This window comes from Apis laboriosa, unplaced genomic scaffold, assembly GCF_014066325.1.
Source record: "Apis laboriosa isolate Shangri-la unplaced genomic scaffold, ASM1406632v1 scaffold170_cov151, whole genome shotgun sequence".
NCBI classification, from domain to species: Eukaryota; Metazoa; Arthropoda; class Insecta; order Hymenoptera; family Apidae; genus Apis; species Apis laboriosa.
In genome coordinates this window covers 1,082,352-1,226,530 of record NW_025222134.1, presented here as the reverse complement: position 1 = coordinate 1,226,530, position 144,179 = coordinate 1,082,352, and the positions used below count along the sequence as shown (strand labels likewise).

Here is a 144,179-nt window from a genome sequence, read left to right as displayed (position 1 = left end):
ATACTTCTTTCTACGCCGAGAAACGTAAGCGATTCCTTTTCTGTTATCTTGCTGCCGAGATTGTTGTCACTTGCTTGCGCTCGAGGAAACTATATATTCCCTGTTTGATAGATAAGTTATTATAGAGAGGTTAAAAGGATGCGTGTTTTGAATTCGAGAATACTTGAACTTTGATAAATTTTTGAATTTATTGTTTGATTAATATGGATTATTGAGCAAAGAGGAATTGTTTAGGGTTAAATGGATGTCAATTGGTTGAAATTGAGAATTAGATTACTAGAAATAAAGTAATTTTAATACTTAATGTTTAATTATTTATATAAATGTTATTAAAGAGTATAGAAATATAAAATCGCAGATAATGAATTAAATAAATATTATTTGTTTCTTAAGACAGTAGTTTCTATAAATATTAGTTATTACGTTCTGTTTAACATTATTATTCTATTTAGCATTAATATTTTTAGATTAAATTAAAATAATTTTCATTGAAATATTTATTTATTTTTCGTTTAATTTAAAATCACATAAAAAATAATTTCAGAATAATTTCTTTTGGAAATAATACTTTTTTTTCAAAACTAATAATCAAAATCATGAATATTATGTATATGAATATTACGTAACATTATTCTACTGTGTTTTCTGCTATATCAAATTATCCTTGTCTCTATTATTCCTGGCAAGGCATAATATTTGAACTGTTTTTCTCTATAGTTTAATAAAATTTATTGTTTGTCATCCAATGTGTCATACAACTCGTATTTTGAATAAAATATCAACATTAAAATATTATAAAATATTAACATTAAAGATTAACATAAAATTTCGAAAAACTATTTGTATTTCGTTCATTTAGAATAAAAGATGATTTTGCATAAATAAATGGAAACTTTTTTTGAGAGATAATAATAATATCTCTAATAATTTCTGGATAAAATATTTAAACCAATTTAGATATAAAATTATTCGAATTGAATATTCTTTCATTGACTTTGGTCAATGTGAAAGAATATTGAATTTTTTAACTATAATAATATTATTTTCGAGTATTTTATCATTTTTATTTATTAGTTATTTATCATTTTTATTGATCATCATTTTCATCAATATAATTGATATGATTTTCCAAAGATAAACATTCTTATATTATTGCATTTTATATTCCCCGTAGTATTTTTATATTTTTCATCTTTGTTTTTTTCTATAAAATTGTTAATGATCGTTAATATTTTATATATTTTTATATATTCTGTATATATTTTATTTTCTTAAAAATAGAATTAAAAAAATATAAATACATAATTTTTTAAATTTTAATTTTAGAATTGTGATCTAATAATTGAATTTTCATATTTAATTCATATGTCTATGTCTATATTATTTGTCAAAGCAAAAACAAATGAGTAGAATTGATAATAGTAACGGAGATGTAATTTGGATTTATTGTTGAAATGATCGCCATAGAAAAACAATTCATCGAAAGATTTAATGCGATGTGGTAGCTAATTTCTTGCACGCATGATATTCGGTTTACTTCACCATCTATTTTTAATAGTACTCGAGCTAATCTGAAAATTTACTTTTGACAATGAAGATTTCCTTTTCACAATATAATCAGAATAAATAATTATATTCGGATAATGATTAATAATGGAAATAGATCATTAATCATTTTTATTCGAACTTTAATAAAATTTGAATTATTTTTAATACAAAGGAAAAAGAGAAATAGAGAGAGCATCATTTTTAAGCTAAAGTTATTTAAAATATTTTTAAATGTATGATATATATATATAGAAATATTATATGCATATATATATTTTATAATATATATATATATTATATTTTTTATTTTATTTTTTATATTAAAAAGTTTGAAAATATTTAATAATTAAATAATATGAATATTTTTAAATTTTATATTTTACGATATTATATATAGTGTAATTAATGATTTTACAATGTAATAAAAAAGTGCAGACTCATTTTCTCGATTTAATTAATATATTTTTATAGTTGTAGTAGTTTTCGTAATCTTGTATAAGTGGATAATAACGATCCTAATTAACGATTTGCACAACTTTTACAAACTTTGTAGAAGAATATTTAAATAATATATTTAGAATATTTATATAAAAAGTAAATTCTGAAAAAAATTCATATTTTTCCCTTATTATGATATTATCAGTTATACTATCTTTATTCTTAAAAAAATTATTCCTTAGTAAAAATTTTTTTTTTTGGATTATAAGTTCGACAATCATTTTAATTATCATTATAATTTTTAAGTTGTCATTATATTATTATATTATTAAATATAAATTAATTTGAAATTTACATATAATTGTATATAATTTTTATATAATNTATATATATAATTTTTATGAATTACATAATGTATAAAAAAATTGATTTATTTATGTTTTATGATTTGTTCTATATTAGTTATGAAGACTATTATTATAAAAGCGATGTATTAAAATTGAGAAGTGAGCGATGTAATTAAATTGAGAAAATATATATAATATTATATATAATTATAATTATTATAAATTACAAAAGTAATTTACAAAAATTAAAAAATTTGAAATAAAATACTTTAATGTAAGGAAAATATTTTTCATTACACTCTTTTTTTCTGTATATTATATATAGTATATATAGTATTATATTATATATAGTATTATTATATAGTATATATAATATCAAAAATTTTTTAAATTCAATCATTATTATATACATTATTATATACATCATTAAAATTAACATCAGAAAAATTTTTTTTTTTATAAAGAATCCATAGATTAACCAAGATTTATAACATCCTCCAAAACCACCCTTTACCGAAAAAATCGATAAAGGGGAGTTGAGATGGAGAGTGTGCTGGTAAACGTGGGTGGATTTAAACGAAGAGTATCGAAATTTATTCCGGAAATACGCGCATGCACTGCTTTTGCCAACTTCCCAACGAAATACTGAATAACTATATTGTATAGGTATATTATGTAGATATGTATATATGTCTATATTGAATGGTACATAGACACCACGCAGTAACGAGGCTATGTATCCTCTTTTACTTACATATGTATTGCATAATGGCCATATATATCACCTATGCACCTATGAAAAATAAAAATTCGCTTTATCTATCGATCCTTGTGCCCGTGGTACACGTGTACAATCGCGATTCATTCGAGCATTTCAACCGTTTTCCTTGTATTTGTAGAAAACGACAAAACATTTATCGCCTTTGTTACATAGCAGCTTTTTACATAGAAAAGTATATAGTACAAAGATATTTTAATAACTTTTTTTTCTAGTCTTTTTTTTTTCAATAGGAAATACTTGAGGATATTTAAAAAAATTTTTGTTTTTGATTTAAAAATAATAATAGATTTTTTAAAAATGATAATTTTGACGTTTTCTTTGCGATGAATTATAAATGAATTTTAGCGTTTCTAATAATATTTTATAGTAATTTTAATATTTTATAGTAATTTTAATGTTTTTAATTCAGAATATTGATTTTGTTTTTTTTTGAGTATTTTTTTATTTAAGATTTTTTAAAGATTGTTATAATTTAAAAAAAATATATATGTGTATATAACAGGATAGCTGTTTGTGCATATTTAAAAATTTTTTGTTTATATACGAAATAGACGAATTGAAAAATGAAAATCTTGAAAGTATTTTATATTATTTAGAAAATAAAATCGTAATAAGAAAAAGTTGAATAATTAATTTTTCTTCTTCGAGAAAATGTTTTTAAACAAAAATTTATTAATAATTAAAATTAAGTATTTAATTATAGCTATTTTAATACATTAGTATTATAAATTAATAATAATTTATAATAATATTACATTCAATAATTTTTTAAAGTTTTCTTACAAAACTTTGGTTAAAAATACATGACTTTAAGTGATTCATTTCCTCAAGAATTATTCATCGATCACGTCTGTGTATCGGAGAAAGCTAACAAAGTATACATATCCGAGAGAAGAGAACGGATTGTTTTATCAAGAAATATAATCATAAAATATTTCAAATTAGCAATCAATATTCAAATTAGCAATCATGTGAAAAAATCTTAGAAATAAATTGAAACTTATTTGTAGTTGAAAACAAAATGCTGAAAGGTATTTCTTAAAATGAAAATTAAATTTTTAAAATTTATAAAAATTGACTTGAATAAACGATATAGAGAAAAACAAAGAAAATTTATAGAATATAAATAAATAATAATATAAATAAATAATAATAATAAATAAAAAAATAATAATAATAAAAGCGATAAAAATTAATTTTTTTTTTCGATCATCAGAAGAAGATTTGTCATAAAATGTAAAATAAAATAAGTCTAATTCGTTAAGAAACGATAAGATAAAATGTGGTACACGTCCCTCAACGGTTGGCTACGTGTTATAGTAAAATTAATTTCATTATTGAAAAAAAAATCTGTTCAAATTCAGCAGAGTGTGAATTGAAATGAAACGATTCGAAAATATCATTAGAGAAATCCTTTGAACAATCATCGATTCTTGAAAGAAAGCAACGATGCTTGACGAACATTCACGCGTTTATTATCTTTTTTTTCTTCTCTTCTTTATAAAATGCATTGTGACATTGTATTTGATTCAATAGACATCAACTGAGTAACCTAAATCTTGTTAACCATACACAATTTTTTTTTTATTCTCTTTTGGAAAATGATTATTGAAAATTTTTGTTATAATTGATAAAAGACACGTATAATAATCTAGATTATGAGCATTTTAAGATAGAAAATAAAGAAAATAGAGGTAATGAATAATTCAGAATGTTTTAAAATTATGAGAGCAATTATTTTCTGAAAGATCACGAAGATAGAAATATTTTTATATAATTAAAATAATATATATTATATAATTACATTAAAAAAGAAGAAAAAAGTGTGTTTATATTTTCTAAAAAAATATTTTAAAAAATACTCAAATTAATCAGTAAGTCTTATTCAACATTTCTAAAAGAATAAACACATTCTCTAAAAATTATTATAATTCTATTAAAAAAATGTTAAATTGATAAATTAATTTTTTTACTTTTTTAAAAAATTATTTCATTATAGATATGTTCACTCATTCTTTAAGTAGAATAAGACGATATTAAGTCAGACTGTGCATCCGCAATACTTGGCTTCATTCGATTCATAGAGAGGAAGTGACGTCTTTCATTTTCTTTAAATTTTTTATCTATGTATAGATTCGTTATTCAAATGTCTAATTTATATATAATGCGTAAATATTTGATTTGATATGTTTTTGTTTCTTTTTTTTTTTTTTTTAAATTTTTGTTTCGATATTTTTTGCTGTTTCACCGCGTTAATTTTAATTTGGATTTTAAAAATCCAATAATTTTGTAATTACTATCATCCGATACGAATACATATTCATCTATCGTTAGAAATATCGCTCGATACATGCGATATAAAATATATATCAATCAGTGCATATTTATATGGTATGATATTGCATTGTTTTTGATAAATAATTGTTCCAATTATTTATCGGTTAAATCGTATCGAGTTTTAAAAATATTTAAAATAACATTTCATCTTGACATCAATAAAAAAGATTCATGATATATTTTTAAATATATTTTTAAAAATATAATATTATTTTTAAAAATATAATTTTGTTTTTTTAAAAATTTGATATATTTTTTGATATTAAAAAAATTAAAATATTAAAGATATTATATTTATATTCTTTGAGATAAGAAAAGTATTTTATTATTTGAAATATACTTTGTTAAGTATGAGAAATTTAAGATTGATGGACGCGCAACGATCAAAATTTAAATTTCGCGCTCCTAAGATTGAGGCGTAAAACTTTCAATTACTTTTTGATTTAATAACAAAATTTTAAATAAGGAACAAAGTACTTTTAAATTAGAACAACAAGAACAATTAGAACAAAAAATTAATATAAATATTGATCAATTTAAAATTGTTTTAATAATTAATATCTTGAAAAATATTTCAATTAACTTGCTAAATTTTGTTTTTACAGTATTGGTCAATTATTATTCTCTCTCTCTCTCTTTTCTCTCTCTCTCTCTCTCGGTTTCTATTCTTCTATCAACGAAAATTGAGAGATCAAGTAAGAAGATATTTAACGAATAGGGATGGATAAAGTGGTGTGACCTTAAATGAATCAAGAGGACAGTATCTAGCAAGTTGAGAAAAGAAGAAATTTCGTTGACAGAAAGCATAGGATTAAGTACAAATGGCTACGCCACCGGATTCACCGGGACCGGAAGAGGCCCTCTTCGACTTCGAGAGTACAAGAACCAGACAACAGACTACAAGACCGGTTGCCCTTGAGGAATTGCTCCGACAAACCAAGTTCTCTAGGCAAGAAATACGCGTGATGTATCGTGGCTTTAAACAGGTATATTGAATCCGAAAATATAGCTAGTGATACAGAGTTGTGATTCCTGGAACAACAAATAAGGATGTGAATCATACTTGGCTGGTGTGATCACTTCTCAATTACCCTCGTGTAGGTTACGAGTTGAAATTTTATCTTTAAACAATGAGAAACAATTTAAATTCAGGGGCTTGTATTTTTGTAAAAAGTTTCTAAGTTTGATTTATTTGAAAACGAAGTCTAAAAAAAAAAAATGGTAAAAAGTTATTTTTAAACGTGAAATCATCCATTTGCTACTTTTTTAAACTTATTTTTATTCCAACATTATATTTTGTTTAATTCTATATAAATTAACGAATTCTTTTAACGAATTTAAATATCGAAATTAAGAAGCGAATTCACTATATTTGTTTCACTTTGAAAGTTTTTTCAAGAATCATAACTATTCTTTACTTATGCTCTTCAAAGTTAGTTTTTCCATAGTGATTTGAGATCAATTTTCAGCATGATAGTATGCCAGTGAATTTTCTTTATAGAGTGAATTTGATAATAATAAAATTTAATATAATAATAATTCTTAAAACTTTAAGTAGAGATTATTATCTTGCATCAATTTTTTTGTAAAATAGATACAATTGTAACATATTATATTTCTTTAACTAGACAATTATATCACTGGCTTGCCATCAATTTTCTTTCATAATTTTATTTGCCATGAATATTCATGACAAGTGTAAACGTTATAGAACTTTGAATATCTTTCTTTTCTCTTCCATTATATATGTCATATTTATTTTTTTTGAAAATATTTGAAAATATTCTTTAACAAATCATGTGTCATTTGTGTATTATTATTTCAGTTATTTCTAAAATATAAATATTTCCATAAACAGCAAAAATAGGATAGATAGATAGAAAAAGAATGGATTTAGGGGATTTAAAAGATAAAGTGAATTTTTTTATAACTTTTTTGACCAACGATTTATTTTTTAAACGAAGTCTTTCAATTTATAGGTTATACATGTTAAGAGATGAAAATAGATAATTTATGCAATAATTTAATCAACAATTTTGTATGCAATGCCAATGTTTTCTGTGACAAATATGGCCTTGATATTGAAACAATTCGCGCTTTATTTTTGCTATAAATGAAAATTAGAAGGAAAATGCCATGCCAATGTCGTGTCACTCATAAAGTATTTACACAGCGTTTTGAGGGTAATTAATAAAAGCGATAATTATTTCTTCTCGAGTTCAGGTTTTCTTCAAGGTTGATGTTGTTTCTATATAAACATCGAAAGTAATCAAGGCAGGTCAATATGATAGTTCAAAATACTTGTTGTTTTAATCTGATTTAACGTGTTAGATTGTTTTTTTTTTTTAATTAATTGATTGAAAGAAATTTTTTCAAAATGTTAAAATATTCATGGAATATTTTTGGTTTTCTGAAAACCAAAACAAATACAAAATTTAATACATACAAAAATATTGATTAAAACTTATTTATTAAGTTAAAAACAATTTTATATTAGACAGAATAGTTATATAAAAGAAAAAAAGCAAAATATTAGAATTATTTTAGAATTTAGAAGAAATTTTCTGTTATTTTTAATATTTTTAATATTTTATATTTAATATTTTGGCTTTATGAATTTCATAATGAAAGTAAGATATTTTTGGTCATCTTTCAAGAAACACCCAAGTTCATTCTTTTATTTTACTAATAAAATAAAAAAAATTTTAGTCAAAAGAAATAGTATTTTATGTTAAATGTTTAATTTTTGGAACATGTTCAAAGTTGCTCGTCCACATATCTTCTATTGAGAATATAACTTTTCAAACAAATGAATTTGGAACTGTAACAAAACCACCTGTATATTTCACAATAATTTATCGAGTTAGATAGAACTTTCTATTCTTCAACTAGAATTTATCCACATTACAGGATGTCTATCTCATTTGAATAAACCAAGAATAAATTCAACATATTAATCTTTTTGAAAAAAACATTTTCATTCATATAAAAACATTTTTTTCTATATTATAAATTTTTTATTTAGTATTTTAAAATACACTTAATATAAATTATCAAGATTGATGTAAATAATATTTTTATTAGTTTTCTATTGTATTTTCTAATGTTCTTGTTATCTTGTTGTCATTTTTCTTTATTTCTTCCAAAAGTTTTAAAAATATTTATTTATGTTCATCAATATTCAAAGAAATTAAGAAAAAGAAAAGTGACATTCTTTGGTAAATATATATATATATATATATATATATATATATATATATATACACACATATATATTATATTAATAATAATTTTATTAAAATCTCTATTATTCTTTACTTTTTGGAATTGTCAATATTTTAATGCATGAATAGTATTATAATAATGTTAGAATAGTATTTTAATGCATGATTCTTTAATGAATTCAATTATCGATATAAATCATTCATCAAACTCTTTGATTTTTTATATCTATCAATAGATATAACTATAATATGAAGTAGACAATGATAATTTGTCGATAAATATTATATTATTCGATAAATTCGTATTTTAACGTGTATACACGTGATTCAGTTTGTATTAATGCAATCAATTTCCAGCAAACATTAAAAGCTTTCTTTGTATAATATGTGCAGCATCTTAATTAGAACATTTCGAATGGATCGATACATTGATCATATCATCAGTTGTTTCATAGATGGAATATAATGAATGGAAAATAGATATATAAAAATACATATTTATATAAAATGTTTTTGCAACTAGTCTATTAATGTTCAAAATTGTGAATTGTATATATTTCTTTTTCTTTAGTTTCATTAGAAAATATATAATTTTTAACTTTTCCAACTAAATATCATGTATAGTACTATCGATCTGAACTTTATGCTCTTACTGACCTAAAAGTGTGTCACGACGATTACTATTTCATGAGACGCTGTAAAGTTTCGAAATTCTACTGAAAGTTTTCGAACAGACATATGACTCGACTTTCAATCATCCATTTCACTGAAAGATTATATATATATATATAACAAGACGTACTTTGGAAGATTTGAATTATTAACAGGAAAAGAAGAGCATTTTGATATAAAATTATGAATTGAATATTAAAAGAAATTATAATTATAATATAAAGATAGAAGAATTGAATGATTTTATTAAGTGTAACATCTAATTTTTCATTTATGTATTTTGTCACATATTTTTTTTAATTCAATTATCATAAAATAATTTTCTATATCATTTTCAGAGATATTTTTCTTGTATTGCATAAGTATTTATACTCATTTATATATTCTCTTTCTTTATTTGTAATTTATTTCATAAAGATGTCTTTACTATATTTTTTATTATTCTTAAAAAGGATTTAATATTTTTAAAAAAAAAATTTCCATGTTTCTCCTTTGTTCTCATATTAAAGAGAATATTTAAACATAATTAATTAATTATTAAATTAAAAATAAAAAAAATTAAATTGCCTCCTAGGAAAAGACTATCGGTTTTCTGAAAAGATCGAAAGGTTGAATATCGTACTTCTGTCGCAGCCACTTGTAGACAAGCATTTACACGCGACGCGAAACTAAAAGCCCTGAGTCTAGAACGTTTTATGTGTATGGCGAAAAAAGCTCGGATTTTTTGAGAGTTCCTTAGATGTTTTAATTGCGCTATTTCGTCACTATACGCTTGCCACTCGAGCCGTTAAGACTGGCAATTGTGTCAAGAGTGTGCGTTTGCACGATAATGAAAATGTCTGTGCAAAGTATTGCAAGAATGTGCACAATATTTTTTCAAAATAGGTCGAAATAGGTCAATGAACAAAAAAATATTATCTAAAAATTTGAAATTGCGTATCATTCCACATATATGTCTATAAAGTTATTAATTTTGTGAGTAAAAATTTTCATTATAAAAATTATAAAAGTTTCATTATAAAATTGAGTCATATTTCTACATAATTATGTACATAAATACAGACATACATGTATATATATATATATATACATACATATATATATATATATATATTTATTTTATAAAATTTTTATTTTAGTTATCAGAAAAATAAATAAAAGTTTTAATTGAGTTAAATTAAAAATAAAGTATTCATATTTTATCTTCACGGAAAAATCTAATCAAATGTATTTTCTATAATATTGATGTATAATTGATTAGTGCAAGTTCGATATTTTCTATTCCATAGCTTCTTTGTCGAAGAAAGAGTTATTGAAGAAACACAACATCTTCATTGTTTCCCTTGTTCTTTCTCTCTCGATCTTGAGTCTTGGGAACTAGAAGTCTTCTTCTTTCTCTTTTTTTCAATGAAAGCGTAAAGGTTAGGCGAGTATTACCACGCTCGTCCTATTGAACTCGATTCTATTTAAGGGAATATGGCGGGAGTGAGTGTGTCGGTATCTAGTGGAAATCGAAGAAGGCCGACACCAGAGGCCGCGTCGAGGCCGGGACCTTGGCGTTTAGAAAAATTGTAAGTACTTATTTAGGCCCATATAATAACATTCATGAAGATCGATAGTATAAATGAAATTTTCGCTAAATTGTCGCTTTCTCGGATATATCTTTGAACTTTCACGCATTTCTCTAAATTATTGTAGTTTATTCTGTTATAATCATATTCTAGATAATCAATTTTAGTTTTTTTACGAATTCTTACATTAAAATTTATGTAAATTTTCTTTTGTCAATAATAAATAATGATTGGTTCAAATGAGATATGAATTGAAAATTTAAAAAATATTGTTTGATTATAATATTGATATTTTATGTAGAAGAATTTAAAGAATATATATTTAAATCCTGATATTAATTTTGATATATATTTTCTTTTATATTGTCTTAAAAATTTAAATCTAAAAAAAGTATTTAATATTATATATTTTTTAATTTAGAAATTTACGTATTATTTATGGAAATATATGTATATTTTTTAGTTGAAAAAGTAGAAACAATTTTTTTTTATTTGTTCTTGTTATATTACATGAAAAAACAAACAATGTTGTAAATAGAGGTTAATAAGAACTATACTTGTATACTTGACTGAAGAATCCAATGTTTCTAAAATTCACTAATCTCTTCTTTAATTCAATTCGATTCATTTCATATTTTATGAAAGTTTCATCCATCTTTGTCCATCTTTGCATCTTTGTTATTTAATATGCAAACATTATAATTGTGTACTGTTAACAATATATGTTACATATTAATTTCAATAGTAACTACTGCTTCAATTACAATTCACATGTCAACTGAAATTCTAATAAGGGGAATTTCGATATTCTCTTGAGAGAATAGAATTCAATAGCACTGTTCCATGTAATTGAAGTGTATATCTTCATAATTTACTTTCTCAATAAATATAAAGATAATGTATTATAAGTAATTATATGTTAATTTTGAACATATAATTATTAAAAAAACATTTAAATAATTGAATTATAAATTTGTGTTTAATACAATTATTTTTATTAAAAAATTAAAATTAATAATACTCTTTACGCATTTAATTATATCTTAAATTACATTTCTCATCTCAGCAGAGCGATTAAATTATCGGAAATATGTGAACTTCCGTTGTAAATATCAAATTAAAAAAGTGAAAATCGATTTTTAATGTCAGAATTTCATAATTGATAGTTGCTTTCTGTAAGATATAACGAAGGAATTTATTTTCTTCGAGCATAAATATGAAAGATATTTCAAAGAAATTATGAACTATAACCTCTTGATAATCGATAAAATTTTATGATCTCGATCGGTTGACCAAATATTATATAAAATATGGGAATTATTTTTATGCAAAAACATATCGCCATTTTTTAAATATAATCCAAAGATTCAATATAGTTGATTTTTTAATTTAATTAAAATTTTTTTTGAAAATCATTATATTTATTCCAATTTTACATCAAAATTTAAACAGTATATTTTCTATTATAAAAGTTATTATACATATACATTTAAAAAGATATATATTTAGGAAAATAAAATAAAAATAATTTTATTTCAATTAATTTTTGAATAAAATTATAAGTCAGTATTATGATTAATATAGGTAGAGAGTGTATCATTTTAATTGATTTTTAATAAATATTATAAAATATATGTACAATATCTATTGGAATATTCCTCTATTCAACTGAAATATTAATAATATGTTTGGTATTTCAAATATATATCTATCTAATATCTAATATGCAAAAATTATTGCAATTAAATAATATTAAGTAAAATTATAAAGTAATGTGCTTTTTTTAAAAATTAATAATAATTTATATTTTAAATTTCATAATTTTTATATGATTCAATCTTGAAATCATTTTTTTATATTTCAATACACAAAAGCACAATACTGAACCAGATTAAATATATTTTCCTCACGAAAAAGAAATAATCGAGGAAAAATATTCCTAGGATTGCACGAAACTGGATCTTTTATTTTTTTCCGACAACCGTTTGTCTTAATAATGAAAAAAGTCTTAGCACTGGCCCACTTTTGCTGCAATTTACCGTACTCACGATTCTCGCATAACTTCTTCGAAGTAGTTGCACGCTCGTTGCACTGCTCTTTTGTTGCCAACTCTTTCATTAGTCCTTCTCCATTGCGACGATCATTTTCTTCATACTTCCTCAGGCAATGGATGAACATTTAGGTGGAATGGAGACATTATCATTGAATATTATGCAGAAATGTTAATTATTCTATTAATATTGGAATTCTTCCTGTACTTGCTTTGAATGCATCCAATCAATTAAGTTTAACGAATTTTGATCATTTTAATATAATATTAAGAAATTTTAAGAACATATTAAATAGAAGTATATACAAAATAAAATGTTTGTTTATAATTTGTATTATTTCTTTTTATGCTATGTTTTCTATTTTATGCTTTTTTTCTTTTATATATTTCTTATATATATATATTATCTTATTTTTAAATTGAATTTTTTAATAATAAATTTTTTATAATTTTTTAATATAATTATTTTTATATTTTTTTTTATCTCTTTCATTTATTACTCTTGATTTTTATTTTTTGTACATAAGTTTGCATTTTATTATTAATTTTCTTATTTTTTGAGCTTATATATTGAATATATTATTGTTGAGTACTTGTTTAAAAATAGACACATCGCTGGAAATTCTTTGTGATTCTTCAAGCATCTGTTTCGTATTCTCTTTCAGTTTCTTTAGTTTATTTCTTAAAAATAACAAAAATCAGAGATCAAGTATCGTATTAATAAAATATATAACTTTTTCTTACCTCATTACACTCTCGTAGATAGAATTTTCTGATTTTTTCGAGAAATTACACATTCGAGCTTTGAATTCCACTATAAACGGAATTTCCTTCAGTGCTAAGTCAATTGTCTCTCCAACTAAAGTCACATTATATTATTCGTTTATTTTATATACAAATTATTTTATATACAATATTATTATTCTTTAATCAATGAATATTTGAATAGAAAATTGATTTATAAAAAATAAAATAAAGCTAAAATTCAGAATATTGAATCAGAATTTAAAAAATTCTATTTTAAAATTCTGAATGTATTTATCAAAACAATTTATCAAAAAATATTAATTTTTTTTTGATTTTATATGATTTGATAATATATTATATATATTGAATTAAATATGTTTTTAATATATTACATTCAAAATAAATAATTATAAATTGTTTAAATTTATTTTTTAATTTTTCTTTTTTTTTACTTTTAACTATCTACGTAATTTATACACTATAATTAACAAAAGAAATTTTTTTTTACTGGAACATATCTCACTTTTTTCATTAAAATCGTTGTTCGACACATCGATACTTAAATTTTCGAAATTGATGGAACCGGAAATCAATATATCGGCCAGTGCCATACCCCCTGCAGCTTCTATTTTGCAAGCACTCAAATTGAGAACTTCCAAACTTTCGTTTCTTAACAGAACTAAAACAAACACAGACAATGAACTCTTGGGAATGCAATTTCAATCTGTTCTTTGCCTAAGATCACTTCTTTGAAAATTGTATAAGCCTTACTAAAATCAAGTTAGTTTGTACAAGTTCTAGACAAAGATCTACATAGATATAAGGAAATTGTTCAATTGTAAAATTTTTTCAATTATTCAATGAAATAAGTAATAATAATAAACATTTTTGTTTTAGGAAAAAATAAATCTAAACAAAAAACAGCGATGAAATAAATAAGGATTAATTTTGCAATATATTCATAATAATTATTATAAATATTATTTTTTTTATTATATTAAATGCCCTATATATATATTCTATGCATTTATGTAAGTTATATATGTAGTTATAAATCATGGAAGATTAACTATTCGATGAAATGCAAAAGCCAAACAAAAATCCAGGGTAACTTCCGGCGAGAGATTAATGGAATGGAAGTCGAGCACAGTGTTTGTTCTATGGGATACAATCGCCTTTCGATACAGTAGACAGTTTAAATATTGACTCATAAGAGGATAAAGTTAGTAACCCAATACCTTGTACACTTACGGGCACATATGTGAAACATCCCGTTGTCTAGCAAAGGGTTCATCCCTAGATTCAGAACTTTAAACATTATCGTGTTCTCCAACTTTAGCATCCCATAAATTATGCCAGCAACTCCTTCCGGTCCTATGTTATTGTTCTCCAAATTCAATACCTTCAACTTCTTGTGCAACAATATGAATTCACCAATTGCCTGAGCTCCTACGTTTCCCAGTTTGCAATGAGAGAAATTTAATTCTTCTATCTGTGCTTAAAAACATTAAAAATATAATATGAGGAAATTTATTAAAAAAATTGCTCGATAAAAAAACATTATGGAAAAGCATATGGAAGCATTATAAAAAAAGAAGAAAATTATTTGAAATATTAAGAGAATGTGTAGATATTGAAATACAAAGTATTATAAAAAAATGGATGATTATAAGGTAGAATTCTTAAAAAAATTATAAATTATATTTTTTTTCTTTTATATTATTTTTCTAAGTTTATTACTATATGCATAATACGAAGAACATTAAAAAATTATTTAAAATATGCAATTCTTTTTTAGATTTATCATAATATTACGAACATTATGGTTTTCCACCATTCCCTGAAGAAGAGCTGCAATACGTAATTGGTCCACATTGCTCCTAGTTAAACTAAACTTCTTCAATTTCTCACAAGCTTTAATCCCACGACCAAGACCCAGACAATCTTCAATGGAAATGCTTTATTTTTTTTTATTTTTTTTATTTTCAGTTATTTATCTATTTTATTACATAAATCAAATTTTAAGAAATATGCTATAACTTAGAAAAAGAACTCACTCAAAATCTTTCCATTCGAAACCGTCGTTCATATAAATCTGTCCAAAATTAATACGAATTTCCGTAAGATAAGGAAAACGTGGTAAAATAATTTCTAATGGGATGTGATTAACGGGATATTCTGTATCTTTTTCACAAGGGTCTTCGTCGTTTAAAGATATCCTTGTTTTCCTGTGATATTTTAAGCAAATAATATATTGATTACATAACATAAAAACTTGTAAAAAGAAAGATTTTAATTTTTGAAACTTTATATGATCGAATAATAGTTATTTTTTTTAAATTCTTTTCAAATTATTTGGCTCTCTTTTTTTTATAAATATATCTATTTCTTTTTTAAATACTTATTTATATTTTCTATTTGTTTATATTTTATATTTTAAAATAAATTTACCTACCTTGTAGGTATGAGAGAACGTATCTGTATGGTATGCACGTATTTATGCACGAGATCGATCATTTTTTCGCATTCTTCCTTTTGCGCTTCGAAGAAAGTTGGATCGAGATTCTCCAAATATTCGCCAAAAATACCCTCGCAATAACGTCGTCGCCAACAATTACCATGCATAGATAAATCGTTGTGTTCCCATCTAAAATAATTCCAATCTTTTCATGTTTTCGCATTTAAATTTTTAGGGTCACATTTAAAATAAACTAAAAAGAAATTTCTTTATGAAAATTCCATAATTCTCATGTTGGAAATGTGTGTATTGAATAGAATGCTTAAGAGGATGTTTGTTGAAAGATTGCCAAGCAAAATTAATAGAATTGATGCTGTATAAAATGCATCATATACCTATAGTAATATATATGTATAATTAAATCTACTTTTTAGTTAGTAAATTAAATTTGAAATTTGATGTTTTTATGAGGATTTGAGAAATTTTTTTTTTAAATTTCTGAAAAAAAAAGAAATTTCTGAAAAAAGAGAAAGAAATTAATTAAGAATTTCTTTTATCGAGAAAGATACTAATCACTATTTCTAAATTAGATAGAATTAAATATTTTTTTTGTTTTTCTATTTAAAATTTTTCAATTTCTTATTTTCCTATTTTCTTTCTCACTATTATTTTATTTCTATTCTTATTCTATATTTTTATTGAAATTTTTTTTTATAAAATATTTTAATATTTTTATTTCCGAATTTATTATTAATTTTTTATTTTATAAATTTTCAATTTTCTTACTATTTTTCCTACTTTTTTCCCATTATTTTTCTATTACTTGACTGCAAAGTTAAAAGTTTATAAAATTCTAAAAAAAAAAATTTAAATTTCTAAAAAACATATTTAGTAAGATTTTCGATTACAACTATTTCACCTAGCTTTCGAGCAACGTTCCCAATAATATTCGTCCTCAATTTTCTTTATGGTCAATTCAAATGGCAAATCGGTAGACAAAATTTCTATTAGCTCATTTCTATCCTCGCATGTCGGTAATTCTTCCAGTATTGGATTTCTTTTCCATTCAGAGGCTATAACACGAAGAGCAAGGGTCTTCAAGCTCGGAACTCTGTCCACGTCCCAGTAAACATCTTCCGACCGAATTGTTCGTTCAGTCTCGGTCGGTAATTGTATCGTTTCATCTGAACATCTTTTAAAAAGATATTAATATTAAATATATTTTCTTATATTATTAATCTTAAAAAAATATGATTATAATAAGAATTTTTAATAATTTAAAAAAAAAGAAGTCTATAAAATATTTAAAAAATTAGAATTAGAATATTAAAAAATTATATAAGATTAAATAATTTTAAATAAGATTTAGAAATTTGAAAATTATGAAATTTAGCTGATTAGACAATTAGAAAATTATAAAAAATAAAATAAAAAACTTACCGGTATGTTTCAAACACATATTTCGGTATAGTGTATGGAATTTTCATTTTTGTTGCTTCTTTTATGCATTATATTCATACATATACAAATATCCACTTCGATTCATTTCCTTCTTATTTTCACCATTTTATGATCTGTTTCAAATAAAATTTATTATTGCCAACGAAAACTTCTTTTTCCAATGAATTAATATATTTATTCTTTCTATTTTTCATAAATATTTATTTTTTTTAATTAAATTAATATTCATATTGATATATTTTTAGGAATGTCCAGAAGGTGTAGTGCACGAAGATTTATTTAAGGATATCTATGCAAAATTTTTCCCCCATGGCAGTAAGTTTTAATTAAAGTTCCTTATCTCTTGAATAATTATTGAGAAATTATTTTAATATTTATTTATATAAATTGCAGATTCTAGTCTTTATGCTCATTATGTGTTTAAAGCGTTCGATGTTAACTGCAATGGTGCCATGAATTTTAGGGTAATTTTTATCTTTCTCTTATTATTTCTTTTTAAAAATTTTCTATTTTTTTTCATAATTTTTTAATTTTAAAATTCACAATGTTATTTATTTATCGATTTTAATTAATCAATTCTTTAATTTTTTATTTATTATTTTTTTATTTTTTAATTTACTTTTTTATAATAAAAAGAAAAAAAAATTCAAAATGATATTTTTTTCAGGATCTTCTCGTCATTTTATCGACTTTGCTACGAGGAAGTATCTACGAGAAATTACGATGGATTTTCAAGCTTTATGATATAAACGGTGATGGCTGCATCACCAGGGGCGAGTTATGGGAAGTAGTGATTGCGGTACATGAGCTCATGGGTCGACGACATCATGCTGAAGAGGAAAGAAAAGCGAGGGAGCAATTGGATAGGGTATTCAAGAAGTTTGACTTAAACCAAGATGGTATAATAACGATCGAAGAATTTATGGAGAGTTGTTTAAGGGTACTAATGTTTTATTTCACTATTATCATTTTTTTAAACAATATCGTTTTTTCATATATTGTTTGTCAATAACAAAAAATACTATAAGCTACTCAAAAAACTTTGAGTAACTTTTATTTTATTAAGATATAAATATAAGAATAACTATTAAAATGAAAATTTAATTATAATAAATGATATGGTAATACAATATGATTAATAAAAATAATTTGTTTAGGATGACGTGACTACACGATCGTTGGCAAAGTTTGATTACGCGTTTTGATCTCCGGAGAAGGAAGAGCCCCCGGTGATGACCACGACAACGCCACCAACGCCGCCAACGCCGCTCTCTACTACTACAACTACCTTTTCACAATCCCAATCGCCTTCACCACCGCCGCCGTCCTACTCTTTGCTGCCACCTATTCCACCGCCTTTGCCTTCTCAACCACCTCCAGGTTATACCGTTCAAGATCAAGAGCTTTATATGCTCTTAGCAGCGCACTGGTGGAATCAACCGGAGGCTCCGCTCTTTTGCTAAGGGTAAACAATTTGATGAACTTGTTATTTTTGTTCTTATTTGAGATATATATATATATATATATATTTTTCAATAATATAATTATAAGTGATAGAAATATAATTTGAATAGAAATAAATTTCAATTAGTTTTAGGTAGTATAATTAAAAAAATAAATAAAAAATACATAATTAATAGCATTTATTAATACATATTTAATTAATTAATACATATTTAATAGCATTTTATAAGAAATATTTGAAATAGACTTCTATTAAAAAGAATTAATAAGATTAGAAAACAAATAGAAAAAATAATGAACTAAATAAGAGAAAAAAAGAATTAAATCTCAAGAAAAAAGCAAATATTTTTTTAATAGAATTCAATATAATCTGAAATGTTTCAATTTTTTTCCAGGATAGGATAAAATATGATTCCCAAATTCTACAGTCAAAAATTCCAATTTCAAGAAAAATAAAGAATATTTAAAAAAAAAGCAAAAAAAGACAAAAATAAAAAAAATCAAATTCTTAAAAATCTTGTAAGTTCAAGAATTTAATCATGCTCGTAATCAATAGATGAACGAGCTACATGTATTTCTTCTTGCAGAAGAATTATTTTATGTCACGTAAAGTGAGCGTTAAACTATAATATCCAAACTATAATGGAAAAAAAATACTTCCTTTGGGAGAGAGGAGGTAAACGACTTGTCAATTGTGGAATTGAGATTAAAAACTCGAGTCAAAAATTATCATGAGATAAAATTAAAAAAAAATATTTCAATAAATTAGAAAAGCAAAAATTAAATCGATTAATATATTATAAAGAAAATATTAATAATTTTCGAAGAAACAAAAATATTATGGAAGAAACTATTTAAGAATCTGACATTACACTGAAGAAACGTTGAAAACATTGAAACGAAATGAATTCGAAATGAAACAACATTTTGTCTTGTTTCACTTCCGTGCCAAATTCTGAAAACCTATTTTATTTCTTTCATAAGCGATGGAAGGACGTATGGCTGTGTATACGATTGAAAGACAATTTTATCTTTATAATTAATATGAAAAATAATGGAAATGATGAAATGTTTATTAAATATTGATCTGAAGAATAATTAATTATGCACAGGATATTTCTTAAATTTTTATTGAAAATAATTTTTCATAAATCAAATAATGAATATTTGGGAACAAATGAAATAAAAAATTTATCAAATATATATTCTTATATTCTTTTATTCTAAAGATTTTCTACGGATGAAAGTTATATTATTATGTAGAAAATTATTAAATTTTAAATTTTATTAAATTATTAAATAAATGGCTAAATTAAAGAATATAACTCTTTGATTCAAATCTGTTGATAAAAATTTTAGCGAAATATAATTAATTTGAGCAATATTTCCTTTACACATACAGGTGTAGCCAGAATTATATTAAATATAATACCATTAAAATTTGAAAGCTAAAAATGTGAAAACTGATTGTGTAAAAGAAAAAATCAAAATAATTTCAAATTTATTAAAGATCAGTAAGGATGATATAAATGATTAATCAAAAATATTTAAAAAATACATGTATTCGATATGTGTAATTTAACAATTATATTTTTTTGAAGGATAATTTCTTTTTCCAAATTTAGATTTTATCACATAATAAATTTAATAATATTCTGTGCTTGATAAAGAAGCTATATTTCTTCGAAGAAATACATATTGATTTTGTATATGAACTTATATGAACAATTTACATATTAAAAACTTCTTCAGTATGCAACGAGCATTCGGCGATAGAGCCTTAGAAATGTTAAAAAGATTGAATTTTCTATTGGAATAATCTCAAATAATTTAAGAAGAGAAATAAAAAGGTATACGAACACAATGTGGTTCTCCTGAAAAAGGAGCAGAACGATATTCTGCTTTATCATATTAATTATATACACTATATATAAATGTGTGTATCTTATACATATAAAGTCTATAGGGTTCAACCATTTTAAAAGTCATTTAGAATTATATCGTAGATATAAGTGATAACCAAAAATCAGTTTTCTAATATTGATTGTTGGTTGAAAACAATTTTCATACAAACATATAAATAAGCAAACATTAAAGAATATTATTAAGATTATATAATATTATTCAATAGAAAATAAAGGAATGTTTCTATAATTATCTATATTCTGCAAAACGAAACACCAAATTGCAATAATCACTTAGTAATTCAAAGGAAAGAAAACTGAGAGGAAAAAGAAATTAAGAAATAATTGTATGAGATTACACGAAACGATTTTGTTAAAGAATTGTATAATTTATTGTCGATTGAACGCACGATAAGATAATCAGTAGCTATAGGCACCTTGCGTCGATTTTGAAATCACTAGTTTTTCTTTTTGAATCATACATATACAATACTAGACTTTTTTCAAATTTTTTTCAAAAAACTTTTTGCAAACATATTTATATCCAATTTGAAATTTTCTTAATGATTTTCAAAACTTTTTTTCATCTATTTATAAGCATTTACATTTAATGCCAAAGAATTTTCTTTATTCCAAATAAATTAATTTATTTACTAATAATAGTAAATAATTAAACATTTGTAGATAAATCAAAATTTTTAGTCTCTTAAGTAGTTGTAGTTTTCAAATATCAATTTATAAAATTATTAATTATTATCCATTATTAAATGGACGTTAATTTGTAAAATTATTGGGAATAAGAATTAATATGAACGATTTATAAATGGTAGTTACCTTACATTAAAAATTGTAGGCAATACGTACATGTGTATAATATATGTACATATATATACATATACATAATATGTATATATATACACATAATATGTATATATATATATAAATTTTTTATGTAGTAAATCTTTTAAAGTAGAGGCTCAAATTAGGAAAATTTTAGGATAAGAACCGTTTGTTAACCTCTTCATAACACTCTTGCACTGTTATTTGTTAATCAATGAACTCCTTCCACCATGATGTTTTAATAAGAAAACAAGTAAGTTGCTAAGCGCGTTCTTATAGCAACTATCTATATATATAATTAAATAAAGATAATTAATTCGCGTTCAGATAGAATCTATAAACAGTTCAGATCTTTCTGTTCTAATAATTACTATATGTAGTATATTACATATTTAAATTTATAAATTATATTATTTTATATTTTTTTAAGCAAAAAACAAAAATATAACAATTAATTTATTAAATTTTTTTATTTTCATATAAAAAAAATAATTAAAATTTTGTTATTAAATTTTTAAAAAGTTAAAAAATTGAAAATAAAAATAAAAATTAAGTAGATTTTTAATTCTTAATAGATAAATATATTTTTTTGCAATTTCTGAAAATAAAGATTAATTCCTGAATCGTTTATCCACAATTATTTTATTATTATTATATTTTTATTATTATAAAATTTTATTATATAAAATTTAAAAAAATTTTAGAATACTTATTAAAAACTCTACTTTATTATATAATCATTCATTCAATCAAATGTTTAAAAAATGTTTAAAAAATTTATCAGCAAAAATAAAAATCTCTTTAAAAAAATGAAATCTTGTTTAAACGATTCAGAACCACGGAATCAATTAATTTCATTTCCGATTAATTTTTTTTCTGATGAAAATGTTAATTTTTATATCGTTAACAAAATAAGATTGAAAGTATGTTACAAATAAGAATCCGTTAGCCATTGTTCCTAATGATGAATAAAAGCATAAACATGTATAAAGTGTTCACGGTTAACAAATTCAAGTATTGTGTGAATATTAATTAAATGCAGATTGTTTCTGCATCTAATTGAATAAGTCAATTGTATCCAGAAACGGAAGAATTCAATAAGTAAGAATTTTGGAACACATTTCTTGATTGCATAAAAGTTTGAATATTGAATGAGAGTTTTTCACTGAATTTCTTATTGAATAAAAATAAAATGAGCGAAATCGATTTAAAAAGCGATTATTAATGTTTTCTGACAACAATATGCGTATATATCATATTCAATTTAATGTGATTAAATAATTTTTACATATTTTCTAAGAAAACCAAGAGAGATTTTAGAAAGAGGAAACAACGAATGTTATAATTAAAAAAAAAAAGAAGAAAAAACAGTTTTCTATATGTCAAATAATCTGAAAAATAAAATCTTCAATAAAAAATAACAAGATATAAAGTATTTCTGGTTTTGAAATAACGAAATTTAGATTACAGAATACCGTAAAAAAACAATTTCGTATCATTGATGTTATATATATCATGAAATTATATATAAAAATAATTAGAAAAAAAAAATTTATAATTATTTAACTTTTTATTTTAAATATTTATTTTTTTAAAGTATTTAACTGAAATGCTCTATATAATGAACCGGAAATGCTCTATATAATGAACTATTGATGATATTTTTAAATTAAAGTTTTCAAATACCATATGTTCAATATTTTATCATAAAAAAGATTTAAACACAAACATTTGATGATCATTTTTGTTATGGAAAAGGAACTGAAAATTTAAATTCTCTGTCAAAAAATTAAACATAATTTTATTTGAACAAATTTTAAAACATAAAAAAAATGAATATTATATTTTTATTAACAATTTATCATAGCTTATTCTTTTTAAAAAAATGTAGTTTAGATCGTTACATATCGTGCGTGCTTATTAGTCATTTCAAAATTGAGAAAATCGTCAAATTAAAATATAGAAGCATAAAATGTTTAAAAATCAAATTTTAAAGAATTTATTAGATAATTAAATTATTAAATCTTGTATCAATATGTATCAATTTTATGTTGAAATGAGTATAATCATAATATACAGAATATTTCAAAATATAAATAAAAAATGAATTTTTTTAAAACTATCTTTAAATTTTCAAATTTTTAATCCATTTTTTATTTTTAAAAAATTTGATTTTTGAAATATATTTTGAAACACATTATATAAGTCAATGTAATTGTAGTCAATTCATAAATATTAGAGATAATATAGATCGTAATTAATTTATTGATTATTGGGATTTATTTTGTTGATCTGTAAAATTTTTCAATCATATCAAAATTTATAGGATACAATGCTTTCAACGTGTAAGTAGACTTATTTGCTTCTTCTTATAGAACTTTATCCAAAACGAAAAATCCAATAATTGATTAGCAGTTATTAATTAAACCAGTGATTTAATTTAAATCGAATTAAAGAAAATACATATATATTTGTCATTAACTATCAATGATTAATTTAATTTAAGTTTCTATACAATTTTATTTAGGATAAACAATAATATATATATATCTAGCTTTTTTGATCTCTATTTATTAATTCATTTATTTGCAATGAAAATATTTAAAAAGAATGTTTATTAATAAATGTAATTTATTTTTTAATTATTAATTCTAAGAAATTTGTTAGGTGATTAAAATTTAGTCATGATAGCATAAGCACGAATAATGAATCAAAATTTGTTATAGTAGTGACATCTAGTGTATACAAAATATTTGGTTATAGTTCATAAAATGTACAATTGATAGTTAATCTTAAAAACAGTTTTTTTATAACAAAAACGTACAATTAAAGATTAGATTAAAATGAAATCGATTAGCGATTGATTTCATGCCGCCAAAAAATTTAAAATAGTTAAAATAATTATTTAAAAATAGTTGAAATTATTTAGATTATTCAATTAGAAATTTATAATTGACAATATATATATATATATATATATATATATATGATAAATTCTTGTTTATATTATTTATAATTTTTTAAACTTTCGTTTCTTGTTGTTTTTAAGATTATAAGATTATATACATATATCCATTTTTCAAAAAAACTTAATTATATATCTTTACAATAAAATATTTTTTTAAATGTTCAAATATTCCAATGATACATTATATTTAAATTCTTCTGAAATACGTTCATTAATTCTTATATTACTCTAGAATTCAAATATCATTATTAATATAATCATACATTAATTGAGAAACAAAGATTTTACATGGTACAATCACCGTATTATTTTTTATTATTCCAGCCTTTCTCTAATATTTTTAGCGTCTATGTCGATTTTTTATACTTATGTTAGATCAAATAATTATAAGTATCAATAATTGATTTTGAATATATATATATATATATATACACGTTTGCAGCGTATGGATAATTTATATCTCGTAACAATTAAATTGTAAATTCACAAAAATAAAGGAGTCGTTATAATTAATTATAATTAATCGTTAAATCTTTTTTAAACTATTTAATAATTTTAAACTAATAGCAACAATTAACAAAATAAACTAAATTAAATTAAATAAATACAAAAACAACACAATGTACCATCACAGAATTATAATGATTATTACAAAATAAATATATGTATTATATCCATATTATATCCAATATATTTTATTTTTGAAATATTAATAATTAATATAAATAATTCCAATCAAGTAATTTATTTATATCATTTTATTTAATTTTATTTTTTGAGAAATATTATTGTTTTATATTTGTTATTAATCTTCTGAAAATTTATTTAAAAAGAAGATTTTTTATAATCAAATTTTAATAAAATATTTATTTTAAAATTAGGATTGCTTAAAAATTATATATACGTTTCTTTTTTTTTTGGCGTTATTTTTTTAATTATAGTATAGTATAGTAAAGTAGTATTATAGTAAAGTATATTATATAAATTATATAAATTATATAAATTATAATATATTATATAATATTATTTAATTATAATATAGTAAAAAATAAAATATTACTTCTCTTTCTTTTTCTAAAAATAAAAAGAAAAAATAATAGTAGCATAAGCATAATAATATTATAATACATATTATGATAATATAAATAATTTTGCTTATAGTTTTAAAATAAACTTCACAAATGAAATTAATATTTTTTTTTTTTATAAACCTTCAAAAAAATTAGATTCAATTTTTTTTTATAGTAACTTTGACTTTTAAATGGTTGTTATAGAAACAAGTTCTTTGAAATAGTGACATTAAGTCATATGAAGAAATGAGAATTTTAATAAAAAATACAAATTAAATATTATTTTGCTATCTATATTCATTATTTTATTTCTAAATTATAACTTAATAGTAATAGTTCCACCGTCAAACTGTCTCACAGCGGAGAGTACGTATTCTTAAAATAATTTTTCTATATAAAAACATAACCTATTTCAATAATGTTAGAAAGTATTTATTTGTTTTAGAAAAGAAAGAAATCGAGGCAGCATGCCAGAACCTGTACATCATCAAATAAATGCTGCTCGTAAAACATTTCAAACACTTTATCAAATTTCAAAACTATTAAATACAAATTTGGATCCAACAACATTAAGTATATGTATTCGATTATGTGAGAATGGTGTAAATCCATATGCACTTGCAAATGTAGTAAAAGAATTACAAAGAGAAGTGAGAGCTATGGATAGCATTAATCAACTAGATTCTTCTACTAGCAAATCTAGTTTAAATAAATAATTAATCATTTATTATTCATATATATATATATATATATATATTGATTATATAATAATTTTACATAATTTAATGAGTGAAATGAAATCTAATAATCTAATAATCATTTTTTATATATATATATGCTGATAATATGTGATTAACAATAAAATATTTAATTGTTTTTAATATTACTTATGAAATACTATCAATTGTTACTCTCCATTATCTTTAATGTTAATAATGAACCATATTAATTTTTTTTTTCTTATTTAAAATATATTTTTAAAATTTGTAATTGTTCTAATAAAATCAATAAAAATATAATTAACAAATAATATTTGTAATTGTATGAAAAATTTATTTTTTTATAGGAAAAGTAAATCATATTTATTTTGTGACTTTATTATACGATTCGTAAATTTTAGAAACATTTTATTAAGATAATAAAGTAAAAAAATATTTAAATACAAATAATTTAAATTGTATATCTCTATAAACAAAAAAAAAGATTTTATAAAAAATTGTTCTTATTTGTATATAGATATATATATACATACAAAAATATACAAATGAAAAATATATTATATTATATTTTATAGATATTTTAATATCTGTAAAAAATTTATATGTTATAATAAATTACAACTCCATTTTTTTTTTATCATTGTCCTTTTTAACATTTTGTTTATTTTCTATTTTATTAATTTTTGCCATATTTTCATCCTAAGAAAAAAATACAATAATTTAATATATTTCAATACATATATAATTATTTAAATTTTGAACTTAAACTTCATTCTCTATTATAGAAAATATGTTTTAATATTTTTATACCTGCTTTTTTGGATCTCTAAAATAAGTTTGGCCTTCAAGTGTCACATGAGATAATTCTGGCTGTTGTAAAAAATAATTTTTAGCATCTACAGCTTGTGATCCTTCATGAAATAAAAAAACAGATCTTTTTTGATCAATTGGATACCTATAAAAAAATTTAATTATATTATAAATAACTACATTATAAAAATTATGTAAGTATCTTTATTTTTATTATATAAATATATATATATAATACATTATAAATTAAAATTTATGAAAAAGAATAATACCTTTCTGCAATTATATGATTGTTTTGAAGACTAGTTTGCCAAATTCGCATTATCATTTCAGCTTTTTCAGCAGACATATCTTCATTAGTATCCACAAACATCATTACACTTTTACCTTTCTTTGTCATTTTTAGTACATTATCAGGATTTGACATATCAAGCTAAGAAAAAAATTATAATACATAAATATAAATAATAAAGATATATAACTGTAATATATATAATATATAATATATAACACTATAATATTTAAATATGCTAGATTAATTTATAAAATGCCAAAAAAAATATTTTAAATGCAATACTTTGGATATATCAATTTTTGGACTAGGTCTAAGATGTTCTGGTAATTCATCTGGTTCCAATGGTTCATCATTTTCCTAATTACAAAAAAATTAATTTTGTTAATATTTTTGTTTTATTTTTTATAATAACTAAAATAAAATTAAAATAAAATTTGATGTACCTCCCATTGATCTAACAAGTGTTCTAAATCCGCATCAGTCATATCGCGTATATCTTTATCCCGCCATGATTTTTTTTTGTTTAATTTTACATCATTATTTGCATTCACATAAATTAATAAAAATATACTGTAAATAATAATTTCTTTTTTCATATTTGAAAATTGCAAAAATCAATATGTCGATATGAAATCTAAAATTTTTTGGTTATTAAACAGTTACTATGTTTTGAAAATTCCTAATTTAGTTCTAAAATAAAATTACTGGTTAAATTTCATTATTGTTATTTTGTATTTCTTCATTACAGTATTCGATAAATGTAATCCAAAAATATCAACTTAAACATAAAAAAACTTTCTAATTTAATCTTAATTTAAATTAAATTAATCTAACTTAAAAAAATTGAAATTTTATCTAATTTTATCTAATTTTTCTATTTAATTTTCTGAATGATGTAATTAATATCGATATAAAAATAATATTCAAATTAATCAGTTTTTTTTAAATTTAAAGTAAATGTTTTTAGATTATCTTTGTATATTATCAAAAAATATATAAATATAAAATATATCTTTAATATTTATATATTCCACAATAAAGTTCAATTAAATTTTTTTTCCAAAAATTTATTTAAAAATTATATTTAATTAAAATTAAATTTCAATAATATAATTCTTTAAACTTGTAAAATCATATGCATTTCATGGAGAAAAATGATTAGTGTTGCCATCTAACGTATTATAAAAAATGACAATGAAGACAATAATGTTCACAGTTTTATATGATGATGTAAATTGTAGTCAGTATGTCATTTTCATTATTTGGTCGCGTTAAAAATTTCATAGAAATTGGTTATTAAAGTTTATATATTGATATAATTTAATTATCGCGTTGCTCATAAAAAAATTATTATAATTAATTATATTATTGAATTTAAAGTAGGTCAAAAACATTTTCCTATTTTTTTATTCTGTATTGAAATAATTTTTATTGTATTGAAACAATTATACCACGCAGTAATCTTGAAATATTAATTATGAAATAATTGTATATATTTTTTTAGGATTTCCTTGTTTGATGAAAGTACATGTAAAATAGTAATGCAAATTAAGGTTATTTGATAGCAAAATGATAGATAATATTTCATGGTATTAAACATTTATTAATTATTGATATATATTTTTATATTGCTTGTTTGTGATAACATGCGTGAAATTATACTGCCTGCATCATTTGTCACTTAAGTATGTGTTTGTTACTGACCAAAACTGAATGATCTAAGCAGTATATGACAATTTAGTAAGTTTTTGTCATTAATTTTATTAAAGCATCTTGTAAAAGATCTTTTTCTATAATATTTGAATAAAAAAATGTATAAATAAAACTTTTTAGAAATTTCTATAAATAATAGTTGTATTTAGTGTTCTATTGTTTTTATGTTGTTTATTAATTTTAATTGATGATAATTAATATGATTGATTTAAAAAAAAGTAAGATATATTATATTATTTATAAAAATAAATTTTATTTAAGTATCTAAGTATCTTTTTTGAATTAAAATAATTTTTGTATTATTATATTATATAATATATAAAAAAAATAATAATTTGTTTTATTATTTTTTTTATTTATATTATTTTTTTATTTGTATTGTATTTTACAAAATTGAAAAGAAGACTTATATGAAAAATTTTAACATAAGATGGTTTTAATGATTATTAATTAATTATTATTAATTAAAAGAAAAAATTTCTTTTATAAATTACATAATAAAAATATAATTTTATTATTTTTCAGATTTTGATATGAAGATATATTGGAATAAATCCAAAAATTATCATTTAAATTTTTTATAAAGTAAAAATACAAAAAATGAATAATTTTCAAGATGAAATCAACATGCAAGAAATATTATTACTTGGAAAACTTCTGCATCAAAATGGAGATAAAGTTTTAAATTCAGTGGGAAAGCTGTCTTTATCAACAACCTTATTATGTAATTTAAATTCAGCTTTTTCTTTAATTGTGGATGGATCTGAAGATTTAGAAGCTTCATTTCAAGTATGCAATAGTTCAAAAATTGACATATTTCGCGACTTGAAATTTTTACATGACTTTATACAGAAGACAATTGGCCTAAAATTGATTTATTGTCCAAACAATCCTAATATCCCTGTTGATATTACTAAATTTAGGTGTTTGAAACATCTAGAATTAAAGAAAATCAATATTAATTCTGTGAAAGGACTCCAAGATGTTAGAAGTCAACTTGAAAGTATTATCTGTGCTGGTAGAAAAGGTGTTTGTACTTTAAAACAATTGTTGGGTAAGTATAATTAAAAAATAATTAAAGAATATTATTTAATATTATATTATTATATTATATATATATATATATATATATATATATATATATATATAAAATATATTATTTAATATATATTATATTATTTTTACACAGCAAATTGTGGAGGAGATGCTAGTATTGGATTTATATGGAGTTCTTTGAAACATTTAGCATTACCACATAATTCTCTTGAACAATTGGATATATCTTTAGAATTAGTACCTTGGCTACAAATAATAGATCTAAGTCATAATTTGATAACATCTGCAGATCAATTATCTTGTTTACCAAATTTGAAATATGTAAATCTTGGATATAATAAACTTGAAACAGTACCTACTTTTAGTGAAACTGCATCACACTTATTACAAGTATTAGTTCTAAAGAATAATTATATAGAAAATCTAAATGGTAATAATTATTGTGTTTAATTATACATATGATTTTTAAAGAGCATAAATATATTGATAAAGAATTTTTATGAATTATTTTTCTTAAAATAGGTTTACAAAATTTGGAATGTTTAACAGAATTAGATTTATCATATAATTGCGTGATGGAACATTTAAGCTTGTGGCCTTTAGAAAAAATGTCTGCTTTGCTATGGATATCCTTGGAAGGCAATCCCTTATCGTATCATCCGAAATATCGATTACTAGCTATAAAACATTTACATCCATGTTTGAGTAATAGCAAGGTATATAGCAATGATATGATGTATTATCATAAAAAGTCAATTTTAAAATAATTATATTTTATATAAGTATGAATAAAAAATGTCATGATTTAGTTTGTTTTAGATCATGTGCCACTATCAAAATCAGAAAAGGAAATTATTGCAGAAAATCGATTGTTTGTTATTAAATCTAAACAATTCCTAACAAATGAATTTCATACCTCAATGTCAGATTCTTTAAATTCTAGTAGTTTATTTGCATCTACAAGTGAATTAGCAGGGTCAAGTAATATGGATAAAAGTTTTTCTAAAAGTAAAAAAAAATCTAACATAAAAGAAGCCATTATTGCAGATGTTGAACAAGAAAAGAAAGAAACAAAAACGGGTAAAAAATTAATTTTGTTTCTATTTTTTTTTGATACTGAAATTTATAACATTATTTTATTTTTTTATTAATTTTATTAATTTTTTATTTTAGAAACAACATCAAAAGGACATTTAGAAACAAAAAAACAAATTTTAGAGATACGAAAAAAATATGGAGAAGATAAATGGTTAAGTAGTCATGCTGGGACATTTGTTCAAGATATTATGGGATTACAGCCTTCATGTCCGATGTTAATACCAGAATTTGCAATAGAAAATTTAGATTCTAAAAATATTGTAGTAAGTGCTGAAAATTCAGCTATTCTTTTAATGAAAAATACAAAAATTGAAACAAACGAAGAATCTTTAATGAAGGAGATTAATGAAAGCAATAATGAAAAAGAAAATGAAAGTGAAGTATTAAACAAAGAAGAGAATATTTCTGAAATTATATTAACCAACAATGCAAGCGCTCTTGTAAATATATCTCAACCTTTATATGATCCAGAACAAGGTATATTGTATATAAAGTAAATTATACATACTGCTAAAATATCATTTTAATATCTATTTTTTAAATTCTAGAAGAAGGGAAATTATATATAGTTCAAAAGAAAAAGAATGCAGACGAATTAGAAGATTTATTTTTAATGATAACATCAAAGTAAGTATTTTTTATTGCATTAAAAAATTATATGTTATTTTATCATTTAATTATTGTAGTGATATTAAAGAGATAGATTCACTTACTGGAAAATTGAAGTACTGTTGGTCAATGAGTTCTGTGTTATCATGTGTATTGGGTAGAAGTGAACCAGTCACAGTGGATATAATTTTTGATACAACACGAGAACATCGTCAAAATAGAAGATATTTTGTAAAATCAGATGTTGCAAAAGTAAGAAATAAAAAAATACAATTGTAGATGATATATAATAATAATATATAACATATATAATGCCATATAAATAATAATATATTGCTTGATTATTTTGCAGGAAATAGTAAAAATAATTAACGAAGAAATCAAAAAAAGACCAATGTTATTGAAAATTTTTAAATGTATGAAATGTTCAACTCATTTTTCTCAAGATTTAGAATATGTTACTCTTATAAATTCTACTATATCAGGTATATTTTTTAATAAATAATAAATATAAATAAATTACAAACATTCTATAAGTTACAATTCTTCTATAAATTATAAGATTCAATATTTAATAGATTATAGATTCAATATTTAAAAAAATCTATTTTATTAGGTATGAAATGTCCCACTTGTAAAAGTACTTTAGTTATAGAAACAGATGAATTATCAATTTTAAACATGGAAAATGATATTTCCGAAGATTCATTGGAATGCATAAATAAAAATCAGTATTCAGAAAATTTAATAAAGGCTAATTTACAACATTCTGAGTCTTATTCTAGTATTGGTAAGTATTAGTTCACTATAAGATTTAGCATGTATAATTAATATTTTAAAAATAAACGAAACATTTGATGAAAAAAACTTTTTAATAATAAAATATAATATATTTTTTGAGTTTATTTATATAACCCAATTCTTATTATTTATTTATGTGATGTTCAAAACTATTAATTGTAAAATAAATAAAATATAAGAATTATATATTTTTATGAGGTTTCTACAATAAAAATTAACCATATATTTATTTGTTTATAATATTGAGTTTTGTAATATTTAGTATATTTAAATTTTACAATATTTCTTAATTTTTGAACGTGAATGCACTAATTTTGTAACTGCTGATTGCATTACTATGCATTGTACTATTGACTGGGACTATAACATACTAATCCCGGTGCAGGTGGAATGGAGAGTGGAGCTATATCCGTCACCACTTCTCTGGTGCACTCCGATTCTCACACCCAAGCTCAAGTCTGTTGTAAGCTTCAGCCACTGTATTTTATTACAGCACTTTTTTTATTATAGCACTATTTTCTCAAGCACTTTCATAGTTAAAGACATAAAGCTGTAATATTAGTTGCTTTACTATTTACAATTTTATATTATTATTATTAGGTCCATATTTTTATTTTTGTACTCACAAAATTGTATTACACATTCATTTAATACAAACAATTATAACAGTTCTATTATGTTAAAAGAGATTATAAATAAGAATTATATAGGAATTTGAAAAGAAAATGTGATTTTTTAAATAAAATAAAACAAAAAAAAAAGTATGAGCACCTCTTTGAATAATATATTATGTTAAAATTATATATAAATATAATATAGTTTTAATAATATATATTAAATTTAAATTATTATTTTATTATATCATTTATAGGTTCAGCCACAAGTTTAGAGGAATCAAGAGAATCTACACCATCTGCAAATACATCAAATAAAAAATATGAAAGTGACATAGAAGTATTAAGCAATCCAAGTCAAAGTAGTATCGAAGTTTTGGACGATGCATCGAGGTAAAGTGTAATTTTTTTATGTTTTTTTTCTGTACACAATTATTCGATATATTCATAAAAACATTTTTTAAATATTAATTACATATTAATTACAATAAGTTTTTTCTTTATTATATTTATATTAACTGCTACAGAACTCATCTTACGCCTCATAGAAAGCGTTCCTCAGAAGAAAGACGTACTGCTATTGTTCCATCTCTTTTAACAATACCTGATGTAGCTCCAATTATAACTGGTTTAACTGAGAGTAGCTCTTCAGGTTTACTAAAATTTTTAATAAATATATATAATAATTTAAATATATAAAATTATTCAACTTTTATTATAAAAATGATAATTTTAATTAATAAAACTATGTTTCTAGGTTCTTTAACGGATAGTATATGTACTGCATATGAAAATAAAATAATGAAGCAAGTTAATGCAGATGAAAAATCTCTTAATAGTAACAATAAAGAAATAAAATTTACACCTGTAACAAATTTAACTTCTATGCTAGGTGGTTAGTAAAATTATATATATTTTTTATGTTTTAACATTAAACTATGTATTAGCTACATCTTATTTAATGAATAATTTTAGGACTACTTCAAAGTATAAAAATTGGTAATAATAAACCATTAATGTTAAAAGAAGAAACATCACATCTAATGAGCAGTAATATTCAATATTCTTATACAGACTTCAATAGCATAGATCATAGAATAAAATTGCATATCATTTTAAATATATTTGAACATGAAAATGAAGAACTCATTCTTCTCCTCAGGGTAATATATTAAATTCTATAAACTAAATTTATTTTTAAAATTAATATTTCATTTGAATGTTCTTAAATCAATGAAATTGATGATACTTTAGGCAGAAATTTTAATGCAAAATACAAAAGAAACATTTCCTGGTTGTTTGGTTTTATCTACATTCAAAGTATATGTGCTTAAAATTGTTGGAATAGAAGGGTAATAATAAAATAAGATTTAATTTTATATGAATTTCATTTATAAAAATTTATATTAATTATACATTCTATTATTATTACAGAGAAAATCCACAACGTTGGTTGCATAAAGAAATTAGTTGGACGATAGATAGATTAAAACGTTTTTCACCAATACCATTCAAACAAGGTATTTTAATTGAATTAGAACAACCTAACAAAATTAATGACGAGCCGAATTCTACTATTACATTCTTATGCGTTCTACAAGATCTACAAAGGACGCTCAATTTTCTAGTTTATGTTACTGGTAACAAGAGCATTTATTTGATATTTAAATATTATCAATAATCGATACTCAATTAATTATTTTCTACTACAGATTTTTTATTACCATCTATTTGTGAAGAAGTTGAACTCACAGTCTCAGAATATTGTACCTCTTCAATGTATCAATTATTAAAAGATTGTAAAAATTACCAAGATGGAGATACTGTTAGACACCTCGCATTATTTTCTTCTGCCATATTAAAATATCAAAATCTCGAAGTTCAACTTAAATTATCTAGTTTAATAGTGACTACATCTGTCTTAGCATTGTGTAATATGCAATGGCTTCTTCCAGGCAATAAAGAATCACCACATATAATAAAAGAACAAGCAATGAGCAATTTGATTGGAGTTGTATGTATTGAAATATTAATAAATATAAAAAATAAAATTATTAAAATATTACATTCTAATTTTATATATTTAATTGCGTTATTTGTATTTTTAGGAACATTATAACTCTTCACTGACATTGAATTTCTTAGATGAAGTAATAGGACAGGAGGAAACATGGATTCTAGATTTTGTTTCTATGAGTGCTGCAGAAATAGTTGTTACTTCTATACGATCTCCATGGGAGGAACTTTTTTCAATTCCTTTACAAAATACAATTTGCAAATCACAAAATTGTGAAAATGAATAGAACATTAAATATAGATAACTAGAAAAGTATTCTAGTCCAAGAAAATATATCAGGTAATTTATCAACGAATATAATTTATTGAATCAAATTGATTAATTAATGCAATTTTGCACAAATTAGTGATTTATAGTTCTTTTATATAAGATTTGTAATTTATTAGATAAAAAAAAATATATATAAATATATTTGACCAACAAAAATATATTATATAATTATATAATCATACAATATGACAAAAATATATCCTAAATAACAATTATGTGCAATTTCATAATTTATATTTTATATTGTTCTACAATTTATAAAACATAATATTATTTATGCAATAAAATTGAGAAATGTTATATAAAAATATTTAAAAGTATAAAAAATTGTGGATAATCTTTTTAATATTTAAAAAATTAACTATCTTATTTATCTTATATTTATGATAATTCTGATAAATATTTGAAAAATTTATATTTAATAGTATCTTAAATTTTTTCTTAATAATAATATTTTATAATATTTATTTTATTGGAATATTTAACAAAAATTTCAAATGGTGCTATTAATATTAAAATATTATATAAAATGATTGTTAATGCAAATAAATTTTTATATTAATAATTTATTACATATTTTAAATAATTAAATGCTTGATAATATAATTATGATTTATTTGTTCTTAGATTGTTGAAGCTAATATTCATATTTTATTTACAATTAAAAAATTTGTTTTTATAATATTTATTGCTATTCAATTTGAAATAGTTTTTAATAAAATGAAAATTTGTATAATTATATGGTTTTTATATTGTAAAGAAAATTAAACAAATTATTTTTCATAAATATTAAAATTATTAAAATGTCAAAAATATTCAAAGAAATATTCAAAGAATATATTTTCTTTATATTATAATAAAAATAAATATAAATATTATAATAATGAACAATATTTGAATATTAATCTGTGATATATTAATTTTTATCATTTATCTATGGAAGTATTTAATATGCATGTATGTTCATTATAAAACTATATTATATTATGATTTATAGGAAAGAAATATAAGGAATGATTTTATATTAGATTCATCAAAGACATTAATACTTAGTTTAAATACTAAAATTAATTTTAATTTATATATTATACTAATTAACATTAAATAATTGATAACTTATTGTATTATGAAGATCAAAGATTATTTGTATATATATGTAAATAAATTCTTATGATATCCATTATCTAAGTTATGTTATGTCCTAAAAAGTTATATAAAAAAAGTAATAATATATATTTAAAAATGAATGCTATATACAAAGCAAATACATACTTAAATTTAGTGTTGTAGTTATAGCTATAATTGAGACATGTGAAAATTTGTATACTCAAGATATTCTGTATTGATGATGATAATAGAACATGTAATATGTAAATGAAACAGTTGGAAATGACTGGAAATAACTTAGTACGTTTATTGCATACATAAAATGTCTCAAGTATGTCCCTATTATATTACTTTTTAATAGTTAATAGCGTTGTTAAATATCATTTAAGTCGTAACAATATAAAATAGTAAATTGTAAAATAGATTAGATTTAAATTCAATTAAAATGTACTATTCTATAAAATTTATAATATTGATAATAGCCAGTAAGTTCAATTATGTTCATACTATTTTATTATATTATTTAGAGCTAAAAATAAAATATATTTCTAGTACCAATTATTGCGGGACATTTTGGATACAATAAATGTGGTATGTAATAATTTCTAACATTTTTTACAATATTTTCATTTTACATAAATATAATATTTCAGACCAACACACATGGATTCAAAATTTTAAATTATGTGGCGGAAAATTACAATCTCCAATACATATATCATCATTCAAATCAATACCTCTTCCTTTGCCAGCACTTGAAACAATTGGTTATCATGATTTTCTCCCAAATCCATTATATTTAAAAAACAATGGCCATTCAGGTATTATGATTTTATATAAAATAAAATGATATAAATTATAATATAGATTGTAAATGAAATGATTATAAATGATAATAAATTATATTTAGTTGTAATAAATTTTTTTTTTTAGTTGTCATAAATATAAATAATCGTTTTGAAAAAAAATTACCTTATATATTCGGAGGTTCACTTAATGTGAATCAAGAATATGAAATAGATCATTTACATTTTCATTGGGGTGCAAAAAATAACAAAGGATCTGAGCATATTTTAAATGGTGTTAGGTAAAATATAAAAAAAAATACGAGTTTAATCATTACTAATATTTATTTAATTTTTTTATTTTTCTCTTATAGATATCCTATGGAAATGCATATAGTTCATAAAAATAAAATTTATTCAAATTTATCTAATGCATTAAATTATAAAGATGGCCTTGTGGTTTTAGGGATTTTTTTTCAAGTAAGTTCTTAAAAAAAAAAAATTTTTTTTTGAATATTAAATTATTTTATTTAAAGATTACATTGACAGGATTACATTTATAGTTACAGGAAAAAGATAACAAAAAGTTATATTCCATTGTAAATCATTTATTGAGTGTGCAACAATTAAATAAAGAAGTAAAATTAAATATGTCTATAACCTTGGCTTCATTATTACCTAAAAATATAGATATATTTTATACTTATAAGGGTTCATTAACTACACCACCATGTAATGAAGTAGTAACATGGATAATTTTTCCAAAGCCAGTACCAATATCTTTCACACAGGTATCTTAATATATTGCAATTAATATTTATTAGTATTTTATTATTAATTTGTTTTTTATTAAAAATAATCTGTTTGCAGCTAAATAAGTTTAGATTACTTTGTAATGAAAAAGGTACATTAGCTAATAATTACAGAAAATTGCAACAAATAGGACTTAGGAAAGTATATGTTAGAAAGTTAAATCCATCTTTAATTGAAAAATATAATAAAACGATTTTTAATGTTATGAATTTGGAATGGTTTTGGCATTAAATATAATTTTACATTATAAAAAATAAAATATATTACTATTATAGAAATAATATTATAACAACAATTCTATAGAATTATTATTAAATAATTATAATAAGAATTATAAAAATAAAATATTTATATTTAAAAAATTAAATTAAAATTTTAAATTTATTTAATTTTAAAAATTAAACATTCGAATAAAAAAATAATAGGTATTACTATGTAATATATATAGGCATTACTATGTATATTGTATAAAATAAAAAAAGACCAAATAAGAAATAATGTTCCTTTATTATATGATGAAATATAAGTTTTATAAATTCTTTTTTTCTATATTTAATTTCAAATTAAACGAGAGAACATTTATACGATCTTGTTATGTTAATAATAATTAACCATCATTTAAATAAAGTGAAGAAATAAGCATAATGTTTAAAACTAGAACTTAGTAATAAGATTAATAAAGATTTTTAACTAGACGTAAAGATATCGAATATTAATTATTAGTGCAAGTAACTAGAATATGAAGATAGAGTTGGTGAAATCAAATACATTGCAGATGGCATTGATAATGTCACATTTCTACACAATGTTGTCTTCTGAATTACAAAAAACTTAAAATTAGTTGGTAATTCGATATAAACCAGATTTCAATTTTAAAAAATTAGATTCAGTGCGTGACAGTGTATTATTTTAACAGAAATTCGAATTGTCTGACAATATAATAAATAGCAATAAATAAGTTTTGCAGTGATAATTATAGCAATTGAGATTACAAATTATTTTTTTTTATTTGTATGCTATTCGAATCCATTTCTACGCGGCATATACGAATTACTTAGAGATTAATTATTAAAGGTTATGCGGTATTTTTTTTATCGATCGATTTTACTTTTATGCGTCAATCATTCGTTATTTAATGTTGATGTAATGCACGAAAATTTATCGTAAATTCACATTGTCATTCATTTTTTCGTGTATTTTTAAATCTTTTATTTTCTCAAAATAAAAATTGAAAATGGTATTTGAATCAATCATTGCTGAACTTTTAAATAAAGTATTAGGGGAGTATATTCAAAATTTGGATCATACGCAATTAAAATTGAGTTTGTGGGGAGGTAAGCATTTAACTACAAATTGTTCTGAAAATACTATATATTTTATATATAATATATTTCAATTATAAAGAACATACTTCTAATTGAACTACAATTGATGTTCAAGAAAATTAAAAAAATAGACATAATAATGTATATTTGATAATATATAGTCTGATATTTTATAAATACATATATATATATATATATATATATATTATTAGTAAATCAATGTGACATCATATCTATTTATATTATAATTTTTTCAAGGAATTCTTTATCGTTTATGAAACATATATATAATACAATTATGAATAAAATATACATACATCAAAATGTATTCTATATATATTCTATATATATAAAACATAATAAAATTTACTTTAATAAAATTAAAACAAATAATTTATCTTTGCTATTTTATTGAAAAAAAAACTTTTTGTTGGATTTGTTGAATATTAATTATTTTTTAAGATTTCAAATATATAAACATTATGTACATAAAATTTTATTTTTTTATATTATATATGAATATAAATATTATTAATATAATAAAAATATATTTATACAATTATAATATTATATTTTTTCTTTTATAAATCTTATACCAAATCAAATTTTGCAATTTATTTTTATACATGTTATAATTCATATTGTTATAGTAGAAATTTATATAGTTAAAAATTATTAATTAGTAATAAATAAGAAATATAAAACTTTTATGATATTTTATTTTTATTATCTATTTATTATATTATATATATATATTTTTAAATAAAAATATATTCTTTATTTTTATAAAAGATATTCTATTTTTCTGAAAGACATTTTTCTTTTTAGGAGATGTAGTATTGACAGATTTATTAATAAAAGAAACTGCATTAGATGTATTGAATTTACCTATTAGATTGGAACATGGAAGATTAGGTTTGTAGATCAAGTATGCATATTTGTTTAATAATACAGAACTAATATAGTTTGTATTTCTATCTTTCTTCAGGGAAACTTATATTAAAGATACCATTTAAAGATATGTGGAATGGACAGATTGATGCTATAGTTGAAGAATTATATTTACTTATAGTACCCTCAAATCAAATTGCATATGATGCAGAAAAGGAAGAAAAAATGCAGCTTGAAGCAAAACGTGCAGCGCTTGCAAGGGTTGAGAAAAAAAAACAATTAGCAGATATTAAATGTAATAACATTTCATATTTGATGATTTAACATTAAATACATTTATGATTTTCAATTTTTCTTTTAAATAATTACAATTATTTTATTTATAAATTTTTAGCACAAGAGAAATTAGATGATTCAATGGTTGAAAAACTCATTGCTCGAATGATTAAGAATATCCATATTGAAATTAAAAAGATACATGTGAGATATGAAGATCATATTTCATTTAAAGATCATCCTTTTTCTGTTGGTTTTACATTGAATATATTTACTTTAGAAAGTTGTACTGATACTTGGGAAATAAATAATTTAAAGGATATGTATGCTATTCCACAAATTTATAAGGTAAATTATAAAACTTACTAAAAGAAATATTTTTTAAAATAAAAAATATTTTTCTTTTAGTTATGCACACTAGATGGTTTAGCAGTATATCTTAATACAACTATAGAACAATTTAGTCATGTACAATCAAAATATTCAGACCTATTTTATAGTGGAATTGCAACTATAGATTATAATCCACCTGGTTATCAATACTGTAAGAAAATATAATTTAAAACAATACAAAACTAATTAGTATTATATTTATTAATTCCTTTATTTAAATTTTATAAATTAAAAATTTTTTATAATTATTTAGTATTGGGTCCAATAAATGTCAATGCAAAATTAAAATTAAATCCAAAGCCAGAAACAGATGGAAGTAATTATAAAATTCCTAAAGTGTGGTTAGACATGGAAATGCAAAAATTGAGAGTAGGATTAGCAAAAAAACAATATCATACTCTTGTTCAGTTAGGAGAAGGTTTAGATCAAGCTCAAAAAGCTGCACCATATAGAAAGTATAGACCAAATTTAACATCATATAGAGGATATTATAAACAATGGTAATAAATTATTAATTTTTTGAAAAATAACTTTATATATTAAGTTATATAATAAGTATATATTATATAATAATTTATATTATAACTTATATAATAAATTATTTTTAGGTGGAAATTTGCATATATTTGTGTCTTAGAAGAAACAGTACGTAGAAAACGTAGAAATTGGGATTGGAATCATATGAAAAAACATCGAGATATGTGTCGCTCTTACGCTGAAGCATATAAAATGAAATTGACAACCAAGAAAATTCCACAGGAAATAGAAGAACTTCTTACTGAATGTGAAAAGAAATTAGATATTTTTAATTTAGTCATTATTAGGCAAAAGATTGAAATGGAAGTTAGTTGATGAAAATTTTTAATTGATAAAAATATATATTCTATATTTTAATTAATTAATAAATTTTTAATTTGTACTCTATAGGTAGAAAAACTAGTGGAAAAAGAAAAAACTTTAAAAGCAAAACGTGGTTGGTTTGGTTTTTTGTGGTCCAATACACAGATAGAGGAAACAGAAGAGTTAAATTCTGCAGCTGCTATAAGTAATAATTTAAATTCTGTTATATATTTTAAAATATTTATAATATAATATAATTTATATATTATATTATATTATAATTAATTATAATATAATTAATTTTTTTATTCTTATAAATGTGTTATTTTAGTGCGAAAATTTGAAGAAGCAATGACACCACAAGAGAAAGAAAAATTGTATCGAGCAATTGATTATCAAGAAAATGGTGTGCCAGTTCATTATCCTGAAACATATGAAATGATAGATACGCGATTTCTTTTATACGAGTTACAAATTATAATTTTAGATACAGATAAAGAGTATCCTTGTATTATGGATCTTCAATTACATAGTGTTGAAGCTTGCTTCAAATCAAGACCATCTGCTAATGCCATTTTGTATGTATGTTTTATTTTTATTATAAAAATTTTAATTTTAAAATTTTAACATTGTAATATTTAATTTTTTATAGAGTTACAGCATCAATTAATGAGATGAAATTATTAGGAACAAAACAAGATGATTATATTCCTTCACTTTTCAATTCACACCAGCATGGCACAGATAATGTTCTGATTTCTGTATCGTATGAAAAGAATCCTCTTGATAAATTATGTGGTGATCGTATCATAGTAAAATCGAAATCTGTAGATATTATTTATGATGCACAAACTGTAATAGAATTAATTAACTTATTTAAAGTACAAAATTCACCAACTTTGTACAAGTAAAAATATTATATTTTGTATTATTTTTATCATTAATTTTACTTTACTTACAAAATACTTCAATAATTAATTTTTCTACATTTAGTCTTCAAGCAGCTGCTGCAGAACAATTAGAAGGTTTAAAAGAAATGTCGGCTTTAGGTTTAGAACATGCTATTCAAAAACATTCGGTATTAGATATACAGGTAAAAATTAATTTTATAATATAATATATTCATTATAAAAGATAGAATTTAATTATATATTAATTTAATAGGTTAATATGCAAGCTTCTCAATTAATCATACCACATGATGGAAGATATAATAGCACAAAATCATTGTTAATTATTGATCTTGGTAGTTTACAAATACATTCTCTAGAAAAACCAAAAGATGTTAAGACACATGTAACTGTTAAACAATTAATTAGTATGGGTAAATCTGAAGAAGATGTGTTATTGCATCTTAGAGAACATAGTTATGACAAATTTGTTTTAAAGATAGTTGATTTTCAAGTATGTACTTTCAATATTTTAAATATAAAATGTATAAGTATAAAAATTTGGTATAAAAATTATATAATATTATATAGATATTAGTTTCATTGCCGGGTGAAGAGTGGCGCACAGTTTTATCAAACATAGATGATTCTATGACATTATTACTTCCAACAACACTTGAAATTCAATTTCACAAATGTTTAGTAACAGATGATCCTTTACTTCCAAAATTTAGGCTGATAGGACAATTACCATCGGTTGTTATTAATATAACAGGTATCTTTCAGAACAAAATATTTTTAAATTATTAATATTTTAATAACAATATAAATATAATCTTTTTTAATTTTTTTAAATCTTTTTTAATTTTTTTTTAGATATTCGTTTATTACAAGCTCTTTCTATTGCTCAGAGCATACCATTTCCAAAAGAAGAAGAACCAATAGAACTTTACAAATTATCTTTGGTATATTTTGTATTAAAAATTATAAATATAATTTTTATATTTACATTTATTAAATATTATTTTATTAAATACTATATTTTAATTATAAAATATTTTTTTAGAGTAAATCTGTTTCACAATTATCTTTGCTAAAAGATTTAACTACGACTATTGCTGAAAAAAAAAAAATAGAAGATTCTGTTGTGACTCCAATTAAACAAACAATTGATATGGAAATGAGATTTGAAATGAAAGGTAACATAATGTTTAATAAATAATTAAATACTTAATTAATAATTGCATTATTTACTATAGAATTTGCAATACAAGTTTCATCTCAAAAAGGCAATGAAATAATACCGTTTATGAAATTTGAAGTATTACAATTAGAAGCCGAAATGTTACAACGAACTTATGATAAGGAAATATTATTAAGATTAGGTGGAATTCAAATAAAACAACATTACAATCAAAGAGAAATATTTATGGTAAACACTCCTATGCTTTCTGGTAGAAATGAATATTTGATAACAGTGCAATATATAAATGTGAGTAAATAATTTTTTTAATTTATCAAGAAATAAATTATTCGTAAAATATAAATAAAATATAAATTAACATATTTATTTTTAAGGTAAATAAGCGATCTCCAGAATTTAAAACAAAACATGGATCTGTTCTTCAATTATTAAAATTAGAATTTACAACATTAGACATTTGGTTGCATCAAGAAGCTCTAATAAATCTTCTTCAATTTATATCATATATTCAGGTTTAATTCTCAATTTAACTTAATTTAAATTCAGTATATAGAGAAATTTAAATTTTATTCTTTTGTATTTAAATTGTAGGATCAAATGAATGCTATAGCAAATAGTAAACTTGAAAAAGAACCTTATATGCGTCCACGACTTACTCATTTGGTTTCCATTCAAGAAGAAACTACTACATTTTTGAGAGAACAAATTCACAAGCAAAGACTTAAATCAATGATGCGTAAGAACATTTCTATTATATTTCTCTATTTTTAAAATTTGAATTATAATTTATAATTATATACATACGGATTTAGGTCGTAGAAAAACAGTCATTGAGCATATAGATTTAAAAATACAAGCAAAAGTTGGAACTATCTGTATGAAGATAACTAGCGATTGTAGAGAAATTACTGCATTTTATATCGATGGTATCAGCGCCGGATATATAATGAAATCTTCACATTCACAAGCAAATGTTAATTTATCTTCTATTAATATTAAAGATCTTAATGTGGCATCAGCTTATAGAAATGTAAGTCAATTTTTCTATATACTTGGTATGAAATTAATATAGTTTATTAGAATATTAATTAATATAATTAATTATATAGATTGTATCTGTAACAGAAGATACCGAATCTTTACAAATTCAGGCTATAATTTACAATGTTGAACCATCAGAAATTGATAAAAATAATATGTCCATTACAGTTGTTATGGGTTGTTATCGTATTGTTTTCTTGAATATGTTTGTTACCAGTATAATGGTAAACAAAATCTTTATATATAATAATTAAGATATTTTAATTTAAATAATTAATAAATATTTAAATAATTAAAGTATATTTAATCTTTTAGAACTTTTTAAATAATTTTCAAGCAGCTCAACAAGCTATAAAAGAAGCATCAGCAGCAGCTGCAGAAGCCGCGAAGATAAACATTAAAGATGCTAGAAAAAGCGCAGCACGTATTGGACTTGCAATAAAAATTAAGGTATGTATAAAAATTTGAAATATTATAATTAAATATTAAATTTTTTAAATTATATAATAATAGGCTCCAGTTATATATGTACCAATGCATTCGACAAGTGACCATTGTTTAACATTAGATATGGGTAATCTTACTATATGTAATATTTTTAAGAAGTTAGAAACTACAAATGAAATTGGAGATTTTCCTATTATTGATGAAATGAGAATTGAATTACAAAATTTTAAGTTATCTCGGTAAGATTAATTATTTACAAAATATAACAACAATTATTAATTTTGATAATCGCAAATATTTAGTTATATATTATTTTTATAATAGGGTGAGATTGAATATAGAAAAATTTTTAGTTCAAAATGAAATATTGCTATTAGAACCAGTTAGTTTTACATTACTCATTAAACGTAATTTATCCACTGCTTGGTTTACCTCTATACCAGATATTGATATGTCTGGTAGATTAAATAAAATTAATATATTGATAAGTAAAGAAGATTATGCAACAGCAATGAAAGTATTAGAAAAAAATTTAGGCGAAACTGTTGAAGATAAAAAATTTATAGCAAGTGTTAATAAAAAAAAAGTTGAAATAGAAGTTTTACATCATCGACCTGGTAGATATGAATAATTTGTTTTATTTATAATTAATTAATGAACAAAATAATTATAAAGTAATTTTGTTTTTTTGAACAGATAAGTTTGTAACTATTGCAGAAGATTCAGAAGATACAGATTTACAAGAACAAGTACATATACACACAACAATTAAATTTGAATTTGTTATGGATAGTCTTGTAATTACTTTATTTACGGGAGGTTCAAAAACGGTAATTTCAATAATTATTTCGAAACCATTTTTTGATATTATTGCATATATATATATATGTATATATATATTATAAATTATCTAATTAAATTGTAGTTGCAATCACAAAATTCTCTACTTCATTTGCCAGAAAATGGCTTAGCTAAATTTTGTTTAACGCATTTTGCATTGAAAGGTCGAATATTTGCCGATGGATTAATGGCAACTTCGATTCTTCTTATGAATTGTACTTTAGATGACATTCGTCAAAGTAGACAAGGTTCATTTATTAGAATTATGGAGCGAATAACAACGGTATCTTCCATGAATAATATAGAAGAAGAATCAAAACCTGTTCGTAGTATGTTAGATATGACTATTAGACAAAGTTCAAATGATACATTTGGTAAGTTAAAAACATATATTTCTTGATTGATAAAAAATATATCTTTATTTTTTATTTAATATATCTTTATTAAATATTTTTATATATAAATTATTTCGTTTACTAAGCTTTATTTTAATTAAATTTTGTTTTCAGTTGATATTCGAGTATTTTCATTTAGTATAATTGTATCACTTGATTATTTAATGAAAATAAAAGATTTTTTCGCGATTGATAATTCATCAAATAAACCAGTAACTCAACATGTAAAAAGCTATAGCGAACCAATAGTTAAAAAAAAACAAATTGTATCACCAACTAAAAGAATGTTTACAATTAATATACATATCGAAAAGCCTGATATTATATTATTGGAAGACATGGATGATATAAATTCTAATTGCATAATACTAAATGTAATATTTACTCTCTATTTTTTCTTTTTTTTATTATAATATATGTTATATATTATTTCTTTTATCTAAATATTTTATTTTATATAGACTGAATTATTGTTAAAAGTACGTTTGATGGATGAACATCAAGTAATAACTGGCACCATAAAAGATTTGTCGATTTTAGCTGGTATATATAATCCTGTAAGAAGAAGTGATTGGATATATCAGGTAAAAATTTTCGTTTATATTTTATATTCTATTATTTATGTATAGTATTAATTTATAATTATAAAAAAAATATCTTAATTATAAAGGTCTTAAGACCATGTAGTATAAGTATAGCAGGTTCTACACCAGATGGAAAAGGACTTCATGTCGATATTTGTTGTACAGATATTCATTTATCAGTTTCGCCAGGTAATTCGATAAAATATTAACATACAATGTTTAATAAAATTACTAATTAAATTCGTCATTTATAGGTGTTATAGAAATATTGAATAAAGTAATTCATACTGTTACAAAAACGGAAATAAAAGATCAGGAAATTGTTATTACTGAGCAGAATTATGAAGGATTGTGGATTGTAACACCATTTGAAGAGAGTGATTTTTGGTTTTTAAAAACAGGTAAAATATACATATATAAATATATACATTTAATATAATATTAACTATATATACATATAATATTAACTATATATGTTATATTGTAAAATATATACATTATTTATTTAATATAATATTTTTTATTTTTTAGAAGTAGGAATAGAAGCTATAGAAGATTTTACATATTCTGATGATGAGGATATTATTTATAAACCACAATTAGCAATAATCTCTGCACCGACAATTCTATTCACATTGGAAGCAGGTGTTGGGAATAAAACATTACCAATGCTTTTACTTCATATCAGTTTTCAAAGTAATATTTATGATTGGAGCACGAAAACTGTAAGATATATTGATTTTAATAATGATTTTTCTTTTACTATTCATTAAAAAATTGCTTACTTTTAGATGAGTATAGAATATACAATGTCGGTAATTATGGCATATTATAATAGTCAGTTAGCATTATGGGAACCATTAATTGAACCAATAGAGAGGATCAAAAATGAAAAGCGAGTTTCAACACCATGGGAACTAAAAGTTAAAGTAATATATTTCAATTTTTGATGATTAAAATGTTATTATATTTTTTCTAATATTTTCATTGTTTTTATTTATATTTTATTTATTTTCGTTTTATAGATTCAGTTTAATGATATATCAGCGAATTCTAGAAGTATAAATGCAATTAGCCCTACATCAGATAGTGAAACAGAAGAATTTCATCAAACTCCTAAAATGTCTATTGATATTTTATCAACTGTAAGTTAATAAAATATTAATATTTTTTATTTTTTAATTATGTATTTTACATAAAATCTTATAATATTTTATAATAGGAAAATTTGGAAATAACTTTAACGAAAACGTGTCTCAATGTACTAAACCAACTTGGTAATGCATTTTCATCTGCCATGGAAGTTACTGGAAAAGTAATGACAAAAAGCGTGGCGCCATATGTATTGAAGAATGAAACTGGTTTAGCGATGATTTTAGATTTAGAGCGTAGTCACTTTAAGGTTTATTATTATTAAATTTTTTATATTTTTAATTTTAAAAATAATATTATAGGATAAAAAATATTTATAAATATATAATTTCAGGTTTTCAAAGATGGATTAAAATTTACAAGCAATAATACTGATTCATATATGGAAGTGATTCTTGAATCTGGTGCATCAGTAGAATTAGTTCCAAAAACTATGAAAACTATAATACCATTGCTTGAACAATTGAAAAGTGAAACAATTCAAGAAAGAAATGATGATAAATTTATTATTTCGGTAATATATTAAAAATATATTATGTAAATTTATGAATTTTTATTTTCCATATAATTAAAATAATATTGAGCTATTAATATTTCTTGAAGTTTAAAGAAATTCATGGAATCTTAGCAATACCCATTTTAAGAGCTGACAAAAGATTCTTTTCATTGAGATATCGAAAGGATAGTTCTGAAGAATGGGGTATTGTTTCCGACGTTGTAGTTGACGAAGGAAGTACTATTGTTACTCTTCGAAGTATTCTACAGGTAATATATATATGTCTTTTTTTTTAGCTTTAATAATTGTAAATAATTGTTTTATAGATGTATATATTTTAGGTGCACAATCATTTTAATCAACCGATATCTGTGTATTACATGACTAAACGTGGAAATGAAGTTGAATGTGTAGGAACAGTTGCTCCAGATAGTAAATTAAATCTTCCACTAGATGCTGTATATACTCCAACAAATGTTCATGGGTTATTTTTTAGTATTGAAGGGTATAATATATTTTTATACAAATTTTTATATTTTTTATACTTTTTTATACTTTTTTATAAATTTAATCTTTTTTTTTAGATATATGGTTTCAGAACAATTTATTTGGAAAGATCTACAAAAAACAATCAGTATGACAAAACTCTTGAAATGCGAAGCTAGAATAAGACAAGAAATTGTAGAACCATTTTATATAAAGGTAACAAAATTAAATATATTCATTTATTTGTATACACTTAGAAAATTTTTATATTTTATTTTTATTTTTCGAGATTTTACACTACGTAGTACGTGCAATTATTATTCACGATGTTTTCGATTATGTTTAATAGAGATACAATGAAACAGTATATTTAATTATCTTTTTTTTTTCTTGTGCTGTAATCAAACAAAATTTTGTTAAAAATTACATTATATACATGCTTTTATAAGCAGCAGTTTTTACTTTTAGATGTTTTTCGTGATGATTGTGGTTGGTAGTATTTTATATAATAACAACACTATTGGCTTATTATTGAATGCTATTAACTGGCGATCCGTATTCTCTCGTTTCATTGATTGCATCAAGCATCTTTGCTTGAAAAATTTATCCTCAGAGCACAAAAAATATCTGGAAACACCTATTCAGGTATTATCGTTTTCTTCTAAATTAGTTTGAGAACCAGTTACTATTTAGTATACATTGAATATCAACTAAATAAATATTTGTACAATCGATATTAGATAGTTAATAATTTTATGTGAATGTATTGTAATACAATAGGATGAGTTGGTTATTATGATACAGATCCTCTATATGTTTGACTGAAAATGATTATTGGCATGGTTTTAGTTACAATTATTAATTATGTTATATTAATATAATTACAATATAAAATACAATATAAAAAGGAAAGCAAGCAATTTTTATATTAAGTTAAGTTCTTTTTAATAATCTTGACAATTTTCATTTTTAATTAGATTTCATTTAAATTAGAAAAGAAAGTAATTGATTTATTTTATAGGAGTATTTTTTATTTATTCGTAGTATTTATTTTATTATTTTAGCATTTATTATTTTATTTATTTTAATAATAAAATTTTTTTATTCTGCATAAAATGTTCAAATACTTATATGTTCAATAGTTCAAATAATAAAAATTTATATTAGCATTTGATACAATATGTTCATTGCACGTTTTTTTATGTTTTATTCGTGTTATAGAACGTATTTTTATGCTTAAATATTGAAAGTGTTGTTTATTATTTAGACAATAGTATGAAGAATGGTAGAATAACAGAGTAGAAAAATAATTTCTACATGTAAATTTATATATTTATATATTTTAATAATACATTATAATATTTACAGGTTGTTGGTGAAATAGAACAAGTTTACTTTGAAAATACTTCTCGATATACTATGGCAAGTACCATTTATAATGTTCATTTATACCCATCTATATATTTGAAGAATTTTCTACCTATCAATATTATTATAAATTTACCTGGATCTGTACAAGAGAAACTTTTAGAAGCTGGTACATCTTATCAAATTCCTACGATTGATCCTGGGAAATCTTGTATAATCATAAAAGTAAGTAAATTTCATGATTCTCGTATTTACATTTTAATAATTACTTAATTATAATTATATAATTACAGCTACCGAATTATTTAGAAAAAGATTGGTCATGTAAAGGCGAAATATTAGCGAATCCACCAGAATTTTCTGTTTGGTCTTTTGAATCTTTTGATAGTGCACAAAAAGTTATAATGGATTTAGGAATGCATACATCATATGATCATGGTTCTATTATTATGGCATTATATTGTCCATTTTGGATGTTGAATAAAACAGGCTTAATGTTGTCTTATCGTGTAAGTTTCATCAACATAATTTCATTTTTAAAAATTATCTAATAAATAATTTTATTTAGTTATTTATTTATTTATATTTATAAATATTGCTTATATTTTATTTTGGCATTTTTATTTTTTTGATGAAAATAAATTTTTTAATAAATTATATTATTACTTATTATTTAAAGAATAGATTTGATTAATTATAAATTTATGATATATTTTTTATTTTAAAAATTTTTTATCTGAAATAAAATCTTCTAAAATTAAATAAAACTGTTAATTCTATAGTATTATAACAAAGTATTTTAATATATTACAAATGATTTTTTGTTGTATTAAGCATGTAACTAATTTCTATATAATGCTTGATTTATATTTTGTGCCATTTGTAATTGCTATGTTAGATTACACATGCTGGAAGTAGTATAATGTTGCAAATTTTTAATCTTCTGTGATCATATCTTATTCATACATTATTTTACAGAAATCAAGTAAGGGTGGCAAAGAACACTCAAGTCCAATCAAGGTAGTGATTTCATGTTACAGTATTTTTCATGCTTTGGACATAATATTAATTATATAATTTTTATCATGTAATGGTGGCTGTATTTCTCGATGTATAAAATTTATTTCAAAATTTCAGAATTATGTTAACAAAAGTATTCTTAAATTCAGTTGGAATTTCTTAATTTTTTTGTTTTATTTAAATTAATTATATTTATTTAATGTAATGAAATATTAGCATGTGCAAAATTTTAAAAATAGCTTTTCAATTTAAACTTTTATTTATATACATAACTCTTATGGATATAAATATTAAAAAATTATTTCATATATAATCTAAAAAAAAAAAGCTAATTTCTTTGTTAACGAAATGAAAATATATAAGAAGATATCTTTCAGAATTTGGTTTGTGTGAAAACTCATCAACCACGTATAGAATACAGGATGAAGAAAGCACGTTCGGTGATATATTGATTTTATTTTATATTGATAATGATTTAATTTTGCAAATTGTGAAAGAATTATAAAAAAAAAAAATGTGCATTATTTTATTTAACTAACTGTATCTGTGTCTATATATTAAATCTTTTATATTTTTCTACATATTATTATCAATGCTTTTTTTAACAGCATATTGCTAATTTTTCTTTTTCTACTAAAAAATATAATTACTCATTAATAATGAATGGCATATACACTTCAAAAAATTAACCAAAAAAATATATTCAGCTCCATTCATGTTTAATTCTTTTTATTAGTTGGCTTTTTGTGGCATTATTGTAATTTTGCAACATTACGCATACTTTTTCATGCTATAAATAAGATATTATTGCTTATATATATATGTATATTTGTTACTAAATGTGTAGAAAGTAGTGATTGATATGAAATTAAATAATATTTATAGAAATAACATAACAATTTGATATCATAGAAAATTAATTATTTGTACATTAATTCAATGAATTTTTATAAATTTATCAAAAGAACTTATAATATGAAGAGAAAATCGTAAAATGTAAAAATTTAGATTTTGTTTATTATAATAAATAAACAAAATTATAAAATAAAATTACTGATTGTAATTAAAATAGTTTATTGTAATTTGTCACATAATGATGTAATCTGACATAATAACATAAATATATTGAAAAATGCAATTAATTGCATTTTTTGTGCACAATGTATTTAGATTATTGAAATATAATATTAATGTTGACACAGAAATTTAATCATACATATATTTTCAGAGTGGAGAAGATTATCTAAATGTATTATATCATCCAGAGAATTTTAAGGGACCAATATTGTTCTCATTTCGCTCTAAAGTATTCTTTGGTAAAAAGAAGGCAATGATTAGAGTGGAAGATGGTGAATGGTCTGATAAATTTCCTATAGATGTTGCAGGAAGTGATGGAGTAGTTATTTGTAAATATAATGGTCTAACATACCAAGTCCGTATTATTTTCCATTTTTCTTATAATTTCATTATTTACTCATTTTATATTAATATTTTTTTATAAATTACAGATTGGAGTTCATAATCAGTTAACTTATAATTCTTTAACAAAACAGATTACATTTACACCATATTATGTATTGATAAATAATTCTGATTATCTTATTGAATGTCAAGAAGGTAATAGACCAGCTGATCCTATGATTAAGGTAATAAATTATTATTAATTATATTTTAATGTTAATTATATTTTATATGATATATTTTACCTAAATATAATTTTTTATTATTTATTTTATTATTATTTATTATTATTATTTATAGGTTCCTCCTAGAGAATGTACAGCTTTTTGGCCTCGTTCTGATCATGAGCAAAAACTTTTAAAGGCTAGAATTGCAGGTGACCTCGAAAAAACTGTATCATTTATTTATACAGAAAGTCACACAACTTTATTGAAATTAAATAATAAGGTTTGATAATTTTACTTTTTTTTAATAAATAATTTATATATTTCTATTGTTTGTAATTTTTATTGTTTACAGTATGGAGGAATCAATGTAGATATACAAATAAGCGAAGGCGGAATTTACATTTCCTTATCTGTTTATAATCATGGAAATGCTCCAGCTTTAATTATTAATCATACTCCACATACTATCAATTTCTGGGAAAAAGGTTCACTAAATATCAGGTACAATCAATTATTTAAAAAAATTATTGTTATTAATGTTATAATATAAATTATTTCACAGATCTATACAAACATATAATAAAATGTTTTATACTTGGGAAAATCCTGCAGGACCGCGAAAATTGATTTGGGAAGATGGAAATAAAAAAGAAATTGAAGAAACTCTTCGAAAAGTAAATATCTAGTATTTAATTAAATTTATTAATTTTTTTCTAATTTAATAATGTTAAAAAATCCATTTTTTAGGATACATTAGGAATTTTTCATTTGCCAGATTTGGAAGAACAAATATTTTATGTATCATTTTTAGATGGTACACAACGAGTATTATTATTTACATCAAATATGAAAATTGCCGAAGATTGTCAACTATCTGATGATTTTGAAGTTATAGAACAGGAAGTATCAATAAATATTCACGGAATTGGTCTTTCACTTGTTAATAATATCACAAGATCTGAATTATTATATATGTGTATTGCTAGGTACATTATTAATATAAATATTTGTGATAATTTATATTTTTATAACAATTTATTGTCATGTTTTTTATTATTATTATCTTTTAGTTCTGGAATTATATGGGAAATCCGTAAATCTATTAATCATCGATGGCGTAGTCTTAGCACAAGGGAAGTAAATCTTATAGAAGAAGGCTATCAAAAATATATGCGCGAATTACAAATAGGAAAAGATCCGATGCAAAAAGTGATACTTGAACCAAAATTAGAAGTAATAGAAATAATAATTTTATTTTTAATTTTATAATACGTATATTTTTTTATTTTCTATTCTCAAATTAATTTCACTTTCAGGTTGATTATTTAAATATGGAAATGTTGAAACCAAATCGTCGTTATCTACGAAGAACTTTCCAAACTGGTTTATGGTTGCAATACCGTACTTCAGTACATCAAGTGCAGTTACATGCAAAAATTAATAGACTGCAAATTGATAATCAACTTGCAGATTGTATTTTCCCAGTTATATTGGCTCCAGTTCCACCTCCAAAGAGTGTTACGAATGCTGGTAAATTTTTATATTTAATCATTCATAAAAAATGAAAATATAAATGAAAATATATAAATTATGTATATATATATATATATATAATTATACATATACATATATAAAGATATAAGAGAATATTAATATATTCATGATAAAATATATTTTTATATATATCTCAATTCTAGAGATTAAAACAGATGCAAAAATTATCGATTAAAATTTACTTAGTAAATTATAAGCAATTCAAATTTGCATTTAATAAAACAAAATGCAAATAGATTAAGACAATTTTCGATCAATCTCCATCATATCGACACCTCATTTAATCTAATGTGAATTTAAATTCCTTATAATCATAAAAATTAATTAATATTTTTATATATCACTTTTATTTTTTATTTTAATTTAGAATCTAGTCTTTCTAAAAGTATAAATGAATATATAAGATATAAATATATATGTATGTATGAATACATGTTAAATTATTTTTTAACAGTTGAAATGAAACCATTTGCTGAACTTAGTATGATTAAACGATTACTTGTACACAGTAATGTACAGCAATTCCGATATTTTAAAGTTCTTATACAAGAATTTCATGTGAAAGTAGATATTGTATTTATTAATGCGATTATGGGATTACTTGAAACAAATGAAATGAATGATGTAGAAGAAGTGAGTTTTATTAATAGATAATATGAATAATATATAAAATTCTAAAATATTATAATAATTGTCTTTTTGTAATTTAGAACAAACTATTCAAATTAGATGTAAAACTTGTTGATGAACCTTTAATGTATCACGTCAGATTAATTACTACAGCCGAACAGAAGAATTTCTTCGATCTTCTTCATTTTTCTCCATTAAAGGTTTCTTTTTGTAATTTAAATTAATCATAATTATATTTTATTGATATTATATTTTTATAATTATTATAATTTTTTCAGATTCATATAAGTTTTTCAATGACTGGTGGTAATAGCGGGCCTTCTGCAATGCCTCATGTATTAAATGTATTATTACAAGGAATAGGAGTTACATTAACAGATATTCATGATATTGTCTTCAAGTAATTGTATTCAAAATTAAATTTGTATTAATAAAATTTTAATTCTGTATTAGTATAAACCATATATAAATAAATATTTTTTATTTTTACAGATTAGCATATTTTGAAAGAGAATATATTTTTATGACTCATAAACAACTCATTCATGAAGCAACATTACATTATGTGGGACAAGCAATTAAGCAAGCTTATGTTCTTGTTTTGGGACTTGATGTAATAGGAAATCCATATGGTCTTGTAGTGGGTACCATGAAAGGCATTGAAGATTTATTCTATGAACCTTTCCATGGTGCCATTCAAGGGCCTGGAGAATTTGCAGAGGGTTTGATTCTTGGTGTAAGAAGCATGGTAGGTCATACTGTTGGAGGAATGGCAGGAGCCGTTTCTAAAATAACTGGAGCTATGGGTATGTTTTAGAAATTCTAGTTTTGAAAGTATATTAAAATACATGTGTATGTGAAATATACATTAATCAATCGCATAATCAAACTTAATAGCGTGTTTTTTTTTTTCTCTTCTTTATGTAATATTATTTTGCTTGCCTATAACATTATAATTATCTTTCCGCAAGTTTTACGTTTTTATTAAAAAGTCGAAGCTTCAATTTCTTAATATGAATTATAAAATAAAAAATATTATATTATTATACATGTATAATAATTTGTAATATCTCATATATGTGTATTATTAATTATATGTATTAATATATATTTTTATATTAATTATATATATGTATGTTATATATATGTAATAGAAATATATGGTTATAAATATATGTATATATATACATATATTATTACAATACATATTATTTATATTATAATTGAATTGAAATACAATTTTATTTATTATACATGTATTTAAATACATGTAAATTAAAAACTTTTAGTATATTTATAATTTGATTATAATTTTATAATTTTTATATAAAAAAATTTTATAATTTTATAATTTTATAATTTTATATTTATAATTGAATTCTTATTTTATTCTAAATATTATTATATTTTTTTAAATATTACATTATTTATCATAGGCAAAGGTATAGCTGCTTTAACATTTGATAAAGATTATCAAAGAAAACGACAAGAACAGCTTAACATACAACCAGCTACTTTACAAGAAGGTCTTGCTCGTAGTGGAAAAGGTTTGGTAATGGTAAGTGAAAATCAGAAATAGAAATTAGTATAATTGAAAAAAAATTGTAATGAAAAATGAATATATGATTTTTAGGGTGTTTTTGATGGTGTAACTGGTGTTGTAATGAAACCCATATCAGGTGCCAAAGAAGAAGGTGTGGAAGGATTCTTTAAAGGATTTGGAAAAGGAATGGTTGGTCTTGTTACTAGACCAACTGCTGGAGTTATAGATTTTGCTAGTGGTTCATTTGATGCAGTGAAACGGTATAAAAAATAATATTTATGAAATCATATAAATAATTCATCATATAATTTCCAAGTATAAAAATAATTTAAATTATTCATATTAATTATTTTTCAGTGCAACTGAATTGAATGAAGAAGTAAAGAAAGTAAGGCCATGTAGATTTTTACAACCTGATAATTTAGTTAGACCATATATTAGAGAGCATGCTGAAGGACATAAAATTTTAACTGTAAGTATTTAATATTTTTTTCTTATCTAATATTTCTTAATATTTAAATATTGTAATATGAAAATGTTTCTTAATAGGAATTAGAAAAAGGAAAATATTCAAATACTGATATTTATTTTTATCATTTATACATTAATAGAGATGTATTATTGCTTACTGATAAGAGAATAGCATATTTAGAGCATAGTGACTTATTCGGTGGATGGCGGGTCTGTATTTTTTTTAAATATTATATTTTTGTAAATTAAATATAAAATATTTAAAAAAGTAAATATTTTACTGTTTTTCATACAGGTACATTGGACTCACACGTGGCAAGAAATAAGCGAATTACCGAAATTAGTGGATAAAGGTGTTCAGATATTTATTAAAGATACTAGTAAAAAAAAAAAATTAGGCTTATTTGGTAATGCAGATCAATCAAAAATAATTTTAATACCTGATTATAATATAAGACAAGTAAGTCACGTAATTGAAAAATTAGTACATATTTTTATATTTAAAAAATATAATCTTTTAATTATTTAAAAAAATAAGTAATATTTTTTTTATAAATTTTTCAGCTTCTATGTAACAAAATACAACAGCAAATTAATCAATGCGGATTATAATATCAGAAAGTCATAATGATATATGATATATGCAATATATATAATATTTAAATATAATTAATTAATTAAACTGATAGTGCCTAGGCTTCATAAATTTTCATTAGCTTTTCAAGCTGAATTTCATAAATTCTATATATTCATATATATTATAAAAAAGATTTTTACATATGCTATTTACAAGACTGATATTTAATCAGAATCAGCTAACAGCAAATAGAAATCAATATTATTTTATATTTATTACAATCTAATTTTCAGTTTAATTTTATTATTTTTTATGATTATCATTATTTTTTAGTAAAATATTTCACTTTATAATTCTGTATGTTAATAACATTAAAAAAACTTCTAATGCTTTTAATTAATGATGATAACTGACATATTTAATATTGTACGAAATAATCATTATAGTATTTATCATTGTTCTTAAATACATTATTACATCAAATAATATAATTTACTTTAAAATAATATTTAAAATATATCTAAAATAAACAAAATACATGTAAAAATACTTGAAAATCAAAACAAAATCTTTCTATCTTATTAATTTGAAACTTATTTATATATAAATATATTATATTTATATATAAATATATATAAATATAAAACTTAAGCTGATATTTAAATGTCATGTTACATTTTGTGTAAAAATATATGCAAATTTATTTCACGATTAAAATATTTTAATTTCATATCTTGTAAAATTCTTTCTTATTTAATATTAGTAAAAATTCTAAAAATAGATTGCCATTATAAGACAATACCATATTTTTGTATTGTTTAATAATAAGTTAAAAATTTATTATATATATATTATATATTACATATATAAATAGAAATTTAAGCGCACATTGTATATTGAAGGAATTTCTATGTACCTGTAACTATGTTATCATATATGCAGAATGTTTCTAATCACGCATAATTTTTTAATTATATAAAAATTATATAAAAATTTTTTTTTTAAATATATATTATATTATTAAATATATATTATTAAAATTTTATATGCATGTAAAATATTTTTCATGTTGTTAATACTTTCAATATAGTGATAATATTTATATTATTTTTTATTTCAATTATAGATATATTATACGGAATTATACTATTTAATCAATTATGACAATTAATCTGGATTGTTATATATTTTTAGAAACACTCTGTATGTTCGTAAATAGTACACAATTTTTATTAAAATTGTTCTGCTAAATAATATATTGTTTATTAGAGAAGAAAGAGAAAAAAGCAAAATTTAAAATAATAAATAATAAAGCAAAGTCTAAAAATAATATACTGTTTTCCAGAACTTATAAGAAATGTATTATTGTATAATTATAATTATAATATGTAGTTAATTATAATATAATTTAAAATGAATTGTCTTTAAAATAAATTAAATTACATTACTGTTAAAAAAAGATATATGCATATTGTTACTACTTTATACATATATCACTTGTATAAACAAATTACAATAAGAGAATTAAAGTAACTCTTGCTTTCTATTTCTTTTATCTCATTCAATGATACCAATATTTAAATTTTATATTTATATTTATGTATTATATTTTAAAAATGTATTTTGTTTCTATTATGCATTATATATAAGTGCATTCATTTGTTCATATATGAATTTAGTTTGATATTTTGTATGTTCATATTATGAATCTATATCAGTATTTTGAAATTTTGCATCTAAATAAAATTAAGAAATAAATATCTTTGAATATATATTTATAAAAAATAGAAAGAAAAGTTATATGTTTTGATATTTTTTAAATTTAAATAAAAAATTTTAATTAATTAGAAAATAATTTATTGTACTTTTTTATTATAAATTGATTATATTATACTTTTAATAGATATATTATTTCTGGTGTGATAGACAGTATACAACTATTGATTTAAATATTTCTTAGTCAAAATAATTTCATTGTCAATTATCTAATGGCAGAAAATCAAAGATTTATACCAGGTCCTCCACAATTACCTCCTTTATATAGAGGGCAGAAAATAAAAACAGTGAGTACTAAATTATAACTTATGTTTATATATTTATTTATTAATTATAATAAATTATATATTTATTATATATTATATAATAAATCAATATATTATAATTAATTTATTGATGTTTTTTTTAGGGTCCATATATTACTGTAGTCACTGATGAAATGGTTGCGCAAAGAGAAAGAGAAAACGAACAATTGTATAGAGCTTGGCGCGAGCAACAACGAAGAAGAGAAATAGAAGATGATGAGTACATGGGCGATTTTAAAGAAGACACAGTGAGAAGAACTTTTATTAGAAAAGTTTTCTGTATATTAACACTTCAATTATTATTTACATCTGGTGTCATAGCAATTTTTCTATTCGTGTAAGCATTATAATTTAATAATGTTTTAATAATATCACTTTAATAAATTGATGTAATGAATTATGTTATTTTAATAACTGTATTGCAGGGACTCTGCAAGAAAATTTATGATAATTCATTGGTATTTGTGGATTGTAGCTATGTATGTAAATTTTGCAACTACTTAGATATATTATTTAGTGCATAATGCAGTATTTTATTAGGATATGCTTCGCTATTTCTTTTTGTGCCATATCGTTTTTTGAGGGAGCTAGGCGATCTCCACCTTTCAATTATTTGTGGCTATGTATATTGGTAAGGTTTTTAATTATATTAAAACCTTATTGATTGAATGTTTTTATTATTTAACATTCAATACTAAAAAAAAAAATACTATTTCCAGACAATTGCTATGTCATATCTAGCTGCTTTTGTATCTGCCTTTTATGAAATTGAAATAATTTTGATGGCATTAGGTATGACAACATTAATTACATTAGGAATAAGTCTCATTGCAACATTTACTAAGGTACTTTCAACAAAATTTTATATATGAAATAATAAAAAAGTAAAAATAACATAAATAATCTTACAGTTTGATTTAACCATGAGAACAGGGATATTGTTCATTATTGGACTGGCTGCTATTGTATCAATTTTTGTGTTGATAATAACCTTGATGTTTACATACATTAGATTATTACATATCCTGATTTCAATTATAGGAATGGCCTTATTATCAACAGTTAATATATATTTTAAAAGAATTATTTAATTCAAGTATAATATATTTTGTTTTACACGATATATTTTAGAAATGAAAAAATATTAATTTTTTAGTACTTGTTCTTTGATATACAAACAATTATGGGTGGAAGAAGAATAGAATTAAATCCAGATGAAGTTGTATTTGCAACAGCACAAATTTATGTTGACATTGTATTGTTATATCAATATATCTTAATGTTTATGGGTTTGATGCATCATCAATGAATATTAAAGATAGATTTATATCATATTTCATTATAACTTATCTTTATTATAGCAATATATTTTTTTAAAAAAACTTGAATATCAATAAATAAATTATATGAATTATTTAAAATTGGATATAAAAAATATTTTAACATTTAATCTTTATATACGTGTTTTGTTATTATTAAAATCATTAACTTATTAATAATAAAAGTTAATATATAAGTTAATAATAGTATTAATAAGTTACAAATAAATATTTTATATCATATTTCATTTATATTTTATAAATGAAATTTTTTCTTGTAAAAAAAACATCACTTAAAATCAATTTTGTTGCTAAGCAATACTTCATCAACAAAAGTCTAACCTATTATATATTCAAAGTTTTTATGAAAAAGATATATATTTGTAAATTAAATGAATGTGTAAGTATATAATTAATTAGGATTATCAAAAAACATTTTATTATCAGTATTTTACATGTAACGAATGGTATGAGTTATACGATTAAATTATCGTCATTAATATCATCGAAAATAAAACGAAACAGATTTACAAGGCTATTTTATACAGTACATCATAATGAGAAACGAGGACTTTTCTACGTAAAATTGGATAATGATTGTAAGATATATTATTTGAGAAATTATTATTATAATATATATGTTTTTAATTATTATTTATACTTTCTACTTAAAAAAAGAAAAAATGAAAGAAGCTCGATTTTTATTGTAAATATAAATAATATTTTAAAATATATTTGTTTCTTTTATTTTTGATTAGCAAGAGCAGTACTGCACTATGTATCTGAAGGGAAAGTCTTAGATATGCAAAGGATTAATGTACCTCATAGATATACAGGAAAAGGTTTAGCACGATTGCTTACAGAGGTAAAATTTATTTTTATTATTTTGTACTTTCAAATAAATATTTATTATGAATGAAACCATGAATGATATTATTGAATTATATTTTTATTATATTCTTCATTGTAATATATAATAAAAGTATATGTATATAATATATAATAACAATATATAATCTTTTTAGACAGCATTTACATATGTTATTCTGAATAATTATTATATGTATTTGACATGTGAATACATGCAGAAGTATTATCTTGCAATTAAAAATCCAGATCTTGAAGAATATGTTGTTGGACCACCACATATTTTAGAAGGACCTGATTCAAAATCCTTAGATCCTAATATTATATATGAACTGCCTGATCCAGAAGATTTTTTGATATATTCTTCTTAATAAATAATTTTTATATCATTAGTTATTGAAATCTTGAGTAATTATTGAGTTAAATTATTTATGATTTAAAATTTATTACTGCTTCGTATTGTTAATAAAATGGAGGAGATAGAATATATTACTATAATTGAATGGTTCTGTTATCAATTTTATTATAATGGCATGTTACTTTATTGCAAAGAAGCATGCGAAATATATCCAACAAATGAATGTTTAAGAATTTTTCTAAGTCTTGCATATATGTTAACTGGGAAGATTCAAGAAGCAATTAAAGAAAGTTCGAATTTAATGAATGATGCAGATAATACATTGGCAGCATTGCTTCTTCAAAGTATTGTTTATATGAAAAATGAAAATGTTGAAAAAACTACTATAATACAGATTGAAACAAGAATTAGGGATGAGAAACGAAAATCGTCTTCAAATGCCCTCTTATTAGCAGCTTTGGTATTGCTTTTATCTCAGAAGATTGATAAAGCTAAAGAATACATAGAAAGAGCTTATAAGCTCGATTCATCTAATAAAAATATTCTATTAACGAAAGGTTGGGTGGATTTATTTATTATAAGCGAAAATAACTCGAGCGAACCAAGTTTATTCGAAATTGTACTAGAACAAGATCCAAAAAACGTAAATGCTTTGCTTGGATTTGCAAAATATAAACAACAACATGGAGATTATACAGGAGCAATATTAACATTAAATTCATTAATTGTACGTTATCCTAAATTATGTTTACCCTTGGTTGAAAAATTGTATAATCAACTTGGAATGAAAGATTGGGATCAAGTTCTAGATACTGCTAACAGAATATTATCAATTGACTCGAATAATTTGGATGCAATAAAAGCACATGCATTTGTAAATATTTGCAGAGATGGAAATTTCAATGAAGGATTAAAACATTTACAGTCTTTTTTTAGAAATATGATAGTTATAGAAACAAAGAATATTACAATTTTAGTGAATAATATTCAGTTATTTTCACGAATAGCTTGTAAGAATCAAGAAATTTTAACAGAACTTTCTAAGATCGTTGAAAAAATATTACAACAGCATTTGAAAAATGCAGATCTTATGGTGGAATTAGGAAATTTGTATATTTCATTAGATAAAATAAAAGATGCAGAATATTGGTATAGAAGTGCTGTTCGAATAAATGAATCTTCATTTGCTGCTTTGATGGGATTAGCTCATTGTCAATTTTTAGACACTTCGATCGATGCTTCGGATTTGGCACAACAGCAAATAGATTTTTTGATGGAAATACAATCTAATTCGGTAGACGCAGAATTGTTTTTTATATCTGCTAAATTAAATTCCAATGATTCCATCAAAGCTCTGAATTATTTAAACAATGCAGCTACAATCATACTGGACAATTGTAAATATGTACCATATGGTTACGATTATATAAAAAAATTAAATCCTGATTTATGTTTAGAAATTTCCAAACAACGTTTAATTTATTCTATAACAAATAATGTAACAAATTTTGAGGAAAGTGTATCCAATTACAAAGAGGCAAGTTTATATTTGTTAGAAAAATTATCAGAAGCATATCCTGGTTTAAGTATGGCACAATTATTAATTAGTAAAGCTAAAATGCAGAGTGGAAATTTAGAAGAAGCTTCATATATATTAAAGAATTTTTTAGATAATGTTGACTCATCTAATGCAAAAGCTCATTTATTAATGGCTCAGATTCAAGCATGTCAAGGGAATTATCAATTGGCTTCACAAAGTCTTGAAGTTGGTTTAAGTTACAATTTTAAAATCAGAGACAATCCAATTTATCACTTAATTACTGGTATGGTTCAAAAACAGGCAAATGATATGGAAGGTGCAATAAAAAGCTTTCAAACAGCTATGTCATATGCAGGAATGCAACCATACAAGAGTAATTTAGAAATCTCAGATATTTCAACATCAGATATGGCAATATTGTATCTTGAATTGATTTCTGCTTATGGAAAAATGAAACGATTTAATGATGCAATTGTTATAATACAAGATGCAAAAGTAAATCTAGGAAATACTTCAGAAGAAGGTAAAATATTAATAGGAAATGCTGAATTACTTTTAGAAATGGGAGAATTGGATAATGCCATTGATTGCTTATCTAAAGTAACTCCAAATCAACCTTATTATTTACAAGCACATGTGCGTTTAGCCGAAATAAATTTGAAATACAAAAAAGATCGTCCTGCTTTTGCTATGTGTTTCAGGTTTGTTTTTTATAAGTTTACATATTTTTCATTCTATTTTATATTTTTTCATTCTGTTTGAATATTTTATTTTATAGAGAATTGGTTGAACATTGTCCTGGCCCTAAGACATATAGTATGCTTGGTGATGCATATATTTCTATCCAAGAACCAGAGAGAGCAGTAGAAGCATATGAACAAGCTTTAAAACAGAATCCTAGGAATAAAATAGACATTGCAAGTAAGCTAGGAAAGGCACTCGTAAAAACGCATCAGTACACAAAAGCCATCAATTATTACAGAGATGTGATGAAACAAGAAAACTTTAAAAGCTTAAAATTAGATCTTGCAAAATTATTCATAAAGATGAAACAATACGATAAAGCGGAAACTACGTTGGTCCAGGAATTGCAAGGTACAAAATTATTTTTACTAGATAATATATATATATATATATATATATATATATTTCTAATTATTTTAATAATTTTTTATTCATATTTTAGAAGGTCGTCGAGATTCAGATTTAAAAAGTTTACAAGTACGCACTCAACTTCAACTTTTGCTTGCTAAAACTCGAGAAAAAGCAGATAATGTACAAGGCGCTTTATCAGCATTGAAAGAAGCTAAAGAAAATCAGCACAGATATATGCAACGAATGGGAACAAATTCTAATTTAGAAGATGAGAAACAGCTTTTGGCTAATATTTGTTTAACAATGGCTGATCATTCTTCTTCTTTAAGAGATTATGATCAAGCTATTACATACTATAAGGAAGCATTAAATCATAAACCTACAAACATAAACGCCTTGTTATCTTTAGCAAAGCTTTATATGCAGGTAATTAAAATATATAATTATACATAAATGGTAATCATTGAATAATTTATTAATATTTTGAACTGGTAGACTAATAATTTGGATCGATGTGCTCAAAGTTGCACAGTTCTTTTGAATACTGATCCTAATAATGAAGCTGCTTCAATAATGATGGCAGATCTTGCATTCAGAAAAGTTGATTTTGATTCGGCAGCCTTTCATTTTCGACAACTATTATTAAAACAACCAACTTATTGGACTGCGTTAGCGAGATTAATAGAAGTTTCTCGTAGAATAGGTGAATTATTAAAAATTAAAAATTTTTTTATTTAATTTCTGATGTCTAACTTATTTATAATGACATGAATTTATAGGAGATATGGACGATCTTGAAGAATGGCTTCATCGAGCAGAACAAGAAATGAGCAATGCAAATTTAACAGCCGGTTATTATTATTGTGCCGGTTTGTTAGATTGGCGCATGGGACGACTAAATTCCGCACTTCGTCAATTTAATTTTGCAAGACGTGATCCTGAGTGGGGCCAACAAGCAATATATAATATGATCGAAATTTGTTTAGATCCAGATGATGATTCTTCTCTTTCAAATGAAGTCTTTAATGATGATGATATTGAATATCAGGATTCTAGAACAATGGCTTTGAAAACAGCCTATCGTTTATTACAGGTATTCAAAAAAAAGCAAAAAAAAAAAAAAAACTATATAATAAATTTATAATTTTAGATATATATATATATATATATATATATATATAGTATATTTAATTTAAATTTTAAATAAAATATTGATGAAAGAATTATCCTAAAAGAATTATTTCTATTTAGGATTTGAATCCTAAAGGCAGTCCACACGAAATGCTCACACATAGATTATTAAGTAATTTTTTCCTACTTGCAACAAAACAAAAATCCAATGTTGAAAAAGCATTACAAGATTGTACAACATTAGCTAGTCAAGAAGCGTTACGAGATCATGTTGGACCAGCTTTAGGCATGGCAATGGCTCATATTCTTTTAAAACAAACTCCTAGAGCTCGAAATCATTTGAAACGTGTCAGCAAGAATACATGGACTTTTGAGGATGCTGAATATTTAGAACGTTGTTGGTTACTTTTAGCGGATATTTATGTACAATCTAACAAATATGATTTAGCGAATGATCTTTTAAAACGTGTTCTACAACATAATGCCACTTGTGTAAGAGCTCATGAACTATCTGGATACATTGCAGAAAAGGAACAAAATTATCGTGAAGCTGCGTCGCAATACAATCAAGCATGGAAATATGGCGGAAAATCAAAATTATCTATCGCCTATAAATTAGCTTATTGTTCGATGAAAGCTAAAGCTTATGCAGATGGGATAGAAGCTTGCAACGAAGTTTTGAAACAAAATCCAGATTATCCTCGTATTAAAAAAGAAATTTTAGAAAAATGTATAAATAATTTGCGCAGCTAATAAATAATTATATTTTCATTATAATTCTGTCTAAAAATTATCTCTTTTTGTTTTTTTTAAGTTAAAACAATATATATAAAAAAACAATATAATGCTATGATTAATATCGATATTTATTAAACGATACAAAAAAACAACATGAATTTAGAAAAGAACGAATATATGGTTAATAATTCTTTTCATCAATTATCTAAAAATAATGTTTTGAAAGTAGTAGTTACAGATGGTACAACGGAAATTGCTCGATCGTTTCTATACAGAATACTTACTGATGATGTATTCGGAAAAAATCAATGTATTTTTATCAGTCTCTACGAATTATCAACCAAGACGATGTTTTTGGAAAGCCTTGCAATTGAATTAAATTCCTTTAGTCCTAAACTTCTAAGTGGTAAATGCATGTGCATTTTTATACTTATGCATTTTTTTACTTTTAAGTAATAAATATGATATAAATACTCTAAAGAGATCTATTTAATTTTTAACAAAATATTTGAATAGTAATATATTCGAGTACTATGTTAATCATATATTTGAATGCTAAATTATTCAAATATCAAATGTTTGAATATTAGAATAATCAAAAAGATAATCGTAATTTAATACTAAAATAATCAGATTATTTGTTAAAGAAATACAAAATATAGACGATAACGAGATATTTTTAATAATATAATACAATGATGTATTTATAAGACATTTTTAAAAAATCGATTCTAGAAGATAAGAATACAAAAAAAGATATAAAAAAAAATTGGTTCATAAAAATATCGATTAAGGTTTAATTTATTAAATTATAAGCAATTAAAATTTGTTTTAGATGAAGAAAAATTGAAGTAACTTTCCGGTATAGCATCAGCTTTTCATATTTTGATCTTTCTTCATTTAAGTTAAATTATTTAATAAATAAACCTTAACTGATATTTTTGTATATATATTTTGTATATTAAACTTCATGTTTATTTTAGTCTTTAGAATCGATTCTCCAAAGATATTCACGAATATATATAATATTATGTATATTTATAGGTATCAGTTACAGCAATAATGCTTTCGAATTCAAGGATGCAGATGTTGTAATTTGCATTGGTCATTCGAGGGAATATAATTTCAAAGAACCCGAATACACAGAATCCTTTTTTAAAGATTATGTTCTTATTTCCAAATTTTATGTATTAATTATTATATATTATAGTATTATTTCATTAAATTCAATATATTAAAGTTTTTGAGATTTATAAATCTTTTTATATAATTGTCACACAGGGTCAAATTATAAATAAATATGTGAAAAAAGATGCAAGAATTATTGTACTTGGAAATACTGCTGCTACGATTATATCCAAATATGCGAAATCTATTCCTATTAAAAATATAACTACTTTGTCCATGCTTAATTTAAATATTGTTAAAACTCAGGTATATGTATTATTTATGTAAATGTTTTTTCTAAATTTATTATTGTTTTTCTTTAATTTACTATACAGATTAAATTTAAATATTATTAATATTAAGTTACGATTATAAATTATTTAAAATTAATTTCAATTATTTTAAATAACATAATATTGACAAATTTTTAAATTTTTAGATTGCCGCACGAGCAAATTGTCTTCCAACGGAAGTGAAAAATATAATAATTTGGGGTTCGAATGGAATATATTGTTTTCCAGATTGTAGATATTTATATTTTACCAATGGAAAACCTTTGAAAAATTCTTTAAAAATTTGGATATATAATGATCTTCCACGTGTAAGATTTTTATTTTCATTTTTTCTTAACTTTCATTTAATTTCTTGATTTATTACAACAATATATTAATAACATACACCAATTATATTAGATCTTTTATATGTGATAAATTTTTATTATATTTATTATTTTCATTAATGTTAATATTTTTCTTTTAACAATTTTTAAATTTTTAATATTATATTAATATTAAAATTATTAATATTATTGATATTAAAATTATTAATATTATTGATATTAAAATATAATATTAATATTAATATTAAAAATTTTAATTAAAAAAAGATCTTATTAATATTATATTTAATAGAAAAAATACATTTCCTTCATAAAAGGAAAAATATATTTCCTTTTATGCTTTATTTGAATTTTTGTTAAAATCTTTGCAAATTTTTTAAGAATGAATTGTAATAATTGCGTTAAATTATCATAAGATAATATATTGTTATTATGTGTATGTTGTCGTTATTGTGAATAAAATAAAATTTAATATTCGTTAATTAAATAGTTACGTTTCTTTTCCTAGATTATTCAAAGTACCAACAATAGATCATGCTTAATTAATTCCATAGCTTATGCATTAGCAGAGCACTGTAAAATCTTATGGAATGGTACTCCAGAAAATGAATGGACCAGTATGGGTGTATTGTCCGATCTTTCTTATTCGATTCGATCTGGAATATTTTTTTCTTTTCCTGTAATTTGTAAGGACAAACAATGTGAAATTATAAAGGTATGGGATCACTCATTTAAATGTATGTGTTAGGAGAAATTTATTATTAATAATTGACATAAAAATATTTTATGTAAATTATAAAAAAAATATTTATAAAAAAATATAAAATTATAAAAAAATTCTTCTTCTTCAATTAATTTATGAAAAACTTCATCATTCTATAATATCTTCTTCATTCAATATCTTATTCTATAATAATTTTAAGTTTATTTTTTTTTGTTAATTCTTAATTTTAATAAAAAATGCATAAAAGATAAAAATATAAGAAAAATATAGTAATTACAAGCAAATAAATATTTCTTGTTTTGTTTTTATAGAATTTTGAATTAGATGAATATGTTAAAAAATACATTGTGGATTTAAGTAGATTAATTTTTAGAGAAATCGAAATTGCTCTTGAAATTTGTGGCTTGATATCACACGATGATTAACTATGATAATGACTTACTAATATAAGGTATATTTTTTATCTAGATGGATTGTACTATTTTATTATATTCTTGTAAGTTACATTTATTTACAAATATTCTTGAACTATACAGAATTGTATCTGTATGAATGTATCGTAGATTACGAAGCCATTATTTGTGCATCGTTACCGTTATTATATTTTTACACACAACTTTTTCATTAAAGTTTTTACGGATCTTTCATATTTATTTGAAATTCTTTTCATATATGTATATATAATTAATTGAAATAAATCGAAAATGATGGATATGTCAATTTTTATAGAAAGAAATTCGTGAGTAACGTTTTATTTTAAGAATATTAAAGTCTTTTTAAAAAATATTTAAAAATAATAAAGTTTTTTAGTTATTATTTTTAAAAATAAATATAAAATTAACAGTTAACAGATAAAATTAAATCTTATTGAAAAAATAATAATAAAAAACTCAAAGATCCAGATACATGATCTGCGTTGCAGAAATGGCTCCGCAAGCAGCGAGAGTACTAGCTACATATACCACCGCCGTAGTAGTTCCAGATTTACTAACAATTGTCCCGAGACAGCAGGAGAGTAGGAACTGGGCTAAAAACACCATGGAAGAGACGATTGCAACGTCTGTGCCAAGACCACGTACTCCTCCGCTTTGAATGGCTTCACCCTCGGTTGTTACTTCGAACTGTATACAGAGCCAATTAATTTAATTTATATCCGATATGCACATATATGTTTTTTACATTTTATATTATGCCATTTAATAATATTACTATTTTATTAAATTATTCTCATTGATTCATAAAACATTCATAAAAATAGATGATAATAAAATTTAATGTATACTTATGATATTATTAATTTTTATAAAAATATAAAAATATGTATATTTTTTATGTTTTTAAATTGTTTTTTCATCTTTTTTTTTAATAATTGTTTTTTTAATAAATATAATTAAAATTTAAATTTTAATTTTGTTTTTTGTTTCAAATTATTTATTTTTTTTTATTTTTTTTTTTAAACACAATTACATTTCTATAATAAAAATTTTAATTCTAAATTATATTTTTATATTTTTATTCTAATAATATTTTTTATACAGATAATTCTAGATTTTTTTTTTAATTTTAAATGGAATTATGAATTATTTAAATTTTTTGATTGATTCATTTTGAAATATATTCTTAAGATTACTTACAGTGGATGAAGCATGATAATGTGCAACTAGTAGATACGGCATAGTGAATAACGTGGAATACATAACACCTGCGGTCCATGAGAATATAATCACTCCTGCGGGATGTTTCGTTAATGCCATCATCATCATTCCGGTGCTGTAGAATAGTAAGCCGCAAATGTAAACTCTCTGAGCTCTGTTAAAACAAATAACGCTTATATATCTTTTATCTAGAAAATTATTTTCTTTTTTATCAAAATATCTATATTTATAAAGAATATTATAAAGAAGTTAAGTAAAAAATAAAATAAAGATTATTTTTAGCATATGATCGTATTTTAACAAATAACTAATTATTTTCTTATAAAGAATTTTATAAAAGAAAAAAGAAAAAGGAAATATTAATTATATAAAAATACTTGTAGCGTTCTATGAGTTTCTCGATGACCAGTGAATAACAAGAACAAGATAATGAATACATAGACATTCCCCAGCATCCAAAACGAACTCCACTTTCATATAATTCTCTTTCTTTGGTACCTTCTGGAGCCTGTAATTTACAAATAAAAATTTAAAAATAAAAAATTATGGTAATAAATTTATCAGTAAGAAATAATTATAAACGACAAAGCGTCAAAGAGATATTAATATTAATATTAATATTTCAGATACCTGTGGATTTCCACCATAAACAGCTTCTCCAACGAAATCCGTGAAATACAAGGAATAACATACATGTGCCATCCAACAGAATAAATTAGTTAAGCACACCATGCGAAGACTGTGCGGCATATACACGATTGAAAGAAGATATTCCGTTAATGTGGCTTTTGGATTTCCTTGGATATCTTCGTTGAAACCATGTTTCATGTAATCAGTATTTTGAGTAGTTACATCTGGTATCATTGGTACTTGACCAGCTCTTTTCTCCGGTTCTTGAATTGGAAGGGGTTTAAGAACAAATTCCTGTTTCCCCCAAATTCCAAAAAAACATGATTATTTCACTTATCATGTTACCATTTTATTTCTATTTTAAAAAAAAAAATACTAAGATAAATAATCTTTACGTTAAAAATTATAATTTTGATATTTATTTTTTATTTAATTAAATAAAAAATAATTAATAACTAATGAAATTTAAAAATTAATGATTTTAATGAATAGTAAATCGACTTACGTCCTTTTTAGTAACAATTTCTTGGTCATTGTCTAGGCTGCCATAAGAAACACACTCGTCCGTAGTAATTTTTTCATGTTCCTTTTGCTCGTCCTCTTTTTCTTCACCAGATATCTAAATGAAATTCAAGAATATATATATAACAAATATATACATATATAACAAAATACTTTCGAAAATATTGAAAAAAGAAAAAAAGGTATTAAAACAAAAATTTTCTATTGATAATTTCAAATTTTTTGCTTTTAATGTATTTTAATAGTATATGCATATATACTATTAAAATAATAATTACTAATAACTAATATTAATAATTAAATGAATTTGAATTCAATTAAATCAATATTATTATTACTAATATTGATAATTAATTAATATTAAGCAAACCTTTTGTTCTTGTAAATATTGATATTCCTGATCCTTTTCCAATAATTCTAATGGGATTTCTTTGAAACTGGTAATAGTACAAGAAACACAAATAAGAAAAATAATTGTTATCAAGGTAAAAGTGGCATGAAGATGTCCACCTAACATAACTCCTATTGCCGTAGCGTCCCAATTAATGCCACCTAATCCATATCCCATGAAACCTCCTAAACCCGCCATTATGGTAAATGTACTTAAACCTTTAGCATGATCATCTATAAAAATATAACAATTATGATTACAATTACAATCAATGATTACAATTACAATACATCATAGTAAAAATTATAAATTTATATTAAATTTCTAAATTTAAATTAGTTAAATTTAAATTAATTAAATTATAATATTATTTTATTTCCTCTATTATATTCACTTTATCTCATTCAAAAGAAATAATTAAATATATAATAAACGAGTTGCATTTACTTGCCAGGTACAGTGACGTCGAGTAAATAAGCTCTGGCTGGACTTTGACAAGCATCCGCATCGAAATCGAGCAAAACCGTCCCCAGAATCGTGAAGAAAATTCCCCAAGAGTGAGACGGAGGTTTCGCTAACTCCTCTTTCGCATGTTTCGCCGTGGTTCGATGTCCCACGGGAACTGTATAATTAGTCAATGTAGATGGAATGTCTCCAAACGCGTATCCCATGTCCTCACCGTTCGGTACTAATATTAATCCTTGATAAGCGAGTAAAAAATGCAAAGAGAATGTAATTTTAGATTTTTTTTTTCAAATTGAAAAAATTGTTCATCAATTAATCATAATTAATGATATGAGATTATGAAAAGTTTTAATAATTAATATTCTATTTTCAAGCATAATGAATGGAGAATATAAATTCATTTTTTATTAATATAAAGGAAAGTATGAAATTGTTAATTGTTTGTTGGATTCATATGTTTTTCTTAAACGTTTTCGAAGTTTATCTTTAATGAACGTAATATTGAAATAATATGAACTATAATAGGAGAAAAATAAGTATATAATCACATTTATAAAACATGATTATTTATAATAGAATTTTAATTAGTGTCAATTTTAAATCGTATCAAAAAAATAATTCAATCTATAAAGGAATTATTAATTTTGAAAGAATTAATTCTATATTATTATTATTTCTTTATTTAATTTATTTCATGATATTGAAATTTAAAAAAAAAATATATTTCACTTATATTCACTGATAAGAATAGAATCTTGAACAATATTATTGTTTTCATTTTTTTTTGTTTGTTTTATTTTTATTTTCGAATTTTCTGCAAGAAAATTATCAATGAAAAAAAAAACATATTTGAAATATATCTAAATGTGTATAAAACTGTTTTTTACATATAATTTTACCTATTAAAACTCCTAAAGCCAATAATAGGATGAAGGGTCTTCTTCTTCCATATTTCAATCTGCATCTGTCGCTCAAGCTTCCTAAAATCGGCGTCACGAAAAAGCCAATAAGAGGGCTGAGTGCCCAGACGAGGGTCATATGCTGATGATCGACGCCGATTTTCAATAAAGTTGGTGAAACAAATGCTGTTTCCGCGGCATATGAAAATTCGATTCCCATTACAGCCGCGGATACACGTACCAATTCTCCTCGCGTCTTTTTTCTGGAAAATATTTCAACTTTTAATTTACCTAATTCTTGATTTGTTCTTTTCTATTAAATTAAATAATCTATTGAATACAATATATCTATTGAATACAAATTCAACAAATTCATTTTTACTTTCAAAATAAAATGAAAAAATTAATTGTTATTCTAAAAAAATTTCTTTTTTATTTTTCAATAAATTTGCGATGATATATAATGATATTTTTCCTCCTATTTTAAACAAAAATATTTCATAGAATATTATTTATAATAAAGAAGATTTCAAAAATTTTTTAATCCTTTATTTTATTTATTTATCACTATTATATTTTATATAGCATTATTATATCAATATCAAATTATCTGCAAATATATCTGCAAACATAATTACTTTAGTCATCATAAATCAAAGTAAAAATAGTTTTATAAATATAATTAAAAAAAAAAATAATATTCTAAATAATAATTTGTTATATAATTTGTTTTATTCGTCAAATATTAATATCATAGTTTACTTCGAATTTTATATATTTTTCCATACTTTTGCACTTTGACATTTCCCATAAATGCATATACCTGTAAATATGCGCATAATCGTCCAAAGTTCTCTCCAACTTTGGCGGTCCTCGTATATGATTCAAGATCCCCTCGATCCCTTGGTCCATCGGTATCCCATTCTTCCACTCCTTCCACGCCTCCCATTTCTCTTTAAACTTGTCTCGAACATCGTGCACCCTCCCAGCGAAACCTTCATACTCGTGCAATTTATCCACCATAATTCACGGATCTTTAAAGCTCTTCCTCACCTCTAACAGTTCTGTTTCTCATCATGTCGCGCAAAGAATTTCTCGCATAAAAAGTCCATGAAAAATCGATCGATCACGTCAATCAAAATATACCAATTAACTCTTGCAAAGAAAATTTAAAATCACAAGATAAAGAGATTCTTATTTTTTTTAATCACTTCTGTCACGTATTGTTACTCCTCTTCTTTTTTTTGTCAACGATAAAAGAGATTCTTGGAATAAGATACACAGATTTTTTCTTCCTCGAAAAGAAGGAGAAAGATTAATGGAACAAAAATGTAGAGATTACGATTAAATTTTGCCGATTTATCGCGAATGTTTCTTATATAGGATTGGGGGTGTGCTTCATCGACGAGACGCGAGAAACGACTGACGATTCTGCAAGCTCGCGACCAAGACGAAAGCTCGACCTACGCCTTTCTCCGAGTGGATACCTACTTACTTACCTATAGTTCCTCCATCCAAGTTCCGGATGTAAAATGAGCTTCTCGTGTACCAAGGGAAACCTATTTATCGAGTGACTACTCGTTAGTGTTGATTAAGCTTTTGTTGTTGGTTTGAGATTTAGTTGGCAATTCTGCTTTTGAACAGGAGCATTGGAAACGTTGGATTTCATTCCAGATAAATGGACAATAATTTTTTATGAAGATATTAAAAGTTTTAGAAAAAGACGTAAAATATGAAGAAACTTTAATATATAGAAATGTGAAAATAAATGATAGAAATATTTTTCTTAAAAATAGAATGATTAAAGTTTTAATGATACATAAAAATTCAATATTAAAATATTCAAAATTTCATTTATTTTTCACATATATAAATATGTCTTTGTCGTAATGATTAAATAAAAGATATTTTAAAGTCATATTTCGCCACTCTTGAAATAATTTTAAATTGAATACTAGAAATGATCTATTATTAAATTTGTACCAATTCCAACGGAGAATATATTATTATATCGCCGATATAAAATATAAATAATTTCACAGAAAAAGATTGAAATAAAATGTCATATGCAGACATTTTTGATATGAATAATCATCTGTATCGAATCAGTTTTTGTCTTTTCCCTTCTGAACAGTTACTTTTATTCTTGACACGTAAGTAAGCATACAATGTTTACGCGTGTAAGTACATGGAAAGGTTTTCAACAAAGCTTTTCATCGTTCATCGTAGATGTAATTTCCGTCGCGGAAATTGCACTTTGTCGATTCTCTCTTTTCCACAAGGATTTTCGATTCGATTTACTACTGGAGGATGTTCTATATTCTATAGCCTCGCAGTCAATAGTCTATTTTATTATATCCTTAGATTTTCTATCATTTTTTTCTTTTACACACATCATATACTTGCCTTTTTTTTTTTTAATATTTTAAAAAATTTTTTTTCAGATTTTAACACGATTACGAAATTTACAAAAATTTATAAAATTTTTTTTTTTTAATATACTGTATTTTGCGTTTTGTTCTAATTTATTTCTGTATTTCAACGATAAACAAGAAAATAATTATAAGAAAGTATAATATTTTATATTTTCTTTTTAATATTTTTAATTTCAAGAAGAAATACTTTTATTATTTTTACGTTCCAATAAAAAATAATAATTTATTAAAATTTTTCTACACATATATATATTTTATTTTTATTTCAAAAAGTTTGCAATTATAAACAAAGCTATTGAATTTTACAAAAATTATTATTTATTCAATTTTCTGTTTATAAAAACAAATAAAAATGTTTCATAATTATTTTCACAATCAAACCACATTCATATCCATATTTATCTTTCAAATATGCACATTGCGTAACATTTTCTCAATTTTATTATTTTTTTTTTTTTTTCATCATTGTGCAAGACCAGAAATAACGTGACTTTTTCATCTCTTCTTTTTCAGGAAACATTGGCGGGTATATCGAGCCGAATTAGTCGACAAGGAAGTCGTACAAAATAGGTCTTGTTGCGTATATGGCCTTGGTTCGAGCTTCGCCTTTGTCAGAGCTTACGATAGCAATACGCATCGATAATTCGTTCGTCGTTTCACTCTTTTCCCTTGATGGACTTTCGATTAAGTCGTTGCATTCTACTGTAACGGGTTAACATTAATTTCAACCTTTCATTCTTCGTGTGTCTACATTTGTAAAAAAATTATTGAATCATGAAGAAAATACCGGGCATTTTAGAAGTTAGAAAATAATATAAATATTTATTTTAATCCTTAGAAATAGATTTTTTTTAAAATATAATATAATTAGCTTATAAAAAGAAGAGTATAAATAGTTTAAATTTGTTAAATAAAAGAATTATTATTTTTAATTTTTTATTCTTAAGTCTATTTGAAGAATTATTATTATCTGTTAATAATTTTATTAAAGAAATATATTTATAAAATTAATATATTTATTAAAGGGATAGTATATTAGATACTACATATAGAAGGTAATGTACTAGGTATTTCATCATTACATTTTTTTAAATATTAATAAATTAAGATAATATTAATTGAAATTCATTTTGAATATTATTTGTAGATATATAATAAAGGTAACAACAAAATTTTGATTGATCTTGAAAATTGAAGAATAATATAAAGGTAGTATCATAATAATACATTTTTATATTTACAGATTGAACTCTTGAAAATAAAAATAGAGAGTTCTTATTTTCTCAAATATTATTTAACTGAATTATATATTACCTAAACATTATTTCACTTATATGAAATTAAACAGACATTTCACTATAATTTAATATCGCATAACAAATTTTTTTCAAACTATAAATATATAAAATGTATTTTTTTTTTAAGAATTGCATAATTTGAATCAATTATTTAATTATTAAAATATGTATTAAATTAAAATACTATTCGAATATTCTTCCATTTTGTTTTTAATGTTTTAATATGATCTTATTGTTAATCTTGCACAATCAGGAATAGTCAATTTGACTATTTGATTTGTTAATGATTCAATGTTCTATCCTATTGAAGACACACGCAAATGTCGTCTTAATTCTTATCGACGTGCGTCGATCACAAGAAACAATCTGCGTTGTGTAATCAGACTTTAAGTTTTGCTTGATTGAACAATGCAAAATTAACATTTTTTTAAAATTAGATTATTTCATCGCGATAGATTTTTTCTCATATCATCAAAACATTCACGATATTATATAAATATAAATTGAATAAAAGAAATGATTAAATTTCTGATTATAGAAAATTTATTATAAAAGATTTCCAAAATAATTGGTAATCTATTTATAGATTTCTATATTTCTATTAATTTTTTTATTTCTTTTTTCTTTTTTCAATCATGTTTATTGTTTGTTTATTATTAATTATATTTTTAATAGTTTAATTATTTTTTTATGTTTCCATTTTTATTAATTTTAAAAAAATCTTCCAATAGAACTTTAATAAAGGCAAAGCATTATTTCCAATCCGATTACTTTATTGAATCTTATCAAACTTCCAGCTTCTTCATGCAAGACCATGATAACGATGAAAAACAGGATGTCTTTGTATTCTTGTGTTCACAAAATAAAATATTAGAAAAAAAAAACTATGATCTTCCAAAATTAAAATTTTCTAAAAAAAAAAACAACTTTTTCGTAAATTGTTTTTATAAAACAAAACACCCATCAATTTCATGGTGATAGTTCGTCGTTGATTCTTATTGGATTCTACGTATCCTTTCTCCAACACTTATTCTGGCTATTTATCTTACTATCTGTCTAATATACGTTCAACGTTCCAATTTATTCTATAATAAAAACATTATTGACAAATTTGTGAGACCTTTTATCGTATAGGATCAAGGGATGATGTTTCGTAATATTAAGGATTCGATTTACGAATTGTTGTTTTCGAATTTAAAATGATTTTTATCATGTTTTGAGCATTCACTTAAATTTTTAAAATCAAATTTTGTTAATAAATATTTATAATTTTTGTATTCTTTGATTTTTTCAAATCAAAAATTGTTCATTTTCTATTTATTTTTCAATAATTTTAAATCTCTTCTCTTTTCTTTTTAATGACTTTATTGATTAAGATTCTTTTATATATCTTTCTAAGAAGCAAAGTTTTTTGATGAAACGTATCTTCGAATATCTTCCCTCCTAGGATAACTTAAAATTTCTCTCGATTTCTAAAATTTTGCAATGTTATTCAATGATTCGAAAGATATAAAGTACATATTAAGTTGCGCGAGATTGATTCTTAGGAGGAAATATTCTCAATAACCATTTTCCAATAACGTCTTTTATTTACATAATTTATTGGTATAACGAATTCAATAATATCCGTTTATGATTCTAATATCGAACATGATGTCATTTGATCTAAAAATATGTCGAATTAAAATCGATTAATCGTGTACACCGTTTTAGTAGACAATCGTTGAGGCGATCGGTGCAGAAACAAAGATTCGATGAGAATTGTACCAAGAGTCGATGAAAAGGATGGCACAAGATTAACAGGAAATTTCGAGAAAAAGGGTTGAAATGGAAGAAGATCGTTCGATGAACTTTCAGCTAAGATTGAAAAAGTATTGATGGACTTGTTTAAATCTATTAAATTTGTTTAGAAAAGATAATAAGAATAAGATAGTAAGATAGTAAAGAATAATTTAATCATTTATCAATCTTTGTAAATTATTTTGAGAAAATATTTTTAAAATTCTAAATTTATAAACTCTTTTCCTAAATTCTCAAACTTTTAAAAGTTTACTTTTTTAATTTACAAAAAAAAATTTATAATAATTTTCAAATTTTTTAAATTCAATTTTCTTCAAAAATTTCAATTATTTGAATCTTCAAACTTCCGAATTTTATATTTTGAAATGACGTAACAAGATAAAAATTGTTTTTATTTATTGTGATGGAAGCAAGTGATGTGGAACGATGTGCTTAATATTCTTCACTAACTCTCATGATTAATTAGATTAATTAGAAACATAGGATGATCTTCTCAAGAAGAAAAATTAAACTGTTGTCAGCGATAATAGTTACCGGTGTTCCCTTCGTTTTCAACACACTCGTTTGTCCATTTAACCCTGTGATAATTGACACAATTGTCGGAATTATATCGCGTAACAACCGTTTGAAAAAGGAGAAACGAACGGGAAGATTATTAATTAGTTACTAACTAACGGACTAAATTGGATATAAAGATTCTTAAAACGAGAGTTTTATTTCTTGGAACTTCTATTTCGATTTTATTATTTAGATTAGCTTCAATTTCCACTACAACAGATCAGTTTCGTAGGTAAACGTGATTGCAAGAGAAACGATCGATTCATGGAAAAAGGAAGGAAGGAAGGAAGGAAGGAAGGTGGAACAATATTCTTCTCGACGTCACTAGTATACGCGAAAAGTTTCATAACGAGCATTTTCACAATTGTATTTATGGCACACGTGGCCACTGCCAATCGAGTGTTTCTCTCTCTCGATGTTTCTTCCGAAGCTCAGTCTACGTTGTGATCCCAAGATTGATTCATCGTGTGTTCTGATCTATTTTTCTTCGTGTTTCCCTTTCGATAAAAAAATATGGCGGAGAGATGATATACCACTTTGTTTTCGCAACCACGTGGGATAAAGAAACACCACATTTTAAACACGCGTTTACATTTGACTTTCGACTCTTATAGATTCTTTAGATTGTTGCATATGAATTTATAAATCTTGAAAATCATTTGAAGATAAGTGATTAAATGTAATATTTATTTTATGACAATTTAAAACTTGATACTGGGTGAATACAATTTGAATGTCATATAAAATAGATTGTTTTATTATAAATGAATTGTGTATTGCGATGAATTACAATATTAAATTCGAAATTTAAAATTCAATATAAAAAATTATAAAAAAAACTGTTAATATTAATAGAATTTTCGAGAAGGATTGCATTAAAGGAAGGAATAATCTTTAATTGACAAATACAATCATAAAATAAAAGAAGGAATTATAATTAATGATCAATGATTATTAAATTAAATTAAATCAAATCAATTAAACATTGTAATTTTAATCTTGCTTTTCTATGTAGACATAATTGAATTAATTAAATCAAATTTTGATTAATATTATTTTCATTTCATTTGCAATAATCTAATATTATATGTAATATTGATTAACTTGCCGATTGACTCCCAACTTTAACGATTTTGAAATATGTTGCAAAAAACATTTTGAGCAACTTTTTCCTTTACATATAGTCGACAATTAATTTTAGTTTTTGAGTTATTTTCAAAAAACTTTTGATACTATAGAATTAACATTTGTAAAATAGCGATATACCATTTATCATATCCATTAGCGGCGGGCAATATAAGGGGTGAACTTATAAAAAATTTACATTTTTATAAATTCGAATAGAATGATACCACTGTCATTGTAATGTTGATTATCATAATTTTAAATATGATTTTCAAAGCAGTATTTTCCTTTGAATCTTTTAAAATATCTCTGAATCTTAAATAAATCTTAAAAAATTTGCTACTAATTCACCCGTTATATGTATAAACAGCCGATAAGTGGGATAATTGCAAGTTGGTGTCGCACGGAGATTAGATATTCGATATAATAGTAAAATTTTTTGTAAAGTCAGTAAAGGAAACAAAAAAATCATTAATCATCGGTGAAGAGCCCAACTTATTCAAAAAACTAGACGATTTAATATGAAGAAGAAAGATATTGAAGAAATATAATAGTTTTAAAACCGCTGGTGTTGATCTAACTTCGCATAGTTCACGGAGGATTAAAGAAGAAAAAGAAAAAAAAAAAAGAAGATATTTTTTTTATTTTGAATTTTAATTTTACTATAAGGATATTTGGAGATATTTGAAAAACTTTGTTATGGCTGGTATGGAGGATGAAATTAAATCAAGTAAGTATATTATTATTATTATTATTATTGTTATTATTATTATTATTATTATTATTATTATTATAATATTATATTATATTAAATAATGATAAAATGATAATGGTTATTATTATTATTATTGATGATTAATAATAATAAATAAAATTGTAAATTTTTGTTTTAATTATTGAATTATTAATTTTGTTTTTTTGAAGACTTTTTCTTGCTTTTTGTGATATTAAGAAAATTAATGATTGGTATATTATTTTGCAAAAATTTTTTACACTACAGTTGCAATTTTTTATCATCAATAATAATAAATATAATCATCAATAAATATAAAAAAAAATTAATATAGATTTTTTTCTAATATAAAGATAATTTAAGCGATTTTCTGATTATATTAATTAAAAAAATAATTGCATTATTCTATGAAATTTTTTATTCAAATTTTATAATATATATCTTTTTTAAATTTGATAATCAATTTCCTTAAAAAAATGATTATGATCATATAATATAAAAAAATATAATAATTAAAAATATATAAATATAGAATAAATTATGTTTTATAAAAGTAATTTATTTTATGCAATCTTTTAATTTTACTAATAAATATTATTATAAATTAGACAGAATAGAATTAGAATAAAAAAATTATTTATTAATAACAAAACAAGAATTTTTTATTTTGATCTTATAAAATACAAATTCGAAAACACTGACCTAAAATTATCTAAATTGTCTTTTACTATTCATTATTGTCGTTAATTTATCTTTGTGATAAATTGTTTCAAATGTTCGTCTTTTTTTTTTAAGAATATATTAAAATAGGCACGTGTATGAATATAAATAAAAATAAAAAAGTTATAATTTAATAATAATAATATAAAAAGATTTAAAAAATGAAAAACTTAAAAAACAATAATAAATGAATATTGAATTTCTTATGGAAACATATTTATATATTTTAATAAATAAAATATGTATCATATACAGAAAGATGCATTAAATACAAATAACAATGATAATGTTGTTTATACGCATATGTGATTAAAATAAAAGAAATAAATAAGATAAAGATAAATTAATAATATATAAATATAATATGTCAAAGGAGAAAAAATTTAAATAAAAAAAATCTATCATTAAATTGAATTCAAATAACATTGATATAAAGATTTGTTTTAAATGTAATAAATCTCTATTGGAGAATTCCATTCCAATTCATCAAAAACAATATTATAAAAGAAAAAATAAAAAACAATTTTCTATAAAAATTGAATTTTATTTATTAACAATTTAATAACAATGTGAGTTAAATAAAAACAATAAAAATATATAATTATATAAAATATATATTTTTAATTTATTAAAAAAAAAAAATTTTTTTTTTACTAAACAAAATTAAATATCTTATATATAAATATATAGATAATTACAATTTATTTTAATTTTTGAGAAAAAGTCAATGAAAAAAATTATTTTTTATTGTTAGTTAAAAATTAAAATAAAAATTAAATGGCATTTAAATCTATGATAAAACTTTATATCTAAACGCATCTACAAATATAAAGTTTTTTTAAGAACTTTGAAAATTTATTTAATAAAAATTTCATTCTACAATGACAATTATGCTATAAATGAATCAGCCTAATCAGAGGCTGTACTACCTAATAGTGCTACATGCATGAATTATTAGCAAGCATTTTTATCGTCAAATAAATGCGTTATCGAGTGATATAATAATGCAGCACGCCAATAACAATTCGCAAATAAACTAGAATTAACAGACTCGAACCGATACGATTTATCAATTCCGTTTACCATTTTCCGTTTCTACGTTACACTAAACGACATTCTTCATCTAACATTAAATCAAGCAAAAAAGGAAAAAAAATTGAATTTTATTTTTTTCTTATATTCGTTAAAAAAAGAAAAATATAAGTTATAGATATGAATTTAGTACAGAAACAAAAAATACCTGTCGATAACTATAAAAGATGAAATATTGCTATAGGCAAGATATAATATGATGTAGAATAGTAAAAGTTGAAGTTCAAAACATAAATTATAGTCGCTTTTGATTTTTCAAACATTTTGTTTATCAATTTTTAACTATTGCCATTGGTTCATGAATCACTATAAGAACTTACATCGCATTATGTAATTTTGTAATATTTAGTTTCAACTTGTATTCTATATTTTATGTAATAAAGACAATAATATATTATTTTTATATCATATAAAATATAGAATACGACAAAACATTTTCGATTTAAATGAAATTATCATATTCACAACACAAAAATATTAATTGAAAATTAAAAAAATATATATGAAATATATATTCTATTCTTATTTATTTCAGAAATATCAAACTTATCATTATTTCTGAATTAATTCTAAACTAATCCAGAGATTATAAATTAAAAAAAGAAAAAAGATAATGATCAATTTCTGATAATCTCAGGATAAATTAGCATGTAATTGGCAATTAAAACTTTTATATCAATTTGAAAAATTTCCAAGAAAAGATTAAAGGATTTAAATAATTTAAAACAAACATTAGATAACTAAACGACAAAAAGTATAAGATATATAAAATATTAAAATATTAAATTTCAAACAATTCAATTAATTTCTTTGTTGCTCGATATAAGTATACAAGAAAATATTCGTTGAAGATGTGGTATCGTCGTGTTCTTGACACCGTTTCGATTTAACACGCTGACACACGTGCTAAAATAATCACCCACGACATAAACATCGTCACTATTTTGTTTTAGTTGTTTAATGAAAATTGTGGACGTCATATGCCGAATTTTTAGACATTTTAGATTATGTTTAATAATGTTTTATAAACATTTTAATTTTTTTCAGATAAATTTTTCTTCTGTCAATGAAGATGATATTGCGATAACATGAAATATAATTAATTGATTAAAAATAAGTTAAATTTAATTTCCAAAATAAAATGGATAATTTTAATTTTAATAAAATATGTTTTAATAAATCTTTTGTCAAAAAATAATATGAAAAAAAATTATAACGATATTAAAATCCATATAAAATTATTTTGAGATATAATATCTTATTAATTTCAAAAGAATTAAAAACATCTATTAAATGTCTTGCATTGCAAATAATTATAATTCAAATAAAAATAACTGTTTATAAGACACATTTAATTTGAATCTCTATTAAATGTTACGTATACGATATTGAGATACAATGGAACATGACTCTCGGAGGTATTCATATATAGATAATAGAGCTGAAGTTCAGATAATTCAGAGCACAATGTATTTTTTCATATAAATGGCACTATATATCTCATATAAACACAATTCTAGCATATTTTTAAGACGTTCAATTAAATTGAAGTTTTTATTATATATTTAATTATATTATATTTAATTTAATTTAATTAAAATATATTTCTTGAGTATTGATGAAAAATTTTGTCTTAACATTTGATTATTTTGATATTTTCAAAATTTGAATATAATAATATTTGAATATTTCGATATTTAAATAATTTATATTTTACAAATCTTCACAAATTAAATATTGGAATACTTATTATTATATTTTAACATTCAAAAGCATAAAAATTCTTTAACATTTAAATATTTCAACATTCGTTTATTTAATATGTCAATATCTTAACTTCGAAAATATTTTAAACATAACCTATTTAAATACTTATTATTATCATTTAATATCAGATTATTTTACACTCGAATACTTTGAAATTTAAATGCTTTGTATTCGAATATATATCCATTCAAATATTTTAATATAAATATCTTGAAATATTTTATATTTAAATATATTTGCATTTGAATATTTAAACACTAAAAATATTTAACATTCAAAAATTTCACACAAGCCACAATATTCATGTATGTAAGTTGTATAAGAAAGTCTAAAATGTACCTAATAAAATGTCCCTAGTTATTTGAGAAATATTTATGTTATGTTAATTATATATATTATTATAAAAATTATATTGTACAAAATCCTTATATTAAAAAAACTATTATCACAAAATAAATCAGAAAAGTTCTGAATTGTCATTTTTAAAAAATAATTCAAGAAATATATAATTGTAATGTATAGTTGAATTATCACTTAGTAAATTATGATTTATGAAAAACTCGAATTTGAAATCAATATATATCTATATTTATCAGTCTAATTATCATTATTAAAATCGATAAGATTGTAGTAATAAATTTGAAGTGGACTTAATTAGTAATTATATTATATTAAACGAATATCTTTCGTAACGCATCTAAAATAAAATTCTTAAAACAGGTAAAGTTATCATTTGTTTATTAGATAATAAACATAATTATTGTTTTATTTCTTCTCTCATTTGTTATTCCATTGATGATTAATCATGATAAGTATGATTCATTATTTCCGATTACAAGTAGTTTTTTCTTCTTTTTAAAAACACTTCAGTAAAAGATAATTTTTATTTTATTTTAGGTTAGATAAATTGGTTATATTTAATTCGATAAACTTTGAATTTTTTTATATATAATATATAAATTTTTTCGCTTATATTATATTATATTCTAATAGATAAAATATTATCTATTAAAAATTTATAATATTAAAATATTATTATTATATTCTAATAGATAAAATTTTTTTCAATAATTTTTGAAAAATTAATTATGACTTTATTGAATTATGTAATTATATAAAATGTAATTCTTTTAAATCGAAATGATGTAGTTGAATGATATTTTTTAAAAAGAAATTATGTTAAAATATGTGTATTTTTGTGTATGTTCATTATAATATCAATATTTTTGATTGAAGAAAGATATAAAGTTAATTGATGTAAAAGAAATAAAAGACAAAGAAATGTGTTAAGTATGTTCTATCTTAGAATTTTCCAATGTCATAAAATAGGAAAATTTACAATCTAATGCATATATAGAATTCCATTATGCATTCCGTTATACTATTTTTTTTTTTTTTACGAATGAACTGGCATCGAACAGGTTTTCTATCCCTTATTCTTCTTTTTGTTCGACAGTTATAAACGAATATCAATAACACGCATTATAAGAACGTGTTGAATACATTTTCTTTACAATGGAAAATATAAATTCAATTCAATAGAAAATCGATTATCCAAACAAATTGGAAAAACTAATTATTTTTGATAAGTTTTTTGGATAATTAATAAGGAAAAACTAAATTTATGAATATATCAGAGAGATGATTTGAAATTAAACAATTTTTAAATATAAATATTTATTAGAAAAATATTTACTTCATAAAAGAAATTATTTTATAAAAACAATTAATTGTTTTTAGATACTATATTAGAATACAAATATGCTAATTTGAAGCAGATAATTTGAATCAAATAATCAAAATAATTAAAATTAGAATAATCAACATTCTATTGTTTTTTATTTCGAATAAATCGATTGTATAATAATTCATATTTTAATATTAATATTCTAACAAAAATTTATTTCAAATTGAAGTCATCATTTTTTTCCTTTGTTAATAAAGAAAAATTTTCATTTTAATTAAAGAATTGAAAAACAAAGAAAAGATTAAAAAAAAATTAGCGTATATTAAAATTAAAATACATACATGTGATACATATTCATTACTGTTTTCAACAATTTTTCCAATCTTCAATCAAGCAAGATTAGTTTATTTTAATTATTGTGTCCAATGCTTAAATTTCCATTATCTATGCAATTAATTATAAATAGCTTATCTAATTTTAAATAAATTATAATATAATTAAAACGAACAAAAAATTTTTTTCAGGTTTACAAAATTTAAAGTGTTATTTTTTTTATTTTAAACATTATTTTTATATTTTAAACATTTTAAATATCTTGGAATATTTACTGAATATTAAAGGTCTATATCGGATATTAAAGGTTTATATTGGATATTAAAATTAATATTTTTATTCATTAATGTAATATTAAAATATAGCAAAATATTTATTTTGTTTCATCATTTATTTTACGGAATATTTGGATGTATAAATGCTGTTTATATAAATCATAGTGAAATTTTTGTGACTATATATATGTATATATGTGATGAGATGAATGAAAGAGAAGTGTAAATAATGTCATTATTTGAAGATTGATGTTCGAGAGAAAATTAATTCAATATAAAATCACAATGTCTATATTACAAGTTCACATTTCAAGATTTTTTCAAATCTCAAAGTATTTTGTTCAAATTCAAATATAGGGTCATAGTATTCAAACTTTATTTTTTCTCAAAGAAATCAATTAACAAATTAATAAAATCAAATAAATATTTTATTCATATATCATTTTATATTATAATATTATTTTATTTATATCAAAGATTTTTTTTTCTGTATAAATGGATGATCTATTTTATTCTTTGCTAAAATAATTTTTTCCCTACATAATATAATTATTTCCTAAATAATAAAATTTTCTGTATAATTTAATAAATTAATATTTATATTCCGTTGATAGAAAAAATCGAAATATATGATTGATTTATCTTATCTTAGACAATCGATATCGTTATCTTAGAATTAATAAAATGTTGCACACATATAAGGTTCTCTAAATAAAATTTCATTCCATTAAAAAAGTTCAAGTATAAAAAAAATATATATGTTTCATCTATTATATTTGCTAACAATAGATAAGAAGCACGCGAAGCTTAAGGCCACAGATAACCAAGAATCTATGCCTATACCTTAAGCCTATAAAGCCAGGGAAAATATTGTTGATAGCGGTTCAGGGGGGCAACCGTGATCGGTTGCAGTCGGTCACAGTCGGACTCAGTCGGTCGCAGTCATTCGGCCGATCTCGTAGCGAATGAGGCTCAACGCGACTAGCCGTTGTTCAGTAAAGCAAAGCTGCTCTATTATACACCACAAAATCAGACGGCACTGCAATGCTTTAGTTGCGCGCGCCTACAATGTCGGGTGATATCGCTCGATTCGAGAGCGATCCGGCTGCCTCGAAGCCGCTAGTCTCGAATGTTGTCTCTACGTTACAAGGTAACCCTTCTTCTATTCCGTGTGTCGATAATTTTTCTATATTTAATTTGTTTTTCTTTCTTTCTCTTTTTTTTCTTATTATTATTAATTGCACATGTGAAATCTATGATAAATTGATATTTAGCTATGTGTGTATACAAAGAGTGTATATTCAAATTATAAATTATTAGCATTTTGTTCGTAAGTGGTGAAAAATAGATGATGTCTAAGTTTTTATATTTTTTATAAATGAAATAAAGATAGGCTAGATAGATTGTTTACGTTTTCGTCGCGGATTTTACATAATGATAATATCATAAAATGATGTCTACGCATCTCGAAATTTAAACGAAAAATAAAAATCAAAAAATGAGGGATGTATATAACTTGAATAAGCAAAAGAGCACGTTCTGGCACACATATTCAAACAGTTAAGCAGTAATTAAAAATTCTGTTGTGAATTCTTGACATTTGATAGTATCATTTTTTGCTAATAAATTTTTCTATTATTCTTTCTTTACCTTCATTAAATCTTAAGAGATTGTGAAAAATGTCATATTATGACTTGTTAATTTAAAGATAATAATATTTCATTAACTACAGATAAAATTATATTTAATTCAAAGATATATTTCTAAGAATATTTTTTTCATTCAATGTGATATGAATATCTAATATAAACTTCTCAAAAAGGTGAGTCAATAAAATATTTTTTAATTTTTATTTATTTATAGAGAATTATTTTTTTCTTATCTCTTATTTTTCAAATGAATAATTCCATCAAAAAAACCAAAGCATCTATAATACATTCTAAAATATTCATTAATATTTATTATAAATGAATATTATTTAGGAATTGTAATTCTTAAAAAATAGAAGTTTGATCATTCGTGTAGATCACGTGTTGTTAATATGTTGAAATATTAAATAAAATATTTGATAATTATTATTGAAACTCGTTAGCTCAAATCTAAATAAAAAAAAAATATAATTCAAATATCTAAATATAATTGAATTAATCTTAAAGATTACAAAACAGTGAACAATTCGAATTTAATTCAAGCTTTAATTTACATTTAATCCAAAATTATATGTGGAATCAAAACAAATGATACCTATTGTGATATCAGTTATCTTGTTTAAATTTAGTTCAAAATCATTCTTTACGTCATATTTAAATAATTATCATTAAATTTAAAAACATTTTAATGTGTCTTAATATATCATAAAATTAAAATTAAACTTTTAAAAACTTTATTTAAAATTTCATCATAAGGAGCAAAAAAGAAAATAGATCTAATAGATAATCTAATAGTCAATCCAATAGATATAAATTAAATTCTAATTTAATTTTAATTGTATCTATTTAATTTAAATTAAATCAAATTTAAATTCGAACAAAAGAAAACAATCATCAAAAGTATCAGATGATGATTCAAAGGTAATAAAGAAGATATATATGTTCAAGACAAAGAATGCTTCGAGTCGGTGCAAATTGATGTAAATAACAAGTTAAAGTATTGCACGCTGACATGAGTTGAACGATTTGTAAAAAAGAGAAAAGCCTTCAAAGAGATATAAGGTTCATTTGCTTTTGTTTTTGATAGATTGATCGGGACGTTGCTTCTTGTTCGAAGAATATTTTTATTCTTGGACTTGACGAGCACTGTAATGGACTCTAACTTTCACATCAGCCTGTACCGTTTCTCTTTGCCTCTTTCTTTTTTCTTTCTGCTTCTCTCTGTTTTTCTTTTTACGAGTAATCATATTATTTTCTTGTATTTGCAGGCACTAAGCAAACGGCAGAAAGCGTGGTTCAAGATGCCGTTGACCAAACAGGTAATTCTTTCTTTTGTAATATTGAAGGAGCGAAAAGAGATTAGCGAAAAGAAATTAATTAAAAATGTTTCTATTAACTTTACATTGAAATATATTAGTCTTTAACATTGTATTTTCAATATTGATAAAAATATTTGCAAAATTTGAAATAGTACAATTTTATTTTTCTTTTCAATATAATTTCTTAGTTTTCATAAAAATATATTTTCAATTTTAAGGAATAAGAAATAAGATATATTAAAATATATTGGATTAATTAATGTACATTTTTATCTAATTAAATTGTTGTTTTGAATTATTTTGAAAAGCTATTTTAATATGAATGAAATCTTGAAAAATGAAAAATCTGATTTAAATTGAAGAGGAATAGCGATAAATTAAACAAATGTTCTTTGTTAATTTATTAATAAAAATATTTATTAATTTCATCTTCTTCAATTTGATTTTTTCACTTTTTATTTGCACAAAAAATCATTGTAAAAGAATAAGATCCATATCAATCATCGATTCTTGGCATCTATCCACAGGATTTGGCAAGTTTAACCTTAAGATTATGGCCGTCTGCAGTATGATTTTTATGAACGTGGCTTTCAGTATAACAAGCATCGGTTTCATATTACCATCAGCGGCATGCGACTTCAGAATGACCACAATGGACAAGGGACGTCTGAGTGCCGCCCCCATGTTAGGTAACACTCGAATAATCAACACTGTAATCAATATTTCTTCCGGCATATGAACTCATTAATTGGTTTCATTTTTATCAAAAAATAACTATTTTTGATCATTATTGATACTTTCTCTTATTTAAGAAAATATTTTTTGAAATTTTTCTTAATTAACATTTTATATTTATTTTATAATTATAATTTTCTGATATTTTCTTAATATTCTGTTATTTAAAAAAAAAAAAAAAGAATTTTGAAGAGAAATATTTTTAAAAACAATTTTTAAAAACAAATTTCAAGGTACAATATTTTTGCTTCATATAAGATTTTTTAAATATTTTTTTTAATTTTTCTATTAAACATAGAAAACTTATGTATATTACATTCGTCTTATCATTTTAAAATTATAATTTTTCGCGTGCCTTTATGCAATTCTTGTACACGCCCTCGAATCGATCTAACTTCTGCGTATTATTATGCTAACTTTATGGTATTTCGTCAACACATTGCTTGGCCAGGATATCAAGTCACATTCCTTTCAACTTAATATAAAGACCCTCGTAAAATTGCAAGTTATTTTCTACCCGCGCAAATATTTTCTGTTTTAGTTGTTCACTTTTGATATCATTTTCGTAAATATGAAATCAATTCGCAAGTCTTTGTCATAAAATATAAAGAAAAATATTGGTGATTATAAGAAAAAAAATTTTAAATTTAAGATATAATTTTAAATATCATCATTTCTTTTTCAACTTTTATCGAGTTGACATTTTTTTAATCCATTCATCTTTATCGTAATTCATTTTTTTATCTAATTATTTTTTAAAATAAAGTAATACTTTAACTTTCTAATTATTAAGTTATAATGTGAATATTAATATTGATAATGATATTTAATGATATTTTGAAAAAATTTATATTTTTTTTTTATTCGTGTTTTTTATTATTTGTTCTCAAGTTATTTTTTAAAAACAGACATTATTAATAATTTAAAATATTAAAATAGTATTTTTCAAGTTTCTAATTTATCTATTTTTTTCTAATGTTCTATGTATTTGCTTAAGCAAATTTTTTCCTTAAACAATTTTTTTTTTTAAACAATCAATTGATGCTACTTGGTAGTAGCATAAATTTGCTTACAAATTTGCATAAAGAAGAAAGATTGTGGAACAAGATAAACGTGAAATTGATTCATCGCAGTAGTTGTCCGAGAGAAAAATTCTTGTGCAAAAGCATCAAGACAACGATGTTCTGTTGTAAATCGAATGCGACATAAATTAAATGAATCTTAATGCGCCTAAAAGCAGAGACGTATCATTAAAATTTATATTTTATAATTTTTCAGAATATTTTAAAATCAAAATTTATTTTTTTTATTTTTTCTATTTTTTGTTTCTTATTATTTTTTTATTTTTCAAATATTTTTTTTTTTTAAAATACATATATTGAATGAAAAAATTAATGCATTTGTAATATATTGTACGATATATGTATCTCTTTATTTGCTATCAAAGTAACAAAGAATTGAAAGAAGGAAGTTGATTAAGATAATTAAACATGTCTCTGGCAAGTGTATAAAATTAAATGTATTCATGAAAGTTGTAACGAAGAGTAATATCAACGAATTGCTGCAATCGAATAAATAACACTTGTTGAATACAAATAATTAAAGAACGCATGATGCTAAATGCTAAATATCTTCTTACGAATTTTTTTATCCAAACACAAATGTCATTATATTTAATAAAATTTTATTTATGCAATAACACTAAAATTAAATTAAAATATCAATTATATATAGAAATAAGAATTATATAATATTAATTATATGTATTATTAACATTATTATACAACTTACTTTTATAATACGAATATATTTGAGAATTAAATTCTTAAGAATTGCTTTCGAAAGTTATCTCTTGCTAATAGATACTATTTCAGATTGAATAGCAATTAATCTCTAATAGTTTATTCTCAATGCAGTATCTATTAAGAAATAATTCTCGAGAATAATTGTTAGTAGTTTTACATAAATATTTGCAATCCCTTATTTTTAAAAGTTTTTGTAATTTGCAGGTATGTTAGCTGGTTCGTATATATGGGGTTGCTACGCGGCCATCAAAGGGCGAAGGTTATCCCTATTAGTTGCACTATTTCTACATGGTATCTCCGAATTATTGGCATCGGTAGTGCCATTGTATTGGGTCTTCTTATTTTTGAAATTTCTCAGCGGTGCAGCGTTAGTATCAATCTCTTAAATTTAATCAATATATGAATTTATATAAATATATTTATATAATATATAAATTTATATAATATTTATATAATATATTTATATATTATATAATTTATATAATATATAATATATTTAAATATTTTATTTTTTTAAAGTTGATTTAATTCATGCTTTATATAGATTTAACAAATATCAACTCTCATTATCAATCATATTATTATTTATGTTATTTATACTCATTTATAGTTTTTTTTTTAGATAAAGACGAAATCAATCAAGGATTGAATATTATTATTTGTACATCTTTAATGTTTAATTATGTTTCAAGTATGAATGGGCAGTCAGCCGTTGTGTTTCTTTATCTGAGTGAATTCCAACCAACCAAACATCGGAGTAGAATGCTCTCGTGGATGGAAATGGCTTGGGTACTAGGAATGATAATCTTAGCAGGTAAATATTAATTTTTATTCGGTTAAAATTTTTATTTCAAAATGTTAATGAAATAATAAACAAGCACAATTTTTTACAAATATTCATAAAAATAAAATATCTTGATAAAAATCTAAATTTTATATTTTTTATTTTTCTAAGAATATTTATATTAAATATTAAAATCTTTAAAAAAATGTCAAATAGATATATTTTTTTTATTTATTTTTATTTTTTTAATGGATGAAGTCCAGACTAAATTATTTATGAATTCGAAATTTCAGGTGTCGGATGGATTATTATTCCATTGAATGTGAACATGGTGACAGCTGGTTTCTCTTTTCATTCGTGGAATTTTTTCGTTTTCATATGCTCTCTTCCAGCTTTGTCGACTGGAATTTGGCTGTTATTTTTCCCTGAAACACCCAAATACCTTGCAGAAACTGGATATAACGTTCAGATGTTGGATGTTTTAATGAGAATGTATTCGGAAAATACTGGAAAACCTCCAAAAGAATATATAGTGAGTGATATTCACCTTTTTATAACTATTATTTAATAAATTAATAAAAAACAGAATTCTAAAAAGTTTAAATACGAAAATGAGAAAATTCTATTTTAGAAAAAAATTTCTTTTAAATTTAGAATTTTATATAAATTAAATCCTTTATTTTCTTATTGAAAATTGTCAAAAAGAATCAATTTTTTAATAATAGAAATTATATTTACTAATTAAAAAAAAATTGATTTTTAAAAATTAAAAAAAAAATCAAACAATATTTTTTCACAATTAAAAGAAGATTAAATATTTTTCACAAAAAAATGTTTCTAGCTAGAAACATACAAATTTCCATCACAATTTCAAACAAAATAAAATTTCGGATTTGTTTTCAGACGAAACTTCGAAATTCTGAAAATAATAATTTAACCGATCTGGTGCATCGTATAATGCATACAGAAGAGAAAGAGGAAGTGACCGAGAAATCATTTCGATTAATGATAAAAGAGATATATTCGAAGACCATGATGATATTGAAACCACCATTCCTTTGCAGAACGATTGTGTTATGTTTAATCGCCTGTTTCGTTACGTCCTCTTATTACACATTGACTTTGTGGCTGCCAGAACTTTTTCATAGATACGCGGATTTCCAGGAGGCGTATCCCAATCAGACGGCCAGTGTTTGCACTTTGAAGATCGAAAAAAATGTTACGATAGTGAGTTGAATGCAAGTATAATCTTTAAATAAGAAATTTTTTTCTTTAATAAAAATTTGATTTTGTGTAGAATATTGACACATTTATGAGAAAACTCTGAAGAATTTTTAGATTCCAGAGATCAAAATAAATAAAATTAGCATATAAAAATTCGTTGAAACTTAATTATTAAATTATAAGCAATTTAAGTTTATTATATAATATTAAATAAAGCGAGGCGAGAATAGAGTGTAATAGAGACAGCTTCATTCTATTTTCATTTCGCTTCATCTAACATAAATTTTAATTATTTAGGTAAAGATATTTAAGAAATATATCAACATTCTGTAGAAATTAGATAAAACTATTAACACAAATGATAAAAAAAGAAGAAAATAAAAAAAATAAATTTAATAAATTATTATTTTCATAAAAGAAATACATTTTCGCAGGATACGTCGTTTGGGTGCAATTCTAAAGTACAAACCAGTGTGTTCGTCCACACATTCATTTTGGGTGCCTCGTGTATTCCAACAGCTCTAATATTGCCATTACTAATTAACTATGTAGGATATAAAATTTTTCTTGGTGAGTAAAAATATATATTTTTTTTTTATAATCCACTTTTTCATTAACATTAAATTAATTTTTCATTAAATATTATGAAAAATTAATAATTGTAATTTTTGAGAAATTAATAGATTAATCAAATGTAGAAACATTTTTGTCTGACATTTCAGTGATAACAGCTTTTATTCCTGCTGTTGTTACGGCTTGTCTCTTCTTAGTAGAGACATCTACTCAAAACTTAATACTCTCGTGTGTTTTTGAGTCTGTCACATCGGTTTGCATCAGCGTGGTGTATTGCCTTTTGGTTGATCTTTATCCAACTCATTTGAGGTAATGTAATATTTAAATATAATCCTTCTTTTTTATGTACATGAAAAAGAATTTCTTTATTATCTAAAAAATTTCTATTAACTAAGAAATTAAGATTATAATCAAGAAGGATTCCCAAAAAATTCCATTAATATCCCAACAACTTAAGATTTAATTTTAAATTAAATATTTGGAAATCAAATGTAAATTTTCTAATTAATTTTTAAAAGTTGCCAAAAATTTTCTTTTTTATTCTTAAAGCTATAAAAAATCATACATTATTGTAATCATAAATATAAATTCAGATAAATAAACAGCATATTCAATTAAATAATATGCTAATATAATTTATAAAAATAACATCTCTTCAACAATTAAAATACTGTGATAAAAATCGCTCAAATATATGATCTACAAAATTTATTTCGAACGATGCTTTCTTATTCTACGCGTTTTTTTTTTTTCGATTTAAAATGCAACGCGAAATGAAATTAAATTCGTTGAATTTTTTCCTCTTCCTCTCTGCATCTCTTTCCTAAAAAAATATCGTAACATTCTTGTTTTTCCTCTTCTACAGATATCAGAACAAAAGCTTATCGTCTTTTTATCGATCGTTATAAATATCCCCGCACAATATAATTTATTTTTTCCTCTATTAACAGGTTTATTTATAATCCATAATCTTTTACAACGAATGAAGAATCTCTCGATCTCGATATATTCTTTCGAGTGTTCTCGTGTTCAGTACTTAATGATAAAATATTTATCTTTTTATATTTTGATCATTATCGTTATTACGATAGAATTTTGTTTCAATTGATTTCAAAATATCCGGGTATAAATAATCTATTTCAATTTATTTAGTTATTTAATCATTTGTTGATATATTTTTTTATTTTAGAAACTTATAGTTATATTTACGTGTATAGTCACTCATAAAAGTCTTTGTACATCAGAACGTCATTGTTATTTAAAAGTAAAAAATATATCAGATTGTGCAATAACAATGATAATTATTTTTTTAAATATAAAGTAGTAGTAAATCAACTCATAGTCTTCTCAATATAAAACGTTTGCAATGGAGTTATGCAGAATTATGATATTTGGAACAGGTGACATTTTTATAGGATGTACAAAGACTTTAGTAGATAATTCTATGTAATTTTATTATCTACGTATATTTTTTTTAAATATTTTTCAAAAAATTAAATTCGAACAGTTAGACTAAAGTAAATTTAATTGGATTAAAATTAATTATGTAAAAAAAGAATTGCACTATTTGCATTATTGTACTATTGTTCCTATTACGAAATATTAAGAGTCGATGAAACGAAATAGAAATTGTCAATGGAATTTTTAAAATTTGCTATTATTATTTTTTTGATAGAATTTAATTATTCTATAACTAGGAATTACTATTTAACTTATAGTTATAGTTAGGAATTACTATATAACTTATAGTTTCAAAGTTAATCAGATTATTATTAGTAACAGATGAATCTTATCAAAAATAAGTATCAAAAAAATCCACGAAATAAAAATTGCGAAAAAAGAAATTTCTTTCCTTACTTATAATAATATTAAATAAAATATTGATAAAATTTAATTTTATATAATTAAATTATTTCAATTTTTTTATATTATAATTAATGATAGTTCGTTAAAAAATTAATTCCAATATAGAATCCATAAAATTAAATAAAAAATCAATAAATTTTTTTTAATTCTCGATTGTAATTCTATTTCAGAGCAATGGCGTCTGGTTTATCTGCTTTTATCAGTCGAATAGGCGCCATTAGTGGTACTTTAATGATCGGATATTTGATCGATGATTATTGTATATTAGTGATCGTCATTGTGGCTGCTCAATTATTCCGTATGTACTTTAATTTCCAACATTCTATATTTTTAATTAACTTCAGGCTTATCTTGATGTATTGTACCAAACAATTTGATTTATCATATTGAAATAGCGATAGTATCGCGATAATGCTTGTTAGACCTCTTATTAGTAGACTATTAAAATTCATTTTATTTTCTACGATTTTGTATTTCATAAATATTGATATTTTTATATGTAATTAAATAATCTTCGTAAATTTTTTTTATTTATTTTTATAACTAAATTTTATAATATTTTTGATAATAATTAATATTAATACTAATAGTAAATTATAGAATAATATAAAATTATTAATTTTAAGAAATATTAATAATTACTATTTATTTTAAGCTTTTAGAAATTCATTATAATTTAATAATTATGAATATAGAATATTTATAAATGAAATTTATTTTTTATATTTCAGTGAGTGGTTTATTGGCATTATTTACACCAGGAGGAAGAAAAAAATCGAAAGCGGATATCGAGGATTCTTAACGAAAGTATAAATTAAAATAATAAGAAAAAGATAAGACGAAAAACGAAAAAATCAAGTTTTGTATAAAAAGAAATTGCCTTTTTTAACATATTGATGCATTTCGTTTGGAAACATATAGATAAATGTATCGATAAAAAATTATATTTAGATAATTAGAAGATCTTTTAACAAAAAAAATACCACTTAGAACAAAATTAAATTAATTATTTGTAATCATTTGATTTTTAAAAATGATTAATTATAATTAATCTTTTAAGTTAACATTTATAGTTCAAGTCACAAGATATAAAGAAAGATACATATTTACTTAAAGAAATCTGTGGTGCTCTAGTGGTAAATAATTTTATATCTGTTATTAAGTTCATCAACTATTACATAGGTATAAGAGATGAGAAAAAATGTAAACCCTAAACAGAATGAAGTCGAGTTTACAAATTTTTATTTTTATTTTATTTTTATATTATCCATATCTAATTCCTTTACAATTCTATGTTAAAGTAAACTTTATATTTTATTTCTCTTCAAATTTATCATATGTAACATATTATTCTATGATATAATGACATAAATAAATACGTTTTAATACGTTTTATGAGAAGAAAATCGAATTAATTTTAATTCATGATGAGAAACATTTCTCAAGAAAGTATCTATTAAGAAAATTTTCTATTAAGAAATAAGATAGTTTAGATGATTTTAATTTTTTCTCATCTCTTAATTGCAAAAAATATTATTCCTAAATATATATTATAATATTGCAATTAAATTTAGGAGAAAAATAGTGTTAAATTTACAGTATTTCTTTTTCATTATTTTTAGAAAATTAATTCTTCACAACGAATTTATATATAAATAATGTATGGTGTCTGTGTACTTTCTGTAACAGAAATATCTATTTAATCATAACCGGTATCAGTGTTATGTAAATTTTATTAATACACACCGGATTAATATTTAAGAGGATGGATGTATCTGATCGAGTGTATTTTGCAAGTGCAAAGTTCTTTTACACAGGGTATTCTAAAAACAATACTAATCATATTGGTAAAATTTTTCAATTTTTATCTGAATATATTTGAAAATCGAAATTAATAATTCTATTCCATTCTAATCAAATTTTTTCTCTTGTGAAAATTTAGTAATTTAAAATATCTAATTTTAGTCTTAAAATTGATAAAATTGGCAATTAGATTGATAAAATTTATTGATCTTTTTCTAAAAATTTGGTAATGAAAATGTTTGTAATGAAAATGATAATTATAATAATAGATAATTCTCTTCTAAAACACTCTATAGTTTATAGTCAAGTGTATATGGTTAGTTCATATGACGCACAGAAAATTATGAATATTTTATAAACATTTAGTGAGCTTGAGAGATTAACGATGATGAAAGTATATATGTACAAACGTATTTTTTTTACGTTTTTGGAATATATTGAATAAGAATTTTCGTCGAATGTTATATATATACGAATACTTATAAGGTGTTCTAGCTTAAGTAATCATTTTTAATCTCAAGTCTTTCATTTCTTTAATATTTTTCCGATATAATTGTCTTTTACTATTCTAATTTATTGGAAAAGAATAATAGCGATTATTTCTTTCTTTGAAATTAGAATTTAGAAAACAATACATTTAGACAATGATACAGAATGTAAAATAATTTGAGAGATTGTTTGGAGAAATATTCTGTGACAAAGATATCATTTGGACATATATTTTCTCAGAACAGGACATATAATTCTCAGAATTTATTTACATTTAAATTTTTATTGTTTAATTATAAGATTAATATTGGATTCTTTTTTAAAAAAATTTGAAGAATTATTTTAGAAAACATTCAAAAATTTTGAAATATTTGATAAATTTTAAAAAATTTTATCAATAAATATTCTAAATAAAATGGATCTTATTTTTAGTATTTATAAAATACTGATATACTTTATAATATACTCAAAGTTATTGCTATTAAATTGAATACTTTAAAAATCCTTTAAATTATCTTTCATCTTATTTTAATCTTTTAATTAATTTTAATCTCTATTATTATTATATATTAAGTTTAAAAATTTTTTTAAACGATCCTCCTAAACGATCTATCAGAAAAATTTTTACATTTGCTCTAGGAGTTTATATGATATATGTATACAACGAGAAAAGCATCGAATATATAGATTGAATTAATGTATTTAGTACTTAATGTAGTTAAAAAGATGCTACGAAAAAAGAATGCTCAATTTAAATAATTATTGCAACGATCTCCGCATATTATTACGCAGTGCTATGATTATATTGCTTTAACATTGCAACTGTGTGATAGTATGAATGGTTGATTCAATTGATAGAAAGTAATATTAATAACAAGACGATTGTATTTCCGACGCATTACATTGTTTTATTTTTCTATATAATATATAACTTTATATATATGTATGTATATATATGTATGTATATATATGTATGTATATATATATATATATACACCAACTAAAGAAATTACAATAGAAAATAATATTCTTACTGAACCTATTAAAAAACTGTCTTTAATTTTCTTTAAAATATTCTATATTTTTCAATTTTGGAAAAATTATATTATTAAAAAGAAATATAAAAAAAAATCAATATTTTTCAATCAATTATCTTAAATATATAACTCATTTAAATAATTTCTATAAACTTAATAATATTCCATATAACAATATTAATTTTTATTATATTTATATTCTTCACAACAAATATGCAAAAAATGAGTACTATATCATAAACACAAAAAACATTTATGTAAAATCTACAAAATCAATCGTATTGATTCTCACAATTATAAAAATTTAAAATAACATCTATAAAAATAATTCTTTCTAAATATTTCAATATATTATATCATTTTATTTTGATAACAATAATTCTTCATGTAACTTTTTAATTTTATTCCATCAAATTTTTTTATTAAATTATTTAAATTAAATAAATTAAGATTTAGTTTTTTTTACAATAATAATAAAAATTGATATAATATATCTTTAATAGATAACATATATTTATATAAGATATCATAATTTTTATTGATAGAGATCAATGACAAAAGTAAACAATTGAATGATGAACAGATTAGAGACAGACATAAGCCTGTTAGGTTAACAAGCAACACGTGTCGAAATCATGTCTACTGACCCACAACACTCCATCCTATTAGATCCAACACCTGAATCTAAATTAACTCGGTTCAAAAACGTATTATAACATAATTAGATGGCAAGTCGATCTAGGTGACAAGTAGAAACATAGATCGAGACGGTGTGCAAGTGTTCTGTGTAAGCGCGACAATATTGTCGTGCTCTCAATTTAGCTTAATCTACATAATGTTAATATATTTGTGAGATATTTTTAGAAGATAGATTCCAAAAATTAAAATAAAACAAAAATTGGTATACAAAAATATCGATTAAGATTTATTTATTAAGTTACAAACAATTAAAATTTGTGTTAAATGATGAAGTAAGATGAAAATAGAGCGAGACTATTCTGTCTTTGTTCCATTGTTGCACTCTATTCTCGTCTTGCTTCATGTAATGCTTAACTTAAATTTAAATGTTTATAACTTAATAAATAAGCAATCGATATTTTTGTATATCGACTTTTATGTTAGTTTTAGATTGACTTTTAAATCAATCGAAGAATCAGTTCTTTCTTTATCTTTTGCTATATAAAATATACATAAAATATACATATACATATATACATATATAATATAGAAACGAAAGTTTAGAAATATTTAAAAGTTTAATCTTCTTGATAAATTATCGCATTGTATTATATATATTAAATCATCGCTAAATAATGCAGTTTTCTTGGTATGTTATATATATATAGGTTGAAAAAATATTTGTAAAAATTTTTTAAATATTCCACTATTAAGAAGCTTTCAAGAAGAAAAACATAAGGAAACTTTAATAAATCTTTACATAATTTAAAATAATTTCATTTAATTTGTTTCATATTTTACATTAGTAACAGTAATGATCACTAATAGTTGATTAAATAAAGTAAAATAAAGTAAACATAAAATAAATCTCATAAAATTAATATTATTTGTAATTCGGCAATATCAATTGAGAATTATAATAAAATTATTATATTTCTTATAAATATAATATAAACATTCACATTGTAGTGATAATTTAACAAAATTTAAGTACCATTACTATATGCATACATACATACATACATACATATTCGCGCGTATTCAAGAAATTTGGCTGGTGAATTAAATAGTCCTTCGCCGTGGCTTACATTCTAATTAAGGCGTCGCAACGACATTTCGAGAAAAAAAACTATGAACCATTTTGAATAATTCTTTTTTTTGTTTATTATACCCCTCGTGTTAGTTTTTAAAAATCGAATAGAATAACTTAAGAATATATATATCTATTAATTTACTAAACGATACTGACAATGAAATTTATCTAGGTTAGTGGTTCTCAATTTATGGGTCACAACTTATTTTATAAAGGCTATTAGTCTTAATTGATTTTTAATATGATTTTTATTCTAATATATCTAATTATATTACTATATTTTAAAAGATTATCACTATGATTCTTCATTATTTATTAATTTAATATTATTATTCATTAATTTAAAAATTTAAAATAATATTGCTATTTATTTCATGTCAATAAAATCGTATTAATAATTTAAATATTTCTTATCTTATGAGAAAATATAAATTATTTGAATATTAAAAAAAAAACAATAGCATAATTCAATAGCAATATCGTAGTCCAGTATTTGAACTATATTTTTAATATTAAGTTATTTTATTTACATATTAAATAGCTAATTTGAATAGTTTGGCTAAAGACAAAGATATTTTTTTTTAATTTGAAAGTTCAGACATATTTGAATTAAAAATTTCGCATATATATATATTTATATACATATATATACTTGTATAGTTCATTGCCAGAATCGTTGAAGTAGATAAATATAAAATTGTTGTTTCTATACATAAATTGTGTAATATAGAAAAGTGATGATTAATACAAATGTTATTTTCTAATATACATACAACATTTCTAATGTCTATACAATTTAAGGTTATTCTACTTCGAAAAGAAGGATCATCATATATTTATAAAAATTTATTTGCTTTTTGAATATTTGGATTCTCTTGAATTATGGATCTGGATAATAAAGCTTAGAAATTTTATGAAAAATGATTTTTATGACTCTTTCTTCTTAAATGAACGATTATGAAAAATACAAACAATAGATATTTTAATCGATATTTACTATTTTAATCAAATATGACACGAACATCAGAAATATATGGAAATTTCATACGATTCGAAATACACAATACAAAATATTTTATAAAACACCTGTGTCAATCAATTACAATTAAAATAATATAACTTTTCCTTTTTTCTTGCTATTCGAAATGTACACTTACCTACGTTAAATGCTTAAAAATCTATAATATAAATATTATCAACAAATCTTACACTACAAAAACATTTTTCACACATAATAAAATTTCACAATTGCAATTTTCTTTCATTATGAAACACTTCTATCAATCCTCAATTTTCAATCAGTGAAAATTTTCGCGATTCTCTTAACCTCAAAAAACAAACTTCACTTAAAAATTTGCTCTATTTTCGTGGCTTATATTTTACGGTTATGTGTAAGCCTATTCAACATTGTTGACATTGAAACGAAGTATAAGCGGCGAATTGAAACAGTTGGACTGCGGCCATTTTAACGGAAACGATTCTTTCATCTCGATTTATCCTACATCTCTACATTGCGATATATCGATTTTTTTCTTTCTCTTTTTCTCTTTTTTTTTTCATACTTTTTCAATGATTAAATTTTCGTGAAAATGACAAAATCGGACGATAGCAATTGACAATTACTATGGCGCATCGATGGCGGAAATATTAAGACGGCGATCGAATATTTGGCGCGAATCCACCGATCGCGTGCCAACATAACACGCGCGCGCGTGTGCACGATATGCGAACTTAAGGAAAATTACAGGCTGTGCCTTGTCGATTCGCGATTTACACGCTTTAGTTTCGCTTTATGCCCGACACAGACTTCTACTGTACGCCTCATTTTTTCTTTTTATTACTTTCGTTCGAATATATTAAAAAGATCTTCCTTTTTTTTCTTACGAAAGGAGAAAAGTGATTGGTCGATTATATCGGTAAATTAATTTCATTTGAATTCGTGTGAGTTTGATTTAATATGTGTTTTAATATATTGGAGGAATTTTGTTTTTGATTGATTGAAAGTTTAAGAAAGTGGTGTAAATGAACGTTTTTCTGAGATTTTTGTTAAAAGATAGAAACTATATAAAATATGTATTTATATTGAAAATTTGATCAATGAAATTTATTGTGAATTTATAAATTTTTCAATTTGTTTTTGATCATTGTTGATAGTTGATTTTATTTGGCTTATGCTTTGTTTTAAACAAGTTTGTTTGAAATTCGGTGAGAAAATAAATATACGTTTCTATATTTTATTATGTTATATATACAGATTTTAAATTTGTTAGAATTTAAATTAATTAGATATCTAAATATTCTATATAAATTAAAGTTTTATGTATATTTTTGGTATGAACAAAGATTTTGACATTTTGTATTATTTTTTAATAATTTTAAATATTTTTAATAATTTTGACAAGAATTCTGTATATATGATTTAACTATTAATTTGAATTATTAATAACAAAATAATTTATAAAGTTAGAAAATTAAATAATGGATCATATGGATAAATTATTTTATCTCTATGAAGTTAGATTTTTGATTTAAAAGATATTTTCCACAATAATAAGATAATTTGATGAAAACATTTTTATGAATGGAAATATTTATGAAAAAAAATGTTAATAACACCAATTCAATCATATTTTATAAATTTTCTTTATTTTTATATATTTCGTATCACAAAAATCATAATAACTCTGTGATTTAATGTTTGAATTAATTTTAATAACACGACAACAACATTGTGCACATGTCTCATAAAGCAGTCATCGAAAACGCCATCCTGATTATATAACATTTAATTCTTGGCTAGTAAATCCGAGTAAAATAGCCACAGTTTTCATTCACTTGTTTATTGATAATGATGATCGAGACGTTTTCTGACGTTTAATCTTAATTTGGATTAAATATCGGATATTGTCGGATTATTACGAAAAAAAATTATCATTTTAGGATAAAAAACCATGAATAATAACAACAAATCAAAGAAGATTCTATCAGGATATCAATTTTATTGTATCAATGTATATGAAATGAAAATTATTTTTCATTTTGATACTTTTTCTTTTGTGATTTTCAAATATTTTAAATATTTTTATTTAATAAAAATATTAATTATTAATCAATAATTAATATTTTTACTAAAAATTTATTTTTTATTCTAAATTTATCTTTTCTTCTCTTTTTTTATAATATAAAAAAAATTTGTTGTTCATTAATATTTTTATATTATTGTTTCCTTTAGAATTATAAAAAAATAATAATGTGTAAAAATTTGTAAAAATTTTATTTTATTCGCAAAATTTAGTTTTTGTTCTTTTATTCTCCTCTAACGTATAGGAAAATATTTTGAAACTTGAATTGTTTAATTAGATTTTCATTATTTGAAGTAAATAGAATATTGTAATTTTGATCGATATATTTTATTCTCCTCTTTGTTTTGTTTTTTTTTCTACGTATAATACGAAGTAATTATTTGGGAGGAAAAAAGTAAAAAATTAAAAAATAATTTGCAATCATCAATCAATGATTCCAATATCGAAGCAAGATATAAAAAAAAAAAAATAATAAACAAATAATTATTCATTTATTGTCGCTCAATTAATATCTTGATTGTTTCGATGATTCCATTTCCACGAATTGAGAATTTCATAAAAATAGCAACAAACTTGACAAACTCATTCCTCAGCCAACGACCTTCTGAAACATACGTTTCGATCTACTCATTAGAGATATTCGGTTTGGATAACAAAACCAAGATAAATCATTCCAAATATGAGGATTTTATCGACATAATTCTTTCTGTCACAATAACAATAATAATAATCTCTATCTAAAATATAAAATTAATCCCTCAAATTCGTCAGAGCGTAACGAATCTTGCTGAAAAAAAAGTAGAATATTTTCAAAAAAAAATTGATACATTTTATTAAAATTGATGATATTGTACGTTATGAAAAAACGATAACATTGCTTCTTTAATTTTTGCTTTAATTTATTTATGGTTTATAATCCTTATTGAATCGCGCAAGTTGCTATTTTTTTCACGATTTTTTATAATATATTGACAGTGAATAGTGATAAGTCTGGTGATATTGTTTTGTTTGCACGTTAGTTAAACTGAATTAATTTATTTATGATGTGTTTTTGAAAAATACAATATCGAGGCTTGATTAATTCTGTGTTAACTTTTTCGAAGGTTATTTAAATAATTGACGGAAAGTAATTCGAGTTAATTCGAATTCTTGGAACGTAAACGATCTGCATTCAAATCAGTTTCGAGCGGTAATTTCTGAAATAAGTTTGAAATAAATTAAGTAGAAAATAGTTCGGGTTAGGTTAGATTAAGTTCAAGCGCGTATAAATTTAAAATTGATCAAATTAAGATCGCTCGTTTAAATGAGTTAAAAATCATTTTAATCGAGTTAAATTGTATTATATTGTGTAAAGTAGAATTTATCTTGAGAAGTGATGTTTCAAGTTATGTTCAAATTAAATTATGTTGATCCAAATCAAGTTAAAAATTGAATCTGATTGAGTTGATCTAAGTCGCATCGTTAAATTAAATCGATTCGATTAAAGTTGTTATGTTGACTTATCGAAATTAAATTTAATAAATTTGAAATAAGATAGTCGAATTAAATTATGATCTATTGGATCAAATTAATCAAGATCAGATTGATTTAAATTGTATTTGGAAATAAATTTTTCAATGTATTTATACACGCCATCACTTAATCTTTTAATTAAAGTTTCTCCGTTTTAAATCCCAGGTAAAAATCCAGGATTATTTCTTAATTAAGTCTAATCTCGAGCTTCATCAACACTGACTCTATTTGTAATTCCATTCTAATTCAATTTGCTCACACGTCAATCTCCATACCTAATCTATATTATTTTACAGATAATTCGTTTATAGACACATTTGATAAAACTTTCTTAGATCGTTCATTCAAAGTTAGATCACGAAAGTTTTCGTTGTTATTCGATCTATTCATTTGATAAGCGTGTTTACGTCTAATTAATTTGATGACACGGGTTTACGCCTCGACTGATTTTATCTTTCAAATAGTTATCTCGTCTAGGTCAATTGGACTTAAAATAATATGATATACGACTAAATATTTTTCTTCTCTTTGCCAATAATGTTGCATGTTTAACTTTATCCATTGTTTCTCTTTCTCTTAAAATCAAAAAAACAACAATTTCACTTATATTTTATTAAATTTTCTTTTCGAACATTTTTAATTATTGGAGGATAAAGTTCATGTAATAGAATAACAAATGGTATACACGATATACACTTAAAAATGGGCAATATTGTTCGATATTATAATCATTTCTTTTCAATTTTTATCAAAAGAAATATTTTAATAAAATTAAAATAATATAATAATAATTAATATAATAATAATATAATAATAATAATAAAAATATAAATAAATACTTATAACGTTATAAATTCATATTGATGAATATCGAAAAATTTTTTTAGACACAATACAAATTAGATTTGAATATAAAAAATCCAATTTGCCCAAAGAACATAAAAAGATATGTTCACAAAGAGTGAATAATATTAACAAATAGTTTTAAATAATTATCTTAATTACGATAATTACATTTAAATCGCGATATTTACGTTAAAAATTACTTACTAATAATTCTTAAGTATTTCAAGACAATAAAAGAAGGATTTATACTACTTAAAAAAGTAAAAATAATTTATATGTATATCGGTAATATGTATATCTGTATTCTTATCGATTTATTACGTACAATCTTTTTTGCAACATGTTGTTTCATGCTCATTAATTTAATTTATAAAAATTAATGAGTAAATTTTATCGAACATCATATCGAGTTTTTCGAAAAATTTGTAATAAAATTAAAGATACAAGAGATTTGCAAAATCAATATTTTATGGAATAATATTTATCTAAAATATTATTGTTTATATATTTATTTACATAGATCAATGATTATTACGTTATGATATAATGATTTTTAGCTTAATTTAAATTTATTTTATTCCATTAATACATTCTATAAGGATATCCTAGTGACTTTTTCTTCCTCTTACTCAATTCAAACGTAGTATTATTAATCATTTCGTGGTAATAAATTTGTACTAAATATAAAAAATAAATATTGTGTTGAAACTTCAAATGACCTTGATCTCCACGTACATTTTCAAGGTCACCTTCTTGAATGATATAGAAGGATATAATATTGCTAGCAAGTAAAACATATCATTTTGGCATTAGTAAGTTAGGTTAAGTGGTTAGATTGTTAAGATCACTTTTCTGATCTTCAGAAAATTTTAATTATCGTTCATTGTTTGTGTTAAAAAGTTATTGACAATTAAATATTTTGAAAATATGTTCATTCATCCTTGTTAATTTTTTAATTTTTCTTTTGTACAAAGGAATGGACGATCATAAGATTAAGAAAGAAAAGTCGTAATTGGAAAAACAGAATAATCCTTTTAATTTAAATAGAAGATATCAAGGAATCTTGTTTGGAAGACACATCGTGAAAAATTAATAGGGATGATCAAAATTTCCTTTTGAAACAATGTACCAAATATTGTAAATATCAAGTAAGCAATTGCAATAAAAGAGATTATTCATTTCTGGAAGATTAAATTGTAACATTACAGAATAAATTGCAGATAGAGTTTCCAAGTATGACATATGTACAATGTATTACGCGATAAACATGTTACCTTACTTAACGGAATCTCATGTAAATATTCTGTTTAGCTATTGCGATATTCATTGTTTGGACACGGTGCATACAGTCCTGAAAATGTTGTTTAGCTCTTTACTATCGTAAATACGGTTGAAGAGCACATTGTCAGCTTCGTTTCACGTGTCGAAATCTCTAGAAGTTATACAATGGATAATCAAAGTGATATCAAGAAATCAAGACAATTTGAAAAGAAAAATCTCGTTCTTACGATTCAAGTTATTATCTCGATAATAATTATGAGCAAAAAAGTAAGTAAAAGTTTCGACTTACATATACCTGGAATAAATATAATTAGATATTAATTAAGAAAAATCGAAAAACTTTCAGATTAGGAAAAGATATTTCTTAATGACTATGAAAATTTGTGAATATTTCGTGTTGACACGAGAATTTCTCAAACAATTTGATTTGATTAATGACACGATTAATAAACTGTTACTCTGTTGTCTTCATCAGCAAGTCATCTTTAAGATTTGCAATCCTGATTGTCCAAAATAAGATACGCATAAATTACAATTATTACAATATATATCACAAGAGGAATCGTAAGAAATGAAAATAGATCGAGATACAAAGAGATGGAAGCAATTAGGTTATAATCGAAATGTTAAATCATTAAAGAGAACATTATAGAAGCAGTTTAGATCTTGGCCTTCAAAAGTTATTTGTAAGATTGCATAAAGTGCATTTGACATCGTGTGATCTGAATTTCGAGTAAACTTTGTAGATAACTCTAAAGCACACACATTTAAATCACATTTTCTTGAAACTCTTGAAATTGTAAAATTTAGTTACGCGTCTATTGGAATCTCACATAATTATAAAATACAAATGTATTCTTACAGTAATTACACAAGGATTTTAATGAGCATTCTAAATGATCATCTTACGTTTAATATCTTCAATTGGAAAATATTTCTTAAACATTGAACGTATAAATAAATGAATTTATTATCGATAAAAATTCATTCATTTTCTATATGTAAATGAATGAATAAATTCTTCGATAATAAAAATCATTATAAAAATTAATTCAATCAATATTATTCCAATAAATTGGATAAAAGATTTTACAATGTTTCACAAGAGCAAGCAATTCTAGCAATATCTTTATCATTAAAATGAGTCATAATGTTTCGTATAAAAAAATCCTAGAACTAGAAAAGAAAAAAAGATAGTTTTGTGAAATTTGAGAAAATTCTTGAGAAATATTATATATAGCAGATCCGGTATAACGGAGAAACTGTTTTCAATTTCGGATAAATGTGTCGTTGATATCGGTGCATAATGAAATAAGCATCGGTAAACCAGCGTATTTTAATCAAAGTAATCTAAAGCAATTAGAAATCCCGTGATACCTGCTGTTTTAACTGCGTTATCGAGTTTAGATCGTATCGTGACAGGGCCAATTGCAAAACACATCTTAACACGTACGATTTACTCATACTTATACCATACGTGCATAAAGCCTCTATCTACAGGACAGGAATTTGTAATAATATCTTTCTCTTTCTTCTTTTCTTTTTTCTTTTTTTTTTTCTTTTTTTTTTTTTTTTAATATGTTTATTTTAAAACCAACTATGGAGAAAGAAATGAAAAATTCAATTATTCGTTTTATTCGAAATATTTAGATAAGAATAAATTTAAAATAATCTTCGTTTTTAAAAAGTAATTTTTTTTTTTTTTTAATTTTTTAAAACTCATCGTAATTGTTTAAAATTTTATTTTTCAATCAAAATGTATTTATATCAAATGTATAAAATAATAAATGTATAAAATAATTAAGAGACATTGAAGAAAATTTAAATATTAACACAATGATAACAAAAATAACATGGATTCATTTTTCTTCAGTTTTCCTCGCTTCTAAAGCATTCAATATTTTGTGTATTAAAAAAAAGATTTGGCAAGGAGAAGATAAATATGATACTCTTATAAATAACAATATACAAAAAAGAATTCCATACAAGAACAACAAATTTCCGCTTATTACTTCCACGCAAAATTTAATCAAAATTTAATGTCTCATCCTCAATTTTATCTGCACTCATCTATATCCTTTCAGAATCCCTCGTAAATGTACAAAAATACACACATCGTACAAAACAATGAATAATAATATCTGATCTGATCGTCCGTTATAATCAGGCAGGTAAGAAAGAAAGAGGGAGACAGAGAAAGACTTATATCTTATCTACAGCTAGGAGAACAACCAACCACCTAAAAGAGAAGAGATATATGTCGAGGCGACAATCAATTTTTTAATCAGTCGCTTTCCTCTCCTAGGAGCATCGTGTTTGACTTGACCAATTCGAGAAAGAAAAAAAAGTGACATCGAACATTATTATTATTATTATTATTATTATTATTATTATTCCAGATACGATTCACCGACCGGAATAATAGAATTGTCGTCGAAAGGAAGAGATTAACTTTGAAAGGAAGAGAATCTCAAAAAAAAAAAAAAAAAAAANAAAAAAAAAAAAAAAAAAAAAAAGAAAGAAAAAAAGAAAAAATCCTTTCAGCCAGAATTCAAAGAATCTAGTTCGATTAAGCTCGACGTAATCGGACGAGATATCGTTTCGTAATCGAGTGAAGAAGGGGGTGAAGAAGAAGAAGAAGAAGAAGAAGAAGAAAAAGAGGAGGAAGGAGAAGGATTCCGCGAAGGAACAAGGATCCCTCGGTGGAAAATCATCGTCGATATTCGCTCGGGCGATAAAGACGGCGATCGAATACCACCGAGTGTTTACCAATGAACGTAGCGTACGGTGGTTGCGGACGAGGACAAAACCGTGGAACACGCACGAGGAACAGACAGTGCTGCGTTTTGGCGACCGGGGTCCTCCAGATTCCCGGCTTCTCACCACCGACACTACCTGACTTCATCACTTCTCGAGAGACCGACGTAGATCTTCACAACGTAATCGTTAATCATGGGTAGGTTCGAGCTTTCGAGATCGTCTTGAATATATAGAATTTGGCTATGATGATGACGATTTATATTAATATGATGTATATTTGGAGGAATTTGGAGAAAGTATAGAAAAATGTCGGTTGAGACTTGTTTGTTAAGGCGATTGTTTGTTATTGGCGATTGAAGTTTGCGTTGGAGGAAACGAGATGCAGACAAAATAAATTTCATGAACAAATAATCACATTACAAAATAATTCATAATTATCGTACTATCACTAATAATTTACATGACTACTTCATCATCTACCAAATTTAATAATATTATTAATAATAATAAAAATATCGCACGATATCGATTATTCGATTAATCATTTAACGCCAAAAATTCTATTTATTCATCGATAATAATAAAATATGATACATTAATATATTATCTCTTCTTTCAAAAATAGGAAAAAAAAAAAAAAGAAAAGGGGAAAATCAATATTTCAAAATGCTAATAAATCTTATTCTCTTCAACAGGGCTCGACTTCTTGGCAGACGGAGGTGCCGATTTCGAGCATGCAATCACCGTAACAGGTAAATTTATAATTTCTTTAACTGATTAAATAGAAGATACGAGATATTCGATTTATCGAGGAGGTTGTCGAAAATTTTATCGGGATAAAAAAAAAAGAAAAGATTGATTGAAATATCTTTAATCGATCATGTTTACAAAAATAATTTTGTTTACATGATTTCTTCGACAATTTTTCTATTTTGGAATGTCGATTGATCATCGTCGTATCGTATGATTTGTGAGAAGAGATTTTTATCTTGATTTTGAGTCGGTTCGAAATTAATTCATTGTAAATTAATTAAAAATATATTACATTTATTTCTATATTTTCATTTAATTTTTCTTATTTCAACTCAATATATTTTATTATATTAAATTAATTAAATTAATTTTATTTTTTAATTTAATACCTGAAAATTTTTTATTACTTTTTTATATGTTTGAAAATTTAATAAATTCTTATATTACTTCCTTATATTTTCAAATCTTTTTTTTTTTTACAATTGACTTAAAAAATTCAAGTATTCTCGACAAAATTAACTTTATTATTCATCATTAAAATAATCATCACTTGATAGAAATATGATTAGCGTTATATTGATATTTTATATTTATTCTATCTTTTATTATTTTTATCATATTTTGATTATATTTTAATTATGATCATCTACAGTATTAAAGGAAAGATTCAAGCTATTTTTTTAATCCAATAAATAAAGTTCAAACAAATGGAATTTTACTGGGCAAGCTAATTTCAACCAAGTTCAAAGTTTTTCTTCTTTAAAATTAGTTTAGTCACGATAACAATTCGTATGAAATTGTGCGAATATTTGAATAATAAGATCATAAAACGAATCATAGATATAGAACACTGAAGATCAAGAACAGTGTTTTATTTACAATGCTTTCTTATCGAGTATAAAATTCGCATATTTTATTGATATGCTGCTCACTCCACGATTACGTATTTAATTTTGATCTAATTATCTTACCATAACTACGATGAATATTAATTACTATTTTTAATTAGAAGGGAAGAAAAATATTTCTGTCAATTAAAAAAATTAGAAATTAATTTTATGTCATATTTTATGTCAATATCATCTGATTTGAAGATCATGAAAGAAAATTTCAAAGCATGAATTAATCAAAAATTATATTTATACATCTTAAAAAAATATACTTGGATTAAATCGATTGGAGATAAGTGGAAAAATTTATAAAATTCTATAGTGATCTTAGAAAAGTAAATACTTTAATGGATTAAAATTATCGAATTCAAAATTATCATATATTGATCAAATTGGATAGGAATCTTTTAAAAAGCGTTATCATTGATGCCAAAAAATCTAATCTTCGTCTAAATTTAGAAAATCTGCCAACTATTTCAATCCAGACGTGTATATAAATATAATTTTAAAATTATTCGTGTCGAGGAAAAAAAATTGTAAATTTGTCGAGACAGGGGAAGCAAACAACATAATTTTATCTTTTCTACGCGATGAATGCAATTCGTTTGTGATGGAATAAAAAAAAAAAAAATTTGCAACGAATAATTGTTGACTCTCGAAAGATTTGACGAAGGCTTACAACGTGAATCAAACATCAAATAATTTCTTAATTGCTAGCATTTATAAATCTTTTCTTTCTTATTTACTTCGAAATGACTCTTGAGAAGATCGCATTAAATATTTAACGAATCGTATTTTTCTCACGTCAAGGATTCGGCAAATTTCATTATATGCTGTTAACAATCTGCGGATTAATTTACATGGACACCGCCATCGGAGTCACGATACTCTCCTTCGTGTTACCGGCAGCGCAATGCGATTTGGAAATGGATTCCACCGCGAAAGGGTGGTTAACGGCATCACCAATGTTGGGTGAGTATTCACTAAAATTGCTAAATTGGGGACATTAACTTGTGGAAAAAGTAACTAATTAAAAATTTCGAATAAAATAAAATTAAATAACTTTATTCAAAATACTAATAAAAAATTATGGTATTTGTATTATAATTAATCTGTTATATTTTATAATCTTTGTTTGTCAATTATCTGCAAAATTATTTAGATGCTTTGAATAATAAATTATCGAAATAACTTATTGAGGTATTTTTATTCTTTAAAATATTCAACTATTAAAATTTTGCTTATTTCTGGTTGAAAGTTATATAAAATGTTTGAAATATGGGAACATCGATTTATTGGAGTTTTTTGAGCTAATTTCAAGCAATATTTTCTTTTTCAAAAACTCTCGACACGGCTTTGTTAACGAGTTATTAATAAAAAACATCAATCACGAAGCGCGTAGATTAGTGGCGCCATGACAATAGTGATGAATATGTGCCGCCAACCGAATTTGAACAAACAAATCGTCTATCATCGAATAACGCCAGATTTATGACAGAATCGATTATAATATTGCTATTTTAGAGATAATCTATTTTTCGGAATTTTTTATCTACCTGAATCCCGAATGACCGATTAATTAGCGGTGATAGTTTCATGAATCATTTTCTAAGATTCAATAGTGCTATAAATTTTGGATTTGATGAAACTTTCTGCTGATAATGATCTTCGAAAATTTATAAAGTCGATATTCATGTACATTAGAACTTTGTTTCCTTTCTCTTGATTTAATGTAATTTTTTGTTTCACTTAACTATCAAATTTCAACCAATTCAGCTCACTTTTGATATTTGACTTGTAGATATTAAATATAATTTACAAAAAAATTAAAATAATCAGATCTGAAAAAAATAAAATTTTCTAAAAATTTTATTTTTTATTTTTTTCTGAAAAATTCAAATATCCAATTTCGATTTTTTTAAAGATCTTTTAATCGATTGATGTATCAAGAAATTTTATTAGAAATTTAAATTAATATAATGATTAATTTAAAATTAAATAATTAAGAAAAAAATCTTTTAACATAGATAATTTTTTGATTCTTTTCTATATATATTTTTTAATTAATCTTATAATTTTTTAATTTTATTTTTTTTATCAAACAAAATTTTATCAATAATAATTAATTTATTATTCTTCTTTTAAAAAAAGATGTTTTATTATTTAAAATAAAACACTCAAATTATTGATTAGATCTAATATAACAATAATGAATTATTAAAAGATAAGCTCTCTTCGTGAATGAAAGTGTCTGACTCGTGTTATACTTTTCTACTTGAATCTTTATCTGCTTCGCACATCGAAAATACATTGTTTAATACAACATAATAAAGAAATACAAATATCTATTACATGGAACTTTTATTAATAAATCATTGGATTTCTTAAAAAAATATTGAATACTTAAAAAAGTGAAAATAGCAAAATTTACAATTTTATAAATCTAATACTTTTAAACGCATTAAAAATTTCTGAAAAAAAAAAAATTTTGAAAATTTATATTTTCTCATTGTTATTGTTATTTATTTCATTATTTGTTTATTTACAGGAATGGTAGTTGGTTCCTATATATGGGGATGCCTGGCTGATATCAAAGGAAGAAAAGTCGTATTAATCGCCACTTTATTAATGGACGGCATTGTAGGTGTCGTTTCCTCTTTTGTCCAATATTTTTGGATTTTCCTAGTGTTTCGTTTCTTTAACGGGTTCGCGTAAGTATTGTGATTAAATATTTTCCTTTGTATTCTTTTATTTTCTCTTTATTATTTTTTATATTCATATAATCAGTGATAAAAACTTTTCATAAAAGTTACAAATTATGTGTTATTATCAAGAATTATAAAAAATTCTTTTTTTTAATAAAATTTTGTAAATATGTAAAGCATAATGGATTATATATATGGAATAATTTCTTTTTTGTCATTTTGAAGGATAATTGAATGAAGATCAAATTAATTTAATTTAAAGTTTTGATTGCTTTTGGTTAGATTTGATTAGATGAATATATATAAAACATTCATTCATTTTTTAATATTCTATTGTTCTATTGAAAAAAAGTATTCTCCAGTAAATTTTATTCGAAATATGAAAAAATATTAAAACTTTTAGAAAAAAATTGTTTTATATATAATTTATTATGCTATACATAAGTATAAATTTTCATCAAAACTATAATTTTCGGATTAAATTATTATTGAAGATTATTAAAAATTTTCTTGTAAGATAGAAAACTTTTGCCATTGACTATATTATATAATGTATTATATAATGTATTATCTTCATTTTTTATTTTACTTCAGATCTTTCTTATTTTTCTTTTCGTTTTATTTCTATTTTTATTTTATACATACAGCGTTACAGGAGCTATGGGAATTTGTTTTCCGTATTTAGGGGAGTTTCAGCCGACAAAGTATCGCGAAAAATGTCTTTGTTGGATGGAAATGTTCTGGACAGTAGGTGTCATACTATTACCATGTAAGTTTTATTATTTTACGATTTAATATAAAATATTTATTTAATGAACTACTAATTTTCATACTTATGATAAAAGAGAAATTTTAAACTCTCTATTGATACTTTGATATTTGTCAAGATACTATTAACGTGAAATTACCAAAATGCTACTTCCTCTCCAATATTAAATAATAATAATAATATATAATAAAAAAAATATATATTCAATAAAATAATCATAATATAATATCGAAATAAAATTAAATTAATTTCTTGCATTAGCAACCTCATATTCAAATTATGGTAAATTAAAAAATATTCAGATTTAAGATATGATTAAAATGTCGTATATGCATTCTTTCTCATATTCAATTCAATTAATTAATTGATTAATTAATTTATTTATTTATTTATTTATTTATTTATTTTATCCAGTGATCGCATGGCTGATTATACCGATGAACTTCATGTATCTTACGGACACGTTTTACTTTAAGTCATGGAATCTCTTCGTAGCGCTGTGCGCTCTACCCTCGTTGATGTTAGGCCTGTGGCTGTTCGCATTCCCAGAGAGTCCGAAATTTCTTCTTGAATGCGGTGAAACCGATGCAGCACTCGAAGTATTTAAATGGATCTATTCGCAGAACACTGGGGAAGATCCTGACTCTTATCCGGTAATTTAAAATTCATATTCCATATATATTCAGGATATTAATATAATTATGGAATAGCTTTGAAGAGTCACGTCTAGAGATCTATCTAACAAAAGTTGGTATACAAAAATATTGGTTGTGAAATTTATTTATTAATTTAATTTAGTAATTTATATGCAAGAAGAAATAAAGTGCAAGAATTACTGTATTTCTCATTTCTAACATAAAATTCAATTAGTTATTTATTAATTATAAATAATTAATAAATAAGTCTTAACCTAGATATTTTTGCAATTTTTGTATTTGTTTCAGTCTTTAGAAACTTTTTTTTTAAAAATATTCTATAGGAATGAATATGAATGATTCAGAATAATAATGTAACTTCTTATTATTAATTTTTTAAAAATCATATCATTAATATAATTACTTATTATAGTAGTTATTTATATAAAGATAATTTATAATTATTTTACAAAAATGTAATCTTATTATTGATAAATTTTAGTAATAAATTATGTGTTAGATGAGATACACAACTATTATTTTAATATATATATTAACATCCTGTATTGCATAATTTATAAAAAATAATCTCAATCATACGTTTTTATTTTTTATTTTTTATTTTTTTCTTCAGGTAAAATCGTTGCAAGAGAAAAACAAAGAAAAGAACATGAGGTCGTTGAAACTACACAAAAGAAAGGATTTAAAGGTTCTTTTGAAAGAAGTAAAAGATCTAACAACTGCTCTCTGTAAAAAACCGTATCTTAAAAATACGCTACTCGCTTGTGGCATTCAATTTGGTCTCACCAGTAGTTACTATACTCTCATGGTTTGGTTCCCAGAATTATTCACTAGGTACATCATGTTTATATGCAGTATCTTTCTCAAAATAAAAAAAACAAAAAAAAAAAGAAAAAGAAAATAAAAAGTACTATAACTATCTCTTAAGATACAATTCATAATTATTACTTAAAAAAAGTACACATTAAAAAAAATACATTGTATTTTGATAAGAGAAAATTTTGAATTTTCTCTTGAAAATAAAATTTCGTCAATATCAATTTAAATATTAATTTTTCTTTGAATAAGAAAAAATTATTAAAAATAATTAATAATTTTGTTTGATAATTATAGATTCGAACAATTTGAACACGAAAATCCGAATAAAACCACATCGGTTTGTATAGTATCTGCTTTGTCCAATAATGGAACTCAAATCGACGCTTACGGATGTGATACCATAATAGCGCCTTCCGTTTATCTTCACACGGTTTACATAGGACTCGCCTGTATACCTGGTTCCATCATTTTACCGATTTTCGTGCACAAACTTGGCGCCAAATTCTTTTTGAGTATGTATATCATAATATATATAAACATAATATGCAATTTTTTAAAATGCATATATTAATATGCATATGTGCATGTTTGATAAATATTATTATAATAAATCATTTTTTTTCTAAACTTTTTATAATTGAGTACAATTTTAAAATGACTTTTCATATAATATATTCCATAACCTAAAAGAAAATATTTGAAAATCAATGGATTTTTTCAGAATCTTTATCAAAATGTAAATAAAAAGATACATCAAATATGAAAATATGACAAATCCTAATGTACTATTTAATAGACAAAAAAAAAAAAATAAAAAATAAAAATTAAAAATAAAAAAGATAATCATTGCAAAATTAATGTTATATTGATATTTTATTTTATATAAATTAACTGTATATATAAATTTCAGTTATGTCACTGTTAGTTTCCGGAGCAGTAACGATTGGCTTCTATTATGTCGTTAATTCGACACAAAATTTGATATTATCCTGCGTGTTCGAGGCTCTGACATCTCTCGGTATCTCACTGGTTTATTGCGTAATCGTCGACATGTTCCCGACGAATCTCAGGTAAGCAAATCACTCAGAATATCGTCTGATTTATTTATTAGGGAAACAAGCAAATACCACTGTCAAAAAGATTTACAACCATTTCTGTAACTAATTACTTGATGACAACCGAGGACAAAACAATGGTATAACAGTAAACGATGTATTTGCACGAATTTTAATCTTATAATTTCACAGTTTATCTAATTGCATCGTTACGTCAGTTTGTTGCGATGCATAAAATAAGATACCAATAATTAATATATTATACCATCGAATAAATTGTAAAATGGAAAAAATTTATTTCATAGAAATTGCGTTGTTATGATAAGATGGATATAATCAATAATTTAAAAAAATGTATGAAAAAAAATTATTTCTATGTTTAATAATATCACAGGTTGAAATTAATATCGATCGTACGTTTACATAAGAAAATATACATACATGTGTAGTTTCATATACTACTGAAATTCTTCATAAAAAAGACAAATTGAAAATGAAGAATAAAATTTTAAAAATATATCAAGTATACGATATTTCATTTACAATTTTTTCTCAATCAATTTATATTTTCGTATGGAATTTTTAACATAATAGATTTTTATTTGATATTTTTTTCAATTATTTTTTCTTCCATCTAAATTTTATTTTATAAAAAATTTTAAATAAATTTTAATTTATAAAAAATTCAAAAAATTAAAATATTTATTGCATTATGATAAAATAACGAAATTTTATTTAAACAAATTTTATTCTTTATATTAAAATTGTTTCTTTATAAAAAATTATAACCTCTTCGATAATACATGTATGTATGCAGATTATATACATATATTTATATTTGAAGAAGTAGTTTATTTTTATTTCATCAATGTTTCTTTCAGAAAACAAATTATTTAATTTTTAGAGTAATGGCTGCGGCTTTATCTCTCACCATGGGTCGATTAGGCGCACTAGTCGGTAATTTAGTGTTCGGCTACCTAATTGACTTAGCTTGTGTGATTCCTATAGTTTTATTCGCAGCATTTTTATTCGGTAAGTTATTTAAATATTAAGAATTCTTATTAAAAAAAATATATTAAAATATTAACAATAATTATTAAATTATGTGCTAAATATTATATATATATATAATATATATATATATATATACATATATATTAAATACAGTATTGTATATTATAAATATATATGTACTATAGCATAATAGATATATTATATACATTATATAATATATGTTAGTATCCAAAATTTAGATACCGAAAATTTGCAATTATTAATTTTTATTAATTTAAACGATTTATGATAAGATCTGCAAATAAAAAAAACTATTAATAATCGGTACGGCGGCTGGTGATCACATTGTCGATAGTTTTCTTTTGATACATATATATTATAAATGAATATCATTAATATTATGGTATTAGTAAATTTTTAATGAAAAAAAGAATTATTATTTTAAATATTCTCTATATCAATATTAAACATATCAATTAATTTGTTAATACTTTTTTTTCAGTATGTGGATTTATGTCTTTCTTGTTGCCAAAAACAGGAAAAGAAACTCTCGAGTAATTGAAGTACGACTCATCTCCTGAGGAAAATTGAGTGATAAAAATATTTCCAGAAGTGGAAGAACAATCAATACGCACTGACAAAAATTGTCTCAGCGTTCGAATTATATTTTTACAAAAACTAATAATGTATTTATTACGATAATAATGATCGAAGAAAATGTTTCGATTTCTACGAATGTTTCGATTCTTATAAGATTATGAAAGATATTCAACAAAAAAAAGTATATTTTTATTTTAACAGCAGATTCATGTAAATATGTAATATTTATTTTATGAATGTTTTATATTTACTATTTTAAAGAAGATTAAATAATATGATCATAAATTAAATAAGATAATGTATAGACGCGACTAAATTTTAAATTGCGCGCCAAAATAAGTATTTCATAAAATATTTTATTTATAAATATATGTCAAAAAATGCTATTTAATCTTTATAATCATTATATATTTATTTAAAAATACCTGCATTCCTAAACTTAAACCTATTAACATGATTTTAGAATATACAATTTTGAGGTTAATAATTTCGAAGTTAAAGTTATTAATCGCAACATTATACGAAAAATGCTATTAATAAATTTTTTCTTACAAATTTAATATGAAATTTATCATGTAGTATAATAATATAAAAAATTTTTAAAGAAAAAGACTATAAAAAAGAAAAAAATTTTAAAATTGAATTTTAAATCCAAATTAAAATAATATATTTAATACTATATTTTATAGACATTTATTAAATTGTATTATTTAATTAATTAATATAGTAATATAGTAATTTTAATCATAAAACTAAAAATGAATGTTCACATTGATAACATAACCTATCCTGTATTGCTGAATATCTAGATTATAAGTTAAAGAAAGATGAAACATGGCAACGTAACGGCAAGAAAATATCTAAAAGCGCTCATTATAACCAACAAGCGATAACGTTCGGTAGTGAAAATTACGGCATTTAGTTGTGTTAAGTGCAACGATGAATCGCAAAAGATAGTCGATATTGATGAAAAAAAGTAGACATATATGTATATTGCAAATGATCGACACCGTGTTCCGTCCAATGATATAATCTTCCTTGAAGTCAAGGAAAATCTTGTGGCGCTGTTTCAACAGCTGATCAACTAGCACAATCTCCAAGCAAAATTCTTGTTTCCAGTTAGCTAGGTGATTCGTGATAAACGATGGCCGAATATGTATTAAGAGTTAAAACGAAATCAGGTCAAAAGGTCGTGAATGGATTGCTCCCGCAGGATAAACTTGGCAAATTACGATCAAAACTTGTTGAAATAACAGGAATACCAGCAGAGGCACTTCACGTTCTTGGTGGTTTTCCACCGAGGCCAATTAATCTAAATGACGAAACAAATTCGCTTGAAGTGTCCGGGATCATTTCAGGAGATACCTTGATTGTTGAAGAAAAATCGCCACTTTATAATGGAAAACAGAAATCGGAAGAAATCGGACGAACACACATTGTTGACGAGAAAAATTTCACGAATACACCTGGTGTATTAATGAAAAAGGTCGTACCTGCAGATAATTCTTGCTTGTTTACCAGTGTTGGCTATGTACTCAATGGTATATGATATAAATTGTATAAATGTATTCATATCAGAAATTGCAATATATTTATAAATATATTTTCAGGTAAAGTGGATCCTAGCTGTTCAAATTTTATGAGAGAGATTATAGCAAATGCAGTAGCATCTGATCCTGAAGAATATTCAGAAGCTTTTTTGGGCCAACCAAATCCTGAATATTGTAAATGGATTTTAAAACCAGAATCATGGGGTGGAGCTATAGAACTGTCAATATTATCTAAATTTTATGGATTAGAGATAGCAGTAATTGATAGTATTAATGCTATAATCAATAGATTTGGAGAAGATCAACATTATCCTCAAAGAGTTTTTCTAATATTTGATGGAATTCATTATGATCCTTTATATTTAGAACCACTTGATGTGAGTAAAATTTTTTATATATTCTTAAAATATATATATATATATATATAATGTAATATAATTTTTTTTTTATTGCATTTTTTCTATTTACACTTACAGGGTAGCAGCATTCAAACAATCTTTCCTACTGAAGATGAGAAAATATTATTTGAAGCAGCTGAACTTGCAAAAGAAGTAAAATCTAGTCGTCAATTCACAGACATTCAAAAGTTTATGTTAATATGTAATGATTGTAAAATCAGATTAAATGGTCATATGGAGGCTCGGCAACATGCCAAGGAAACAGGTCATATGAATTTTGGAGAAGTAGCTGTATAATAACTAAATTAATTCTTCAATAATTATCAATCATTTTTAAATGGACTGCTATTGAGAATCCTACTAAATTCAAGTCTCAAGCAGAATTTTCTACCTAAACGAGGCTTGTAAGCAGATTAGCTATTTAATATTGATACTTTGTTATTAATGTAAGATGTATGCAGTGCACTATGAGGATTGTTTAGATATGTAATTTACACAGATTTTTAATTTTGTCTAAAGATTGATATTTCTAAACATCAAAATTTATATAATAACTTTCATCACAATATAAACAGTTGTAACTTATTATACCCAAACACATTTTATCCCCAATAAGTTTATTTTTATGTTTATTTTATTGAAAGATTTATTTGAATTTTAAATTAAAATGAAATTCTACATATTTTATTTTAATTTGAACAAATTGAATTATCTGTTCTAATAGAAAAAAAATTATTTATTTTTACATGAATAATATTAATTTTTATATGAAAAAATAGAATATTTTCGGAAATTTATTAATAAAAACAATATGTTAAATATATTCTTTGGTAAAATTAAGAGTCTGTGATACTTAATTAAATTTGCCTAAATGGAATTCATTGCCTTATTGGCAGTAAATGTGTTCCATATCATATACATAAACAAATATAATATATATATATATATATATATATACATTAAAAATAATAAATAAATCATAAAGTTAATTATGAAGCGAAATAAACTTTCAATTAGTTCTGTTTTCAATGGCAAATCACTTAATATTGTTAATAGTGAATTTTATATGATATATTTGATATAATTTAAATTATTGCTCTCAGGAGAAAAAATGAATCACTGTTAATACTAAATAATATCACATTTTTATTAATAAAGATATTACTCAATGAAAAACTACAAAATGCTATTTTAAAAAATTTGATCTCTATTGCAATAGTTAATTTATGATTTAAATATGCATGTAATACAAAAAATAAAAATGTATACTTATATAACAACTATTAAACTTATATATGTATATACGTATATACATATAGTATATATATATATACATAATATTATTACATACATAAATTATAATAGGATATTATAATTATTTTGTTATTACGATTTTTACGCGATTAAGCATGCATTGTAAAAATATACGAGTTTCGATAAAAAAAATGAAATTTAATTTTTGTAATATTTATGTACGATATTTTTTAGATAATTCCAGCACAACTTTTGTTTTTATGTAAATAATATAGTTTACTATATCATCGTATTATATCATTAAATATAATCTACTATGAATCGATTAGATTCAAGTAAAAAAAAGTTTGCAACTATTTATCATTTAGGAAAATTCATAATAGACTTGCAAGTTTATATTTATACAGCATATATTTTATAAGTCATCGTTTTGAAAAATTCAAATAAATCAGTTATTTATATTTTGCTAATAATTAATAATTTTTTTACGAAATTTTACTGAAATTTTTTTATCTTAAAATATTAAAAAATTATAGATATTTAAAATGATCACCTTTTAAAACTATTGCTAAAAAACTAGATTTGAAGAAATTTCATAATCTAAAAATAAACGAATGTAAAATTTCATAATTAAAAAAATTATAAATAAATTACTTTTGAAATAAACTGAATAAAAAAAAAATCAAAGATCCATATCGTGTTAAATTTGAATCTTAACGAATGAAAAGTGGAGGGAAATATTAAATCATATAAGTTTCGTTTTCATCTCACAGAGTGCGTAAGAAGTGACCCGAACATATATAGATGGCGGGTTGTCATTAAAACAGAAACGATGCACCATATTTAGTAGGCTACTAGCCATAGTGAAAAATTGTTGATTGTATCTTTTAATTTTATATGAATATAAAAGCTAATAAGAGGAGAAATGTGATCCATTTCATAAAGTAATGGCAACAGCTTCTTATTCTTAGTTACGAAAAGCAGAAGCTCTTGTCTTAAAGTGAGACATCGGACGTCAGTCGTGAAAATCTGGGCATGTTGTGTGAAAAGATTATTGATATAAAAAAATGTCACTGATGTCGTCAACAATACGTTCAATCCAAAGAAATTTATTGACAAATAGGTGAAGATGGAAGATGAAGCTGATCTTAGAGAACAATTATTTCACAACACAGTACGGGAGAATATTGTGAGTAAAAAATAAAATATTTTTAATCATAATAAATTTCTTTTATTATTCATTAGTTTATATAGAGGGTTCTTAAAATTTCTTGCGACGTTCCTGCAATAGGCAATCGCCACGTTTTCCTTACATTTCCTTGCAATTAAATTCAATATTTTTACGATCAATCTTTTAAATCATGAACATGTTCTTGACATTGAAAGTTAGAAATAATGTAATTCTAGTACTTAATCTTTTATCTATTCAACTAAATAAAATTTCATTTTTAATATTAACATATATATTAATAATATAAAAAATTTAATGAATAAAAAAAAAAATATAATTAATATTGTAATATAAAATATAATTTCATATTTATATTCATATTATATTTCATATTATATTTATAATTTCATATGTTTATATTTATATTTTATGAAATTAATTTTTTATTAAGTTTGTAAAAAAGAAAATAACACTAATTACTTACATATGTTATTGCCAATTTTATATTGACAAACAGAATTATTATGAATAATAAATATAATATATGAATATAATAAAGAATATAATAAATATAATAAAAAACAAATTTACATAAATTTATTAATGAAATAAATCATTCTAATTACTTAATTAATAAAATTAATTAATGTCATTAAAAAATTAAAAAATTATACATATATTTACAAAAGATTTTATCGTCTTTTAAATATTGTGTTATAATAGTATAATAATTCTTAATTTAGTCTTTGTTTAATATACTTAATTGAATAATTAACAGAATAATTATCATTCGAAATTCGAAAGAATATTGTTAAAAATAATTTTTGCAATATATTTTCTCAATACTTTCCAAAGTCGTTGACCACATATTATTTTTTACTGTGACCGGTTTTTCCTTCCACGTTGACTGGTTACAAAAAGCGGTTTCTGATCAATTGTGCAGCTTCTTCAATTATTTTTTCAAACAGCAATCATTTACTTTTTTGAATAAAATTGCAGTTTCTTATGAGCAATCTATGTATATTCGGATATTTTTGAAAGAAATTATTATCATGATTGAATGTTATTTCTTCTCTTTTCGATGGGCAAATATTAACAAAGAAATTCATCTTAATACTAATTTCGAATTCTATATCGAACACTTATACATTAAAGAGCCAGAGACAAAATCTGTCTAGAAATGCTAAAAATATGTCCGGTCAAAGACACGTGTATTGCCATTTTAAAACGCTATAATTTTATTTTTTCATTTGTTTAATTACATTATTCTACTTGTTTAATATAACTAATTTTAATTTTATTAAAATTAAAATGTCTAGCGGTACATTTTGCAACATTAAAAATTACATTATGTATTAATATTCTTTATTATAATTATATTTATTAATATTATATTATAATCTTTACTTAAAAGATTATGATTATTACTAAATAATAGCCAATAATATAAACCAAAATTACGATTATCAAACACGCAAATAAAATTATATATCTGAACTATTACTATTCTCAGCATTCAAATAAACTCTGCCAACTAAAGAATCATTAGATATATATTAATCAAAATTAATGTTGTAAGATGATTGTAATAGCATATTCGTTTTATTTTACTTTATTATATTAAATATTATTTTTTTTTTTCTTTTTTTTTTATTTCGTTCTTTAATACATTTATTAGTGAAACATTAAGTATTTTAACAGGAAATTTATGGTTGTTAATTTTTCATTTTTTATTTAGTAAATAAACTAATTTAAAAATATGAAATTATATTTAATTTATGTAAATAATAATAATAATAATATTTATCATTAGACATGTTAGCAGGTGTGTGTGTGTGAAAACAGAAAAGATTAAAATAAATTTTGATATAAAAGCATATAAAAAATGTTTATTTTTAGAAAGAATTAATATATCTGAGATATTAGTTATCCTTTTTTCATCTATTCTTTTTTGAATGAACATAATCATAATTATTATATAATCATAATCATTATGAGATATATAATATATGATTATTAAAATATGTATTAAATTATTATACAAATATTATACAATAATAGAATGATACAATACTTAAATGAATAATAATTTTAATCAATTATTTTAGAGAAATATAATATAAAACAGTTACTATAAAAGACACAAACTTCTAATTATATTTTTATTAATTTTCGAAATAAAACAATTTTATTAAAATTTCGAAAAAAAACAATACGTAACAAAATTAGAATTTATTGCAATTGGTTTTTAAAAATAAGTTTTTTTATTGAAATGATATTATCAATAATATTTGTTAATATAATTATAGTGTTAATTAATAATTAAGTCAATAATAAACTGATTTATTATATATTCATGTAATAAGTATATATTTATTATAAGTATATAAGTATATAATATATTATTTGTTATAATTATTATTAATATCATTTGTATTTAATAATATCATTATTATTGGAACAGGATTAAATTTCATTTACGAATAGGATTTAATTTCAGTATTTTTAATGAAATCAATAATTAATAAGATATTGATATTGAATTGACGTTAATAAGTAAGAACTCTATTGATTCGATATCACTTCTATAATAGTCTGATATATTTCTACAATGTTTTGATATCATTTAAAAGGAAACGCTATCCATTTATTATGTGACATATCAGGAAAAAAGAAACGAATGGAAATTTGATGCTTATGTATTCAATAATCAAATGAAACATACGGAAGAATAATTGTACCGGAAGGTATATATAGCTGTTCACAATTTATAGAAATAACCGATTTCTATTTTAAAATATATTTGCAATAAAATTATTACAAATGTAGTGATTTATTAAATATTTAAATTTAGAACAAGAACTATTAATTCTTGGTTGTATTTAGATATTTAATATCTAATTTAGGAGAATATTTAGATAAAATAGTTTAACAAAAAATGTCAAATTCAATTCCTAATTGATAGTTTTATTGACCCATAGATTTTTCTTTCAAAATTCCAATTATAATTTACAAGTACTTGATTTGTATATGTCTCACGTAATTATAAAAACTAAAGTATCTTTTTCTTAGTAATATAAGTAATAAGTATAAGATAGTAAAATTTAACCTAATATTGACGTCATTAAACTTATTTAACGTATTGTATACATTATTTCGTTACACTTGTAAAGCTGCAACTAATCTTCGATTCCCGATATTTATTTTTAACTTCACAATTTTTACGAGTGATTTTGATGCCTTTCTTTTTCATATGCATTTGGAATATTTAGAATATTTCAAATTTTGCATTGTATTATTGTATTATTAGCATAACTTTATTTAGTAAATATTGTTTTTAATAAAAATAAACTTATTAATAATAGTATACTGTCTCAATATACAACTGTAAATAGACGCAAAATAATATCTAAAATATTGTCTAAAATAATGTCTAAAATAATATCGCAAATAATTTTATAATCTTGTTGAAGGTCATTCATTTTCATATTGTTTACTTGCAGTTATATCAATTTGTTTTTTTTCTCTCTCTCTCTTCCTTTCTTTAGCACAGGCATATGCATTTATAATATGCATCGTAGTGATTGCTATTGTAAAATATTCTATTTTAGACTTAAAATGAAATATAGAATATTTCCTATCATAAACATTATAAAGATTTTGCAATCTATTGCAGAAAAATTAATTTTAAATGATTGAAACATAATTTAGAATTTTATTGTAATCTTATTTTTTTCCATTTTTTCATTCATTTTTTTCTCATTTTTTTTTTTAAATATAGAAAATAAAGAAAAAAAATATAAATGTACATGATAATAAAATAGTTGAATGGAAAGGTTTAAATGTTATATAAAATTCAAAAATAATTCGGAAATACTTTATTCAATGTGAATAACATTATTAATTTTTTCACAAACATTTCTATTACACAAATCAAATCATAGTGCAATCGATTGTAGTTCTTAAATAAAACGTATCGCTGTTTCTATGGTCATTACTAAAGCGATTCGGTACTAGAAAATTGATTTATGTTGTTATTCCATGCTTAAATGCAATATTTAATCAAAATATGCATCAAATTTAGCATCAAAATTAGCAATCTAGACATTTATTTTATCTTTTACTGATAAAATAAAATTATTAAAAAAATATCGAGAAAACTGAATTAATTAAACTGAAGAATTATCATAATTATGAAAGCATAAAAATATAAAGAAATATATTTTACATTACAGATATTCTTCCTTTTGTTCCTGATTCTCTATGTTTCAAGCTATGCCTTAATTGCGAAGTTTCGACGAAGAGACCGTGAAGATTATTTTTCCGTGGATGAAGATGAAGCAACGGTCTACAGAATCAGTCTTTGGTTATGTACCGTTGCTCTGGCGGTTTCTGTCGGAGCAACCTTGCTGCTTCCGGTTTCAATTGCAAGCAACGAAGTGTTGATATTATATCCGAACAGTTATTATGTTAAGTGGCTCAATAGCTCACTTATACAAGGTATAAACGCATGAGTCATTTATAAAAAAAATTTATCCATTATTGTATTATAATTTTTGGAAAAAAAGATAAGAAGAATTCTTTAATTTTTTTTTAAATATTATAATAGAAATCATTTAAAAATATATAAAAATATAATTATAATCAACTTTTTAACAATTAGGTCTGTGGAATCATGTATTCCTCTTTTCAAATTTGTCTCTCTTCGTATTTTTACCGTTTGCATACTTATTCACTGAATCAGAAGGATTTATTGGATATAGAAAGGTAAGATCAATAAAGATAAAAAATTGATAAAATTGATAAAATTGTAAAATCAATAAATTTATAGATTAAGTTTTTCAGAAAAAATTAATTTTTAATTTTTTAATTGCAGGGTTTAATGGCTAGAGTTTATGAAACTGTGACAGTTCTTTGTTTATTAGGAACACTTGTATTAGGAATGACATATGTTTTATCAGCACTAATAGATTATCAGAAATCTAGCCTACATACATTGCTCAGTATGTATATAAAGAATATACAATTTTTTAAAAATAAATGTATAAAAATTATAATTATAATAAAATTATAATATAATATCTTCTAGATTTATGGAGTTACTATTTGCCTTTTCTTTACTCTTGCGTTTCTTTTGTTGGAGTTGTTATGTTATTGCGTAAGTTTAATAAATTAAATTCTAAAAAATTACTGTAATATAAACTTATTAAAAATATAAAAAAACATCCATATTTCGTTAAAATAATAATAAAATCATAATTTATTCTTGCAGTATGTACACCAATGGGATTTGTACAGTTATTTGGAGTAGTTGGCTCATTTCTCGTAAAACCGCAGTTCCTAAAGAATTTAGATGAAGAATTCTCTGCATATAGATTAGAGGAAGATTGTATTCATAGAAGGTCAATCATTTATTATTATTTTCACAATCTTTAAATTTTAAACTCATTATTTTATAAGAACGTTATTGCATGTACAGATTACAACATGCGAAAGCGACGGGGAAATCATACGTTTCGCCAGTGCCTATGTCGATATTAACTTGTGGTTTAATATTCGAAGATGATGAATTTCTTAACGCAAATCCAAACTTAATGTGCTTAAGGAATGGTGCTCTCCAGCATGGATTAGCTCAGTATTTGAAAAATATTCAGAAACGAAGGAATATTTTGGATCAGCAAAGGCGAACGTGGTGGGTTCGACGAACTTTGCTGTATCCTTTGGCCATGTTAGCATTACTTATACTTTCCACTGCCACAGCTTTGTTAGCAGTTCAAAACACATTAGAATTGCTGATTGGTATTAAAGCATTACCTTTGAGTACAAGGGTTAGTATCCAAACTACATATCAATTACATAAGAAAGGAATGAAATTTTTATTTTGAATTGCATAATCAAACAATAATATATTTAACGAATTCTTAGCAATTCACTCTAGGTATCACCTCATTATCGAAATTAGGTCCTATTGGAGCAGCAATTGAAGTAGCAGTAATTTTGTATCTAGCTGCTACGAGCGCAATAGGTTTGTACACACTTCCTGGTGTTAAACGCGTTCGACCTCGACTTCATTCCACACCTCTTATTCACCTTATTGCAAATTGTGCTCTTCTTCTTGTATTGAGTTCAGCGTTACCATTGTTGTCTAGAATATTAGGTAACTCTATTTTTTAATAATTCGAAATGAATTCAAATAAATAAATTTATCATTAATTTTATAAATAATAATTTTATAAAATTTTATAATTAATTTTATAATAATATTATAATAATAAAAATTTATAATAATTAATTTTATAAAATTTTATAATAATTTTATAAATAATGAATTTTTTATTTCAGGTATGACGAACTTTGATTTGCTCGGCGATTTCGGTCGTATTGAATGGCTTGGTAATTTCAAATTAGTACTATTTTATAATTTAATCTTCGCTACGGCAGCGATTAGTTGTTTAGTAACGAAATTTACGGCGACTGTTCGCAAAGAAATTTATGCCAGATTAAGAAGTAGCTTGATAGGAATATTTAAGAGTGACGGTAAGAAAAATTCTATAGGAATATGTCCTACGAAAGAAGATTAGACTGATTTCCGTTGTAAACAGAGAATAAAAATCAATATTCTGCGTTAAATAAAAAAAATGGAACTTAAAAATGTGAATTTTTGTATTCGCATAATGTTAATAATATAGATGTGTACAAGATATATAATATATGTGTGCGAGAGAGAAAATATATCTAAAACTATTTAGAATTCCGCATTCGTAAAATATTTTAATTTTGATAGCACTTGATATTCATAAAATGTATTCAAATTTATTTAAGCAAAATTCAATTATATATATCAAATATGTTATCATATGTATAGTCCGTCCAGAGATATCGTATAATCATAAATTATGTCAATCGACAATACCGATTAAGATTGTGGTTACACTAGATACGAATTTTTTATAAATTAATAAACAATTCGCTTGCAGTATAACCATATCTATAAGAATATTATTTAATTGTTTGTTTTTGTTTATTACAATTGTAAATATTATGCCTATGTCTAAATTCTATGCCTATATTTTTAAATTCATATATAATTTTCAATTATAGGCAATAAAATGCTAAGCAATAAAAACTATTGATTAGCTTTTATAAATATATATTATAATTTAATAATTTATAATTTAGAATATATTTGCTGTCTAGTTTATTATTTAATGAAATAAATAAATTACGAAATTTTATTGATTATTTTGAATAACTAAACTTTAACATTTTAGACAAAAATTATTGTCAATTATTTAAAATCTTTTAGTAATATGAATTTGCATATATCTTAACTTGCTCGTTTCAGTTTTCAGAATACTTATAATTTTTTTCATTTTATGAAAAATTTCATTTATGAATGTTTTTTACTGATTTTATAAACATATTCTCTGAACAGACCATACATAACATTTTGTGTGTGTATTATGCGTGTATGTGTATGCATATGTGTGTATATGTATAATCATTTAATCACAATTAATTATTTATTATACAATCACTATTTTAATAATTATTTACTCAAAATATACATACCAATCTTGTATAAGAAACTTTACTTAATATGTGAACTCAAAATAAAAACAACGCAATATTGTGATAAAGACACATATGTAGGAGTGTCTAGGAAATAAAAGAATTCTCAATATAGAATTTTTTACTCTACTATTATTAGAAATGAAAAACAAATGTTAAAATTTCTTTTTTTAAATAGTGATTGTTATTTGAATAATATTAAATACATTAATTAAGCATAAATGAATGTTTAGATTACACTTTTAGAAATTTGAATGATGAATTTTCATTTTTTAGAAAAGGATATATAGGCCCTCAAATGTGCCTAATTTAATTTTTCAATCAAATAATATATGTAAAAAATTATGTACTGTGTTCTATAATAGTCTTAATTTAATAATTGCGTTTGAATGCATTTTATTGATCAAGTTTTTATGAAAAATCATGAGTTTGTTAAAAGTTTTAAATGTAAATACACTTATAACAAACATAATATGCATTTTAAAATGCACACAGACTGCATGTATGATAACATTTAAATTTTAAAATGTTATTATCTTGACTGATTTATTTCTTGTTAATTCACTGAAATATTAGTGCTTTAAAATTATTTATTTAACTTAAAAAACGAATTTCTTTTTGTTTCTTAATTGCGTTTAATATTTGATAAGCAATGAAATAATATCTTACCCAAATATACTATGTGATATGTATCTTGTCAAAGAGACAATATGATGTTGTTAAGAAAAAGAAAACAGTAAAAATATACTCATTAACTAATTATTAACATATTTAACCAGAATAATATCTCAGGATATAAAATATTGTTTAATACTTGTTAACATATATATATTACCACATATGTGTGGATTTGTTTATAAGATTTGAATTCTCTATTGGGAATTCTTTGTACACATAAGTAGATTCGTAAATAAAAAATAATAATTTTACAACATACAGATGTAAAAAAATATTTGCTATTTACTTTTATATATTTTAAACAACAAAAAAATAAAATTTCTTATTTTATTATATATTTAATATATATATATATATTATATTATATATTATTATTTTTAATACATACAATATTCATAACATCATATAATTAAAATTTACAAAAATAAATAAACTATAAATTATATTATGAATTATTTAATTTTTTTATTTGAACTTAGTTCTATTACATTGTTTATAAATGTTAAAAATATGGATCAAAATGCATTGAGATCATAATGATGTATTTAATTGGAATATTTTTGTAATATTCCAAATTTTTTTAATATTGAACAAATGCCATTTACATGAACTCCAGCACGAACAATTTCGTAATATCCTGGTTTGCTTAAATCAACAATTGTTGATCCTTTTCTCAATTTTGAACATGATTTACCAAATTTTGTGGAATCATAAAATATTCCACCTAACATGGGCCATAAATTTTGAAATTCTGAAGCATATAAGCAACTTGTTTCATTGCTTAAATTAGCACTTGTTAAAGCTAAAGGTCCCACTATTTCAGAAACATAATTTATAAATTTGAAATAAGGAATCCGAATGCCTACTGTATCATGATTAGGATTTAAAGCAGGATTTAAAGCTGGTGTTCGTTTTAAAATAATTGTAATTGGTCCAGGTAATAAAATTGGTAATAAATCTTGTGGTAAATGATCAACAATACCCCATTTTTTTATATCATTTACATTGCTAATAGAAATAGATAATGGTTTATCTTTATCACGTTTTTTAATTTCATAGAGTTTTTTAATAGAGCTAGTACTTGATACAATACCAGCAAAACCATATATTGTATCTGTTGGGATTGCTATAATTTCATTTTGTTGCAGCAATGTGACAGCTATTGCTAAACTTCGTTTTCCTTTACATATCCAGTGATGATTATTAAAATTTTTTGACACTTCTATTTCATTTGGAGCTGCATTCAAGAAATTAGTCATTGCACCCACTTTATATATACTCATAATTGTTCTCTTTCCACCAAGTAAGAAATAAAACTATATTTGCAAAATAAAAAATTTGTTAATTTTAAATAATGAAAAGATAATTATTATATTTGCAATAGATGATTCAAAATCTTTCCAAAAAAAATATATTATTGAAAATCATGAAAAGATATTGATAAAATTTACTTTATTAGTGATATAAATTATATCATGATGCAATTCATTGAAATAATTTATTCAAATATATAATATATATAGATATACAAATAATTAGCAAATATAAAAATTAAAATTTTTAATGATTAATAAAGTTTATATTATTTATATATTGTTTATATATTTATTAATTTATTAATTTATTTATATATTATTATTAATATTATTAAATTACCTTTAATCGCGCCAATTGTGAGCACATTGAGGATTGCAACATCTATAGAACGTTGTCATAGGCTCATCAGCGGATCTAGTTTGAATCTGCATGAAATATGCTCGTGGATGAGAACATTTTGGACATCGTTCGTCTGTAGAATCAACGTTGTCCCAAGCCTCGCTTCCACCTAGTACATCATCAACTTCTTTTAATTTTGGATATGTACGGCTGCTTAATTTTCTTTCAATATTAAATACGTAAGGACATGTGCTACATGCGAAACGTAATCCTGCCAAAGCTTCTTCCACTCGAAGCACATTACCACATGTCGGACAGAACATCAACATCGTACAAATACACCTAACTAATTCCGTATGTAGAATAAATAATGACAATAACAATCAATTGTTTAATTGTTATATAAAGATTATTGTTCTTTATTTTGATACAATAATTTTTAAACAATAGAAATATAGAATAGAAAAGATAGTTTGATAAATCGAATAAAATAGAATCTCTTTCATACAAATTATATACATAAAAACTGAATATTATTTATATATCATTCATGTATATCCGCCTTTTAAGTTGCAAGATTTTTATAAATTTATAAGAAAGTTGATTATTATTAATTTAAAGTACTTATTATGGATTTTAAATATTATAAAATATAAAATTACTTTATATTTTATTTTAAAAGCAATTATTAAAGTTTAATGTTTAACAATTATTTTTAAGTATAAAAATAATTCATAAAACTATAACAGAAAATCATGTATTATATTATCTAAATTATATTTAGATAATTTATACTAAAAATTATGAAATTTCAGTTATATTAATAATTTTTTATGTGCGAAAATTTAATGATAAAATTGTTTTGACAAATAAATTCATAGAATATTTAAATTATAATATATGATTTACTATTTCTAGGTTTTCAATCATGAATTGTCGAGTTGATTGGTCGAGTTTTTAAATGAATTTTATTTCATTGAATGAAAAAAACAAAATAAAATTAAACTATTAAAAATACATATTTTACAAAACATAAATTAGCTATAAGAAATTTTTATTGTATATATATTTCAATATGTTTCAACGGTATGTCCATAACCTATTTTAACCGATATTGATATTACGAAATATTAAATTTTAAAATTAATGATTTAAATTTTTTAGTTATATTAATTTATAAATTTTATATTTCAGTTATAAAAATTTACATTTAGCGTCAAATATACAATCAAGATATAAAAGCTTGTTATCAAAAATTGAAATAAAGGAAAAACAAAATTTATTATTTGAAAAAGAGAAGAAAAAACAAAGGATTGAAGTAGGAAGGATTGAAAAGATAGAAGTCAAATATCAATCTCCTGTGGAAGAAATAACTCTTATAATGAATAAATGTATATCAACTCCTACAGATTGTGCAAGACATATCTCTGAAGGTTTATCTAAAGTATCTGCTCTTGCTTTAGTTAATGGATCACCGTGGGATATGAACAAACCTTTAACATCAGACTGTAAATTAAAATTATTAAATTTGCTTAGTCCAGAAAACAAAATAGTGAATTCAGCATTTTGGCGAACTTGTTCCTTTATTTTGGGTGCTGTTATAGATATGGCATTTAAGCCAGATATAAAAATTCATTTACATAGTTTTCCAATACCAGTCATAAAATCAGGCAGTTTCGTATATGATGTATATCTTGATTTAATTAATTGGAAGCCTACAGATCAAGAAATGCGTGCATTATCTGCTCAGTATATAAAACTAGTAAATCAGGAATTACCTATAGAGAGGATAGATACTACAGAAAGCATAGCACTTGATATATTCCAGGATAATCCTATAAAACTAACACAAATACCAGAAATTGTAAAATCTAACAACAATAAAATTACTTTATATAGAATTGGAAATCATATAGATATTAGTAAAGGACCTATGATAGGAAATACTTCATTAGTAGGACGCTGTACGATTGCTGCTGTTCATGAAGTTCCGGATAAAGAAAATCTATATAGATTTCAAGGTATAGCGCTACCTAAAGGAATTCTTTTGAATCAATTTGCTTATGGTTTATTGGAAAATCGCGCTAAGAAATTGAACACTACAACATGGTCAGTTTTATCGGAGACAAGTCACGAGGAAGAAACTTCTACCGAAATGTATAGTAGAAATTAATTTTTATATTAAATATATAAATAAAAGTATATAAATAAAAGTGCATAGTTTCAGTACTCAGTTTCATAATTTCTTACTATCTGTATAATATGTTGTAATAATGTTTATATAAATATTAATTTTTCTCATTCATATGTAAAGTATTTTATTATTCTTTTATCAATATCTATTATTAAATATTTTACTTGTGTATATATATATATATATATATATATATATATATACACATACACACACATATAGCTAATGCAATAAAAATTAATATAAGACATATAATTGTATAATTTCAATATATATACATATATATACACGCGTATGTGTGTATATATGTGTACGTGTATATGATTACGAATGTATGTGCTTACAATATTTTATAGTGTAATATTTTAATGTAAAAACCGAGGTAATTCACAAATTTTGACATACATATCGTGGGCTACGCAATTCCCACACAAAATTACCAGGTAATCTATTAGCTATCGACGCTGAGCATATGACATTCATTCGTAAATAGAGCTGCTGATTCTTGTGTGTTTTTGATTCATTGGTTTCAAATTCATCAGATTTTAAAATCGATCTGACAGCAAGTGGCGCTAATTCTGGTGTGCACTTTAAATCAACCTCAATCACTAGATCAAATGATGGTGGTCTCTGGACCTGTTGTTCAGTTTCGACTGTTAGATTTGCCGTGCTCACTGTATGCATAAATTTACTTTCATATGCATATTTATTCATATTTCCATAGTAAAAGAAACGTCCACCGTACTCTCCGTATCCCGAGTAAGTGGAAGCTGGTGGAGGTCTTAGTGGAAGTGTCAAAGGAATCTAGGAAGGAAAGAATATCGATAGAACTATTTATCGATGATAATACTTCGTTTCGTGCTTTGTTTCTCTCGCCTTTGTAAATATAACCTGTAAGAGTAGTTCGTGTTCGTAATGTAAATTCTCGAAGAGATGCTCGTTCACACTACCCACTAGACGTCGTAATCGAAGATACATGAAACGTTGTTCGTCCCTCCAAGAGTTCTCTTCGGTATTTTTTGTAACTTCTAAACAGGTAAACCAAGCACGTTTCATTGTGTATTTCAGTTTCATGCTTACAGCTCCACCGAGACCTCTTCTGTTAGATGATACTTTGAAAAATAGTACTTGTCGACCTTCTACGAGACAATCCAAAACATCTACGACCTTGCATCCGGAGATTAGGGCCGATCTACTAATATTATTTCGTCGCGTAACATTTTAATCCATAAATGTAAGCAAAATTTAGAAATTATTTTCTGTATACTAAAAATAATTGGAAAAAATTAAATTTTTATGGATTAGTTGAGATATTAAGATTCGTTTGAAATTATTCAATATTTTTTATCATATGGCCGAAGAGAAAAAAAGATTAAAAATTTGAATCGTAGTACCAAGGCTAGTATCCTTTTATAAAATAATTCACCTGTTTACCCTGCGCTCAGAGACTTTTTCGAAAAAATTCATAAATCGTTTACAGACGGCTATAAAAGAAGTGACACTCGATTCCGAGGTACGAGGACCGATAATAGATGGGTGATAGTTTGCAATTCGGTTAAGAAGTTCATTCAGGTTGTCAAGTAAACTGCCCGCGTAGAAACAAAGTCGCGAAAATTTTTGTTGCTTCGATGGTGGATGTGTATATCTCCACGTCACGGCTCGTAACATTTTATATTGCGCTTTAATCAATTCTAGAGCATTCAGAGCTTTGCTATAAGCCAATAATTCGGTATCTGTTTTTGCATTTTTCATTAGCTCTTCATTACGTCTTATCAATCCTTCTACTTTCGTGCAGGCGGTAAGAAAAGCTCCATTTAAAACTGCAGCCGCTACCGTAGAGCAATGTCTAAAAAACATAAAAATAATGATCTTTTAAAATACATATAGGATAAAATATATAGGATATGAAAATATATAGATCGAAATAATATATATAGGATAAAATTTATTAATTTTATTAAATAATCTCAAAATTAAAATAGCAATTATGATTAAACCTTGTAGGTAAGTACAGAGGAAAAATATATGAAATCTTAAATTAATCTTTTTAAAATTAAAAATATAATGGTACACAATAAAGTAAAATATCATATTTTATAAAAAAAATTTTTTTTCGTAGATAGATAAATTTCGTAGATGATAAATTAATGAAGAACACCGAAATAAACAATAACATTTAAAAAATCACCTAGAAACCAAACGCACGGTAGTGGCTACATCATGAAGAGGAAGTAATCGAAGAATCATCTCCAAAACTTCCGGCGGAAGCGTGTCCAACGCATAGCCATAATAATTCTCTTCTTTCTGGAATTTTTCTTGATCTATTTGCGATTCCTGGTATTGATCGCATTTTATAATTGGTATTTTTGCTCGTTTATTCACATTCATTTAAAATGGAGGAACATTAAAAGGAGGAAAAGAAATGGAGGATATAAATTGATGATATCCTTTGATGTTTGGCAGTCGATGCTACTTTGCTATTTTTTGTTTTTTTTCTTCTTTCTTTTCGTCGTTATGATGTTAAATAACTAATTGAGTTTTCCTCGTTATTACATTACACTTTGTCCTAATTAAAACGTTGCCTTTGGATAAAAATTTAATAAAACTAAAAATGTCAGACAAGGCAAAACAAAAGCGATATGCAGCTATCGTTTTAATCGAGTTTTTACTTTTACTTCGATTCTTGTTTTACAATTTTTGTACAGGCTATTATATTTTTTTCATATCAATTAAATTTTCAAATTAATAAAATTTTCATATTAATGAAAGTGATGATAATCATTATCGAAAATAATAAATATTTATTTTTTATAATGACTGATTTATTAGAATCATATATGTACAACTTGTATATCATTTTTATATTGAGATTGTCTTTAGTTTATCTATTCTGTATATTTCAAGAAATAATATACAGTTTTTTTAATTATTGACACAAAAAAATAGAATCTTAAAATTATTCAAATTATAATCGCAATTTTGAATGTACAAGAATAATTACAATTGTGACTATACATCATCAATTTCCTATATATTGTGAAATAAATAATTCATTGAAAATTAATAAAGTCTAAAATAATAAAAATTTCATAAAAATAATTTCTCATTCAATTTCATTTCACAATATATATCATTCCACAATATACAATTTCCTTATTATAAAAGGACAATCCTTCAGAAACTTTCTCTACTTTTATTTTAAATCTTACTTTAGTTCTCAAACCCTGTTTCGTTAATCCGCATTAAAAAAGGATTTAACATCTAAATTTAAAATCAAAATTAATGTCAAAATTCTTGTATCATATTAAAACAAAATTTTTATCGTTCTCCATACTTAACAAGATTACGCATTTATCTATCATTTTTAACTATTTCAGGATAAATCATGTTCAAGACTACACGGAAAAATTAACAGGCATCAAAAGCGTGAACTTCGTTTGATCCACTGGTACTTCCTCAGATCCACAAGGGCTGATACTATCCAGAAGTGTTTGGATTGCGTTTTGATTGGTAGGATGTTTCCTTTTAGTATGTTCTCTTCTGTGTTTCAATTCTTTAAATGTTTTTCCACATTGTTCGCAAACATAGGGTCTTGCAGCCTCATGGGATCTCATATGACCTTCGTAATGGCTTTTTCTGACGAATTTTTTACCACATTGACCGCAATCAAATTGAAAACGGCCTTCGTGAGCTGCTACGTGGGAGCTCAATGTCCATTTGGTCTTGAAAGTTTTAGAACAATAGTCACATCTTATCTTGGATACTGTATTTGAATTATTTTTTTCTTGTTGCATAGTTCTTCGTGGATTTTTATTGAGAAGTAACATTTCCTCGAGCAGAAAGTCATCTTCTTTGTCTGGTTGTTCTTTTTCACTATTCTCTAATGCTGTTTGAGATTCTAATATATTTGTTGTATGCTGTTTCATGTGCTCTTGTAATTCTTCTTCGTTTCGGGAACATGTTCCACATAGAGCACACATATTTTTGCCTGGAATCTGTTAAATATTGATAATATAAATATGGATAGATCTGATATTAAAATGCGTGATTAATAAATAAAGTTTCTTTTGTTGTCAGACTAACAAAGAAACTGATTAATTTATGTTTATTGATAAAAAGATGATTACGAAAATAGAAAGTAATTTAATCTAGATCTATTCTGAATTCTGAGAAATTTTTTGATTGCATTGAATAATGAATGCTATTATATACTTGGTATTTTATATTAAAACAAAATTATTGATTATCTGAACAAGATATATCTATTTAATATGGATAATTGAAAATGTAATATTTTCTTATATTTATTCCAACTTCTTCTATTGATTTTAAAAATATACATAATTTTCACATACCTTTTCATGAGAACTCATATGAGCCTTAAGTTTGATCTCGCTAGTGTACTTCCTCTTGCAGTGTAAACAGGAATAAGATTTTTCATGTGATTCGTTATTCCAAACAATATGTTGTCTATTGATTATTCCATTTGTTATACTCTCAATACTTTCTTTATCATTTTGTCGTTGCTTATAATTTTCATAATCACATAATTTTTCTTTTCTCATTTCATGACGAGCAATATGGCGTTTCAGATCGTGTGCCCTAGAGAAAGCTCTACCATACCTGGTGCAACCAGGATAAGGACATCCCTTGGTTTTATCGTTTTTTGGCCGAGAATTGACATTGTTGGAGGAATGTTTGACATCTTTATTACAATCTTTGCATGAATTTTCAATTTTTTGACTGGTAACAGTTGCTAACGGTATTACGATAGAAATGGTCTCGTTAGTGCCTGGATTCACTATCGGACCAACGTGAATAGCTGGAGGTGTTGCCAGAGATATTCCATTCTCGTTATTTTTACTCATCTTTCAATATAATTACTTAGTTGTTGGAAACTAAAGAAATAAAAAAAGAAAAAGAAAAATTTATATAAAATTATTCTATAATATATTCTATAATATAGCAATTAATAAAGAAAATTTTGAAAATAAAATTAAATATTATCATAAATATAAAGATATACATTTTCTTAAATGAAAAATTATTTTTTTAGATCTAATATCAATAATCTGAAAGTATATAAACAAATTTTACGAGAAAATTCTAACAATCATTAAATTAGCATATACATCTAATACTCGACAGAAAAAAAATCAATTTCTCTAAACGAATTTTTTCTCCAA

The 144,179-nt window shown here is 23.1% G+C and overlaps 19 protein-coding genes and 1 long non-coding RNA gene across 34 annotated transcripts in view; 14 read left to right on the top strand and 6 right to left on the bottom strand.

Moving 5' to 3' along the window:
- Positions 1 to 18,973, top strand: part of LOC122711469 (Kv channel-interacting protein 1) — a 19,595-nt gene extending 622 nt beyond the window's left edge. The window contains exons 1-6 of one of the 3 annotated variants that reach the window (XM_043930271.1): positions 1 to 24; positions 6,057 to 6,437; positions 17,880 to 17,949; positions 18,028 to 18,098; positions 18,302 to 18,574; positions 18,792 to 18,973. The exon at positions 1 to 24 is cut by the window's left edge and continues 622 nt beyond it. In XM_043930271.1, coding sequence (XP_043786206.1) covers positions 6,273 to 6,437; positions 17,880 to 17,949; positions 18,028 to 18,098; positions 18,302 to 18,574; positions 18,792 to 18,839 — 627 coding nt within the window. In that variant the 5' untranslated portion in view covers positions 1 to 24; positions 6,057 to 6,272 and the 3' untranslated portion in view covers positions 18,840 to 18,973. Of the gene's footprint in view, positions 25 to 5,687; positions 6,438 to 17,879; positions 17,950 to 18,027; positions 18,099 to 18,301; positions 18,575 to 18,791 lie in introns of those variants that run through there. The other 2 variants (XM_043930273.1, XM_043930272.1) reach the window with 2 other exon arrangements.
- Positions 13,532 to 17,742, bottom strand: LOC122711468 (dynein regulatory complex subunit 5). The gene is made up of 9 exons (XM_043930270.1): positions 17,614 to 17,742; positions 17,093 to 17,365; positions 16,171 to 16,362; positions 15,773 to 15,943; positions 15,535 to 15,673; positions 14,967 to 15,207; positions 14,239 to 14,394; positions 13,713 to 13,827; positions 13,532 to 13,649 (listed from the first exon to the last, which is right to left on the bottom strand). The coding sequence occupies exons 1-9, from the start codon at positions 17,658 to 17,660 to the stop codon at positions 13,532 to 13,534; spliced, it is 1,452 nt and encodes a 483-aa protein (XP_043786205.1). The 5' UTR covers positions 17,661 to 17,742.
- Positions 18,974 to 26,008: 7,035 nt separating the features above from the next.
- On the top strand, positions 26,009 to 26,830 carry LOC122711515 (mitotic-spindle organizing protein 1-like). The gene is made up of 2 exons (XM_043930342.1): positions 26,009 to 26,246; positions 26,326 to 26,830. Exon 2 carries the CDS (start codon positions 26,348 to 26,350, stop codon positions 26,594 to 26,596), a length of 249 nt encoding a protein of 82 aa, XP_043786277.1. The 5' UTR covers positions 26,009 to 26,246; positions 26,326 to 26,347; the 3' UTR covers positions 26,597 to 26,830.
- Positions 26,831 to 27,214: 384 nt separating this feature from the next.
- LOC122711561 (LDLR chaperone boca) lies at positions 27,215 to 28,337 on the bottom strand. The gene is made up of 5 exons (XM_043930448.1): positions 28,148 to 28,337; positions 27,987 to 28,061; positions 27,682 to 27,842; positions 27,410 to 27,554; positions 27,215 to 27,298 (listed from the first exon to the last, which is right to left on the bottom strand). The coding sequence occupies exons 1-5, from the start codon at positions 28,298 to 28,300 to the stop codon at positions 27,215 to 27,217; spliced, it is 618 nt and encodes a 205-aa protein (XP_043786383.1). The 5' UTR covers positions 28,301 to 28,337.
- LOC122711557 (serine/threonine-protein kinase 11-interacting protein) lies at positions 27,509 to 35,951 on the top strand. Of its 4 annotated transcripts, none has more exons than XM_043930444.1 (20): positions 27,509 to 27,603; positions 29,209 to 29,444; positions 29,943 to 30,471; positions 30,607 to 30,903; positions 30,996 to 31,189; positions 31,283 to 31,553; positions 31,647 to 32,048; positions 32,120 to 32,198; positions 32,258 to 32,432; positions 32,533 to 32,665; positions 32,797 to 32,970; positions 33,367 to 33,444; positions 33,853 to 33,988; positions 34,123 to 34,247; positions 34,353 to 34,490; positions 34,571 to 34,758; positions 34,850 to 34,947; positions 35,030 to 35,235; positions 35,308 to 35,609; positions 35,704 to 35,951. In XM_043930444.1, exons 3-20 carry the CDS (start codon positions 30,018 to 30,020, stop codon positions 35,896 to 35,898), a joined length of 3,645 nt encoding a protein of 1,214 aa, XP_043786379.1. In that variant the 5' UTR covers positions 27,509 to 27,603; positions 29,209 to 29,444; positions 29,943 to 30,017; the 3' UTR covers positions 35,899 to 35,951. The 4 variants fall into 4 exon arrangements, with proteins under 4 accessions (XP_043786379.1, XP_043786380.1, XP_043786378.1 ...); XM_043930445.1 differs by lacking the exon at positions 27,509 to 27,603 and adding an exon at positions 28,932 to 28,948; XM_043930443.1 differs by lacking the exon at positions 27,509 to 27,603 and adding an exon at positions 29,063 to 29,083.
- Positions 35,952 to 37,139: 1,188 nt separating this feature from the next.
- On the top strand, positions 37,140 to 38,878 carry LOC122711560 (carbonic anhydrase 2-like). The gene is made up of 7 exons (XM_043930447.1): positions 37,140 to 37,534; positions 37,602 to 37,640; positions 37,703 to 37,870; positions 37,983 to 38,136; positions 38,209 to 38,314; positions 38,398 to 38,625; positions 38,705 to 38,878. The coding sequence occupies exons 1-7, from the start codon at positions 37,495 to 37,497 to the stop codon at positions 38,876 to 38,878; spliced, it is 909 nt and encodes a 302-aa protein (XP_043786382.1). The 5' UTR covers positions 37,140 to 37,494.
- A 541-nt stretch (positions 38,879 to 39,419) lies between these two features.
- Positions 39,420 to 59,022, top strand: LOC122711429 (vacuolar protein sorting-associated protein 13). Of its 5 annotated transcripts, XM_043930196.1 has the most exons (60): positions 39,420 to 39,981; positions 40,801 to 40,887; positions 40,961 to 41,158; positions 41,258 to 41,487; positions 41,548 to 41,683; positions 41,786 to 42,032; positions 42,141 to 42,375; positions 42,460 to 42,577; positions 42,704 to 42,950; positions 43,025 to 43,279; positions 43,366 to 43,465; positions 43,537 to 43,776; positions 43,854 to 44,037; positions 44,139 to 44,227; positions 44,329 to 44,461; positions 44,522 to 44,754; positions 44,841 to 44,978; positions 45,058 to 45,202; positions 45,279 to 45,496; positions 45,576 to 45,731; positions 45,823 to 45,957; positions 46,021 to 46,193; positions 46,279 to 46,571; positions 46,651 to 46,784; positions 46,880 to 47,168; positions 47,304 to 47,563; positions 47,651 to 47,773; positions 47,860 to 47,962; positions 48,028 to 48,174; positions 48,305 to 48,498; positions 48,565 to 48,702; positions 48,799 to 48,918; positions 48,996 to 49,175; positions 49,260 to 49,439; positions 49,529 to 49,690; positions 49,763 to 49,926; positions 50,006 to 50,123; positions 50,376 to 50,552; positions 51,276 to 51,500; positions 51,569 to 51,784; positions 52,254 to 52,295; positions 52,673 to 52,735; positions 53,524 to 53,727; positions 53,804 to 53,941; positions 54,057 to 54,203; positions 54,276 to 54,424; positions 54,486 to 54,597; positions 54,671 to 54,909; positions 54,994 to 55,156; positions 55,240 to 55,453; positions 55,932 to 56,110; positions 56,188 to 56,307; positions 56,386 to 56,507; positions 56,600 to 56,913; positions 57,544 to 57,665; positions 57,741 to 57,910; positions 58,008 to 58,122; positions 58,200 to 58,331; positions 58,417 to 58,581; positions 58,686 to 59,022. In XM_043930196.1, the coding sequence occupies exons 1-60, from the start codon at positions 39,882 to 39,884 to the stop codon at positions 58,731 to 58,733; spliced, it is 9,978 nt and encodes a 3,325-aa protein (XP_043786131.1). In that variant the 5' UTR covers positions 39,420 to 39,881; the 3' UTR covers positions 58,734 to 59,022. The 5 variants fall into 5 exon arrangements, with proteins under 5 accessions (XP_043786131.1, XP_043786132.1, XP_043786134.1 ...); XM_043930197.1 differs by lacking the exon at positions 52,673 to 52,735; XM_043930199.1 differs by lacking the exon at positions 50,376 to 50,552 and having other exon boundaries at positions 58,686 to 59,021.
- A 1,594-nt stretch (positions 59,023 to 60,616) lies between these two features.
- LOC122711397 (protein lifeguard 2-like) lies at positions 60,617 to 63,336 on the top strand. Its single transcript, XM_043930148.1, has 9 exons — positions 60,617 to 60,761; positions 60,884 to 61,116; positions 61,205 to 61,258; positions 61,320 to 61,410; positions 61,499 to 61,624; positions 61,691 to 61,840; positions 61,936 to 62,068; positions 62,857 to 62,963; positions 63,124 to 63,336. Exons 1-9 carry the CDS (start codon positions 60,687 to 60,689, stop codon positions 63,334 to 63,336), a joined length of 1,182 nt encoding a protein of 393 aa, XP_043786083.1. The 5' UTR covers positions 60,617 to 60,686.
- Positions 63,301 to 67,910, top strand: LOC122711395 (tetratricopeptide repeat protein 21B-like). The gene is made up of 6 exons (XM_043930147.1): positions 63,301 to 65,564; positions 65,642 to 65,958; positions 66,050 to 66,384; positions 66,454 to 66,661; positions 66,738 to 67,051; positions 67,210 to 67,910. The coding sequence occupies exons 1-6, from the start codon at positions 63,436 to 63,438 to the stop codon at positions 67,840 to 67,842; spliced, it is 3,936 nt and encodes a 1,311-aa protein (XP_043786082.1). The 5' UTR covers positions 63,301 to 63,435; the 3' UTR covers positions 67,843 to 67,910.
- Positions 67,911 to 67,966: 56 nt separating this feature from the next.
- On the top strand, positions 67,967 to 71,049 carry LOC122711436 (malate dehydrogenase, cytoplasmic-like). The gene is made up of 6 exons (XM_043930226.1): positions 67,967 to 68,233; positions 68,872 to 69,014; positions 69,109 to 69,261; positions 69,434 to 69,595; positions 70,122 to 70,328; positions 70,649 to 71,049. Exons 1-6 carry the CDS (start codon positions 67,981 to 67,983, stop codon positions 70,760 to 70,762), a joined length of 1,032 nt encoding a protein of 343 aa, XP_043786161.1. The 5' UTR covers positions 67,967 to 67,980; the 3' UTR covers positions 70,763 to 71,049.
- A 60-nt stretch (positions 71,050 to 71,109) lies between these two features.
- Positions 71,110 to 76,417, bottom strand: LOC122711435 (proton-associated sugar transporter A). Its single transcript, XM_043930225.1, has 9 exons — positions 75,723 to 76,417; positions 74,900 to 75,162; positions 73,987 to 74,235; positions 73,515 to 73,768; positions 73,128 to 73,241; positions 72,623 to 72,916; positions 72,370 to 72,500; positions 71,972 to 72,146; positions 71,110 to 71,458 (listed from the first exon to the last, which is right to left on the bottom strand). Exons 1-9 carry the CDS (start codon positions 75,920 to 75,922, stop codon positions 71,228 to 71,230), a joined length of 1,911 nt encoding a protein of 636 aa, XP_043786160.1. The 5' UTR covers positions 75,923 to 76,417; the 3' UTR covers positions 71,110 to 71,227.
- Positions 76,418 to 82,051: 5,634 nt separating this feature from the next.
- Positions 82,052 to 101,348, top strand: LOC122711487 (synaptic vesicle glycoprotein 2C-like). Of its 5 annotated transcripts, none has more exons than XM_043930296.1 (11): positions 82,052 to 82,845; positions 91,640 to 91,690; positions 92,218 to 92,379; positions 94,435 to 94,597; positions 94,923 to 95,044; positions 95,308 to 95,546; positions 95,918 to 96,241; positions 96,673 to 96,808; positions 96,961 to 97,120; positions 98,848 to 98,975; positions 99,409 to 101,348. In XM_043930296.1, exons 1-11 carry the CDS (start codon positions 82,815 to 82,817, stop codon positions 99,477 to 99,479), a joined length of 1,587 nt encoding a protein of 528 aa, XP_043786231.1. In that variant the 5' UTR covers positions 82,052 to 82,814; the 3' UTR covers positions 99,480 to 101,348. The 5 variants fall into 5 exon arrangements, 4 of the variants coding, with proteins under 4 accessions (XP_043786231.1, XP_043786233.1, XP_043786232.1 ...); XM_043930295.1 differs by lacking the exon at positions 82,052 to 82,845 and adding an exon at positions 89,647 to 89,872; XM_043930298.1 differs by lacking the exon at positions 92,218 to 92,379 and having other exon boundaries at positions 82,509 to 82,845.
- An 8,880-nt stretch (positions 101,349 to 110,228) lies between these two features.
- LOC122711451 lies at positions 110,229 to 111,500 on the top strand. Its single transcript, XR_006346100.1, has 3 exons — positions 110,229 to 110,366; positions 110,439 to 110,766; positions 110,846 to 111,500. It is a non-coding gene; the product is annotated as an uncharacterized LOC122711451 (long non-coding RNA).
- Positions 111,501 to 112,780: 1,280 nt separating this feature from the next.
- LOC122711502 (synaptic vesicle glycoprotein 2B-like) lies at positions 112,781 to 122,811 on the top strand. Its single transcript, XM_043930322.1, has 11 exons — positions 112,781 to 113,455; positions 113,955 to 114,011; positions 115,713 to 115,874; positions 117,451 to 117,613; positions 118,255 to 118,376; positions 118,791 to 119,029; positions 119,646 to 119,866; positions 120,146 to 120,363; positions 120,762 to 120,921; positions 121,811 to 121,938; positions 122,423 to 122,811. Exons 1-11 carry the CDS (start codon positions 113,452 to 113,454, stop codon positions 122,476 to 122,478), a joined length of 1,530 nt encoding a protein of 509 aa, XP_043786257.1. The 5' UTR covers positions 112,781 to 113,451; the 3' UTR covers positions 122,479 to 122,811.
- A 567-nt stretch (positions 122,812 to 123,378) lies between these two features.
- On the top strand, positions 123,379 to 125,040 carry LOC122711466 (ubiquitin thioesterase OTU1). Its single transcript, XM_043930267.1, has 3 exons — positions 123,379 to 124,061; positions 124,131 to 124,447; positions 124,547 to 125,040. The coding sequence occupies exons 1-3, from the start codon at positions 123,665 to 123,667 to the stop codon at positions 124,763 to 124,765; spliced, it is 933 nt and encodes a 310-aa protein (XP_043786202.1). The 5' UTR covers positions 123,379 to 123,664; the 3' UTR covers positions 124,766 to 125,040.
- A 1,385-nt stretch (positions 125,041 to 126,425) lies between these two features.
- LOC122711448 (protein Lilipod) lies at positions 126,426 to 133,620 on the top strand. Its single transcript, XM_043930245.1, has 9 exons — positions 126,426 to 126,911; positions 131,129 to 131,393; positions 131,557 to 131,660; positions 131,770 to 131,896; positions 131,983 to 132,051; positions 132,166 to 132,295; positions 132,373 to 132,721; positions 132,819 to 133,050; positions 133,236 to 133,620. The coding sequence occupies exons 1-9, from the start codon at positions 126,852 to 126,854 to the stop codon at positions 133,472 to 133,474; spliced, it is 1,575 nt and encodes a 524-aa protein (XP_043786180.1). The 5' UTR covers positions 126,426 to 126,851; the 3' UTR covers positions 133,475 to 133,620.
- Positions 133,621 to 135,576: 1,956 nt separating this feature from the next.
- On the bottom strand, positions 135,577 to 136,992 carry LOC122711450 (yrdC domain-containing protein, mitochondrial). Its single transcript, XM_043930249.1, has 2 exons — positions 136,800 to 136,992; positions 135,577 to 136,459 (listed from the first exon to the last, which is right to left on the bottom strand). Exons 1-2 carry the CDS (start codon positions 136,839 to 136,841, stop codon positions 135,689 to 135,691), a joined length of 813 nt encoding a protein of 270 aa, XP_043786184.1. The 5' UTR covers positions 136,842 to 136,992; the 3' UTR covers positions 135,577 to 135,688.
- A 24-nt stretch (positions 136,993 to 137,016) lies between these two features.
- On the top strand, positions 137,017 to 139,028 carry LOC122711449 (39S ribosomal protein L39, mitochondrial). 2 transcript variants are annotated; one of them, XM_043930247.1, is made up of 3 exons: positions 137,017 to 137,153; positions 137,718 to 137,885; positions 137,994 to 139,028. In XM_043930247.1, the coding sequence occupies exons 2-3, from the start codon at positions 137,875 to 137,877 to the stop codon at positions 138,970 to 138,972; spliced, it is 990 nt and encodes a 329-aa protein (XP_043786182.1). In that variant the 5' UTR covers positions 137,017 to 137,153; positions 137,718 to 137,874; the 3' UTR covers positions 138,973 to 139,028. The 2 variants fall into 2 exon arrangements, with proteins under 2 accessions (XP_043786182.1, XP_043786183.1); XM_043930248.1 differs by lacking the exon at positions 137,017 to 137,153 and adding an exon at positions 137,617 to 137,634.
- Positions 139,029 to 139,369: 341 nt separating this feature from the next.
- LOC122711556 lies at positions 139,370 to 141,381 on the bottom strand. The gene is made up of 4 exons (XM_043930442.1): positions 141,182 to 141,381; positions 140,420 to 140,839; positions 139,885 to 140,188; positions 139,370 to 139,797 (listed from the first exon to the last, which is right to left on the bottom strand). The coding sequence occupies exons 1-4, from the start codon at positions 141,379 to 141,381 to the stop codon at positions 139,381 to 139,383; spliced, it is 1,341 nt and encodes a 446-aa protein (XP_043786377.1). The 3' UTR covers positions 139,370 to 139,380.
- Positions 141,382 to 141,926: 545 nt separating this feature from the next.
- The window catches only part of LOC122711456 (gastrula zinc finger protein XlCGF26.1-like), a 3,227-nt gene continuing 974 nt past the window's right edge, over positions 141,927 to 144,179 (bottom strand). The window contains exons 3-4 of the mRNA XM_043930257.1: positions 143,349 to 143,891; positions 141,927 to 142,988 (exon numbers count right to left, since the gene is read on the bottom strand). Of these exons, the coding sequence (XP_043786192.1) occupies positions 142,389 to 142,988; positions 143,349 to 143,861 (1,113 nt within the window). The 5' untranslated portion in view covers positions 143,862 to 143,891 and the 3' untranslated portion in view covers positions 141,927 to 142,388. The remainder of the gene's footprint in view (positions 142,989 to 143,348; positions 143,892 to 144,179) is intronic.

Coding starts and splice junctions, on each gene's coding strand:
- LOC122711487 (XM_043930295.1), top strand. CDS start 89,791: ATGTCGGGTGATATCGCTCGATTCGAGAGCGATCCGGCTGCCTCGAAG. Junction 94,598..94,922: donor AAATTTCTCAGCGGTGCAGC/GTTAGTATCAAT, acceptor TTATGTTTCAAG/TATGAATGGGCAGTCAGCCG. Junction 96,809..96,960: donor AGGATATAAAATTTTTCTTG/GTGAGTAAAAAT, acceptor CTGACATTTCAG/TGATAACAGCTTTTATTCCT.
- LOC122711468 (XM_043930270.1), bottom strand. CDS start 17,660: ATGAAAATTCCATACACTATACCGAAATATGTGTTTGAAACATACCG. Junction 16,363..17,092: donor GAACGTTGCTCGAAAGCTAG/GTGAAATAGTTG, acceptor GAATTATTTTAG/ATGGGAACACAACGATTTAT. Junction 15,944..16,170: donor CGTTCTCTCATACCTACAAG/GTAGGTAAATTT, acceptor AAAATATCACAG/GAAAACAAGGATATCTTTAA.
- LOC122711466 (XM_043930267.1), top strand. CDS start 123,665: ATGGCCGAATATGTATTAAGAGTTAAAACGAAATCAGGTCAAAAGGTC. Junction 124,062..124,130: donor TGTTGGCTATGTACTCAATG/GTATATGATATA, acceptor ATATATTTTCAG/GTAAAGTGGATCCTAGCTGT. Junction 124,448..124,546: donor TATATTTAGAACCACTTGAT/GTGAGTAAAATT, acceptor TTACACTTACAG/GGTAGCAGCATTCAAACAAT.
- LOC122711448 (XM_043930245.1), top strand. CDS start 126,852: ATGGAAGATGAAGCTGATCTTAGAGAACAATTATTTCACAACACAGTA. Junction 131,394..131,556: donor CAATAGCTCACTTATACAAG/GTATAAACGCAT, acceptor TTTAACAATTAG/GTCTGTGGAATCATGTATTC. Junction 132,722..132,818: donor CATTACCTTTGAGTACAAGG/GTTAGTATCCAA, acceptor ACGAATTCTTAG/CAATTCACTCTAGGTATCAC.
- LOC122711436 (XM_043930226.1), top strand. CDS start 67,981: ATGAATTTAGAAAAGAACGAATATATGGTTAATAATTCTTTTCATCAA. Junction 69,262..69,433: donor TAAATATTGTTAAAACTCAG/GTATATGTATTA, acceptor TTAAATTTTTAG/ATTGCCGCACGAGCAAATTG. Junction 69,596..70,121: donor TATATAATGATCTTCCACGT/GTAAGATTTTTA, acceptor TTCTTTTCCTAG/ATTATTCAAAGTACCAACAA.
- LOC122711560 (XM_043930447.1), top strand. CDS start 37,495: ATGTACTATTCTATAAAATTTATAATATTGATAATAGCCA. Junction 37,535..37,601: donor TATAATATTGATAATAGCCA/GTAAGTTCAATT, acceptor ATATATTTCTAG/TACCAATTATTGCGGGACAT. Junction 37,871..37,982: donor AAAAAACAATGGCCATTCAG/GTATTATGATTT, acceptor TTTTTTTTTTAG/TTGTCATAAATATAAATAAT.
- LOC122711561 (XM_043930448.1), bottom strand. CDS start 28,300: ATGAAAAAAGAAATTATTATTTACAGTATATTTTTATTAATTTATGTG. Junction 27,843..27,986: donor CAAAAATTGATATATCCAAA/GTATTGCATTTA, acceptor TTTTTTTCTTAG/CTTGATATGTCAAATCCTGA. Junction 27,555..27,681: donor AATCATATAATTGCAGAAAG/GTATTATTCTTT, acceptor ATTTTTTTATAG/GTATCCAATTGATCAAAAAA.
- LOC122711429 (XM_043930196.1), top strand. CDS start 39,882: ATGGTATTTGAATCAATCATTGCTGAACTTTTAAATAAAGTATTAGGG. Junction 52,296..52,672: donor AACACTCAAGTCCAATCAAG/GTAGTGATTTCA, acceptor GATATCTTTCAG/AATTTGGTTTGTGTGAAAAC. Junction 54,910..54,993: donor TTATATATGTGTATTGCTAG/GTACATTATTAA, acceptor ATTATCTTTTAG/TTCTGGAATTATATGGGAAA.
- LOC122711450 (XM_043930249.1), bottom strand. CDS start 136,841: ATGTTGCAATCCTCAATGTGCTCACAATTGGCGCGATTAAAG. Junction 136,460..136,799: donor CACAATTGGCGCGATTAAAG/GTAATTTAATAA, acceptor TTGCAAATATAG/TTTTATTTCTTACTTGGTGG.
- LOC122711556 (XM_043930442.1), bottom strand. CDS start 141,381: ATGAATGTGAATAAACGAGCAAAAATACCAATTATAAAATGCGATCAA. Junction 140,840..141,181: donor ACCGTGCGTTTGGTTTCTAG/GTGATTTTTTAA, acceptor TATGTTTTTTAG/ACATTGCTCTACGGTAGCGG. Junction 139,798..139,884: donor AACACGAACTACTCTTACAG/GTTATATTTACA, acceptor TTTCCTTCCTAG/ATTCCTTTGACACTTCCACT.
- LOC122711557 (XM_043930444.1), top strand. CDS start 30,018: ATGAATAATTTTCAAGATGAAATCAACATGCAAGAAATATTATTACTT. Junction 31,190..31,282: donor CATGTTTGAGTAATAGCAAG/GTATATAGCAAT, acceptor GTCATGATTTAG/TTTGTTTTAGATCATGTGCC. Junction 32,049..32,119: donor TTTATATGATCCAGAACAAG/GTATATTGTATA, acceptor TTTAAATTCTAG/AAGAAGGGAAATTATATATA.
- LOC122711395 (XM_043930147.1), top strand. CDS start 63,436: ATGGAGGAGATAGAATATATTACTATAATTGAATGGTTCTGTTATCAA. Junction 65,959..66,049: donor GTTGGTCCAGGAATTGCAAG/GTACAAAATTAT, acceptor TTCATATTTTAG/AAGGTCGTCGAGATTCAGAT. Junction 67,052..67,209: donor CAGCCTATCGTTTATTACAG/GTATTCAAAAAA, acceptor ATTTCTATTTAG/GATTTGAATCCTAAAGGCAG.
- LOC122711435 (XM_043930225.1), bottom strand. CDS start 75,922: ATGGTGGATAAATTGCACGAGTATGAAGGTTTCGCTGGGAGGGTGCAC. Junction 73,242..73,514: donor AATATTTACAAGAACAAAAG/GTTTGCTTAATA, acceptor AATTTCATTTAG/ATATCTGGTGAAGAAAAAGA. Junction 72,917..73,127: donor AAATTGTTACTAAAAAGGAC/GTAAGTCGATTT, acceptor TGGGGGAAACAG/GAATTTGTTCTTAAACCCCT.
- LOC122711502 (XM_043930322.1), top strand. Junction 119,030..119,645: donor AAGATCCTGACTCTTATCCG/GTAATTTAAAAT, acceptor TTTTTTCTTCAG/GTAAAATCGTTGCAAGAGAA. Junction 121,939..122,422: donor ATTCGCAGCATTTTTATTCG/GTAAGTTATTTA, acceptor CTTTTTTTTCAG/TATGTGGATTTATGTCTTTC.
- LOC122711515 (XM_043930342.1), top strand. CDS start 26,348: ATGCCAGAACCTGTACATCATCAAATAAATGCTGCTCGTAAAACATTT.
- LOC122711397 (XM_043930148.1), top strand. CDS start 60,687: ATGGCAGAAAATCAAAGATTTATACCAGGTCCTCCACAATTACCTCCT. Junction 60,762..60,883: donor GAGGGCAGAAAATAAAAACA/GTGAGTACTAAA, acceptor TGTTTTTTTTAG/GGTCCATATATTACTGTAGT. Junction 61,625..61,690: donor TCATTGCAACATTTACTAAG/GTACTTTCAACA, acceptor ATAATCTTACAG/TTTGATTTAACCATGAGAAC.